A 109,846-nucleotide genomic window follows, 5' to 3' on the forward strand; every position below is an offset into this window, starting at 1 on the left:
TTCTCTGCCTCGTGCCTGGTTAGAGAAATGCCATGGCCCCCAATTCCCATAGCCATACTAGCTATGCCTAGATACTGTCCCTGGCCTTTTGTTGGAACTTAGCCGCCATATCAATAAGCTCAGTGGATGCATACTCTTTCATCATGAACATTTTCTGAACTTGGGCTGCCCTGCTGGCTGAAGTGCTAATGCAGTGTTTTTGCTTTCCTCTATATTAGGGGTCAGACAACATGGGGTGCTTCTTCCATTGCACTGTCAATCTCCATAACATCCTCCTCTTCACTCTCATCACTTTCCCAAGGATTCCACCTCTTAGTGTCTCAACCAGGCTTTGTTACAAGTGCTTGGACCTTAATCTGTGGAACCTTGTGCCCTCCTTAGCTTTGCAAAACATCTCACTAAGGTCTCCAATTTATTATCCTGCTTCCCCACCTTGTCTGCCAGCCCTGAAGCTAGCAGAGCAGTGGACAACCATACAACCTTCTCTAATCTCAGCTTTTTTTTTTTTTTGACTTTCTAACTCATGCTTCAGCCTCTAGTTGAGCATCAGTGTCCAGCTGACCTGCCCACAGTAGAGGCCAGCGCACTGCACAGCCATTTGTCTCCCTTCTTCACAGTTCCTCAAAGAGGTGCATCAAACCAGCCTGGGTTTTCAGGACATGCTAGTACTCACTCTGCAGTCCACAAGCATCTAGCATACAGGTCAGCCCTCCCCCACTTAGAGGTCAATGACCATCCCCAGATTTCTACTATGGATGCCTCTTTCCCAAGACTCATTTCTTCAGTTCCCTGGCTGGCTCACCAACTGTTGGTTTGCAACCTCAGGAATTCCCACAGTGAAGTTTGAAACTGGCCCCTGTACAGGGAAGGTAAAGAAAGACCCAAGAAAGAGGCAGTTCACTCCAGATTGGCAGGTGGCAGTTTTGATAAGCAAGAGAATTTACATACAAGGCTTGTCCTGGGCAACCTCAAGATGAGTAGAGCTCAGCACATGCCCAAAAGCATCTTAAGCATTTATATAGAGGCCTTAATGGGGTTCAGTCCTGTATTCAGTCCAGATGGTCTCAACAACACATTACTCTCTGAGGGTTGCATCCCTAAAGCGGCTCCTAGTATGGGTGAGCTGAGCATACATTCCAAGGACAGGGGAGAGGTTAAGCCTCCAATTGCCTGGATCCAGCTCACAGGTTAAACATCAGTCACATCCTCTCGATGACCTCGTTAACAATACATATAATTATTTGATATATTATAATGTTTTAATGTTTATTATTTTATTTTTTCTTTTCTTTCATTTTTTGCTTTATAACAAATTAAATCAGTTATACATATACTTATGTTCCCATATCCCCTCCCTTTTGCGTCTCCCTCCCACCCTCCCTATCCCACCCCTCCAGGCGGGCACAAAGCACCGAGCTGATCTCCCTGTGCTATGCGGCTGCTTCCCACTAGCTATCTACCTTACGTTTGGTAGTGTATATATGTCCATGCCGCTCTTTCACTTTGTCACACCTTACCCTTCCCACTCCCCATATCCTCAAGTCCATTCTCTAGTAGGTCTGTGTCTTTATTCCTGTCTTACCCCTATGTTCTTCATGACATTTTTTTTTCTTAAATTCCATATATATGTGTCAGCATACAGTATTTGTCTTTCTCTTTCTGACTTCACTCTGTATGACAGACTCTAGGTCCATCCACCTCATTACAAATAACTCAATTTCATTTCTTTTTATGGCTGAGTAATATTCCATTGTATATATGTGCCACACCTTCTTTACACATTCATCCGATGATGGACACTTAGGTTGTTTCCATCTCCAGGCTATTGTAAATAAGGCTGCTATGAACATTTTGGTACATGTCTCTTTTTGAATTATGGTTTTCTCAGGGTATATGCCCAGTAGTGGGATTGCTGGGTCATATGGTAGTTCTATTTGTAGTTTTTTAAGGAACCTCCATACCGTTCTCCATAGTGGCTGTACCAATTCACATTCCCACCAGCAGTGCAAGAGTGTTCCCTTTTTTCCACACCCTCTCCAGCATTTATTGTTTCTAGATTTTTTGATGATGGCCATTCTGACTGGTGTGAGATGATATCTCACTGTAGTTTTGATTTGCATTTCTCTAATGAGTAAAGATGTTGAGCATCCTTTCATGTGTTTGATGGAAGTCTGTATATCTTCTGCGGAGAAATGTCTATTTAGGTCTTCTGCCCATTTTTGGATTGGGTTGTTTGTTTTTCTGTTATTGAGCTGCCTGAGCTGCTTATAAATTTTGGAGATTAATCCTTTGTCAGTTGCTTCATTTGCAAATATTTTCTCCCATTCTGAGGGTTGTCTTTTGGTCTTGTTTATGGTTTCCTTTGCTGTGCAAAAGCTTTGAAGTTTCATTAGGTCCCATGTGTTTATTTTTGTCTTTATTTCCATTTCTCTAGGAGGTGGGTCAAAAAGGATCTTGCTGTGATTTATGTCATAGAGTGTTCTGCCTATGTTTTCCTCTAAGAGTTTGATAGTGTCTGGCCTTACATTTAGGTCTTTAATCCATTTTGAGCTTATTTTTGTGTATGGTGTTAGGGAGTGATCTAATCTCATACTTTTACATGTCCCTATCCAGTTTTCCCAGCACCACTTATTGAAGACACTGTCCTTTCTCCACTGTACATTCCTGTGTCCTTTATCAAAGATAAGGTGACCATATGTCCGTGGGTTTATCTCTGGGGTTTGTATCCTGTTCCATTGATCTATCTTTCTGTTTTTGTGCCAGTACCATACTGTCTTGATTACTGTAGCTTTGTAGTATAGTCTGAAGTCAGGGAGCCTGATTCCTCCAGCTCCATTTTTCGTTCTCAAGATTACTTTGGCTATTCGGGGTCTTTTGTGTTTCCATACAAATTGTGAAATTTTTTGCTCTAGTTCTGTGAAAAATGCCAGTGGTAGTTTGATAGGGATTGCATTGAATCTGTAGATTGCTTTGGGTAGTAGAGTCATTTTCACAATGTTGATTCTTCCAATCCAAGAACATGGTACATCTCTCCATCTATTTGTATCCTCTTTAATTTCTTTCATCAGTGTCTTATAATTTTCTGCATCCAGGTCTTTTGTCTCCTTAGGTAGGTTTATTCCTAGATATTTTATTCTTTTTGTTGCAGTGGTAAATGGGAGTGTTTCTTTGATTTCACTTTCAGATTTTTCATCATTAGTATATAGGAATGCCAGAGATTTCTGTGCATTAATTTTGTATCCGGCAACTTTACCAAATTCATTGATTAGCTCTAGTAGTTTTCTGGTAGCATCTGTAGGATTCTCTATGTATAGTATCATGTCATCTGCAAACAGTGACAGCTTTACTTCTTCTTTTCCAATATGGATTCCTTTTTTTTCCTTTTCTTCTCTGATTGCTGTGGCTAAAACTTCCAAAACTATGTTGAATAAGAGTGGTGAGAGTGGGCAACCTTGTTTTGTTCCTGATCTTAGTGGAAATGGTTTCAGTTTTTCACCATTGAAGACGATGCTGGCTGTGGGTTTGTCATATATGGCCTTTATTATGTTGAGGAAAGTTCCCTCTATGCCTACTTTCTGCAGGGTTTTTATCATAAATGGGTGTTGAATTTTGTCGAAAGCTTTCTCTGCATCTACTGAGATGATCATATGGTTTTTCTCCTTCAATTTGTTAATATGGTGTATCACGTTGATTGATTTGCATATATTGAAGAATCCTGGCATTCCTGGAATAAACCCCACTTCATCATGGTGTATGATCCTTTTAATGTGCTGTTGGATTCTGTTTGCTAGTATTTTGTTGAGGATTTTTGCATCTATGTTCATCAGTGATATTGGCCTGTCGTTTCCTTTCTTTGTGACATCCTTGTCTGGTTTTGGTATCAAGGTGATGGTGGTCTCGTAGAATGAGTTTGGGAGTGTTCCCCCCTCTGCTATATTTTGGGAGAGTTTGAGAAGGATAGGTGTTAGCTCTTCTCTAAATGCTTGATAGAATTCACCTGTGAAGCCATCTGGTCCTGGGCTTTTGTTTGTTGGAAGATTTTTTATCACAGTTTCAATTTCAGTGCTTGTGATTGGTCTGTTCATATTTTCTATTTCTTCCTGATTCAGTCTTGGCAGGTTGTGCATTTCTAAGAATTTGTCCATTTCTTCCAGGTTGTCCATTTTATTGGCATAGAGTTGCTTGTAGTAATCTCTCATGATCTTTTGTATTTCTGCAGTGTCAGTTGTTACTTCTCCTTTTTCATTTCTAATTCTATTGATTTGAGTCTTCTCCCTTTTTTTCTTGATGAGTCTGGCTAATGGTTTATCAATTTTGTTTATCTTCTGAAAGAACCAGCTTTTAGTTTTATTGATCTTTGTTATCGTTTCCTTCATTTCTTTTTCATTTATTTCTGACCTGATTTTTATGATTTCTTTCCTTCTGCTAACTTTGGGATGTTTTTGTTCTTCTTTCTCTAATTGCTTTAGGTGCAAGGTTAGGTGGTTTATTCGAGATGTTTCCTGTTTCTTAAGGTGGGATTGTATTGCTATAAACTTCCCTCTTAGAACTGCTTTTGCTGCATCCCATAGGTTTTGGGTCGTCGTGTCTCCATTGTCATTTGTTTCTAGGTATTTTTTAATTTCCTCTTTGATTTCTTCAGTGATCACTTCGTTATTAAGTAGTGTATTGTTTAGCCTCCATGTGTTTGTATTTTTTACAGCTCTTTTCCTGTAATTGATATCTAGTCTCATAGCATTGTGGTCAGAAAAGATACTTGATACAATTTCAATTTTCTTAAATTTACCAAGGCTTGATTTGTGACCCAAGATATGATCTATCCTGGAGAATGTTCCATGAGCACTTGAGAAAAATGTGCATTCTGTTGTTTTTGGATGAAATGTCCTATAAATATCAATTAAGTCCATCTTGTTTAATGTATCATTGAAAGCTTGTGTTTCCGTATTTATTTTCATTTTGGATGATCTGTCCATTGGTGAAAGTGGGGTGTTAAAGTCCCCTCGTATGATTGTGTTACTGTCGATTTCTCCTTTTATGGCTGTTAGTATTTGCTTTATGTATTGAGGTGCTCCTATGTTGGGTGCATAAATATTTACAATTGTTATATCTTCTTCTTGGATCGATCCCTTGATCATTATGTAGTGTCCTTCTTTGTCTCTTCTAGTAGTCTTTATTTTAAAGTCTATTTTGTCTGATATGAGAATTGCTACTCCAGCTTTCTTTTGGTTTCCATTTGCATGGAATATCTTTTTCCATCCCCTTAGTTTCAGTCTGTATGTGTCTCTAGGTCTGAAGTGGGTCTCTTGTAGACAGCATATATATGGGTCTTGTTTTTGTATCCATTCAGCCAATCTGTGTCCTTTGGTGGGAGCATTTAGTCCATTTACATTTAAGGTAATTATCAATATGTATGTTCCTATTCCCATTTTCTTAATTATTTTGGGTTCGTTATTGTTGGTCTTTTCCTTCTGTTGTGTTTCTTGCCTAGAGAAATTCCTTTAGCATTTGTTGTAAAGCTGCTTTGGTGGTGCTGAACTCTCTCAGCTTTTGCTTGTCTGTAAACGTTTTAATTTCTCCATCAAATCTGAATGAGATCCTTGCTGGGTAGAGTAATCTTGGTTGCAGGTTTCTCTCTTTCATCACTTTAATTATGTCCTGCCCCTCCCTTCTGGCTTGTAGACTTTCTGCTGAGAGATCAGCTGTTATCCTGATGGGGATTCCCTTGTGTGTTATTTGTTGTTTTTGCCTTGCTGCTTTTAATATGATTTCTTTGTGTTTAATTTTTGACAGTTTGATTAATATGTGTCTTGGCGTATTTCTCCTTGGATTTATTCTGTATGGGACTCTCTGTGCCTCCTGGACTTGATTAACTATTTCCTTTCCCATGTTAGGGAAGTTTTCAACTATAATCTCTTCAAATATTTTCTCAGTCCCTTTCTTTTTCTCTTCTTCTTCTGGAACCCCTATAATTCGAATGTTGGTGTGTTTAATGTTGTCCCAGAGGTCTCTAAGACTGTCCTCTGTTCTTTTCATTCTTTTTTCTTTATTTTGCTCTGCAGCAGTTATTTCCACTATTTTATCTTCCACCTCACTTATCCGTTCTTCTGCCTCAGTTATTCTGCTATTGATCCCATCTAGAGTATTTTTTATTTCATGTATTGTGTTTTTAATCGATGCTTGATTCATCTTTAGTTCTTCTAGGTCCTTGTTAACTGTTTCTTGCATTTTGTCTACTCTATTTCCAAGATTTTGGATCTGGGAAATAGAATCTTGGATCATCTTTACCATCATTATTCTGAATTCTTTTTCAGGTAGACTGCCTATTACCTCTTCATTTGTTAGGTCTGGTGGGTTTTTATCTTGCTCCTTCTCCTGCTGTGTGTTTTTCTGTCTTCTCATTTTGCTTATGTTTCTGTGTTTGGTGTCTCCTTTTTGCAGGCTGCAGGTTCGTAGTTCCCGTTGTTTTTGGTTTCTGTCCCCAGTGGCTAAGGTTGGTTTAGTGGGTTATGTAGGCTTCCTGGTGGAGGGTACTAGTGCCTGTGTTCCGGTGGGTGAGGCTGGATCTTGTCTTTCTGGTGGGCAGGTCCACGTCTGGTGGTGTGTTTTGGGGTGTCTGCGGACTTTTTATGATTTTAGGCCGCCTCTCTGCTAATGGGTGGCGTTGTGTTCCTGTCTTGCTAGTTGTTTGGCATAGGGTGTCCAGCACTGTAGCTTGCTGGTCGTTGAGTGAAGCTGGGTGCTGGTGTTGAGATGGAGATCTCTGGGAGATTTTCGCCGTTTGATATTATGTGGAGCTGGGAGGTCTCTTGTGGACCAGTGTCCTGAAGTTGGCTCTCCCACCTCAGAGGCACAGCACTGACTCCTGGCTCCTCAATTTGGGATGATTTGTTGTCTATTCATGTATTCCACAGATGCAGGGTACATCAAGTTGATTGTGGAGCTTTAATCCGCTGCTTCTGAGGCTGCTGGGAGAGGTTTCCCTTTCTCTTCTTTTTTCTCACAGCTCCTGGGTCTCAGCTTTGGATTTGGCCCCGCCTCTGCGTGTAGGTCGCCGGAGGGCGTCTGTTCTTCGCTCAGACAGGACAGGGTTAAAGGAGCAGCCTCTTCGGGGACTCTGGCTCACTCAGCCTGGGCAGGAGGAGGGGCACGGAGTGCGGGGTGAGCCTGCAGCGGCAGAGTTCGGCGTGACGTTGCACCAGCCCGAGGCGCGCCATGCGTTCTCCCAGGGAAGCCGCCCCTGGATCCCGGGACCCCGGCAGTGGCGGGCTGCACAGGCTCCCGGAAGGGCGGTGTGGACAGTGACCTGCGCTCGCACACAGGCCCCCTGGCGGCGGCAGCAGCAGCCCCAGCGTCCCACGCCCATCACTGGGCTCCGCGCTTTCAGTCGTGACTCGTGCCCATCTGTGGAGCCCCTTTAAGCAGCGCTCTTAATCTCCTCTCCTCGCGCACCAGGAAACCAAGAGGGAAGAAAAAGTCTCTTGCCTCTTCAGCAGCTCCAGAGTTTTCCCAGACTCCCTGCCGGCTAGCTGTGGCACATTAGCCCCCTTCAGGCTGAGTTCTCGCCGCCAGCCCCAGTCCTCTCCCTGCGCTCTGACCAAAGCCCGAGCCTCAGCTTCCAGCGCCGCCCGCCCTGGCGGGCGAGCAGTCAAGCCTCTCGGGCTGGTGAGTGCCGCTCAGCACCGATCCTCTGTGCGGGAATCTCTCCGCTTTGCCCTACCCAGGTATGTGGGGAGTTTCTTGCCTTTTGGGAGTTCTGGGGTCTTCTGCCAGCATTCAGTAGGTGTTCTGTAGGAGTTGTTCCACGTGTAGCTGTATTTCTCTTAATGTTTATTATTCATGTCATTCCATTTGAATGAGAGACAATTTTGTTCACTTATGTATTCTCATTACTTAGAAATAACTGACTCTCAAAAAATATTTGTTTTTTGAAGAAGAACAGAAAGAAGGGAGTAGGAATGGAGGGTGGATAAAAACTATTTCATTGATATCCAGAGAAAGCAACATATAGTATCCTTAAATCTGGCAATTAGTGGTGCTAACAGATTTTACTGAAGGATTAGATATTTGAATCCAGACTGCTGTCATTTATTTAGGTTTATAACATACCATTTAATATTTTCCAGCAAAACTGAGTTTGAAAGATTATTGGAATGAGCAGGAAAGACCATACAGTGGAAGACAAATTAGAAGCATGGGGGAAGTAAAACAATAGAAAGAAACAGGAGAGGCACGTCAGGTGGCTGGAAGTATTTTCAGGAGTCCTGCTACCTTCATCCAACCTCATCATGACAGTGGCAGTACTGAAGGATTTTTTTCAAATCCTCCCTTAGAGTATAACTATGAACTCCTAACTGGAGGGCCTCTCCAGAAATAGATGGTACCCTAGATTTCTGATTTAAATATTCATAGTGGATACAATTTACCAGGCACAAGTTAAGGCATAAGCCTTAGTTCTGGATACATAAGAGAGCCCTCCCCTAGCCCATTTCCACAACAATGATGCTAAGCTCCATGCGAGGAAAATGTGCTAGGTGAGCGTCATCAGTGTTAACAGTAGAAGTTCACAACTCTCCTATAAAAGACTGTGAAACATAAGTCACTGTTTGATGTGTTCTACAATAGTGTAAAGAATCTCTAGCTTGTCTTCAAAATAAGAAATAATTTTTCAAAAGAAGGGCTACAAGCACCACTTTTTGAGTGGCCACATTCAAAACATTGTCCCCTAACCATTCTAATTAAGCCAAGCCTATGGCTGCAGACCAAAAACAAGATGGAACAAGCCTTTGCAGATGGAGTTCCACTCAGCAGCAGCTCATGCTAAATTCTGAAGCTCCAGCTTCCTCCTTCTCTTTCTGAAGAGAACCTTCGCTCCTCTTAATGTGCTCTGATATCTGTGCAGGATGCCTTGTTACCCTTACTCAATGCACAGTCACACAAGCAGAGAAATAGGACGATGTTGTGAAGCTTAGTCTCAAAGATACTCAGAATTCTTCCAGGTGAGCTTCATTTATACTAAAAGTTTTGCTATTTTACCATTCAAACTTAAATCTAAAAGACGCCTAGGGCTCCCTGGTGGCACAGTTGTTGAGAGTCTGCCTGCCAATGCAGGGGACACGGGTTCGTGCCCCGGTCCGGGAGGATCCCACATGCCGCGGAACGACTGGGCTCGTGAGCCATGGCTGCTGGGCCTGCATGTCCGGGGCCTGTGCTCCACAACGGGAGAGGCCACAACAGTGAGAGGCCTGCATACCGCAAAAAAAAAAAAAAAAAGACGCCTACAATTAATTTTTGTGTATGGTGTAAAGAAGGAGTTAAATTCAATTTTTTCCATATGGATATACAAAAATTTTCCATATAGATAACCACAAGTTCCATGATGCCATCTTCTCTCAAGTCCTACATTACTTATGGACATTGTAAACCTATTTCACAGTAGACAATATTTTCTCTGTATTCAGCAGTGTAGCCAAACTGATGACATCATGTTTATCTCTAATTTTCTACGGACAGTTAGATAAAGATGAGCTGCAAAAACTCATGATGCTCCCATAGATAAGGGCTATTTGGTAGGAAGCCTATAGTCTGGCTTGATTATTCTATACAGATACTGTTAGATCTTAGAACAAAGTCTACAATGGCCTGGTTAACTTCTGCTGGACAGGAGAAATTATCACATGTGTAGAACACAGAATTGCAAGTTTTCACAAGCTATGGCAAGAACCAGTTGGATGTGCTAAGACATGGCTTCCAAAGGGAATTTGACAGAAAGGAAGGTGTAGGTACTTCAGGAAAACAGTAGGTATCAGAGCTGTGTTAGGTTTGTTGACAGAGTAAGGGAAAAGAAAATCCAGAGGCTAACAATCCTGAAAATTTACGTACATATTTGAAATCAAGAATATCTTAGCAGATAACTGGCCTTTACCCAGATGGAGTTCAGGACCATGACTAGATCCTATGTAATAGTTTGTGGGGTGAGGGGATGTTTAACTTTCACTGCTCTTCAAGTTACCTTCTCTGGGCTCCCCACCTCTACTTCTACCCCACTTTAACTCAGGCTGAGACAAAGCCTCCTTCTCTGTACTTCCATGATTCTCTATGGATTCCCTGTCGTAACTCAGCACACCTTATAGTATTAGCTGTTTGTTTCCCCCTCCCCACAGATCACCACTGTAAGCACACATTACACTAGATTATGAGGGCCTTGAGGACATGGCCTATATCGTTCATCTCTCAATCCCAAAGAGCAACACAGTGCTTGGCATGTTAGATACTACGTCATTATTTTCAGATGGATGGTGTCTTAGTCAGCTAAGGCTCCAATAACAAAACACCACAGAAGACTGAGTGGCTTAAAGAACAGAACTTAATTTTCTCACGGTTCTGGAGGCTGGACATACAAGATCAAGGTGTCAGTAGGTTTGTTTTCTTCCCAGTCCTCTCTCCTTGGTTTGAAAATGGTCAGCTTTCTCGCTTTGTCCTTACATGGTCTGTCCTCTGTACATGAACATCCCTGGTGTCTCTATGTGTGTCCAAACTTCTCTTCCTAGAAAGATACCAGTCAAGTTGGGTTAGAGCCTACACTAATGGCCTCATTTAAATTAATCATCACTTTAAAGGCCCTATCTAAATACAGTTACATTCTGAGTTACTGGGGGTTAAGGTTTCAACATAAGAATCTTGTGGGGACACAATTCAGCCCATAATAGATGGCATTGTAAGACAATCTACTAGTCCAGAGCCTCAAACACGAGAAAAATGTCAGAACAGAATTCTGTGAACTGAACTTAGTATAAAAGAGAATCTGGATCTTCAGAAAGTAAACATTTGGAGACTGAAAATCTGGATTCAATTCATGGTTAGCTTATAAACTGCACAAATCATGTGGATAAATCACTTACTCCTTCTGTATCTTGATTTCCAGAAGTCCCAAATTAGGTAGGTAATACTACTTGCTTTATTTCGCAGGGTTGTTATGAAAAAAATTTAACGTGTAAAATTCTTTTTAGAGTGTGCTACAAACACTAGGTATTTTTGTTATCATTGATCAGAGGCACAGGATCAGGGGACACCTAGCACAGAACTAGTCCTGGAGACTGAAACAGCACCAAGCCTGAAAATGAAGGGTACGTGGTTCATTGAGAGTGAAGCTTTCTTGGCTGCAAGTTGGGAAAGAAAAATAATCCAGCAGCTCTTGGGCCAGGACTTTTTACTCTTTTGGATCAATCAGACCAAGTGAATAATTGAAAAAAAAAGGCATTGGTAAAATAATAATTCTTTAAGCAAAATTGCTAAAAAGCACTTAACCTGACCTAAAAAGCTATAAACTTTCCAGGGTATCAGTTCCCCCTTCACATCACTGAAAAAGAAAATGTTCTAGTGATAGTCACTTCATTCTGCTGCACCACAACAAAAAAAAAATAGTACTTTTGTTTTGCTATCTTGAAATTTGTCTACCATGTAGATGAAATAGTAAAAATAATTTCATTCCCTTTCATCTGAAAACTTTAAAATCTGACAGATAGTGACAAGGGCTCTTAGAAAGATAGGACCCGAAGGGAGTATTGAAATAATGCAGAGCCTTCTACCTTAATTTTACAAAGGGAAAAGCTGGGCATAAGAGACTGGATCAGATCCCTGGTCAGTGAAAAACAGAGCCAGAGTAGAACCTAACTCTCCTGCCTGAGTCCTTTGTCCTTTTCCCAGCCCCATGTCTCCTCCACTATTCCCTGGGGACTGGGAAAGCATCCAGCCCATAACTGCCTCAGATTGGTAAAGCATTTTTAAGTCTCCTGAGATACATACATGGCTATTTTGAACATAATTACTATTTAGTTATCTCTGAATGAAATCTCTAGAAAAATCATTGCCTCTGTGGAATCACTTAATTTACAAAGGATGGTATTTTAGTCCCTAGGAAACTTCGTCTAAATTTACACTTTTCCTGCAGCAATGTTTCTTTAAACTGTAAACCACACACTACAGTTATCCAGTTACATCACTTCATCAAGAAACTGGTTTTTCAAAATATAGATAAATAGCGACCCCCAGGGGTAAAACTTGTTAGTATCTGCAAACTGAAGAATTGAAATAAAGTGAGACTACTCAGGAAAATGTTTTGACTGATAGTAGAATATTAGTTTCAAGTAAACATACCTTTACTAAAATAAAATGAAAGAAACTGGATGATTCTCACCTGCATTTCCATGAAATCTCTCATGAAAATTAGAAAGTTATTGCCTAACTGTGCACAATTAAATACACACTGTTGTTTAATTCTAATTGTAGTGACACATTTTTCACTTTCAGTATATTCTGAAAATCAATTAATTTGAAAATTGATTTAAAAGCTGTAACTATAAACATAAACTAGAGTTTGCTTTTTTAAAAAATAGTTGGCCTTAAACTACATTTTCATGTTAGCGCTACTTTAGCAAAATCCAGACAGAACACAATCCAATGTCTAGGCTTACAGATTGACAGTATGTGTTTAGTGAGTAAGAGATCAGTGGTGAGTGAAATGATTATTCTTTGCTAAATAAATATTGCCACTGCAGAGAACATAAGCTGAGGCTAGAAAGACTCCCCAAATCCTTAAATAAAATTTACATAATTTACTTCATTATATATCATATGCACATAATTTACTTCATAATATATCATAACTAAATGTAAAAATTTGGTGTCTTTTCATACCCTTATCGATTTTACAAAACAGCTCTCAATGTTTCCACTAATAAACCTATAAAACCTAATTCTTCCTGGAGCACTCACTGAAATAATTTCAGGGTTCTTATTTTCACATTTCTACATAAAACACATGGTGGACTTGTTCATGACATCAGCCAAGCCACCACAGATTTGACTGCTTGCTCTTAATTTAGTCCAAGCTTCTACTTTCTAATAAGTCACTTTGTATCTTCTCATTATTTCCATCACCAGCAATAACACTTCATTTCATTCTCAGGTTCATTTTCAACAGAATATAAATTCATTAAATCCGTGTGTGTGTGTGTGTGTGTGTGTGTGTGTGCGTGTGCGTGCAGGCATAATTTACAAATATCAAGGATCTTCTGCATTCTATGAAAATTTCTTTGAATAATTGCTAGGCTTTAAAATATACATCAAAAACTGCACATTTACAGATAGATAGTCTCTCTGAAAATCACACCGTACATGCAATCAACAAGCATGAACTCTCATTTAGGGTAACTGAGGTATCAACACACTTTGTAAGGGAACTCTAGGTAATATATACATAAACTGATCTAGAGAAAAGACAAAACAAGCTATGGCATCAATTGAAGTTGAAAGTTTAAAATTTTTGCTGTGATGTCTATAAAACATAGGGAAATGCATTGACTTTGATAGTGATTTGTTTACTCTCTTTAGTTCATAAGGACTTTTCAACTGTCCAAGTTATTTTGCTCCATGCAGGAAGGAAAAAATCATTTGCATTTAAGGACATATTTACAAATTAACTGAATTTCATTTTGGAAAATCTGGCAAACAGCTACTTGGAGTTTTTAGTTCTTTGACTTCTGTTTCCAACTAAATGGTTTATGCTTTGAGCTAATAATCATCAGGGTCACTTAGCTTCCCTGTGATGTTAGCATAACAAAAGGATGAATAAAATATATTGATAGTTTATTTAACTCTAATATTATATTCAGAATAAATTATCTTTTTATGTTCTAATTTCTCCTATAGGACCAATATCCAATAAACGAGTCACTGAATCTTAAAACTGGCAAATAGAACCAGAATATACAAATGTGTTACTCTCCCATTTAATCTGAGACTATAACTACTACATACTATTAAAGTGTGTATATTAAATGCTTGTAAAGGTGACATTATATTGACTATAACTTTTTAATTCAGAAGCATTTCTATGCTTAGCAATAACTAAACTCTATATTAATAACCTGGAGGCCCTGAAACATTCATTAGTTATCATGTTTATTAGTTTTCTGTTAGCTAGGTAATACAAATAGTAGTAACATGAGTGGTAATGGTGGTAATGGCAACAACAGCAGAGTATATTTATTGAGCACTATGTGCTCATCATTTTTCTAATGTCTTTATGTTAATTACCTTGTCTAACACAATCCTATGAGGTAAAGATGAGAAAAATATTCTTATCGAGGTTATAGGCCATAGTCACATAGGTGTTAAGTGGTAGAAATTACCAGATGGTCATAAAGGTGTTATGTGGTAAAGGTCATGACACCAAGTCACATAAATGGTAGAGATTATGTGTCCAATGTCTATAAGAAACAAATGACAGAGGTTAATTATTCAAGGTCAGATGGGTGGTAAGTGGTAGAAATTATGTGTTCAAGGTCACATCCGTGGTAAGTAGTAAAGGTTAGGTAGTCCAGGTCAGATGGCTGATTAAGTGGTAAAGGCTGTATGTCCAAGGTCACATAGGTGGTAAGTGATTAATTGCTCTCCAGTCTCCCTACCCTCACTAGGAAACTGAGGGCTTTGGCCTGGGTGATTGAGAAGGACATCGTTTGTTATCCAAAATTCATTTTTCCTTTTCTACATAGTAAGAGAGCTATAGCTGACATGAGTGCCTACCCAGGACCTTATTTCCCAGTTCCTCTTGTAGCCAGGTGTGGCTTAGTGACTGAGCTCTCACCAATGGAACGTCAGCAGAAGTGACATTTACCCCTTCCCAGCCTGGCCTATAAAACCTTGTACTGAGCTCCTGTATTCAAGTTCTCTTCCACAAACTAGAATAAGGAAGTGTCTGAAACCAGTTTCACTCAAGCTGGTAAAGACAATGCCCGGGAGGGAATCATCAAAAACAAAGTAGAAGGAAGCTGGTACTCTGAAAGATTGCCCAGAGCACAACTGTAGGCTAACCTAGAATGCTCATCTCAGACTACAGCATGAGGGAAAAAGGAAACTTATTTTCTTTGAGCCACTAAACTATTGTTAGTTCTATTTATTACAGCACACAAGTCTTACTTTAATACAATGAATTTTCAGATGCCTTAAAGTTCTGAAACTCTTAAGTTTTAATCAGAAAAAAAATGAGAAGATGATAAATATTATGCTCATAAATTTAAAAACAAACAGAAATTATGGTTCAATAAAACTAGAATGGCTAGCACTAGGCTTCTTTTACTAAGGTGATTTATAATGTATATCACTTCTGATATTTACTTCCTTAGATTCTAATCACTTTGTCTTCATATCTTTATATCATGGCATTGCTAAATACAACCTTAACATCTTCTATTATATTCCCTTAGACTTTTAATACATACCATAATGTTAAGTCAAAACTGTAATAAAGAGATCATGCTATTTTGCTATGGATAAGAAATGGTGCCAGATCAGTTTTCTAGCATTGGAAAAACTTTATGCTCAGAATCCATGACTAAACTGAAAAAGATTTTCTTTCTGTAATACCAATCACCTGAATTTTAATGAATATAAAAGAGGGCAAAACACTGTGAGAATAAATCAATTCATTCTTCACTAGTAAGCAGTATTTAGAATAACTTATATTATGAAAAATATGTTTGATATTTTCTTGTTGAAAATAGTTCTGTGGAAATTATTCTAGGTTTGGCAAGATAAGAGCAAGTTTCCCAGCATGTCCCACATTAGATGATAGTTGCAGTTCCATCATTAAATCCACAAGTGTTTGAAGGATCCGTCAAGTGCGCCCATGGATCAGGGTGTCACAAAAATTGTGTAAAACATAAAGCTGGAGGACTCACACTTCCTGATTTCAAAACTTATGAAAAAGCTACCATAATCAAAACAGTGTGGTACCAGCATAAAGACAGACATGTAAACCAATGGAAAATATAGAAATCCCAGAAATAAACCCTTGCCTATACGGTCAAATGATTTTCAACTGGAGAGCCAAGACTATTCAATGGGGAAAGGACAGTCTGTCTCTTCAACAAATGGTGCTGAGGTAACTAGATATCTACATGTAAAAGAATGAAGTTAGACCTTTATCTAACACCATATACAAAAAATAATTCAAAATGTACCTATACATAAGACCTCAAACTATAAAACTCATAGGAGAAAACATAGGGCAAAAGATTCATAGTACTGGGTTTGGCAATGATTTCTTGGATATAAAACCAAAGGCACAGGCAACCAAAGAAAAAAGAGATGAACTGAACTTGATGAAAAATTTAAAATTTTGTGGATCAAAAGACATTATGAACAGAGTAAAAAGGCAACCCACAGAGTGAGAGAAAATATTTGAAAATCATATATCTGATAAGGGATTAAAATCCAGAATAGATAGAGAACTCCTAAAACTCAATAATAATATAAAAAAAACATGATTCAAAAATGGGCAAGGGACTTCTGTAGATATTTCTCCAAAGATATGTAAATGACTAATAAGCACATGTAAATATGTTCCACATCACTAAACATTAGGTAAATACAAATCAAAATTACAGTGAAATTTTACCCCATATATATCACAATGAGACATCACTTCACATCCATTAGGATGACAAATAAATAAATAAACAAACAAACCAATAAATAAATAACCAACAGTATTGGTGAGGATGTAGAGAAACTGGAATACTTTTGTACTGTTGGTGGGAATGTAAAATGGTACAGCTGTTGTGGAAAACAGTATGGCAGTTTCCCAAAAAGTCAGAAATAGAATTACCATATGATCCAGTAATTCCACTTCTAGATATCTAACCAAAAGAATTAAAAGCAGAGTTTCAAAGAGATGTTTATGAACCCATGTTCACAGCAACATTATTTACAATAGCTGAATCTTAGAAGTAACCCAAGTGTCTACTGATGGATGAATGGATAAGCAAAATGTGTTATATACATACAATGATTTATGATTCAGCCTTATAAAGGAAGGAAATTCTGACATATGCTACAACAGGGATGAACCCTGAGGACATTAAGCCAAGTCAAATAAGCCAATCACAAAAAGACAAATACTATACGATTCCACTTATATGAAGTTCCTATAGTAGAGACAGAAAGTAGAATGATGGTTTCCAGTTGTTGGGGGAGAAGCTACGGGGAGTTATTGTATAACTGATATAGAGTTCCAACTTTCTCCATTGAGGTATTATATGATGTTTGGTTTTCAAACAGTGATTCTACTGGAGTGCTTTTTTAATCATTGGAAATCACAAACTTGGCTCATTAAATGCATGAAAAATCAACTTCATGAAATATTTCCCATCCCAACTTTCCTATGTCCTATAGCATATATGATCATAAGCATTCCATCGTTCCTTTTTAAGAACATTAAGTTTATAAGAAGAGACAATATTCATAAAAAATATAGGGGCTTCCCTGGTGGCGCAGTGGTTGAGAGTCCGCCTGCCGATGCAGGGGACGCGGGTTCGTGCCCTGGTCCGGGAGGATCCCACATGCTGCAGAGCGGCTGGGCCCGTGGGCCACGGACGCTGAGCCTGCGCGTCCGGAGCCTGTGCTCCGCAACGGGAGAGGCCACAACAGTGAGAGGCCCGCGTACCGAAAAAAAAAAAAAAAAAAAAAAAAAAAAAATATATATATATATATATATATATATAACAAGCATGAAGTTAGAACACAGCATACATAACTTGAAAATTATCTTACTGTCAAAGATCCCAACTTTTAAATTGTCCTTGCGTTCATTCATAGTAGTTAAAATGGTAGAAACCTGTCTATTCTAACCAAAGTAAGCAGTTTCTACGTGTCTTTAGTAATGCCATGCTCCTGGACTTCAGCTTTTCCCTAGTGTTTTAGTTATATTATCATCTTCCAAGTTCTTCAAGATCCACAAGGATATACAGCATTACCCACAAATGCCCTACCCACACACTCTTGCCTACATTCAGCCCCATCCCAATGGCCTCCTTGCCTATAGTTATCTGCAATCACTCCAAGAGCACCTGTGACTTTAGCATTTTGGAAACAGAAAATTAGAGCCTGATTTGTTTCTTCTCAATTATTTCCTCTGTGTCTTTATAGTATCCTAAATTTGTAATCATCATTTCTGAAGTTCAGACTATGTCTCAGGCATTGTTCTAGATGATGGAGAAACAAGAACAAATAGCACACTGTTTTTCCCTAAAAGGAACCGACAGTCTGGATTGTATAAGCCAATACATACCATGCAAGGAGTATGGGCAGGATACTATGGGGGCATGAATCAGGACATAACTAATTATACCAGTGGAGTCTAGAAAAGACTTCATCAAGACAGCACTGCTTGAGGTAAACACTGAAAGAGAAGAAGTTCATATAGTCAGAGAAGGGGACTAGAGGTCAGAGAAAAGAGAGGCAGGAACCAGGCACTCAAAACATTGAAGCAACATGAATAAAAATATGGAGGCTTTAAACAACATGGTACATATTGGAAGAACCAAGGGCTTTGACTTGGGTTGTGAAGAAGTCATAGTGACATACAACTTTAGAGAGAGATAAAAGAGCCAGTTCACAGAAGGTCTTATATTTCATACTAAGGACTAAAAATTGTAGTACATATAATGTTCATAATTATGATGTGCCAGGTTCTATTCTAGACTCTACTTGCAATGGCTCATTTTTATTCCATTTTAAGCATGAGGAAACTGAAGCACAGAGTGCTTTAGTAACTTGCCCAAGGTCACACAGCCAGAAAGTGAGGGAGCCAGGGAGTCTGACATAATAAATTGGGCTCATAGCCATCAGGGTGACTCCCTTCAGCAGTGTGTGCTTTATTCCATTGAAAATGATGACCATTAAAGGGGTTTAAGTAGAAGAAAAACATGACTATTCTAGTAGTAGAAATGAGGTGGGATTAAAATTGAGATAGAAGGCAGTAAAGGAGGAGAAAATGAAATGCAGAGAAATTATATTAAGGCGGTAAAAGCTACAATACTCAGAGAACAATTAAGTGAAGGAGGATATATCAGTTAGCTTTCATTGCATAATTAACCACACAAAATTTAGTGGCTTAAAATAACAAGCATTTACTTAAATCATAAACTGATGGATTAGCTAGGGCCAGGAAAGTTTGGAAGGACCTTGCTCATGTGTCTCAGTGAACTGAGCTGTAAGAGAGCTCACAGCACATAGCACACGGCAGATCAGCTGTAAGATAGCTCTGCTGATCTTGGCGGGATTCTCCTACATGTCTGGGGCCTCAGCTGGGATGAATCAATGGATTCATGGTGTATGGTCTTCTGTCCCTCAGCAGGCTAGCCCAGGTCTGTTCTCATGGTGGCAGAACAGAGGTATAGGCGGTATAGGTGAGAACAGCAGAAATGTGCAAGGTTGCTTGACACCTAGGCTTGGAAATAGCCCATATATTAATCAATTAAGTTACAAAGCATTTCCCCAAAGATTTACAAGCCCTACTCAAATTCAAAGAGAGAAGTAGATCTATCTCTTGATGGGAGGAGCTTAAGTCACATTGTAAATGGTGGGGAGCCTAGAGGGTAGATAATTGTCACCACCTAAAAAAAAATCTAATTAATGGGAGAGAGCAAAAGAAAACATCGGTGATGACTCCCTGGTTTCTTGCCTAAGAAACTGAGGGGATGATGGTGCCATTTACAGAGATAGGGCCAAAAGGGCCCCTCACTGGTGGATTTTCCCCAGAAAGTGAATAAAAATTTCCATGCGGGCTTCCCTGGTGGCGCAGTGGTTGAGAGTCCGCCTGCCGATGCAGGGGACATGGGTTCGTGACCCATTCCGGGAAGATCCCACATGCTGCGGAGCGGCTGGGCCCAAGAGCCATGGCCGCTGAGCCTGGGCGTCCAGAGCCTGTGCTCTGCAACGGGAGAGGCCACAACAGTGAGAGGCCGGTGTACCGCAAAAAAAATAATAATAAAATAAATAAATAAATAAATAAATAAATAAATAAATAAATAAGTAAAAGTTTCCATGCATGTTTTTCCCAGTGGTGTGAACCAGAAATCTACACAAATAACATAGCAATAGCAACTGAAAGAATGTGGTAGAAATACTCAGCTTGACTCAATTAAAAGAAAAAGTTGTTACTAAAGAAACTATACATTGTACAATATGACAGTGGAATCTACTGAACTTTTATAACAAACACTGACTGAATGTATGAAAATAAGCTGTGATTTCCTTTGAGGTCTAAAGTCATATAACGTCCTGCTCACATCTGCCAAATCGATCTTCCTGTGGGAATTCACCACAATGAAACCATTGTCAAGGATGCAACGTATCAAAAAATAGGCTTTATATTCACTGAACTCTATGTTTCAATTAAGTTAAATGCCCTTCTAGGGATAGGTAAATTTCAAGTGTGCTATTACAGAAAATAGCAGAGTGGGTTGTAAGAAAGAAAATCTTTGGGATCAGTAGATATGACTGAGCACACTCATTGTCACAAGCTAGGACACACTACACGGCATGACAGAAAGTCAAAGTAGTCGTCGTGGCTCACCAACATGCATTCTTTGCTTAGTTCAAAGGAGACTGTCATACTATCAATGGCTTTTTATAAATGAGCTTCGCTTTTTTAATCCAACCTACTTCTAATTCCTGACTCCAGTGTTTAGTGCAAGATTCCCATGAGCAAATAAACTCAGTTTTTTCACTCTGCTATTTAAGGCTTTTCTCCAGTCTGTCCCATGCCATGTCTTGACTCAGATTCTCAGTCTTCTCTTAAATTCAGCCTGTGCTGGTGTCCAGATGAACTATGTGCTATCCACAAACATGGCCTGTCTTCTTTGGTTTCTTTGCCCTCACTCAGCTCTTTACTCTCTGCTGTGCTGCTTCCTTTTTGTCTCGGCTCGTCCAAAATCTTATTTGAACTTTAAGTCATGACTTCAGTACCACAGATTCCAGCAGCTTATTATGATTTTTCTGTTTCCTGGACTTCCAGTCCACATTGTACCTCACTCTTTGTCTACCCTGGACACTCTGCCTTCTACTAAAATTTTTATTTGTTGCCAGGGACAGGGGGTGGGAGATGGGGGGAAAAGGTAAAGGTGGTCAAAGGGTACAAACTTCCAGTTATAACATGAATAAGTTCTGGGTATGCAATGTACAGCATGGTGACTATAGTTAACAATCCTCTATTGTATATTTGAAAATTACTGAGAGTAGATTTTAAAAGTTCTCCCCACACACACCCAAATTTTATCTGTGTGTGGGGACAGATGTGTTAATAAACCTTATTGTGGCATCATTTTGCAATATATATACATATCTAATCATTACATTGTACACTCTAAGCCTACACAATGCTATATGTCAATTACATCTCCATAAAGCTGGGGAAAACATTTTTAATAAAAATAAATACAAAATAGAAGTTTTTATTTGTTTCATCCTTAACTTCCTAGTACCTTTCCTGAGGGCACATGAATTTAGTCTTTTTCAAGATGGATTTGCCAAGTGAGGAGTGAGGTTGGAGCTTTCTCTCTTCCAACAACACAGTTTGATTTTTATGTGCTTCAAATAATGGTCTACAGACTTCCACAGAATATATAATTTGAAGAAAAAGTTCTGTAAATGCTTTAAGTGTTTGAAAACTGCTGTTTATTTGTTTTTGCATCTCTTGCTATTTCTAATGCAAATCCTTTCCCCTGGTGGTGGGTAGAAATCTATATGAGCTAAAATTAGTATAACAAATAACATTGTTCACTACCTGCCAGAAGGTAACAAGGGATATCAAGTATGAGACAGTTCATATCCAATTGGCATATATTATTGATAACTGCAAAATCATTTGCTAAAAAAAATAAAAGTGGCAAGCCAGCAGAAAAATAAGTACTGTTAAAGAAGATAATTGCCAGTGATAGGTTCAATCTGGATCACAAAGCATGATCAGAACTTTCTAAAATGATAACTTCTTAAAATAAATAGCAAACTGAGATGTGAGCAAGTATTAAATTGTAGTGTGTATTCACCCCTTAACTCCTTACCTAAACAAACAAACATAATTATGTGGTACAATCTTATACCATTTTAGGTCTCTATCTTTGAGTTACCCACTACGGTAGACAAAATAATGTGCCCATAAAGATGTCCATATCCTAATCTCCAGGACCTGTGAACATTACGTTACATGGCAAGAGAGAGTTAAAGTTGCAGATGGAATTAAGGTTGTTAATCAGCTCAAGTTAAAGTAAGGAAATTATCCTGGATTATCCAGCTGGGCTCAATGTAATTAATCATGACAGTCCCTTAAATGTGGAAGAGGTAAGCAGAAGAGTCAGAGCCAGAAAGATGGCATCATGAGAAAGACTTTGCTGGCTTTGGAGATTAAAGGGGGCCACGAGCCAATGAATCCAGGAAACCTCTAGAAGCTGGAAAAGTTAAGGAAGTGGATTCTCCCTTGGAACAGCCAGGAAATAAGGCAGCCCTGCTGACACGTTAATTTTAGCCCAGTGAGGCCCACTGCAAACTTCTGACTCCAGAACGATAAGATAATAAATGTGTGCTCCCTGAAGCTATTAAGTTCGTAATAATTTTTAAAGCAGCAACAGGAAACTAATACACCGAGAAAAATTGTTCCAGCTTTCCCCAGATGCCAAGCAACTGTTCCCTCCTTGTCAAATATCTTTCCTATTTCAATCATCTATCGGTACTCCCAAACTATCTTTATTTGTAAGATGATAATTTTCAATTGATAAGATAGTGATGTTTTCTATAAATTACTTTGTCAAAACAATTACTAGAAAAGATATTAGCAAAGACTTAATGAATATTTAAATACTGATTATACAGCTATTTTAATTAATGTCATTCAGACATAATTTAGAAGCAAAATATATTTTTAAATCCTCAAATAGCACATAATAATGAGCTATATTTTATTTTTGAGAAGACAAACGTTGCTTGTGTTGTGAGTTGATCTCTTCTTTAAGAACAAACTACTTAACAAAATTAGGCATTTTTTGTTTGATCTACCAGTAATAGGTAAATAAGTGAAGCACAAGAGAATGAGGAGAATAAAGGTGATATCTCACTTCTAACACAATTTCATCAAAATGGTAAAAATGTGTTTAAATTAAGCCTGGGAAGGTCCAACACAATTGGGAACTGAAGAACTCACATAATGTTCATGGGTATATGGATTGCTCCTGTTTCAAAAATGCTTTCATTTCAGTACCATTTAGAAAATGTGAGACTCATTTTATCTAAACAACAACAACGAAATCATCACCAGATAAGATTTGGCAATGCTGTGAATCCCGCTAAACCTCAGTTTTTTCTTATGATTTTACCAGTCTATTCCCCACGCAGGTTAGTTCTAAGGATCAAATTAGATAATGTATTTAAAGCAAATTGTAACCTACCAAATCACTTTTTCCCCCTCAGTTCCTACTATAAGTCAAACACCAAGCTAGGCAGACAAACAAGAATTAGACAATAACTTCAACAATTAATGTACAATGTAAGACACAGAATGCTATGAGGATTCGTGGCTAATACAAACTGGAAGGGGGATGGTGAGGTACCTCCAGCCCTAGGGAATCAGATTGCCTACTGTGTGCCAGGCACTATGCATGTTAAATTTTTTATGCACATTATACCATTTAACCCTCACAATAATCCGACAAGGTAGTGCTATTGTTTTTCCCTTTTTACTGATGAGAAAGATAAGGCTTAGGTGAACTAACTTTTCCAAAGCCTGCAGAAAATAAGGGATAAAGCCAAAATTCATTCAGTTAACAAATAATTATTGAGCACCTACTGTGTGAGAGGTGTGTTCCAGATGCTGAGATTACAGAAGTGAAGACAGCAGATAAAAATACCTACCGTCAAGAAAATTATACTCTAGGGAGGGAAACAGAAAACAAAGAAAATAAAAATTAAGTCTATTTTATACACACACACACACACACACACACACACACAGTTTATCAGATAGAGATAAGTGAAACACGGAAGTGAAACATAAGGTGGTGGAGATTGAAATTTTAAGTAAGATGTTCAGGAAGGCCCTCTTGTTGAACATGGTAAGTTTGACATGCTTGTTAGGCATCCAGATGTATTTGTCAAGTAGGCAGAGAATACACGAGGGAAGGCAACGTTTGAGTAATTGCTTAAAAATAGTGATGGAGTTGGGCTAGCAGATATCTAAGGGGAAGGCATGTAAGGAAGAACAAATAGCAAGTAGAAAGGTCCTGAGATGGGGATTGATGTGGCTGAAGCTGAGGGAGAGAAGGGAAGAGCAGAAGATGAGATCTGGATGTAATGGTGGAGGGGGCAGATCACACAGGACCTTGTAGTTCATAGTCAGGTCTTTGGTATTTGTTCCAGATAGGAAAATGGGGTCTTGATCATAGAAGGATATGTTTTAACAGGATCGCTTTGGCTACTATGCTGAGAACAATCTGAAGAGAGGAAGCAGGGAGATTGGTTAGAAGGTGTTTTCAATAATTCAGATAGCAGGAGGTAGTGTTTTGTACAAGTCTGATAACAGTAGAAGAGTGGCAAGTTGTCAGATTCTCAATATATTTGAAAGTAGAGCCAACAGGATTTGCAGATGGATTGAATATGGGGGTGTAAGGGAAAGAGAGGAGACAAAAATGACAGCAAGATTTGAAGCTGGAGCAAGGAAAGATTTGAAGCTGGAGAAAGGTAAATTGCCATTAATATTTGGGAAGAAGAGATTTGGTGGTAAATACCAGGAGCTTAGACTTGGATATTGTATGATTGATATTCTTATCAGATGTTCAAATCAACTAGAAATTGTCAAGTAGGAAGTTGGATATATAGGACTAGAGTTTAGGGAAAAGACTCTGGGGCTGGAGAAATAAATCTGGAAGCCATCTAATTTAATACAAATTAACATATGAACTTAATTCCAGATCTGTTTGATTCTCAAACCTAGCTCCTATTTGTTGGGAGCAATTCTCCATTGCATTTCTGCATGTCTCAGGTTATCTTTTCAAGGATGTTTATACAATAAACATCCTCAGAGACTAAAAGAGTGTCTCTCTTCAGGTTTAAGGACAGATTTGTTTCCTGATCAAGATACTTAAGGTAATGTCTCCTTTGGAGGCAAAGAATAGAAAGATTGGCTTGCAGCTTGCAACCCCCTTATAAAACTGGTTTCCTGGGACTTCCCTGGTGGTCTAGTGGTAAAGACTCTGCCTTACAATGCAGGGGACGTGGGTTCGATTCCTGGTCAGGGAATCAATGTCTCACATACCGCGGGGCAACTAAGCCGGCGCGCCACAACTACTGAGCTCTCACGCCTCAACTAGAGAGGCTGTGTGCTACAAACTACAGAGCCTACACACTCTGGAACCCACACGCCACAACTACAGAGCCCATGCGCCCTGGAGCCCGCACGCCACAACTAGAGAGAGAAGCCCACATGCCACAACTAGAGAGAGAAGCCCACTAACCACAATGAAGAGCCCACGCGCTGCAACTAAGACCCACATGCTGCAACGATGAGGCCAAAAATAAATAAATAAATAAATCTTGGAAAAAAAAACTGGTTTCCTAAGCTCAGCTGTGACCTACATCCAGTATGTTTGCAAGGTCTACCAGGATCCACTCTGCATCACCCCCATGACACGAGGGGAGAGCAAAGGGGAAGCTCGTGCTGCCTGATGTCTCATGAGTGATAAACACCTCAGTCCACTTAAGCACACTGTTTCCTTACCAACCACATTTATGGAAATGCGGGAAGTCGATCTAGCAGCTGAAGTAGTAGCTGAGGCTTAGGAACTGTCTGATCACTTAACTACTATTGAAGAGGAACCACTGAAAATTTTGTAACAAGGGAAGAGGTGTGATTTGACTTGAAGTTTGAAATGAAAATCCCTCTGATATCAGAGGGAAAGTGGTCCTGGAGAAGAAGAAACAAGAGTGGAAGAAGTTACATCAGTCAGGCTGTTGTTGCAGCAATCCCCGCAAGAATGAAAAAGGCCCAACAGAGGGGTTAACCAAGGGACTGAAAGAAGGAGGCAGATTCAAGAGATATTTAGGAGCTAAAATCAATTGGCCTTCAAGCTGTATCTTTACAACATTAAATCAGAAAATTTCAAGTGTAAGTACGAAAGTAATTGGGAGTCACTTTCTTACATAAGAAGAACGGAGTCAGGCACAGTTGCCACATGCCCGTCAGAACTCCAGGTTGACTTCTCCACATAGTTTTTCTCTTTTTCATGGTCTCAAGCAGCAGCCTTGAGCATTGGATCCTCAAACAGCAATGCCCACAACAGGAAAGAAGGGGAGACCTCCATTGTACAGGCATCTCTTTGTTTTTTAATCAGAGAGGAAAATCTTTCCTAGAATCCCATTAATCAGATTGGGCCAAATGCTCATGCCTTCAATGCAAGGAAAGTTGAGAGAACAAAATCTGGCTCTTTCAGCCTCTATAGTGGGAGGTAGGTTCTAATAACAGTGAAGAGAAGGTTGGAATTGGCTGTTGGAGAGACAACCAATAGTGTCTCCCAGAGGATCTAATTAGCTGTGGAAGCTGAGAAAGAAGGAGAACTCTAAAGGATTGCTTAGACACCTGGCTTAGACCACTGTCTGGATGGTATTGTCATTCATGGACGAAGCAATGAGAGAGAAACAGGTTTGGGGTAGGGAGTGAAGCTATATCTTTGAACACACTTGAATTTCTAGTTGGAAAGCCCAGAGCTCAGATTCATAGGGGTCTAGAGCTCAAGACTGAGAGCTAAGCTAGAGTTATATAAGTTTGGGACAATATAAGTGAAGTCACAGAGCAAAAGTGTCCAGACACAGTGTGATTACAGAGAGGGTCAAAGAGGGAATCTTGGAAAGAGAAGCCCATTTGACAGACTGAAAAGGGAAGTCCATGAAAGTAAAAAGAAAAGAGGAGAGAGCAATATTTTAAGACGGAAGAGAGGCCAATGGTACTAAGTGCTTCCCAGAGATCAAATAAGAAGATGAAGAATGCCTATCAATTTTAGCCACGTTGGCATGGTGACCATTGCCAAGTAAGATAAATATATAGGGAATTCGTTATAGACAAGTGATTTTTTTTTTTTGGCTATCTATTAGGCTCTTTATTTTTTTATGAGGGCAGTGCAAGCCCATGGGGGGAGAGCTGGAAAACAGGGGGATAAGAGTGATCTATAATGGCTATACAATTATAATATACAACTGTCAGGAAGTGTCTGTGCCTTGGATCTTTATAGAACCAGCACAGCCACCTGCCAAGCATCCAGGATGTTCAATAAACGTCCCTCCATCTCCCCAACATATAAAATATTGGGGGCTACTGTTCCAATTCCACCCCTTGCTTACCATCACTATTTTATATGCTGAAGAATACATTTTCTTCATCAAGGTTAATTTTCTTTTACTAATTTGCTTCAGTTCACTACTCACAAAAATGGGCAAAAATGCAATGTAAAGAATATGCTATCCAAATAAAAGCCCGGTTTCTATGGCAGTGATCTGAGATAGAGTTCCAGTTTGCAAGGAAGAGTTGCTATTTTAAAAAAATCCTAAAATTTTACATCACTCTATTTTGTGTTTTTCTTTTTCAGTTCTCTAGTAAATCTCTTAAATATTATAAATGAAAGTAGTTATTAAGTTTTATATAGGAGTAAATATAAATTTCAGTAAATTTCAGCTTTTTAATAGTCCTTACTATATGTTACTGCTATGCTATAGAAGGTCAGCCAGAGTGACCTGCTATTCATAAAGAACAACTGGAAAAATCAAAAACCACAGTTTATAAGAAAATCAGCACAGCCTGTCCTATACCAGGTTCCATCATGCCCTCTTGTGTCTAAGTGTAGCATAGCAGCTCCAACTTTAAATTGAAATATTCAGGGCTTCCCTGGTGGCGCAGTGGTTGAGAGTCCGCCTGCAGATGCAGGGAACATGGGTTCATGCCCCGGTCCGGGAAGATCCCACATGCCGCGGAACGACTGGGCCTGTGAGCCATGGCCGCTGAGCCTGCGCGTCCGGAGCCTGTGCTCCGCAACGGGAAAGGCCACAACAGTGAGAGGCCCGCGTACCACAAAACAAACAAACAAACAAAAAAATTGAAATATTCAGTACAACACGGTGAACATCACACATTCGCTATGGGCCAGGTGCTAGGCTGGGTGCTGAGTCCACAGCTGTGGACAAAACCTACAAGGTCCCTATCCTCATGGAGATTATTTAGGACTTACTTTAATTATTACATAAGTTTACATGTCATTTGAAAACTTCTGTATGAAGATTTAGCATTTCATTATATGGTACAAATAGTTTTATCAGCTAGAAAATATTGCCACTAATTTCTTTAGTCTACAATCTTAAATTATTGATTCAGCTTGCCCATAAACTCTTCTCCTTAACTTCTAGTGGTAAAAATTTCATAATCCATTGATTTAGTTTTATAGCTACTATTTACAAAGATATAATCTTCAATAAAATGATGCTGTGATGTTTAATTTTAAAGCTCTTATTTAATCTTAGTGTTAGTTGTCATTGAGAAGCCTCTGAGGTTATAATTTCATAGTTTATGATCCCAGGAAAATTTTCCTTATTAAATTATAGACAAGAGACAGTGCTTTAGTCTATGTTATTAAAATTGAAATTCCCTAAATCTAATTATATATTCTTACCATCTGCATTTTTATGATTCTTATCTAAAGAAATCTTCTGAAAATCTCAGAGCTGACATAAATTTCTTAAATTTTACTTACTTTTTGTGGGTTTTGAAAACAAAAGTTCTTGTTTTAATTTTAAGGAGCAGAAACTTAATTGTGATGGCTTGCAGATAGATGACAATATGGCCCAGAATGAAACTTTCTATAATAAAAGCAGATATGATAAGATATAAACCATAGTAGGCAGATCTTGAGAATTTGATTTCAATGAAACACTTAAATCAGTAATCATCCATTCTAGCATTCTACCTTTTACACACAGACTATTGTTTCACCCTTAACAATTATCAGGAGGTTGTCCCCTCATTCCTAAGTGTGAGGACCACTGTGCATTTCTCATTTACTCAATTGCCCAACCCCTTTTATTCTTATTATAAGAGTATTCTCTTATTCTACCTCAGTGTTTGGAGGTTGGGGGACCTCTAGTTAAGGTTAGTCCTATGCATGGTGACTTTAACCCCTCCTCTAAGTATATCAAACCCCAAACAACCCTACATAAACCTAAAATCTAATTTAAAATAAAGAGCCTGCTCTGCAAAGGTAGTTTCAAGTCAAGTTTCCCAGTCTCTCTTTACAACCAAATGACTGACTCAAAACCCCACTTATATTAAAAATCTAAATCCCCCATTTGCCTTCTCAGACTATGTATCATATTTCCTTTTAAAAATGGGTGATAGGAGCATTTTCCACTTTGCCCTGGGAATGCTTTGCCTCATTTTATCGTATATTCAAATATCTGGATAAAATTATGAATGAAAGCTTATGAAATTTTAAGGCAGCTTTCACTGCCTGCCTTGCCCATGGAGACCAGAGTCATGAGCCAAGGTACCTGATCTGACAAACATTCACTCCTGCATGGTGCAAAAGTTAAGGCAACATCTTTGCTTGGGAGTCAAGAAGCCCACCTCAGCAGATATATCCAACATCTGTGAGAGCTTTGCCAACACGTTTGAGTGTGGAAGGATCCTCATATTATTGAATTCTTTCTCCAATGCATTACAACAGATGTGTATCAGTTAGCAATTGCTATAACAATCATGTAAAATAAGCCACCGCCAAGCACAGTCATAATAGATGGAGTGTGGATCTAAGGAGAGATAGAGGATTGAAGCCATTTTTGCAATCAGTATGCTACAAGATGTCTAGTAATGCAATGATGACTATAAAATAATCTTTCTAAATCAAATCTGACCTTCCTTTTGTTTTTATTATAACTTCTGAACAAGGAAAACTAAAACACACATTTATGCACACACACAAACTTTCTGGGTGTCCCCTACCAATAGTCATGAGCTCACTCACACCCATCCCCACCTCTACAGTTGCTACTTATAGCAAAGGGTCTTCAAGATTTAGACTCACTTTTCATGTGAGGGGTTACAAACATTTTCATATAATGGGACACACAGAGAAAGATCAAATATGTACAGCACACTGAAGTAAACTAAAGGAGTTGTGAGGGTATCTATTTCAGGCTAGTGGAAAATTTTATTAATTTCTTCATATTACAAAAGTCAGATAAAAAAACGAAATATAAAGTATTAAGAAAGATATTAACTTTTAACTGGTATAAAACTTCTAAATAAAATCTTTTTATTTTTATTTTCTGAGAAATTTGAACTTGATTCCATGAACATAACATTTTTTTTTCTATCAGGTTTTATGCTTGACATGGCAATATGTAATTCTTGATAATGATTTTTCAATGAAGTCTCTGAAAGTTTAATAGTCACTTTTAAAGGAAGCAAATAGGTTGTAACAACAGGCAGAAGAAAATTTATTGCTTTTTCACTGGCCACAGCAACTTACTTTTCAGAATTAGACAGAATTTGGGTAATAAGAATTCATTAAATTGTGTTTTGAGGAGCCAGCCATTCTTTAAATCCAGCTGAGATGGAGTCAGAGGGATCTGATTCAACCTTCTGACTTAAACAACTAAAAAGTTGGACAAAATATGAATGAAAGGGCTTCCCTGGTGGCGCAGTGGTTGAGAGTCCGCCTGCCGATGAAGGGGACACGGGCTTGTGTCCCGGTCTGGGAAGATCCCACATGCCGCGGAGCAGCTGGGCCCGTAAGCTATGGCCGCTGAGCCTGCACATCCGGAGCCTGTGCTCTGCAACGGGAGAGGCTGCAACAGTGAGAGGCCCGCGTACCGCAAAAAAAAAAATGAATGAAACAACATCTCTCAAGACACAAAACATCAGGCAATGAAGGACCGGTATCCCTGAGTGATGAGAAACAAAAAAAGTGAGCCCTACAATTGTCCCAGGTTAATGTCTAGAGAAAATTTCCACACTGTAGCATAGGGAAAGGAAATGCAGGCAGAGACCCATGGTGTCTCTGTGTTGAGAGATGAGAATCCAGGGAAGCCATGGTAGCTAGAGTTTGCAAGGCAGAGTACTACAGAGAAGCAAGATGCGCACAGAGAGAACTCTAAAGATCTGAAGAGTGTTCCCCTGGAGTATTCAGTTGAGTACTGATCAGCAAACACAGTTAGCTGTGAAACTATCTGAGGCTGAGAGAACCACCTGAAAAGATTAGAGGAAACAGTGTCAGAGGCACTCATAGAGACACACATAGTTCCTGTTCCCACAATTAGAATAAAACATATCAATCAATCAATTGAAAGAGAACTAGAAATAACACAAATAATAAACTTAGTAGACAAGGACCTTAAAAAATTATCTTAACTATATTCTATATGTTCAAGAAGCTAAAGAAAAGATTGAATATATTAAGTAGAAACATGGACAATAAAAAAAAAACTCCCATCAAATTTTTAGAGATGAAAACTACAGTGTTTGAGATGGAAAATACCCTGTATTTTATTAGGTCACAAAACATGTCTTAACAAATTTAAGAAGACTGAAATCACATCAAATATCTTTTCTGACCACAATGGAATAAAACTAGAAATCACAGAAGAAGGAAAATTCACAAATATGTTGAAATTAAATAACACTCTCTTGAATAACAAATAAATCAAACAAGGATGGAACAAAAGCAGTTCTAAGAAGGAAGTTTATAGTGATAAATGCCCACATTAGAAAATAAGAAAAGAGCTCAAAATAACTTTACACCTCAAAGAGCTAGAAAAAGAAAAAGAAACCAAACCCAAAGTTATTAGAAGAATGGAAATAATAAATATTAGAGACAAATAATCAAAAGAGAAAAATAGAAAACTACAGGCCAATACCCCTGATGAACTAAATGCAAAAATCCTCAACAAAGTACTAGCAAGCTGAATCCAACAGCATGTTAAGAAACCGTACATTATGACAAAGTGGGATTTACCCCTGAGATTCAAGAATGGTGCAACACAGCTCAGTGCTTTGTGACCACCTAGGGGGGTGGGATAGGGAAGGTGGGAGGGAGATGCAAGAGGGAGGAGATACGGGGATATATGTATATGTATAGCTGATTCACTTCGTTATAAAGCAGAAACTAACACACCATTGTAAAGCAATAATACTCCAATAAAGATGTTAAAAAAAAGAATAGTGCAACATATTCCAATCAATTAACATAATATACCACATTAACAGAATACAGGACAAAAATCACGATTATCATCATAGATACAGAAAAAGCATTTAACAAAATTCAACACACCTTTGTGAAAATAATTCTCAACAAACAAGGTATAGAAGTTATTTACCTCAATATGACAAAGACCATATATAGTAAGCCCAAAGCTAACATCATAGTAAATGGTGAAAAGCCAAAAGCTTTTCTTCTAAGATCAGAAACAAGGCAAGGATGCCTACTCTTGCCACTTTTAAATGTAATATTAGAAGTCCTAGTGAGAGCAATTAGGCAAGAAAAAGAAATAAAGGGCACCCAGAATGTAAAGAAAGAAGTAAATTATCTCTGTTTGTAGATGACCTAATCCTATATGCAGAAAACTCTAAAGACTCCACAAACAAACTGTTAGGACTAATAAATGAATTCAGTAAAGTTGCAGGGTATACAATGAACAGGTAAAAATCAGTTTCGTTTCTCTACACTAACAAAGAGCTATCCGTATAGGGAAATTAAGAAAACAGTCCCATTCACAATAGTACCAAAAACAATAAAGTAATTAGGAAGAAACTTAATCAAGCAGATGAAAGACCGAAAACTACAAAAAACAGATGAAGGGTTTCCCTGGTGGCGCAGTGGTTGAGAGTCCGCCTGCCGATTCAGGGGACACAGGTTTGTGCCCCGGTCCGGGAGGATCCCACATGCCGCAGAGCGGCTGGGCCCAGGAGCCATGGCCGCTGGGCCTATGCATCCGGAGCCTGTGCTCTGCAACAGGAGAGGCCACAATGGTGAGAGGCCCATGTACCGCAAAAAAAAAAAAAAAAAACAGATGAAAGGAATTAAAGAACACATAAATAAGTGGAAAGACATCCCACGTTAATGGATTGGAAGACTTAATATTGTTAAAATGTCCATACTACCCAAAGCAATCTACAGATTCAATGTTATCCCAATGGTATTTTTTACAAAAATAGAAAATAAAATCCTATAAGTGATATTAAGCCAGAAAGACCCCAAAGAATAAAAGCAATCTTAAGGAAGAATAACAAAGCTGGAGGCATCACACCTCCCAATATCAAAATATAATGTGAAACTATAGTAATTAAAACAGTATGGAACTGGCATAAAGATAGACATATAGGCCAATGGAACAGAACAGAGAACCCCAAAATAAACCCAAGTATAAGTGGTCATCTGATCTTTGACAAGGGAGCCAAGAGTACACAATGGAGAAAGAACTGTCTTTTCAACAAATGGTGCTTAGAAAGCTGGATATCCACACCTAAAATTATGAAATGGATACAAAAATCAATTCAAAAAAGATTGAAGACTTAAACATAAGACCTGAATTGTAAAGCTCCTAGAAGAAAACATGGGGGAAAAGACTCCTGAAATTGGTTTGGCCATGATTTCTTGAAGATAACAACAAAAGCACAGGCAGCAAAGCAAAAATAAACAAGCAACACTACATCAAATCAAAAACCTTCTGCACAGCAAAGGAGACAATAAACAGAATGAAAAGACAACCTACAGAATGGGGGAAAATATTTGCAGACCACATATCTGGTAAGGGGCTAATATCCAAAATATATAAGGAACTCCTACAACTCAATAGCAAAATGACAAATGACTCAAATAATTGGCAAAGGAGTTGAATAGATATTTCTCCAAAGAAGACATAAAAATGACCAAAATGAAAAGGTGCTCAATATCACTAATTATGAGGGACATGCATATCAAAACCAAAGTGGCTATCCTGCCACACCAGTTAGGATGGCTATTAGCCCCTCGACCCCCACAAAGAAGATAACAAATATTGGTGAGGATATAGAGAAATTGGAACCCTTGGACATTGCTGGTAGCCACTACGGAAAACAGAGTCCTCAAAAATTTAAACAGAACTACCATATGATACAGCAATTTCACTTTTGGGTATATATCCAAAAGAACTGAAATGAAGATCTCCAAGAGATACCTTCACTCCCATGTTCACTACAGCATTATTCACAATATTCAAACTATGGAAACAATCCGAATGTCCATCAACAGATGAATGGATAAAAAATAAAATGTGATATACACATACAATGAAATATCACTGAGCCTTAAAATGAAGGAAATTCTGCCATATGAGACAACATGGATGAACTAGAAGTACATTATGCTGTGATTAAGCCAGTCATAGAAGGACAAATAATGCATGATTCTACGTATATGAGGTATCTAAAATAGCCAAACTCATAGAAGCAGAGAATAGATTGTTGGTTGCCAGAAGCTAGGGGCAGGAGAAAATAGAATTTGTTGTTCAATGTATATAAAGTTTCGGTTATGTAAGATGAACAAGTTCTAGAGATTTGCTGTGTAACATAGTGCCTATTACATTAACAATACTGTACTGCACTCTTAAAATTTTAGTTAAGAGGGTAGATCTCATGTTAACTAAAGGCAAGAGGGAGACATATGAACATTTTTGGAGGTGATGGGTATGTTTATTTCCTAGATTATGATGATGATTTCACAGGTGTATGCATATGCCCAAATTCATCAACTCATACACCTTAAATATGTGCAGTTTTTGTATATCAATCATACCTCAATAAATCTGTTTTTTTTAAACTTTAAACATAAAGATGTGAATAAGTTAAAAGAACGGAAAATACATTCCATTCAAACACTAATCAAAAAAATGTTGGAATGATGATATCAGACAAAAAAGATTACAGAACAAAGAATATTACTCCAGATAAAGAAGATCCTTTCATAATGATAAAGTATTTAATTCATCAAGAGTACATAATAAACCTAAATGTTTATATACCTAATAACAGAGCATCAGAAGACATGAACCAAACACTGATAAAATGGAAACAAAAAATACACAAATGTCTGTAATTTCAACACTACTCTCTCATTAATTCATAAAATTAGTAACATAAAATCAGTAAAGATATAGGAAATTTGAACACTATCAACCAACTTTACCTAATTTACCTAACAGGGTAATCCACCCCAAAATAGAATTCACATTTTTTTTTCTAATGAACTTGAAAATATACCATATTCTGGGCCACAAAAAATCCTAATATATTTTAAAAGAATTAAGTCATACAAAGGATGTTCTTTGAAGAAAAATGAAGTAAAATAAAAAACAGAAAGCTATCTGGATAGCTTTGGAAACTAATATTTGGAAACTAAGAATACACTTCTAAATAACCTGTGGGTCAAAAAGAAATCAAGAACGAAATTAGAAAGAATTTTCTGCTGAATGAAAATGAAAAAACAAGATATAAAAATTTGTGGGATGCCACTAAAGCAGTTCTAAGAGGGGAAATATACAGCACTACAGGTATATGTGAGAAAATAACAAAGGTTGCAAAACAATAATCTTAGCTTCCACTTAAGAAACTAGAAAAAGAAGTGAAAATTCAACCCAAAGTAAGCAGACCTTGGGAAATTGTAAAGATTGGAGTAGATATCAATGAAATGGAAAACAAAAAGCAATGCAAAACTCAATCAATCCAAAATTTGGTTCTTTGAAGAGCTCAATTAAATTAATAAACATCTTACCACGGTGATTAGGGAGAAAAAAAATGAAGATACAATTTACCAATATCAGAAATGAGAGCGGTGAAATCACTAAGGATTGCACAGATAACAATGGAATGTTACAGTGTTATGCCAATAATTTTGGCAACATAAATTTTAAAAATCCTTGAAAGACAAACGTCAACGCTTACTCAAAAAGTAATCAATTGAGGACTTCAGCAAAAATGGCAGGGTAAGGATATCCAAAAATTTATCCCCCCATAAAAACAAAAAGAAAACTGACAAACTATAAAAATCTACATTTCTGAAACCTGTGAAGACTACTGAAAGTCTTTCAGCAACCTGGGAGGCTTTTTCATGAAAGTTGGAGGACTATCAGTATGAACAGTCAGTTTTGTTTGTTTTAACTTACCCGTATCCCATCCCCTGCTCCCAGAACTACGGTAGCCTTGGGAAAAACAAAAACAAAAACAAGTTTACATTCTAAGTACTAGAGGGAGAAAAACTGGGCTGGAGCACTTTCAAACCCTCATTCCCCAAAACAGCCATTATTATTTTACCTCTCTAAGACAGAAGAACCTTGGAAGAAGCCACTGAAAGGCTTGTTTTATTTTGTCTAATTCAGAACTCTTGCCTAGTACTAAAGCCACTCTTGGGAAAAGAGTCATTTGTCAAAAACTATCCAGGCAAATGTTTAGGTGCTTCTGACTGAAAGTCTGTGAACATGACAAGAAAAACCATGCCCAAGTCAGCTTTATCTCAGCAATGCAAGGTATATTTAATATTCAAAAATCAATCACGGGCTTCCCTGGTGGCACAGTGGTTGAGAGTCCGCCTGCCGATGCAGGGGACACGGGTTTGTGCCCCGGTCCGGTAAGATCCCACATGCCGCAGAGCGGCTAGGCCCGTGAGCCATGGCCGCTGAGCCTGTGAGTCCGGAGCCTGTGCTCTGAAACGGGAGAGGCCACAACAGTGAGAGGCCTGCGTACCGCAAAAAAAAAAAAAAAAAAAAAAAATCAATCACCATAATTCACCAACAGATTAAAATGGAAAACCACACCATCATTTCAATAGATGCAGGAAGTGTTTGTTAAAACCTAACATTCTTGATAAAAAACAAAATAAAACAAAGCAAAACCAAAAACTCTCAGCGATTAGTGAAATGCCTAGTACTATGGCTGGGGCAGGGAAAATACAAAATGAGCCTAGAGTCTTTTTGTGTCTGGATTTTTGCTGCTATCATACAATCCCCACCCATTCTACTTCCTTCTTCCTAAAACACATCTGCTACTCTCTTACTACATGCATAAAGCTTAAGTGGTTCCCCACTGCTTAAAATATAAAGTCCAACTTGTATGCATAGCCTTCCAGATTCATTTTCTCTAGTTTTTGAAATACATCCTATCTGAGCCACTTGGTAGTCATTCAGAATTCCATATATATGCCTTTTACTTTCCTGCCTGCATACCTTTGTGCAAACTATTTCCTGGGCTTACAGTATCCCCCTCTGTATTCATTCTGGCAAAATCCAGCTTTCCCTGATCTACTCCTGACCCAACTTCAATCTATTCTTTACAGGCATACAGGGTAATTTTTGTTTTACATACAAATCTGATCATGGTATACCCTGCTAAAACCTTTTGTAGCATATAGAAATTGCATAGGCCATAAATTCCAATGTGTCATTTCTTATTTTTCTGTAATATCTCTATATAATTACAGCTTTAATGTAACTTTTACTTAAATCTCTTCCTCAAGCCCCATTCTCATGAGAGCAGGAAACTTAAAACAGTTATCTTTCAGGTTCATTTAATTGTTTTAGTGTTTCCTTAGTCATTTCAAATGTAAATTCTGTCATTTCTATCCCTCTTCCCCACCTTTGACTTAGGATGGCATTTAAGGTGGGGAGGCTACTGGCATCTACATCGGTGGAGGCATCTGTTCTGGGGCCATTTTCTCTTCTCTGACATCCACTTAATGGATAGGTATTTCTTCCTCTGCATTTTGGTCTTCAGTATATATCCCCATTGGTGTCTGCTGAAACATCTTTTGTCCATCGGCCTCCATTTGCATGATACATGTTGACTGAAGCACTATTTCAGGCTCTGTATCAGCTAACTTCAGCTCTGTGCCAGCTATCAGGATGACAGGGTATGACTGCTGTTTGATGCTTCTCTTTGTGACCTGTAGTAGACCAGGGCTGTCATCAGGCATATTTTCCTGTCACCTATCTAGCTACTTCTACTGTACTGCTCTTATGCCGCTGTAAATCTGTCACCTTCCCTGGGTGATAGCCTGTTAAAATTTTCCTACCAAACTCTTCATCTAAAACCTTGGTTCAGGGGATCTTTCTGTTAATCTTATCATTCCTTGGGGCTTTATCTGGAGGACAAGACGTAGGTTCTTTCTATGCTCAGGTCATCCCCAAACATAAAGGAATATCTCAATTAGAGTCTCATGACTGAGACTACTTACCTTTATTAGGATTTGCTGGGTAATGTCTGTATCCCCACAAGACTCTTAGTTCACTGACAGCAGACTGTGTGTCTGTTTTCCTCATGTTGGTGTCTGACACATAATCAGTAAATATTTATTGAATGGAAAAATGAGTGACTCAGCATACTTGTCCCTGTCCTGTCAAAAACAATTTTTTTCTGTTTAGTATTAAATATTTTGCTTTTGATGGCAGTAATTTCTTGCTTTAATCTTATACAAAGCATGGCATATGGGCTGCAAGAGGTGAGAAACACCGACTTGGGAGAAAAGGAAGACAGGACATGAAACAGTGCAATCAAAGCAGAATTAACCATTATCAGCACTTACAGCAAGGACAGAACTTATTTTTCTAGTGTCAGAAACACATGAAGAAGTAAAACCATTGAGAAAGAATACATTTCATAAATATCCCTCTATGCTCCAATAATATTCCCTGCAAGGCTCTTTTTATTATTTGTAGGTCTTTTTTACTACAGTAGATGCACACTAGATTTTTGTTAGATGATAAATTATAGTACTGGGGTGGTATTTAAAACTGTCTTTGTAAACTAACTCAAAGCTATAGTGCCAAAAAACTCTGTCCCCTAGTACCAGTTTGTGAGAAATTTTGCTGTTTGAAGTTTTATCTGAGAATGGAACATTCTACTCTTGCCTAAAAAATGTGAGCCAGGGGGGTTCATTTGCTCCAGAGAAGCAGGATGGATTTACAACCCAGGTGCAGAACTTCAGATAAGGAATTTGGGATCATAGCATTACACATTTATCTTAACTTTGTAGTGTCCAAGGAAACTTGAGTCTGCCTGTCACCCCATGCTGGTAGTCAGACTGAGTTCCTAACAGAACTCTAAACAGTGTTTCTAATGGGACCTAGTGAGGCCACACGACCCTTCCTTTGAGTGACTGCTGCTTTCTTAACAATAACTTCCCCGGCCCTGCTTCCTTCCATCCACCTCATGAACAAAGATCTATGATACTCAGTTCAAAGCAGATGCTGCTTCCTTTACCCCTTTCCTAGAATCCCAGCACAAGTTCGTATCTCATCAGAATTTCCTTCTAGAGTTTATGTTTACTGAGCCACTCCAAGATTTGCCTTTCTGCAGCATGTTAAATTTAACTTTGATGAGCTTATTGATAAAAAGCGCTAAGTCTTCCCTGGTGGCGCAGTGGTTGAGAGTCCGCCTGCCGATGCAGGGAACATGGGCTCGTGCCCCGGTCCGGGGGGATCCCACATGCCGCGGAGCGGCTAGGCCCGTGAGCCATGGCCGCTGAGCCTGCGCGTCCGGAGCCTGTGCTCCGCAACGGGAGAGGCCGCGGCAGTGAGAGGCCTGCGTACCGCAAAAAAAAAAAAAAAAAAAGGCGCTTAGTTGTCATTGTGCTTGCAAAGTAGACATTCAATAGCTTGGGGTAGAGAGACATGAATTCATATTTCTATTATAAGCAGCAACTAAAGTTATGTTTATGTATGAGCACTGTAGTCCTACATGCTAAATTTCATAAACCCAAAGAATCTACCCCATTCAACCTCTGAGAGATGAAAAACGAACACCGTCGAGGTGATGACCCAACAACTTGAGACTCACGGTAAGTAAAGGCTTCCGGTCTCGCGCAACTCACAAAGACCTCTAGGCAGCTCACCCCGGCGAGCCGGAGGCACGCGCATGCGCAGCACCAGCGCGCATGCGCAGCACCCACAGGCCGCTCCGCCTTCCCATCAGCGCCTAGGTTTACATCCGGGTCTTTAGGCTTCACGCTCCTCCCGCCGGCTGGTGTTTCTCCGGGCTGAGTGAAGGGTGTTCTCGCTGTTCCAGCGTCGGAAGAGCCGGTGGGTCCGCAGGTGAGTCCACGGGAAGGACCAGGAAGGGGAGTCGGGTGGGGACCCGGCTGGTCGTTGCACCCACCGGTGGGCTCCATGCGGAGACGGGGACGCGGGGCGGATGGGGGTCCCGGGAGCCTCGAGGCGGGGGCCGTGGTGTCCCCAGCTTTGTTCCCCTCCAACTTGACTGGTCGTCCTCTTCGGGACAGGGCTTCCCTGGCTCCTCCTCCTTGGCGGGCCCCATTTGCATTCGTTAGGGTTTGCGGAGAGACGGGCCCAGCGGCTAGGCAGGTGAGGTGAGTTTGCAGCCCTAGCCTTCCGGGCAGGGGCCACAGCCTTCTCTGCTGCTTCTCGCCCCTCGTCGGGACCCTGACCTGGACCCCTGCTCTGAGAGCCCCCTTCCTGGTCGGGCTTCAGGAATCTTTTGAGGTCAGGTGTAGTGTGTTGTAGGGAAAAAGCGCAGAGCAGGGATTGTGGAAGCCTAGATTCCAGATTCTAGTACAGATTCTAAAATAGCTGTGTAACCCAAGTCGTCTAGAAGTTCCCATCCAGCTTTAAAGTTCTGAGGTTTGTGTTTGGCAGCTCTTTGTCCAAGGGACGCACACCGAAAATGAATCAGCACTAGAGGAAGATGAGGGCAGGGGTGGTGCTGTGTCATTTTTTGAGTGTTATCGGGTTAAGATGTCAGAGAATGGTCGACCGCAGCAGCAGTTCAGATGTGTGAGGATTGGCAAAAACTGGAAAAAGACACATTTAAAAATCTGAACACATGTAGCATTCTACTTTTCTCTGGGTGAGGTGATTCATTTGGGACTTTTGGAACTGAGCTGTGGACTTGCGGAAGAGTTTAAGAGAGCAAAACGTGCCTGTACTTGGTCTGAGAGGCTTACTTGAACCTCTGTGCAATGAATTCATCATGTATGATGTTATTTTCCAAATTCATCCTGATTGTAAGAATCACCTGTGATATTTGTAAAAGTGCAGATTCCGTGGACCCCATTTCATATCTTTTGAGACACCATGTCCAGGGAAAGGTCTGGGGAATCTTTTTAACAGGCATCCTAAGTGATTCTTCCGTATAAGGCACTTTTGGGAAGCATGTATCTTTCAGTCAGATAGACCCTCCACCACTTAATAGCTTTATAACTTCAGTAATAAACTTGTGAATTGCAGTTTTCTTTATCTGAAAAATGAGGATAAGTTCTTCCCCAGAGACTATTAAGTGAGTCTAAGCCCTTTGATAGTAGGATCCTTATCTTTGTCATTTTTGTGTCTACAGAGCTTAGTGCTTGACATTGAATAGGCACTCCCTCACAAGTGTTGAACTGAGAAAAGAAATAGCATGCCCCAAAACACAGAAGACACTTGGAAAGCTCTAATGCCATTCCCCCTCCTCACCTGACAGGTTTTTTTTTTTTTTCCTCTTTTTATCAGTAGTCATTTTGCTGAATACTCTTATTAGAGATAAGTATATCTCTTGATGGTTAAAACAGCCAGGAAATGTTTCTGATTCTTTGGTGTAACTTTGAAATTGTTTCTGCCATTAGATTATTAATGAATTTAAATGGAGGCCAAGTCCATCTGTTGGACTGAATTCATTGACTTACTGTGTAAATTATTGTCTGTAAATGATATTTATCTCTTGTTATTGTGCCATAACTCTAGATCATGGTGATTGTAAGTTTTTGTTATGCCAGAATCTAAATCATCATGTTCTTAAGGACATATTTAGATTCAGTGTTTTCATTGTAATAAGACCTCCTACTCCCACTAATGTAAAGATTTTGACTTCTGTATGTATGGTTTGTGGGTACAGAATTCAGGACTGCTGAAACCATTTGTGAAAGGATTGGTGTGGGTAACAAATCCATTTAAATATAAAGTTAAGAATTAAAATCTGGGAATTACGGTTGTAGAATACATTGTAAATGTTATAAATCTTCTGTAATAACATCTTACAGAAATCGGGGTGGGAGGAAGTGTAAGAATGCAATTTTCACATCTTTCATGGTAGTAGGTCAATCCACGTTGTCTAAAATGGAATCATACAGTTTTTAAATCATGCTGATCTCTTAATATTTGTATAATATTTTTTCTTAACCTTAGAGTATTCTTTTAGGAACTGAAATTTCTTTTTGTGAAGATTTTTTTTCCCCCCAGAGATCAGCAGTTTCTTTAGTTCACTTTATTTTCTTTTGCTTCGGTTTAATGCAGAAAGAATTCAATTCGTTATGCTTTTTGTTAAAAATAGCATGTCTAGTATGATCCTATTGTTAGAAATTATTTCTATACATCCTGTTTATATGTGTGCATTAGATAGATACCTGGAATGATGTATACCAAATAGTAATGAGCATTATTTCAGAGTGGCAGGATTTGGGTCGATTTTTTTTTTTTTAACTTCTTTGTATCTTTCTGTATTGATTGAAATTTTTTAAAGTGGAGGTATCACTTTTATACAGAAGGGAGGTTTGGTTATTACATCATTCATAGGGAGAGTTCTGGATTTTAGTAAGTAACCCAAAAGGTGCTGAGTAATCATAACTACCATTAATTTGCAATCAATAAATGAGTGCTGCTTTGTTTGCCTTTAGATTTGTTTTATGTTGCTTTATATAGTATACCTGTAGAGATAGTGCAGTGTGATGTCTTTATGGTAAATTTGCCTTGATATAAATTTCACCTTTGTCATTTAGTAACTGTGTGAACTCAGTCAAATTGTGTCAGTCCCTCTACTCATCTAAAACTGGATGTTGTGTGTACTTCAGAAGGTTGTTGTAAGAATTAATATTTGTACTTAAATGACCTAGCCCACTGCCCAGAACTCAAAGTTTGTTCAAAAGAGAACAGCCATTATTACTATTTTGAAAGTACAGATTGTATTTGTATACATGCATGTCTTTCTTAAGTACTGGCCTTTTTAAAGTCATCAATGTATTTTACTTCTGTTTGACTGTAAATTACTTAAAGTGCTCTACAATGGAATTTTCTCAGGTTTGAACTTATTGTCCTGGAAGCTGTGCATCACTATAATGAGACTTGTAATTCTTGATAACTATGACTTGGCTAGTGAATGGGCAGCCAAATACATCTGTAATCGCATCATTCAATTCAGACCTGGACAGGACAGATATTTTACACTGGGTTTGCCAACAGGTAATGCACCATTTTTTTCCATATTAGGTACTCAAGGTTGTGGGATTGAAGGCTTTTTCTTAGTAAAATATGTTTCCTGTTTATTTCTTGTCATATCACTGATTTAACATATTGGGATATAAAGTCAAATATATAGATACAGACATATCTGGTATCTAAGTTTCATTACTATTTGTTAAAATTCTGTCTCACCTACCACTCCAGAATGGAAAAGGAAATATAGCTCAGGTCATGGTCATGATATTTTTTGTACCTTTTTCTAGTAGTCTTTTGTTTGTATTTAGGGATGTTGCTTTCACTATTCATGCAATTTCTTGGGAGATTAGCCTTCTCATTGATCATTAAGAGCTACCTAAAATACGTACTACTGCCTCTTAATTTTACCTCATATGCCTCATATTATCCTATTAGCCCTTTGCTATTTCTGTGATTATTTTCTATTTTAGAAGTATTACAGGTGAAAAATTGAAGACGGGTATGTCTTCATGACAGAATGAACGTAAGCATTAATTATACACTTTATTGGATTTAGTTCTCTGTTAAGGCTTTTCTTAAAAAATAACTAAGTAGTGCCACTGATACATGGTACTTTATTTGATATTGTTGACTTACATAGGAAAGAGTATTGGACCTGGAATCAGAGCTGCTACTTTCTTGGTGACTGAAGGGCATTTATTCTACACCATAATCTTGTTTTCCTTACTTTTAAGGAAGATAAGGAAATTAATAGCTTACAATGCTGTTTTGAAGCTCAAATAAGAGCAAGTCCCTTGTATACTGTAAACACTATGTAAATTTAAGGTTCTCATAAGTGTGTTTTATTTAAACAGTATTTTTTCCTCTTGCTCCTCCCCCCATACATGTCAACTATAGAAAAGCTACAATCATAATTGTTTTTCACTTGCATAATTTCCATGAAAGACACTGTTAGCTCACCAAGTTGATTTTTTTGTTTGTTTGTTGTTTTGCTTTTTGTTTTTCGGTCCATGGCAGTAGGTGTTGGTAAGAATGGCAAAGAGGAATTTTTTAAAATTGTGCACACCAGAAATGGGCCCCTCAGCACCCACAGTTCTGATATGTGAGCCCCAGTCGTTGAACATGGCCTCTGTATCAGTTTGCCTTCTGTAAACCTGGGCCATGCTCAGACTAGCTGCCTTAATCACTTTGTCTTAATTATGAAGAAATAAACAGTAATTTGAGTATGGCAGCAGAAAGGCTTCAGAGCCATAAACGCCAGCAGTGCTAAACATGTTTTTTTGTATTTTGATATACAATTCTTCTGCTTTATTTTGGATAGTATTACTGCCTAATAATACATCTGCCAAGGGTATATCTCCGGAAAACCTTTGTTAACGTTTTCTACTTTTCTCCTTCATTGACCGATGACAGTGTTAATCATACCCCATCCTTACCTTCCCCCACCCCGTGCTTTTGAAATTTGAACATACATTTCTGTAAACAACATGCTATGTTGTAATTACGCCCCACCAAGCACAATTCTGGGGAATATCTGTTCCGTATATATCTTTTTTTTTTTTAATTTACTTTATTTATTTATTTTTGGCTGTGTTGGGTCTTCGCTGCTGCGTGTGGGCTTTCTCTAGTCATGGCGAGCGGGGGCTACTCTTCGTTGTGGTGTGCAGGCTTATCACTGCTTCTGTTGTTGCAGAGCACGGGCTCTAGGTGAGCAGGCTTCAGTAGTTGTGGCTCGCGGGCTTTAGAGCGCAGGCTCAGTAGTTGTGGCGCACGGGCTTAGTTGCTCCGCGGCATGTGGGATCTTCCCGGACCGTGGCTCGAACCCGTGTTCCCTGCATTGGCAGGCAGATTCTTAACCACTGCACCACCAGGGAAGCCCTGTTCAGTAATATATTTATTGAAGTAATGTTGACAAGCTTGACATTTAAGGGCCTGCATGCTGTGGGCCCAACCTGACTCCCAGACTTATTCCCACTATTCCTCTACACTGAATCAGGATAGGCAGGTTACACTGCTTGTAGTTCAAAGAACAGGCCTGAACTTGCTGGCTTTACTTTCACTCATGTTGCTAGCATACTGTATAATAAGAACTTTATGAGCTCTGGAACCAGGCAGAATCTCTTGAATATCTGGCTTCACTGCCATGTGTGATATTTGGCACATTCCTTAATTTTTTTACCCCAATTCTTCCACCTTCAAAATGGGAAAGATAATGCCAGTTTCCCAAACTTGTGAGATTTACATTAGCTAATGTATGAAACACCAGCATAGCATCTAGCACATGGTAGGCATACAAGTGTCATCTCTGAACCTCCTCCCCCATCTTTTTTCTATTTTCAATTACAACTTAACCCATTCTTTGATTACGGGAATTTCACTTCTTCAAAGAATCAGTTAAGTGCCATCTTTCATACTTCCTCCAATGAGCAAGACTATAGTGTTTTCTTCTTTGATTCACTATACTGCTCCAGACTTCTTATAGTTTATTTATATTTTTCCTTGTGTTATAGTTACTTTGTACTTGTCTATCCGTATTCTGTGAGTTCTTTTAGGGTAGAAACAGTCATAATCTTTGTTTTATCTGAATCATAGTAAGCACTTGCTAAATTAGTTATGTTAGTAAATGAGTATTGCAAAGCAAATATATTAAAATGAAGTTTCTTTTACCAGTTCACCCTGTACCATATCTTCCATTGTTTTTTTTTCTATGCAGCCGCTTTGATTAAAAAGTAGAAAATGAATGTGTTTTTTATCACTACTGTGACAACTTCTTTTTTTATTCATATGTCCTTAAATTACGGAAGGAGTACTATAACTATTCTCTTGACACTGAAAGATACACACAGAAAATTTGTTATGCTTCTAGAAAAGGAGAAAGAAGAGCATACTTATCCATCTTTTATCCAGGTTTCATGTTAGTGGGCTGTAGTTCTTTGAGAAGGAATTGTAAAGTTTGACCACATACATTTTAAATTATTAATGACAATTTAAAACAATATGTGTGCTTAACTTTAAGAAAACCTATTAGTCTTCTGTTCTGTGAACTTGTCTGTGTGATATTTAGCCACTTCTATTATTCTGTCATCTTAAATGAGAGTCAGTCTTTTTACTACTCTAGATTTTTTTTGTATTTATTGTTTTTTTTGTTTTTCTGGTGTTTTTTTTTTTTTTTGCCAGAGACTGCTTAGTTCTGCCATACTTCTCCCTGCCTCTTGAATAGAAATTTTGTGTTTGGGTGTTTTATTTTGTTTTGTGATGGTGGGTGGACTAGAAACCAATACTCTGACCAGGATTGTGTGGGCCAGGTTGCTTGTTGTAAGAATGTAGTCAATCTAGTCTTCGAATTTGCAGTTAAAATGAAAAAAATACAGCAAATTTAAAAAACAAAGGGAGGCCATCCTCAAGTAGCTAAATTCATTTATCTTTATTTTGTCGTTTCATGGAGCACTATCAAGCAGATCTTAATTTTATAAAACATAAAAGAATCACATTTATAAAACAATAACGTTAAGAACTCAGATGAAGTATCCAAAGCCAAGATCCCATTTCCTAGAAATCATTTTACTTTATACATTTTAGCTGATATATGCTGAAAATGACACAAAATGAGAAACAGGAGCTCCAGTTAAAAACTTAAAGGATAAACCTCCTCACTCAATCCTTGCCACTTTCTATTTTGAAAGTAGAGGCAGTGTTTAAATTCAGCTCTGGTTTCCCTTTTGATTTCATTGAATGGTCAATACTTGACCTATTTATGTATCACTTATGCTACAAATCCCTCTCTAAATAGCTTTTTCTCTAAAGGTGGGACGTTCATTTTTCTTCTAATTCACATGTGCTCTCTAGAAGTTTCTAATCCTGGAATATACACCATTAATTCCAAATATCCAACGACACAAGAATAATTTTCCAAGCTATAATTTCTGCTGACAGATTCCCAGCTTTATTCAGCAAATTCTAGTTTACTAAAATATTAGGTTACCTTATAGAGAGACTAATTCAACATGTATTTGTTAATTGAATGTGTATTTAAATTAATAATTGTTTGCCTAATAAATTAGAAATATAAAATACCATTAAGTAAGAAGAGAATAAGGTTAATAAAAACTTTTTTTTAAATTAGCTTTTCAAGTTATGTTAGAAAATGGAATCTTTATCTGTTTTAGGGAGTACACCTTTAGGATGTTATAAAAAACTAATAGAATATCACAAGAATGGAGACCTTTCTTTTAAATATGTGAAGACCTTTAACATGGATGAATATGTAGGTAAGCTATATTATTTGAATATATTATTTGGACATGTTATATTTTAAATAAAATAAATATATTGAGAATATTAACATTATTTAAATTTGTTTTGAATGTAATATGAATATATTTCTAGCGTATAATGTGTTACCTTGCAGTGGGGTTGGGAGTTTATATAAAAAAAACTATTTTTGTAGTGACGGCATGACAGAAGGACCGTGAGACTAGAAATCAGAAGATTTGCATTCGTCTTCAGCTATGCCACTTACCAGTCCTGGCTCCATCGACTTTGAGCCAATTCATTCACATTTCTCATTCTCTCTTTTTCTCTTTTTCTTTTTTTCTTAAGGCAAAGTTAAAACCAGTGTTGTTGTGGGGATAAATTAATTAATATGTATGTAAAAGTAATTAGTAAAATATTTTTTAAATATAAGGCTACTTATGTTTGTAGCCTTGAAGCTTTTATAATTTATTGTGACCTTGCTTAACTAGAAAGATCAGTGATACATATAAACTCTGTTAAAATTTAAATTTTATAGGTACACATTTTTAACGGTAGCCTGAGTCATTGTCAAAGAACTGTTGTAATTTAGTATACCTTGCATGTAAATAGGAATAACAGAGGAAGAACGTAGATCAAGATCTCAGTTGTGTGGCCATTTAATTTATGTTGGATTTAACATATAAATCAGTTTTATTGGTTAAAATTTTGTATTTGAGAAGGGGAATATAGTGATTACAGGCACATGAACTAGACTTCTGTGCTCCAGTCCCTCTGTGAGCTCTGTGACCCTGGGAAAGTTACTTTAATGTGTTTCTGTTCATCTATAAAGTGAGATTGATAATAGTTATTTCCATAGACATTGTACACATTAATTGAGTTAATATGTACATGTACAGTGATTAAAATAATGCCTGGCACATAATAAGCATATATTCCATATAAAAATGCTTTTAAATTGAATATGGTATAGAAATGTTACATATTTTAAATAGCATTTATGGCTTAATCAGAAAAGTAAACTTTAGATTTATTTCTGGAAATAGTTACATTTTTATTTATTAACTTTGTATTTAGGACTTCCCAGAAATCATCCTGAAAGCTACCATTCTTATATGTGGAATAACTTTTTTAAGCATATTGATATAGATCCTAATAATGCTCATATCCTTGATGGGAATGCTACAGATTTACAAGCAGAATGTGATGCATTTGAAAAGAAAATAAAAGAAGCTGGAGGAATTGATCTTTTTGTTGGAGGTACGTAAAACATTTTGTCATTAATCATTTATTAATATTTGGATTAGGTGCTTTAAAAAAAAACCCAAACTTACCTTCGTGTAATGTAAAGAACATCTGTGACTGTCTGTAATACCCATTTATTCAGCTATTGATTTTTATTTTACTTTATTTTCATCAAAAAATAACCTTAATGTTGCAAGTGGGGATTGTTTAAATTATGGCTTGAGAAATAGGTCCTAATCCCTGCCTAATTACCTCTTTAGAACTGATAGTTTACCACATCTTAGAAAACGAGTGATAAATTTCTTTTCCTCAATGATACTCTTATTCTTTTACTGTTTCTTTAAAACCCCAACCCAGCTTTCTTATCAAATTACAGTGTTAAATCTCTGAAAGTTTGCATGTGGAACAGGTGGATTTTAACATTTCTCTACTGATCATTCAAATTGCTTCATTTTACTAAGAAATGAGTTAAGAATGTAAGATTTTTATCATCAGCCTTTAGTTAATATGAATTAAGCTGTATAATTGTCTTAATAAACTCTAAAGTAAGTGTTTAACTAAAATTCCACTTGAAATTTATATATATATGTGCACACACAAACATACATATGTGTATGTATATTGTGTGTTCATGATCTACCATTGAAGAGGTGAAAGAATCTCTTCGTTTGTAATGACAATATGGTTTTCTGCCATCAGTATGAAGCATATGAATAGTACATCATCTAAACTGAAACCAAAATTGTTTTTTTTTGCCAGATTCTTTAGTATTCAACTAAACATACTAAAGCTCTAAATTAACATTAGATATAGAGATAGATATATCCATTAGATCTAGGTATATCTTATAATTAATTTATTAGAAGACTGCTCAAAATTATATGAATTAGATTTTCAGTAGACCTGTGTACTAAGGTTAATTTATGGTTGAGGTGGCCACGTATTGTTGAGGTGTTTGGTTGCCTTTGGAGAAAATTGTGTTTTATCATCAGACAAAAATTAGCATCTGTTTTGGCCACTTACTATCTGTGAGATCTTAGGAAATTTATTGATTTCAGTAAATTAGTTCAGTATACTAATTCAATATAATTAAGTTATTTGTAAAACAGGATTATATTAACCATTTCAGAATTGATGAGAATTAACCACATTATAACATGTATAAAATGCCTTGTGCAGTGCTTGGTATGTAGTTGGTAATCCATTAAGTGTTACTCCACTCTGTCTTTGAGGTAGTTTCTGAAGTAATTTTTCCTTAGTTCATTGAATGTCCTGCTCTTTTACTGATTTACCTCTAAGGCTATCCAGCAAGACTGAAGTTTTTCTCTGAGGAAATGGTTATCTCTACCTAGCAGAACTAATATCAATTACTTTCTTAAATAGACAGGATGGTTTTTTTATCTGAGAAAGAATCCAAGTTAGACTAGTTTGCTTTTCAAAATAGAAAATATCTATTTTTTAAATAAAACTTGCTAATATTACTTCACTATTCCTGGAAAACATTTGCATTCCAGTTTTGTCCGTATTGCTCAATTCTGAGATAATTACCGTTTGCGCCTACCAATATCAAGGCCAAGGCAGTAGATATTTGAAAATGTTTAAGGAGTGCGCTACCCATGCATTCTTTAGATTTTCTAAACTCTACCAAAATCAAGTAGAATTACTGTAAAATAATATACCTAAACTGTTTATCTTAGTTATATCAAGAAATATTCTCACTCATTTACCATTATACAAAAAGATATGGCAACTATTAAAACTTTAGTATTAAAAACGGCTGAATGGATAACATAAACAGTATTTTTTTACTTATGTGAGGACTTAGTTTTTCCTGTTAATTTATTGACCTTACATAAGGATTCTTGTGACAAATCCCTTGGGGTCTCAATGCCAGGAAGTAGAACTTACTTGGGGGAAAAAAAACTGAGAAGAACTCTTTAACTCCATTTTGTCCTTTTGCCTACTTTCCAGAAAATATTTTAGCTTAATGTAATGTTTAAGGTTTAATCTCTCTTTTCAGAGATTTATAGTAAACTTTCTTCTTTCCCCATAGCTTTAAGCCACTTCTTGTTTCTTTGTAGCTAAAGTTTTTCAGTGCATTTCCTCACAATAACCCACCTTAGTTCTACCTTTGAAATTAATGGAGCATAATCATAATTATTTATGTTTATCACTGACTTTTACTACTAAAAAGAACTTTATTTTGTTTTTTAACCAATTTTTGTCTTAAGCTTCCTGTAGTTCTCCCCTTGCAAAAAAATTTAACAGGATTTCCTTTCCTCTTCCATTAACACCTTCATTGTAGTCGTGGGGTAATCCAGGGTCTGACAGTTTATATATATATTATCCAAGGGACATATAAGTGTGTATAGGGAACTGAGGGTTGGCTTATTACATTTTCTTTGAACTTTTCCCTGTTTGGGATACCCTATTATTGGATCTGTCTCATGAAAGAATCTCATTTGATTCTTCACCTTTGTTGATCTAGGTTGTTATCATTGGATATTCAAGATGAGGCTTGGTATCTGGGTCTTACCACTTACCCTTCTTTTGTTCCAGGGTTTGGTTAATAAAAACACTAAGAACTGAGCCAAATGGGATCAAAATATCAGCTTTATTAAAGGTAAAGTTGGATTAGAGATTGCAGGTTGGGCTTGAGGCCAGAATGGGGTTTCCTACTCCTCCCCTCTGAATTGGAAATAGTAAGACCAGAGAAGAGCTCCAGAGTATTAATCCACCATTGCTCACTACTGGGAAATGGAGCAAGAGTTCCCTTCCCTCTATAGAAAGGAGAAAGGAGGGAATACATACTCAGAAGTTCTTCATCTGATGACAGAATTGTTGGGAGAAAGAATAAGGTATATCATGCAATTCCTGATCCATACCCAGCAATAAAGTACACAAACATGGAAATCTATAAATAGACTCTAAAAGCATTATTAACTTTAAAATTATCTTAAGATAATTTGTGTTTAAAAGGTAAAAATAAGACACTGGGGAAATTTTTAACCCTCTACTTTGGTTACACGATTAGATTCTTTGATTTGCAAGTAAATGTAGTCTACTAATGAGACCAAAAGTGAATTTATTGGAATAATTCTGGGGTAACTCACAGAATTGATATCAGAGTTGGAAAAAACAAGTCTTTAGAAGAACAAGAACCAGGAGCCTCAGATCAACTGAAGCAGGGACTCACCTGATCCTCTCTTGCAGTGCTGTCATCAAATGCCTCAGCTCTAGATGCCTTCTTTCTTTCTGTGTTCCTGGTCAAGTTTCAGATTTATAGAGAGAAATTCTGATTGTTTCAGCTTGGCCTAAGTACTTGTCCTTAGATCACAACAGTTTTGCCTAAACGATATGAGATATACGGTGTTATGATTGGTCTAGCCCCTGTTGTGAGGGGAGCAGAGCAGGGTAGAAGGGGGCAAAAACTATACTGAACATTCTGAAGAATACCAACCATCCATTCATTTATTCAACCATTATTTATTGAGGGCCTCCTGTGTGTCATGTGTTCTAAATAGTAAGGATACAGTTATGAAGAAGAGAAAGTCTACTCTCATGAAGTTTACCTTCTAGCCCACAGAACTATAGACACAGGAAAGACACACAATCCAGACTCAGAGGTTTTAGGGATGTTTCATAAAGGTGTTGATATCTCGGGCTCCCGTGGGGTGCAGTGGTTAAGAATCCGCCTGCCAATGCAGGGGACACGGGTTCGAGCCCTGGTCCGGGAAGATCCCACATGCTGTGGAGCAGTTAAGCCCGTGTGCCACAACTACTGAGCCTGTGCTCTGGAGCCTGCATGCCACAACTACTGACCCCGCACACCTGGAGCCTGTGCTCCGCAACAAGAGAAGCCACCACAATGAGAAGCCTGCGCACCGCAGCGAAGAGAGTCCCCACTCGCCGCAACTAGAGAAAGCCCGTGCACAGCAACGAAGACCCAACGCAGCCAAAAATAAAATAAAAAAAAAAAAAGTTGTTGATATCATAGTCTACACTTAAAGACTGAATAAGAATTAACCATGGTGTTTAGAGTTCATGATTATTTTTAAGAAAATTTTATAAGGCTTTGTAAAACATTCTGAACATTTTTAAAATATAATTTTATATCAGGAAAAGCTCAACTTTTGATAGTTACTGATAGTAAGGGAATGTATTGACCCTTTTCCATCATGAACCATTCCTGATAATTTCAGCTTTGCTGTACACTTTTGTGTGACCCAAATCACCGGTGAGACCACTAATACTGATCTTTGAGGACCTCCTATTTTTTCTGGAACTCTTATTTTTCTGGTTCCATCCTTTCCTCTATAGAGAAATATAAATAAAAATATTTAAGCAGATGTATACTTAAAGAGGAAAAGCAGAACAGTTTTACAAATCTAGAGAGAGATGCATATCTGTGATTTAAAATAGACTAGCAAAAAATAAAAAATAAAAAAAAATAAAATAGACAAGCATATATATACTTAATAGTGGAAACAAACCATACATATTAACCACATATAGGTCTGGCTTTATGTACTAGATTAAAAATTAATCCTATATTGTTAAAAATTCCTAGATTATTGTGCTTTGGTAGTTCATATTTGCGTCCTAAGGTTTTCAGTTCTTCATTCAAAACCAGGTTACTCTTTGTCGTATTTTACTTTGTTGTAGCCTGGGAAAAAGTTGTTAGAATTGTGTGTTAAGAGCCAATAAGATACACCTATATATCATTAAATATGCAGAATATAAGTATAACAGGTATTTTGACCCAGAGAACTTGTGGGTTTATTTTTTTGATTGAAGTTGCCAGAAATCTGACTAGCAAGTAGGGTCCGTGTATATAAAACTTGATTTACTTATGCCATAGAAAGATTCTTGATTTTATGAAAAGATTTACCTCCAATTTCCTTAAAATAAGAAATGTCATATTCTTATCTATATTTTAGAGGCAGTCCTAGAATATTTCAGCTGGCAGTAAATCTCCTTAAAGCAGAGTTTTCAAATTATGGTTGTCACACATTATTAGGGCATGAAATCAATATGGTCAGTCACATCCACCATTTCCCTTTGTACGTTTTGTTAATGAAACAAAATGTAATCAAAAGCTTGAATGGCTCCTCGTAAGGGTATTATTTCATGCAATTATTGTTTTAATTGTATTTATATGTGTACTAGATTGCAGTGTCAAATGTATTTCTTGCAGTAGGTTGCAGTCAAAAACGTTTGAAGAAAACTACTGCCTTAGATAATATCTTGTCCAATCTAAACATTTTTATAAGTGAGGAAACTGTACTACAGGGAGGTCCAGTAGTTAACTGCCCCATCTAGACTAGAACCAAGCAAGTTAAAGTGTGAATATAAAGACCACTGGGTTAGGAATCAGAAGATTTAGATTTGAGTTTTGTCTTAGTATTTACTAAATTATTACCTTGAACAAATCATATATTATCCTTTAGCATCAAAGTTTCCTTTTGAGCTTAAAAAAGGAGGGAGGTGAGGTAAATAGATATGGTTAATCTGACTATATCACAAGATTGTTAAATATGTTGAGAGGATGCATGTGAAATTGCTTTATTATTATAAAGTGATCATTTTGCTGTTAGAATCATGCTAGCTCAATGCTAAGCATATGGAAAATGTTGAAATACTTGTTGAATCAAATACAGGAACAAATCTTTTACTGCAGCATTAGAAATTCAGCTATCAAATAAAACAAGGTAAGCATGTTTATGACTATTTCTTTGGTCTTTAAATCATGTTGAACTTTGAGAAACCTTATTTACTTATGTATATATGTGTGTGTATATGTATTTCTTTTGAAAGGAATTGGTCCAGATGGTCATATTGCTTTCAATGAGCCAGGATCCAGTTTAGTATCAAGGACAAGAGTAAAGACTCTAGCAATGGACACCATTTTGGCAAATGCTAAATATTTTGATGGAGATTTATCAAAAGTGCCAACTATGGCTCTAACAGTTGGTGTGGGGACAGTGATGGATGCTAGAGAAGTAAGAATTAAATGTTCTTTGATGTTTTTCCTTGGATGTCTATAGACTTTGGAGAAATTGTGGTGTCAAATAAGTACTATTTTGGGTTTATCCTATTTACAGTATAAATTGTCTAGCTTTCAGTAATTTCTTTCAGGCTCATTGCCATGTTTAGAATTCAAGTAAATTAAGTCTTTGGAGCTGTAAACTAAAAATTAGGCTCCATCTCTTTTGGGGTACTGCTTTACTTGCCTCTTCTTGTTTCACAGTTTGAGGTCCTCAAATCACACTGATCATATAGTCTTGTGAAAGGACTGTTGGAACAAAGATGCAGTCGTAATTAACATTAAACTGCTTTTGGAGGCTTAGGATAATTTAGTGTAATGTGATTCTTGACTGTAGGAGGATAGCTCAGTTGGTTTCCAGTGGAAAAAGAACCCCTTTAGGGCTGGATCTGTTCTAAATTTGGTATGTTTAAGAAGGCAAGAGTTCTGAACAGTAGACTCAAGTTTTTTAGTTTTTAATTGGGCTGTCATTTCCTGCCCTGAGAATAACAGACCAAATTATAGTCAGCTCATGATTATAAGTGGTTAAATTATATGGAAACCCAAAATTCCATTCCCTTCTGGCAGCAGGATTGGACAGGTTCAGAGGAAAGAGTACAGACAAGGTATGGTGAATAAGTAACTGATCTTAATGTAAATATATCTAGACTTGAATGCACAAATAGAACTGTCATTCAAAATGGAGTTTTTTATCTAAAGATAATTGGTTTATGAAAAAAGACCTTTTAAAGACTGAAATTTCATAGTAAATAAATTGAAAAAAAATTAGAGAAATCTTAGTTCTAAAATATGAAACTGAAAGCTATGCAAAACGATTTCTTACATATAACAAAATTAAAGTTACAGTGCAACTCTTATGCTAATTCTTAGAATTAACAGAATTATTCAAACATCAATTTTTTTCTTTTGATTTTTCCAACAAAATTATATGATGCTATTTACCTCACAGTGTTCATTCCCAGCATGACTGTAAAGAAAATTATGGCGAAACTACTTTTATTATTTAGTAGTTTTCCCAAGGACTTTAGTGCTTTATTATAGTTGATTTACAATACTGTGTTAGTTTCCAGTGTGCAGCAGAGTGATTCAGTTATATATATATATTTTTTCAGATTATTTTTCATTATAGGTTATTACAAGATATTGAATAGTTCCCTGTGCTATATAGCAAATCCTTGTTACTTATCTGTTTTACATATATAGTAGTTTGCATCTTTTAGTCCCATACTCCTAACTTACCCCCTTTCCCGTTGGTAGACATTAGTTTCTTTTCTATGTGAGTTTTTTTCTGTTTTATATAGATCAACTTGTATTGTTTTTTAGACTCCACATATAAGTGATAGCATATAGTATTTGTTTTTTTCTGTATGACTTACTTCACTTAGTATGATATTCTTTAGGTCCGTCCATGTTGCTGCAAATGGCAGTATGTCAATCTTTTTTATGGCTGAGTAATATTCCATTTTGTGTGTGTGTATGTACCACATCTTTTTAAACCAGTTCTCTGTCGATGGACACTTGGGTTGTTTCCATTGTCTTGGCTATTGTAAATAGTGCTGCTAGATTTTTCATAGCATTCTTTTGAAACAAGTATCACATGATTATACTTAATGACTTTATCTTCAATTTTAATGGGCTTCATGTGTACAGATTTTCATCTGCCAGTGGTTTTAACTGTGATGTGAGCTGTTCTTCAATGTCATTTTCAATAACTGCAAATATATTTAAAATTTAAATCCATGTGTGGGAGAGATACCACTGTTGAGTGGAAAGTAGGTTTGAATGGGAGACAAACCTTTAAGTGGTCAGTGCATCAATAAGTATCTTCACATTTTGGCACCTCAGATAATGAGGACCTTCTGTACACACCCTGGAAGTGACAACCCAGAAGTTATTACAGGTTTCTTAAAATTTGGGAATTATCCACTAGGTAATGAACCACACAAGTCACTGCCCTCAATTTTCACTCCTTCCTTGCTTTGAGGCCTTACATTGATGTTAATTGTGAAATGTTCTACTTCTCTAGCCCTTGCTTAGCTAAAATGGCACCAGTTTTCAGCTTTCAGAGTTCCATTTTCTGACCATAATTCTTCTAATCAAAATTATTATCTTTTATTCTTTTACCAGTTTTTGTTTATAGCACTTTTTGCAGTTTATAGTTGTTTCTGTATGTTTCGTTGTTTAATACCTTTCCTCATTAGTTTATAATCTCCAAGTGTTTATGAGTCATCTATATCTAGCACAGTACACTGCCTGTCACATAATAGGTATTCAGTAACTGTTGAGAGTAGTTTGAATGAATTACTTTTGCCCATAATTCATTTTGGACAAAGTTGGTTCTATCCACAGCTTGGCTGTGTACCTGAACCACCAGATCTGATTTTTATTGACTTTTGGCTGTTTGACGAAAGTCAAATTTACCCTCAAAGGATTAAAATTTGTTTTTACTGAGATGTATTTAAAGATAATACTTTATAGTTTAAAGGTAATTTCAAAAGAAAAGACACAAATTGTTTTTAATTACTGTAGCATCTTTAGAATTGCTTATTATATATAATAATTTGAATGTTTATTCTTGTGATGACATAAGGAAAAACCAGTAAAACTTAAAAATCTTCTTTTGATTTTGTTGACTTACTGAATGTCACAGCAGTCACCAGTGATAAGTTCTTAATTGTTAAGACCATCATCTTTTCTACAGGTCTTATCCTACTGGGCTTCTTTTCATCATTTATTCCTATGGACTATTTCTCCCGTCATAAACCTCTACCATTCTTCTTTCTTTCTGACCATTCTTTCTCAGTATGCTTCCCTGGCTCTTTTTCCTCCATCTGCCTTTTGAATGTTGTTACCTAGGGGGTCATCTCCTAGCACTGCATATTCACTATGCATACTTCTGGGCAGTGACCTTTTTTGTGTGTGGTTTTGTTTTTTTTTAATTAACACATCAATAGCAGTCACACTTTGGAACCCTGTTCTTGGTAGATTTAGTACTCTTCTAAAAAGGTCAACTACGCTCAATACAGTGATAACTACCAGTACATATCTTTAGCCAATTCTTTTTCTGAAGCTGCAGATTTCATATTTCCAGTTGACTCCTTAAACTGTTCAAAATTTATATTCATCTTTCTACCAAAATTGTCTCCCTCCCTTGGTGAATAGCAACACTCTCCATAAAAATTATCTGAACTTGAAACGTGTGTCATTCTCAGCTTCTTCACATCTAATCAGTCACCACATTCCACCATTTAACTTAGAGATAAATAAGGATCCAGCCCTCCATCAGAACTGCCTTACTTCTGGTCTATATCAGTTTTTTAAGGATTATTGCAAACGTATCCTAAATCATGGCTATCTCCATTCTTTACCTTTCCTGTTCTGTATTACAGCCTGAATTTTTTTTCCAAAAACATAGTTATTACTCATGCATGTAATGAAGAGTCTCTGATTCCTTGCTGCTTCATCACAAGATGATATCTAGCCTCTTTGGTATAAAATGCTCTGTATTATCAAAATTCAGTTTTCAGCCATTTCATTTCCCTGTGCTCAGCCTTACCAGATTACTAGCTTTTTATTGACCACCCCATAACTGTCTGAAATGCCCCCTTTTCTGCTTATCCTTAAGATTTGGTTTCAGATAGGGCTGCTCTTAAGCTTTTTCACAATACAAGAAATACTCTCCTTGAGAATAGTGGAGCAGATAGAGTAGAAATAATCATGTATTATCAACGTCAAGTTATATTCCAAGAGGAATTTTCTTCAATTTCTGATTTTCCAGATATTTCTTCTTAATTCTCAATTAGGTTATATATGTCTTATTGTAGTTGTTAAGGATATGGATGCTGGAATCAGACCTCTTGTTTATATAGTAGCCTTACCAAGACCTTGGGCAGGTTACAGAATATCTGTGCCTCATTCCTTATCTGTAAAATATGAGTAGGAATAGTATTTATCTCATGCTGTTGATGTGGGTAGTTAAATGACATAATTCACGAAAAGTGCTTAAGTTCAGTGTTTAACTTTGAAACCACCAAATCACATTTTAAAACTCCTGAAATAAATTAAACTTCAGAAAATATCCATCATGCAGCAATCACTACATATTCTCATTTAATGTAGTGTGTGTTAAAATAGTTTTAAAAAGCCTTTTCAAGTGCTAGCATTGCATACTGCCAGATTGCATACTAATCACTTAAGGGACCCTGATTCTTGGGTCCTAATCCCAAAGATTCTGAATTAGAAGACAGGATGGAGCAAAGAACTTGAATATTTTGTTGTTTTTTTTCAAACTCCTCTGTAACATGTATCAGTCTTAAGAAAAAAATATTAATTTCCAGTAAGGAAAACTAATAAACCCATTAATCAGTGCTGTGCTTACCTTATTATATCAAGCATTGCTAATTTTTTAAAAATGCTTATAATTATAGGTGATGGCATATTAATTCTTCACTGAGCCTAGATCTCTATACTTAAGAAAAAGAAGTATCAATAAAAACAGTAGGAATTCATACATATCTTATTTCATTCATGGGCTTTGATACTAATCAAATATAGCTTGAAAATGAAAAGTAATAATCTTGATCAAAGAAATACAGTAATATCTGGTTCATTAATCTTTAATTTCCTCCCTGTTTTAGAAGGTCTGGTTATAAAATGTGAAATACAGAATTTTTACGTTGTTACAGATATTTTAGAATTACAACCACTTTAACATTCGTTTTTTTTAGTTAATGAGGAAAAAAATCATTTTTAAAGATTACATTACATAAACTGTTTAACTTGTAAAAACAGGATTGATTTACTGCTAAAATTGTTAAAGAAAAGATTCATTCAGACACCTATACACTCACTCACATTTGCACATGTTCTTTGACTTATCTCATAGGCTATCAGGGATTTGGGACAAAGAGCTTGGATTTTCTGTACCTAAGGATGGTCTCAGTTATGTGTGTTTAAAGGACAGTTCCTGCATTTAAGTAGATTCTGAACTCTTCTTTAAATCTAGTTTTGTTCCAAAACAGCTTTAGATAGCACCCGTTCAGTGAAACAATCTTTAGGCTCATTTCTCTAGATTACTTTTAAAATATCTGTTATTTCAGAGTCTTTTGCTTTTCCAAAGTAATATCTATTGCTTATCTGGACTAGAGCAATTTGGTATATCATTCCTGGTTATATAAATTCTTTGTTGATCTGTAACTCTGCTTTTGCAAAACAGCCCTTTTGTTTCTTTTTCTTCATTCTCCCAGGTCTCTTCTTGCACATCAGTATTTAATGTGTTAATTATCATAGGCATTATGGTATATTCAATAATACTCCATTACAAGACACTATTTTACTTTGTTCAGCCAGAAGTAGAGATACACTTTGTGCTTGCCTATTACCTTAAAGAGCAGAAATAAATACCTTGAACTATGAAGAAATATGGAGCTGTTTATTTTTATTTTAACCCTCAGAAAAATATTGGTGCTAAATTCTTTGTTTACAAAAAAACAGAGCTTTTTAGTCATTTGGAACATGTTTTAAGAATTGACAAGTAATGTTCACGATTTTTCAGGTAATGATCCTCATAACAGGTGCACACAAGGCATTTGCTCTCTACAAAGCAATAGAAGAAGGAGTCAATCACATGTGGACTGTTTCAGCTTTCCAGCAACATCCCCAAACTATTTTTGTATGTGATGAAGATGCTACTTTAGAATTAAGAGTTAAAACTGTGAAATACTTTAAAGGTGAGCACTGAAATTTCAAAAGCAGACTGGGAGAATGTTCCATTATAGATGACAATTAAAACTTACTATGACTGGGGAGTTACATCCTGCATTGTGGCCTATTGAAAACTGGCACTGTGCTGAGGATTAGAAATGTCTCACTTCAGATAATACTAGCTTTCAGAGTAATTTCCTAGTTTTTTTTCTTGAAGAAAACCTCTTCAATCTATATTTTCAGTAAACAAGATGTTTCTTGAAATCCAAAATTAAATATTTTACTTTCGTATTGAATATACAAGATTAAATAGCCCAAAAGGAAATGTATATATGTCCTTTCTAATTTTTTCATTGTTTACCTGTCCCACCCTAACCTCTCAGCTATGTTTAGAATGAAATCAGGGGATAAGATGGGTTGCCCACTATCTCATTTAATCTTCACAATAAATTTTGCTAAATGTCAAACAGTATGGAATAAACTCTGCAAGTAAGCAGGAGTTTGCCCAGACTTCTGCATATTTATCTTCCTTTTGCTTCTTCCTACAGTCTAGTTCAGTAATTTTTAAACTTTACCATACCGTGTATATATACACACACACACACACACACACACACACGTGTATATATATATATATATATTATATATATATATATATATATATATATATAAAACCATATACACTTGCTGTGATAGGTGTTTAAGAGATTTTCAAGGACAATTTTGAATACACTCAGTTTAGAAGCCATTCCCTGCTTGAGTCAACTCCACATATAAATACACACACATAAACAAGCTGTATAAATAGGTACTCTTTACAAAGCACCTGTATTTATATAGCTGGTATGAAAATATTATGTAATTAGTCATATATATAGTTCAGTAATTCACAAAGTATGTAATAAGTGTACTACTGATACTATATGAATGAAAATATGTTTTAAATCTTTTTACTCTAATAAAAGGTGTTAAAGGTTTCCTTAGTGTTAAGCACTTAGATTACTTCCAGTCATTTATATTTTTATTAGTTAAATTACCAGTTTTTTAACCAAGTCACAGATATACCAAATTAAACTGAAAATTGTTAGCTTGTTAGTAATTTGACAGATAAAAGCAGAGAATAGCTCAGTTATGGGTTGTGAATAAGATAGAGCTCTTAGATGGTGTTTTACCCATATATTTCCATGTAGTCCAGGTTTCATCACAAATATTAGATTCCTTGAAAAAGTTAATAGAAGGAATCTTCATTATCCACATATTTTAATAACAGTTTTGAGGAGATTCATTTAACATTTCCATTTTCTAGCACCAGTAATCCCCAGATAAACCCCTATACTTGTCTGATTTTTGTCAGTTTGCTTTTTATCGGAAAATTTTTACATTTTAGTGAAGTAAACATTTAATAATAATAGCCAATAGTTATATGACCAGGTGCTATTCTAAGCATATTATACTTACTGATTTACTTAAATCTCACAATTCTATGACATGGGTACTCTTATAATTCCATTTATAGGTGAATTAACAGGCTTAGTAGGGATGTTAAAGTCACTTAGAAATTATTTTCCAGTGGAGCTGTATATATTTCTGAAGAGATTCAGGACATCAGCCTCTGTCAGGATGCCTCCTTCAATATGGAGAAAAATGGATTTGCGATATTGTTCTGGGCTATATATATAGACCTCATCTTACAGTAAGGTATTTTGATAATAGGTAGAATGACTGTTCATAAATTTATACATGTTATAAATGTAGTTTTATGTATTTGCCATATCCTTATTATTACATCACTGCAAGATATACTGGAGGAGATGAATCCCTTAGTTATAATCTGTAATTCTTCCAATACCATTCACATCACTACTCTTTCTTCTGCCATCCCTTTAAAAGTGTCAACAGGAATCTTAAAGGGTTCTAATTATTTAGCTCTTGAAGTCTAGGTTAACTACATCTAAAACAATACAAATCATTAGCATCTGGAAGTTTATTTCAGTATATATCTTTTGAAAGATATAAGTAAATCACAGGAAAACATTTTAATAATTTGTTTTATTCTAGTGTTTTGTTTTTTAAAAAATAAAACCTATGTTTTATGCCCTGAGATAATATATTTTCAAGACATCATCATCATGGTGAACATTCTTTTTGTTTTGTTTTATCCTTTTTAGGCCCTACTCCAATAGCTCCAATAGCTTGATAGAGGTTGAATGAATTCAGATTGAACCAAACTATAAAATCTATTATATTTAACTTTTCTTCTTCAAGCAACATCAGAAAGTCTGTGCATTTTTATCAGTACTCATTAGAATTGACTTCTGTTTATGATTTAAGTAGCAGTTATTTATTTTTATCACATTCATGTGTAGAACGTTGTCAGTTTTTACCTTTAGTCATAGTAAACTCTTGATTTATTCAGAAAGCAAGTACTAAAATTTCCAAAATTATTTTTAGTTTGGAACTAGCTTTATGTTATGTACAAGTTACAGCCAGTGTTTAGTTTTAAAAAAAAACTTTACAAAGGAGTTGAATTTTTCAAGTTTATCCTGATGTTTTAAGTTGTGTGTTTTTAAGCTCTCATGTATTCTTTCCATGATCAAAGCTTTAAGTGAATGATAGATGAATTTTATCAAGTAGAATGATCCTCAAAGAGCTGATACTCTGGAAGAGGTAGATCTTCTAAACCACATGGCTGAGATTACCACTGTCTTTGTTGTCCCCTCTCTTAGGTCTCTCCAATCTCCATTTTGCTGCTTTTTACTGGTTGTTAAAGTTTTCAGTTAAATATTGTTTTAAATAAGATTGGTTCTATTTAGAGATAATTATCTGGTAAATATTTTTCATTAGCAGATACCTTTTACAGTATAAAAAAATTACCCTTTAATGTTTATTTTTTGTAAATGTAAACTATACTTTCCAGTTAATGTCATCAGCCAAGAAACATGGATTACAGTGCCTTCAAGTACATTGTCTCATGTGTTGTTATACCCGAAAGAAGTACAAGTATCCCTGCCTGAAAGTAGTTGGCATTCTTCATAAAACTGGCTCACTAAGTGATTCGAGAAAGTAAAATGTAGCTCCATGAAGGTAGGGACTTTAGTTTTGGTTCATTGCAATAGTTCAGCATCTCAAAGGGTACCTACCTTGTACACTGGAGACACTTGGTAAATTCTAGGTAGTTGGGCAGGTAGATGGATGACACATGACATTGATACCACTTCAGTTTAAGTGCTAAATTATGTAAACACTGAAGTCCAAGGGATGTTAAGGGAGAGATTTTTATAGTTAAATAGTAGTTGATGAAAACTTGAATGGAGCTGATGGGACTGAGAGCTGTAGAAGATGGTAACACTTAGATTTGAAGAGAATGCCATAATCAATAGCACAGGTGTAAGGATGAGCGACCACAGTCGCAGAAAAAGTTCCTCTTAATAGAGAACAAAGTATACCAATAAAATGGGGCTAGCTTATACTTTAAAAACAAAATTAAGAGTGAAAAGGCAAATGAGGGCTTGCATATCACTGGCCTTTCAAAAGGGTATTGGGGGGGAGGGGTTATTAGCCCTGAGAAAAATATTCTTATGTGTTAACATTTTTTGAGCAAAGAACAAATGCCAATAAATCAGTGTGCTTCAAATCCACCCTCGGAGATAGTCTGCATAAAACAGTCTAATGAATGAAGTATTTGTTGGTTTGTCCACATACTCATGGATTTTTATCACAGGCTTTTTGTCTGCACTGGTAAGCATGGAAGGGTTGTTATATAACTTTATGGAACTGTCACTATAGAAACATTCAAGTATCAGAGATTACATTAACTCAGACATATATACCAAACATCATTACAAGACTTTTATGCACTATGTTGAGTACATTGCTTGCTTTTTTAAATTTTTGAGCTGAGGTTACTCCATTTTATAAGTAAGGCCAGATGGATAAATGGCTGCCATATACCTGAGGTGGAGGCAGAACCGATCAAGTGCCTTTATGCTTAGTTTGGTACTTTTTATACATAATTCTTATATTTCCTGGGTTAGCTGTGCTCCTTGTTTTGCTTTCTTCAAACTCTTCCCATTACTTATTTTAACCTTTTGACCCTTCTGTCCCTCCAGCTGCATGGGAGGCTTAACTTCAGTCCCTCCACAGTCCTACCTCCAAGATTTTAAATTTATCCTAATCGTTAAGCATCCTTTCATGTCTGGCCGTTCTGCCAGTGCCCTTGATACTTTTCTGTCTTCGGGACCTTGAACTACAGAATCTTGGTCTCTGCTCCCTCCTTTTCTCCTGCCTTCTTTTTAACAACATATGTTCTAGATTCATTTTAAATTTAAAAAAAGCTTCCACAGACCATCTCACTGAATCTTCACAGATTTTTTAAAGTAAATGTTTCTTGAGCTTCCAACATGTATCATGGCCTTTATAGACCCAGGACTTAGAGCAGTAAATTTAAGGTCCTGGACCTCAGATTCTAGTTGGAGACATGGTAGGAAAAACATTTTCTAAGAGTGAAAATTGCTCTAAAGAAAGTGAAAGAGTAATTCATTATAAGGTGACATTTGGGCTGAGACCCAAGAAGCCAAAAAGAAATAATCATGCTTTGCTCAGGGAGAAGAGCATTCCAGGCTGAATGAGACAGCAAATATAAGGACCTTGTACTATAACCAAGCTTAGCCTTTCTGAGGTAATAGCAACAAAGCCAGGGTTGAGTATAACACAAAAGGGGGAGAGTGGGGAGGACATGAGATCAGAAGGATAAATGAAAACAACAGAATAAAATCTAAATTATATTCTAAGTGACCAGAGCAATTGGAGAATTTTAAGTTGGGAAATGGTATAATCTAGCTTCTGTTTTTAATTGGACAATGGGAAGTGATGAAAGTAGGGTGCAGAGTTGGTAATCAGATTAGAGAAGAAAGTGGCTTCGACTAAGGGCAGTGCTGTGGAGATGAAGAAATACAGCTAATTTGGGATATATCAATATTTTGAAAGTAGTGCCCACCAGTCTTGCTGCTGAATTTAAAAAGGAAAGAGAAGAAGATCAACAGTGAATTTCAGTTGTCTGGCTTTAGCAGCTCATCAGAGGATAACACCATATACCAATATTTTTAAAAAAAATGGTTTAGAAGGGGAAAATGGGTCTGGATGTTGTTAACCAGTTTGAGGTGCTGATCACTTAAGTGAGCTGTTGAGTTAATTAGCATTCTCTCTTTCAATTTCACGAGTGAATATTTTTCTCCTCCTTTTAAGACTGTTCCACTCCTGGTTTTTCTCCTACTACATGTATACTTAAGTGTTCTCTGCATGTCCCTTTGCTTATCTCTTAAAAGTGGGTCTTCACAGTTTGGATTTTAGAGTGCTTTTGCAGCCTTTCTGACAAAGTACACCTTCTTACTAACAAGTACCCTGTCTCCTCGATCCAGTAATCCCATTTCCTAAGAAAACCACATTATGAGTCCCTTTCCCCAGCCTCCATGTTCTTAACAACCTGGTAAATTTAACTGATTTCTTTAACCTGAAAAATATAAAATCTTTAGTTCATTAATTGGGACAATTTATTTCCCCAAAGAAATACGATACATGTGCATTAAGACATGAGTAACTGGAATTTATTTCCCAAGAAGCTTTAATAAAATTAAGGACAATTTACAAGCATACCAATTATAAGATGAAATTTAAATTTACTTGGAAATTGATATTTAGGTTATCTTATTGTTTTAGTAAACCTCTCTGTTTGGCTTGTAATCAACCCCTATTGTAAATACACATGTCAAAATAGTGGAAAATAATTTGCCAGATGAATGGATAGGGTAATATATTAGAGAACTAATGTAACAACAGTTCTGAGCCCCTTGATGGAGTCTGTTAGATTAACAGACAGAGGGTCAAACTCAACAGACTTTTAGATGTAATTAGTATTCAAATTTGTTATTTTGTCATACTGAAGGCAGTTCTAAAGACAAGTGTCCCTACTTCTGGTTACTCACAAAGAACCTGTACGCATTCCAGATCCATGGTTTCATAAATAACTAAATTGATATTTGCTAGATAGTTAAAACTAAACATTCTGAAACATTTCTATTTGCATTTTTCCAATAAATTTAACTATTTGGTATTAGATGGGAGCCAGTATACTTGTCTTTTAATATTAAATCTTTGTTTTCTAAATGAGATACAGTTCAAAATCAGAAATACAACTAGAACTGTGCTTTTTTTCTTTAAGGTTTAATGCATGTGCACAATAAACTTGTGGATCCACTGTACAGTATGAAAGAAGCAAATTGAAGGAGACTGGATCAAAATTCTGCTTAAATGAACAGAACACTTTTATACATAGATGAATTTTCAGCTATGCAATATGATAAAACTTGGAGAATTTTTGAATATTGTCATGTTTGAAGTCTAATATCTATATGTTAAACATTCCATATTTACAATGTGTCCATTTTATACTAGAGTTTAGACGTAATTGGCTCTCACAGTTCATCAGCTAGTTGTTACAGAAGCCACAGTCACTCTGTTACATAGCACAGAAATGAAATGTCTGCCTGTTTACAAATTTTAAGTCATTTTAAAGGTGACAGTTCTGTACATAAAGTACCATGTATATGACTCCAGTGGCATTATTAGATTTTAATTTTTTAATCACAGGAAGACACTCCAAGCCTTTCAGGTATCAAACCACTATCATTGCAAGCCTTTACTTCCGGAATGCTATCTTTATATTCTCTCTGCACAAGCTTTCTGCACGTGGTTGCCTTAGTCATCTTCCTGCAGTAGCATCTGGACATCAAAAGTCCTGCTATATATTGTTGGTACAGAAAATCTGAAGAGACTGCAGTGCCTAAAAGTACAGTTTACATCCTTTTGGAAAGTATGTATAAGTGCATGTTTTTTTGTGCACCACCTTCTGTAGCACTTTTTTAAACAAATGTGCTTATTTTTAGTTAACGACTTGGGTTCATGCACTTAATTTAAGTATTTTAGCAATTAGGAGCTTTACACCTAGCAACACACTTAAGGAAATTATTTTTTTTGAAGAAAATTTTCTGATTATCCTTAAACTTCATAAATGGTTAGCTTTATTCCTTACATATATAATGTCTAAAAAGATCATATGATGAAGTATAATATAAAATTACTGTAAACTATTTTAGTTTGCCAAACAACTTGCATTATTAAATTGCAAATAAAAGTATATTTTCTATTTTTAACTCAAATAAAGCTAATAAACAAATGTAAGTTATCTAAATTTTATTTCCAACAGTGAAATTGAACACATACATCTGAAAGATTCTAACAACAGTAGCTATGAGCTTGCGTTTACTTTTTATTTGTTGTCATTATGCAATTAGATTTAAATTAAAAGACAGTGTCTCTGCCTATAATTCTTAGTTCTGCTCCTTGGGGAGTAAAATATGCTTCCTTTTCTCTGCATATTTTGCTTTTTGTAAGTCCACCTAGTAGAAGCATCACTTACATACCTGCTTTAATTGCCTATGTGATTGAAATGTATTTACAGTTAAGTTCCTTAAAACATTTAAATAGCAAATTAAAAAAAAAATAGGACTGTTAGGGTAAAATATGCTGCTTTAATTCTAGATAATGAACTAATAGCCTTAAGTATTATAAATGGTTTTTGAATAGTAAGTGAAATCAGTATTATCTCCCAGTCCCACGCCTGGTAATAAAGTATTGGTTAGTGCAAACTACCTTAGACGGTCATATAGTTTAGTGAAAAAGCTAAAGACTGGTGCACGGTTCAGCTGTTATTTCTGTGCTTTAAATGTGCTAGCTGAAACAGAGTCTAAAATCTCCTTTCCATCACTGCCCTGTAAGTTCCAAGTCCATATACTCAAGGTCCACAGCAAACTGCTTTCCTGCCACTTTAACTCCCTAACTCAGGAGCTAAGCTGCTATTAAGCAAAAAACTAAGTCTATTGAAGATATTTCCACAAGAGGCAATAAAAAGCATGGTAGCTAAGAATTGGGGTTTGGAAAAAGAAACCACTGTTTGAATCCCAGCTGTCAAGAGCTGTGATGTTGTTGGACAATACTGATACATAAGTCTGAGCTTCTTCCCCTGTGAAATGGGATGGTAATGGTGCCTGTACCTCCATTGCCATGTAGTTTGAATGAGGGAATTGTCTATAGAGCTCAGCACAATGGCTGTCACATATTAAACTCAATAAATGGTGGCTATTCTAATACTAATAGTTTATGTTATTTTAAGGTACACAAAAATCTTAGTAATATAAGGCCCTCTGGGGGATACACAACTCTCAATCATGTTTAGGAGAGTGGCCAGGGGAGATAACTTAAGAGTATGCTAAAAAATCTGGAAAATACTTTTTGTACTACTATTACTACAAGTAAAACTTTCCTAAAAAGTCAGAGGTTAAAAGGGAAAAAAAAGTATCCAAACTGTAAGCATACTAATAAGACACAAATACTAAATAGTAGACACACCGTACTTACTATGTGCCAGGTACCAACTTGTAACTTTCCCCTGGCAATAATGGTAGAACATCTTGTCTTAGAAATTACATTAAAATGCTTTTCTAGTTTCAAAAATACTGCCATTTTCTAAAATATTGATACTTTGGTCATGAGATCTCATAATTCATCTGTTGTACCAGAGCTAGAAGAAATAGGGAAGACAGCTGATTAACTTACGTAACTAGGACTAAGCCACAGGTTATTTAACCTCCATACACAATTTTAGGTAAATCCCCACTATCTGAATTTATAATTATCTCATAACAACCTTGTATAAAATTTATCACTGATAGTCTTATCCCTAGAAGACATTAACCTCATTCAATTCATTCAAAGTAAAGGACAAAAATCAATGGCTAAATTATTTTATCTTACTGTAATACAGTCTGCCCTCTGGTTTGTTTATTGACTGAGTAGACATGCTTTGAAAGTAAGAACCGTTTACTGGCTATGTGACCTTAAGTAAGTTATTTACTCAGTCTCCTCAATTATGAAATCTAGGCAATCATTATTAAACTGTCATTAATAACAGCTGCTGCTAATATCAAACATCTATCACTTTGCACAAATGCATTTTAATTCTCAGAATAAGACAGCCCCTATCATTTGAATTTATATGCATATGTAAACTGTCTAGTTTCAAAGTAACATTTGTACAAATTTTATGAAAAACTAGAGCACATGTCTAGATGCTGTTATTTGAATATTTAATAACAGATTCATATATTTCTAAATATATCCATCTAACAAGCTGATACTTAAGGTGATTATGAAAATATTGCATCGTGGGCTTGAAACTAGATAGAATCTTAAGTACGGGGCCTTTTAGTGTGAGTAAGGAGTATGCTTGAAAAATTAAGATTCACTGAGCACTCACTGACTAGGTGTCATGCAGTCTTCTGAATATTTTAAACATATTTAATCTTCACAGCCTATGAAGGTAAGTAATAGTATAATCCTGATTTTACTAAAGAGTAAACAGACAAAGAGAGGGTAAATTGGCCAATGTCACTTTGCCTAGTGAGTGGTGGAACAGAAATTTGAAACCAGGCAATATGGCTTCAGAACCTATGCTCTTATCCACCCATGACTGTCTTTCAAAGAAAAGCCAAGAGGTTATTTAAAACTGAAAACCTGGAAAGTAACAAGCAAATTTTATAATTTTCATTCTGTTGTGTTCAACATATTATAAATTACGAAGAAAAATTAAAAGATACACAATTTTTAATTTATGAAAATTCCTTATATTTTCCCACCAATTATTTATCAGATTGTGCTTTCAGAACTTTTATAAAAGCATCTTTTGGAACTTCAATGTTGCCAACTTTCCTTAGTTTTTTCTTTCCTTCTGCTTGTCTCTTCAAAAGTTTCATTTTTCGGGTAATATCACCACCATACTGAAAAACATTTTTAAAAACTACAAGTCCAAATCACTCCACAGAAAAAATAATCCTACAATTACCTAGGGACATCAATACAATTCAAAAACTTTACAATTATTATCCATGAAGTAGACACCTGCAAAGTGTCTTCCTAAGGGTAACTTCCAAAGTTACCCCCAAGCAGATCCTAATTTTACTGTCTTCTCAAAAGAATGATAAAGGTTTTATCTATTTATTTGTTTTTGGAAGAAGATGAAGATCCTCAAGGAAACCCAGTACAATATTATGCATGTCAAGGGAAAGTTATCCATCTCCTTACTGATTCAAGGGCTTGAAATTTTAGATTATATAGCTGTAGTCTAATACAGAGACTCACATAGGCTTAAATGTGTCAGTCCCTAGGCTAAGGATTTAGAAAAAGCATTTATCATTTAATTCTCATAATAATTTTTAATAGATGAAACAGCAAACTTGGCAAAGTAATGCAGGAGAGATGGATTTCAATTTCAGTTTCAACACCCATTGTAAGACATAGTTATTGTCTTCAAAATCTGTCCTTATAAATTAAAACAATAAAACATTATCCTGATCATAACTGTTATAAAAATGTTCTTAGATAGTTGCACATAAGGAAAATTTTAAAAATAAGATGGGAAAATGTGATCAAAATGAGTATGCTATTATTAAAGTCAAGATGAAATTTACCTATTTAAAAAGAAAACGTGGAGATGAGATAAAGGGTATTATAAAAACCAACAATGGAAACCAATGTATTTACACCCCCTCTGATTCTAAACTTATAAAATAGATATATTACAAAATAGAACACATGTAGATACGTACGCATTTTGCCAAAACATTTTTCCTATAGGCTTTCACACTGTAAACGAGAAAGTTTTGTATAAGTACATAACTTATACTATTTAAAAGTACTTATTTTCAAAATCAATCTCCCCTTTAGTAAACATATTAAGATCAAGTCACGCTTATATAAAATTGCCGTAAGCAAATAATTAGATAGCTTAAATGCTTTTGTATTTATTTTCATGTATTTGGAATAAAATAGAAAATTAATTCAACATGAATATCAACACAAACTTTGTTAAGAATAAAAAAAGGTCAAGGCTTGTGGGCAGTCTTGAAGAGGTCAAATTTAAGCATGGTGTGAGCTTGATTACAACAATTATAAAAGGTCATTTCCAGCTCAACCTAAAAATTCTACTACTACTACCACTACCAAAAAAACTAAAATGGTTACTATCTCATTACTAACTCTACCGAATGTGGGTCAAGAGTGACTAGGAATGTAAAGAACGATATATTTTATAAAACCCATTTCAGGGAAAACGAAGTAATTTTAATATAGTCATTTAAGCAGCAATAAACGAATCTATTTCTATAATGTATCTGAGAAATTTGGAGGATCAAAATTCGAAAATAGCTCCACTTTTTTGTATTCCATAAGAAGATATAAAAGTCTTCTTTTTCTTTAAGGTATTCTCTACCTCAGCACATTTATGTTTGAATGCTTATTTGCTAACTGTTTTAAATTGCATTTTCCTGGATGTTCCTTTATTATAAATAAACTTCACTCTGCCTAATCTCTGGGCAGTTACGAAACACAAAATAACTAAAGCAAAATGGTGTTAGGAAATGAAATTCACTGCAAATACAGGCTTACAATTTATCCCAAGACTACTGCAAGCCCCTGAAGCCTAATATGATACCAGCATTCCTCTCTCACCTTTACAATTTACAACCTGACTAGTTCTGAGGATGTGATATTAAATGCTTCAAGTAAAAATCAAAATTTAGTTTTGTCTTTTGGAAGAATTACCTCCAAAACCTTTTTAATTCCAGTTCCTATTAGTTTATAATCTACTTAAAGGGATAAAACCATAAAAACTTCACAGAAATTCATTAACCATGAAATTCAGTGGGGTCGCTGAATAAAATAAATGGAAATAAAACTCCTCACAGCATATATATTAATAACTAAATAATTATCACCCAAAAGTGTCATATAAGTAATTCAAAGTAACAGTCATCACTTTAGTAGAATTAAGAGATTAATGTATCTATAAGTAGGAATAAAGTTTAGGACAATGTTTTTTAATATTCTTTCATTTTCTATGTATATCACTGCTAAAACCAACCAGGGTTGGTTGAAAAATGAATTTCAACTCACGTTTCTCTTGCAATGATTTTGCCTCCAAGAGCAGCTTGAATTGCTATCTCAAACAGCTGCCTAGGAAGAGAATCCTTCAGATATTCACATATGGCTTTGCCAGCAGAGTATGCTTTGTCTCTGAGACAGAAAAAATGCAGTTATTCACATATCCTAAATAAGAATATTTAAAGTAGCTTTCTAGTTAATGTGCATAGTCAATGAAGGCTATTAAGGAGATACAAATGGAACTTGTTTAACATAAGCATCACTTAATCTCTGAATCATATATGACCTATCTGATTGCAAAAGTAACAATCTATTACAGAAAATCTAGCAAAACGTACATCAGAGAATAAAAACCATCCTTGATGGACTTCCCTCACCCATAGAATACCACTATAAAACATTCTAGAATGTTTGTTAAACATATATCCCTCCTTGTAGTCATTTTTCTGCATACATATTTATATTTGTTTTTTACAGTTTGGATCATAGTGTTTATGATATATTCTACCCTTTTTTACTTAATAGACATTTTTTACATCACCAAATATTACTCTACAATATAATTTTAATGGCTTAATAGATTTATTATATGGGTGTCCCATAATTTATTTTAACCCATCCACTATTTCTTGGACGTACAGGGGATTTCATTTTTCATTATTATAAAAGTTTTAATGAAAATAAAAAACTTTTTCTCAATTCTAAATTTATCATAGTTTAAAAAACATTTTCTTTTGTCTCATGTGGTAAGGGAAACATTTCTTTCCATGACACTACTATTTTGGCTATTGTAATTCTGTTCTCTTTTTAACAGTCTGGAAAGAGAAGCATGGAAAAAGAATGGAAGGAAAAACTAGTACATGGAAATTTAATTACCTTTAAGTTTTCAAAATGTAGCTGTCAAATACAAATGAGCAACCAATAATTAAATTAAAACATGTCAAAAAGTGGGTACTTTCACATTCTGTGATTAGTTTCTATTCAACTTACTTGTGTACAACAGTTACTAGCTCTTCTACAATATTTCCATTCAGTAGAATATCCATTTTTACAAGTTCTGCAGTCTGGTAGCCTGCATCTTCATAGTCAAAACTAACAAAGGAAAATGTCCAAGTAATAGATAAACATATTTCCCAAGAGATTACATTTTTTTTTCTTTTCAAAATATCTTTTTTCTACCTCCTGCCATATCCTTCCCAAAAGATCTAACTTTCAAACAAAATGTTACATATAAATTTCAGATGAATGGATCTACATGACCACGGTAAGGAACAAACTTCCTCATCTTTTTACATTTATGAAATTAGGTACAAAAATCAAGGGGAACATGCTCTACTGAAGGAAGGGGGAAAAAACTGTGAAGCCAGGCTAGGAAAATGGATCACTGAAAGAAAATGTCACCTACCCAATGTTCCCTCCTAGCAGCTGGCTGGCTGTAGACAACAGTATATTCTAGTGAGTCATTCTCAGACTCATGAGTTGGGTTTCTTTTTAGTTTTCTATTACCAGTTAAATAAATGCTGACAGTGCTAAGCAGCCATTAATAAATGAGACTTCTGGACTTCATATATGGCTCTTCAGTGTGAACCTTCACGGGGCTTTTTTGAGAATGAAATGAGTTAAATACATGTAAAGCACTTGAACAGCCTAATACATAAAAAGTGTTAAGAACAGAGCCTAGCTGACCACAATATGCATTTAGTAAGTGTCAACTATTTCTATTAACAATATGGTGAAAGCTTAAAGTGCTGATCAAAACATGTTTATCTTACAAAACTGATGTCTTATGAGAAAGAAAATTTCAATTATGCTTTCATGTCTCCGCAATTATGGACGAGAACATGTGTATTTCTCCTGCCTTAATTTTAAACAAACCGGTGCCTAGAGTTGCAAATGTTTGGCTTCAAAAGGTTTTCAGCAGGAAGGTCACTAAGTGACACTAATACTCTCTAAAACCTGATTACTGTCTAAAGTGTTGCCAAAATCCTCTCTTTTTTCAACAAACATCATTAATCATATACTATATAAAGGTACCATGTTAAGTACTATGCAGAATAAGAGGAGCTAAGACATAGACTTAGTCCCTAGACTTTCCACCTTGTTTACAGCTTTATAATTTTCTATGCTCCAAAATCTTAGAATTTCAATTTTTTAGAATGTGAAAAATTATCCACATGCATTTTTGAACGTAAGAATTACCTTAATTTTGGAACCTGGAATTATTTTTACATAGTTTAAAATAAACCATGTTCTCTCATTTAATGTGAAATATATTTAATTTTCCAAGCTAAAAGATTTTTAAGACCACTTAACTCAGAAAGTGGTGCCCAAATGCGAACTAGAATTCACAGACTTTTGTTAAAAGTGTTATAAACACTTAGTAATCATTCTTTTAATTACAGTAATTGTTTAACAACTTGCTGCCTCAATTCAGTTTATTTTAAATTACATTGCTACTTATTTGCTCAAGCTCTTGTCTGAAAGAAGACATAGGAAAAAAAATTCGGTGACGTATTAGAAAAAATAAATTCTCAATACAAATAAAGAATATTCCTTTGTATCATGAGTTATGCTGACTCTCTTCACTGAAAAGCTCATTTCACAAAGTAAACTTCCAGGTCACTGGAGCATGTTCTTCAAAACGCTGGGATTTTTCTTTGAATGTTAATTTTAAGTATGAATGCACATTCATGCATGTTTTACAGATGTGAACATTCACTTTTCCATCAACTTCCCCATTATATTTTACACTTCCTTTATATCCTAGTATATGCTATCCAGTAATGTAGAATTTTAGGACACTAAGGGCACCTAGAGTTATTTGCCTTAACAAAAAATACTCCCACAATGCTATACTCTTCCTTCAGTTTTACCAGGCTGTTCCTCCATGTACTTTTATGGGATAAGATAATGGTTTTCATGATGCAGACCACTTATTCCTGAGAAGACCAAATTATTGAAGTGTTCACAAATACAGGGGCACACTTAGCATTTTTTACAGACTAAATGTGTACTTCTATTTTCCAAATGTACACAGATGCTCCTAGGATTACATAACATACAAATACATTTTAAAAGTGTCACTGAGGTCACAGTAACTTTTTCAAATTATTATAATTTTTAATCGACATACAGGAGTACAACTCCTCTCATGAACAGGGCACTAAAATTTTTGCCATTAAGAGAGGAGTAATAGTTTGATGAATCAAAGAAATTCATTCTTCCATTAAGCAAATTACAAGTACTCTGTAACACCTATAAGGTTGCTCCGAGCTTTTCTAACCTTACAGTGTGATTCTCAACCATCTTCAAGATCACTGAGATTAAATAAGTGGAATATTAGTAAACACTTGCTGGTCAATATTTCAAAAAAAATTGTACAAGTATCAGATTTTCCCATTAAATTTTTACCTAGCATATCCAGAAGACAGAGATTTCAAAGAATCATAAAAATCCACCACAATTTCATTCAAAGGGAAGAGATATTTAAGCATTATTCTATTTTGATCAATATACATCATATTCCTCTGAACTGCTCTTCGAGCCTGAAAAGGGAATAAAAAATGTATTGAATGATAACCTATTCAAATAATGGTTTATTTAATGAATATAGAAAGATGTCAGTTATCAACTTTAAAGAATGGGCAAAATGAAGGAATATTTTTTTAATGATCTAGTAAAAACATCTGACCAATATTTATAATACAGGAAGAACCATTTTGTATCTCAATTACAATATATTTGCTACGAAAGCTTTTAATCCTTTGTCTTTATCAAACTACTTTGTCTTTTTTTAATTATACAGTATTTCATTTAACAATAAATCAAATTAGCTACAGATAAAGTCAAAGTTCTAATTTCTTATTTTACAAATAAAAGAAATTTAGGCCCAGAGAAATTAAGTGGCTAAAGTTAAATTTTTTTGTGACAAGACAATTAAAATTCAAGTCCACTAGTCATTTGAGAGTTCTTTTCAATATATGTCAGAATATTTCAAATACGTACTTTTTAAGGACTATGATTATATCAAATTTGTGGATTAAATCATTTATTACAATGTGGCAAGAACTAAAGCAAACTGAGAAATACCTTCCAAACAAAGGTCTCTAAAGTATTATAATTATCTTTCAAATGATACTCAATTTCAAATACTCAAAAAGGCGAAAGGAAATTATATTTTTATCTACTCAAGTTAAAAGGGCATCAAATTCCTTTCCTTTAGGCTAAAATATCAATTCAATAAACTAACACAGATGATCAAAAATTCTGGCTCTATTTTTTTATTTAAAAATCAAAAATACTGTAATTATATATATGTATATCTACATGTATAAATAGGTAAAATATATAAAGATATAGATCTTTATGAAAATTTCTTTTGTTAAATTCAATGTGCACTGCCGAAAGAAACAATTCAAAACCTAAGCTGGGTACCACTGTTTGAGATGACTAAAGTTTACTTTTGTATCAAACAGTATTACATTTATACCTGGCAAAGCATCATTATTTTTCCAGTATATTCATCTGGTGTGATAATGGTGCCCAAAACAATCGGCTCCAAATATTCTGTTACTTTTGACTTATCAGGGAATTGTGAAGGATTGATGATTGTAATTTCCTTTTCTCTGTATTCCTAAAAATAAGAAAAATCACCAATAGTCAAAAAGAAATCTTATTACAATGTTTTAAAATTTGTTATTTATAATATATATTAGAATTTACTGTTACTGAATGTGTTGGAATAAACACAAAAGAATTCTTAAAGGTTAGAATATTAACTTAACACACTTTAGATTAAAACCTCTCCAACTGTACTTTAACATTAATAACCATCATTAATATATTCTGGTTACTGACATTTACTAAAACACATTGTGTACACCACTTAGAAAAATATGATGGAAGAATACATTTTAATCTGCCCCTTATAAGGTACTGTAAGTAGTTTCCCAAGTTAATTTTGTTGGAAAATATTTACAGATGCCAAAGTTAATATTTGTTTAAAATGAATAGATTGCCACTTAGACTGAATACAATATTGTCTCTACTGTTAACTTGAAATCTAAAATTTCCTATAACCACATAGCAGAGAATGCTTTACTTTTCACCAGATGAATTACTTATGACTGAAATTATACTCTTAATCTTTGTGCTGAATTTAGAACAGTATTTTCAGAACTCTACTTTTTACCCTTAGTAACAGACTAGTATTGATAATTTGGAGGTTTTATCAGGTTAAGAAAAATACTGCATAAATTAGTTCTCAAGTAACTTCTCCATCATAAGGTAATTCAACTTTTATTACTATTAATCAAGAAATATTTAGTTTTAATAGCTATTCAGCTACTGGTGTACTAAAATATTTCTCTTGTATTCTGAACACACATACACACACACATACATTTATTGAGTTCTCCTTTGTATGCCGACTCACAACAGTACCTTTATCAATTTTGCTGATGAAAGAACAGCTTTATATGGAACAGTAGGTGTTGTCAAAATAACAGAAGCATTATATTCTTGCTCAAGTCGCTGGTTGAAAACTTCCATATGCAAAAGTCCAAGAAATCCTAACCTGGGGGAGAAAAAGCCAAACTCCAAAATGTTTATGTCCCACGGGCTGTATTTTCTTTGATGAATATCCTGCTACTTTGTGGGGGAGGAGTGGAATCAAAAGAGTCATTCAATCTATCACATCATAATTAAATGCTAACATAAATTCATTAAATAAGATAAAATCTTCCATTGGTAAAATAGCTTTAAAACTTACCCACAGAATATGAATCCACAGTGAGAAATAGGCAGACACTGTTTAGTCCATTTTACACTAATATGAACTTATCTTCAGAAATGTTAAAGAGCAATAAACCATTTAAACTTTACTTTTCAATAAAAATGGAACACTACAACATAACTGAATCTTACCTCCAGCCAGCACCTAGGGCAAGGCTACTATCCCGATGAACTGTCACACTGGAATCATTTAGAGTCAGTTTTTCTATAGCACTCTTCAGGTTATTATATTCAGATTGGTCTATAGGGTACATTCCTAGGGACACAATGATTTCTAATTATCACATGTGAAACGCTGCCTAGAAAAGCTAATATGCACTGCTGCCAAGTTCAAAATTAATCGCTTAGCTTTTAAATTACTTTCTGTATTTCACTGACCAAAATACTGGTTTGCTAAGAGAACTATAAATATTAAGTTAAATCGGCTTCAAAGTATTTTGCGAGTTTCATAAACTTTGAATTACCACTAGATTCACACTCAAAGTGATGTTTTTGCTTTTGCAAAACATACAGAGAAAACAAAAAAGAACCATGGGAATTAAGCCTATTAGGAAAATACATTGTGTTTAAGAAATAAAAGTGCAAGACATCCACAACCACAAATGAAATTCCATTAGCAGATAAAAAGCAGAGGTAGAAATTACAACAAGAACTACTGATTCATCAGATTCTCTTTCACTTCAAACCCAAGTCCTCACCTCTTAAGTTCTTCAAAATCCAGATGACTGACTTTGTCTTAACAGGGGCAAGGAGAGTTAAACAACATTTATAATTTCCAATGAGAAATACAAAAGGGAGAAAACAAGGACTGGATACCCAGTACAGAGTAACCAGATGACCTTCAATCAGGTCTTCCTTTTTCAAATGTATGAATATAATACAGAAATAAGAGGTTCTGAAGTTATGCATACATGAGGTGACACTCTTCTTCTCTGCCATGTCTACACTAGTATAATACAGTATTAAAGAAAGGCCAGCTAAGAGGAAGGCACTCAGTAAATGTCCACTGATAATTAGTAATAAAAACATCCTAATTAGAAAAGTATTTCAAATACAATGACCTACTCTCTAGTGAAACAAGAAGGAAGTTCATATTACTGTGTTCTTCTAATATATCAGAGGGCTTGTTTAAAAGGTTAATTTTTAAGAAGTCCTAAAAAAAATTTAGGAAATTATCTCCCACATAAAGTTTCACCATACATATGCAATTAACTGCTATGTAAATAGCACACCCACAAAAAAAAAAAATTAAGAAAAACAGAGTAACAGAGTAAACAGAGTTATTTTAACAGGAATTAGATGTTCTTTAAAATGAGAATTTCTAATAATTTTTATTTCAATTTAGAGTAAACTGGCCCTTATCCTTTGAATATGTGCGCTCCTCACCTGCAAATACCATTGGCTTCGCTGATTTAAACCCAGGCAAGTGTTCCACTGGTTGTTTATGTAAATATAATGTATCTCCTATTTGTGCTTCAGTGACATCTTTCATCCCAGCAATCAGATAGCCCACCTGTCCTGCATATCTAAATAAAATTATTATATGGAAATATTTACTGTTTTCATGTTTCATGTGCACACTCACAATTAGCTCTACTCTCCTAGGAAATGATCACACTTTCCAAACAAAACCTCATCAAACTGAAACTAAGTGCTACATATCAATTCTCAACTCTAAGAATCGTCAGCAAAAGAACATCCCATGCCTTACAATCCATTACCAAGGACCTCTGCAATACAATAAGCCTAGGGACCTTCTTAATGACTCTGCCCACCTCTGCATATTAGACAACAGTGAAACTGATAAATGCAGAAACATAAAACGCTCCTAGTAATATTTGTTTTATTAGTGAATTATATTACAAATGTCCTTTAAAAAGGAAAAGAACAATTTTAACCAAGCAAAAAAATGTGAACTCTCAACAAATCTGATTATCTGTTTGATATGCCTCTTGCAGGAAAAGAGCAAATCCAAGATTTCAGAGTTGTAGCTTTTTTTTTTTTTAAAGCAAACTTCCTAAATGATAATTTCCATTTAGGATGAGGTACAAAAATCTTTACTAAAGATGCAGTAATTGTCAATATATATGTGACACAGTATAAACAGACTTTGCATAGCACAGGGAATTATAGCCATTATCTTGCAATAACTCTTAATGTATAATCTATAAAAATACTGAACCATAATGCTGTATGCCTGAAACTAATATAATACTGTAAATCAACTATACCTAAATAAGAATACAGACACATTTTAGAAATATTTGAGAAAATTACAATAGACTTTATGACTTTCAATTACATAAAAAATGACAAAATAGTGCAGTTTTAGACATACAACATTAAACTATCAATTGTGACCTATATAGTCACCTGGTTCATACCTTGAATTTGACAAATGATGAAACAAAGACCTTAGAAAACTATGTGCCCAAGGTAATCTATCTTAGTATCTGGAGTACTGATGGAATAGGCACTCAATAAATATTTGTTTTATAAGTGAACTCAGAACTTAGTTTTATAATGTACACTACCTTGCTAACCTCACACGCCATAAATTCCTGTTAATCAAAGTTTTATCATGAATTCCACACTAAAGAAAACAATTATCGAATTTTCTTCACTATTTTATGTTGAAAAATCTAATTACAAAAAAATTAAATGTCAAAAATTGATACCCAGTATGGATATGGATATGGATGAGAGAACTATCTCTTTCACCATCTCATCAAGTACATCAATGTTGGACCCAGTCTGCAACCAGAATATAAAATTAGTTGTGGCTAGTCAAAAGGAATAAAAAAATACATCAAATTCCTACTGTCCCTCACACATGAGATTCTTTTTCAAAGAGGATTCACTATGTAGTTGCATTCAATAATCAGGTTTTTTTTTTTTTTTAAGTTACCAAATTGGGATCATTCTAAGCACACCAATTTAAGAAAGGCTGTGACAGAAACACATACAAGTGTCTTTTAATTACTAATGCAGATTACTTACAGTTTGTGAGTTGGCTGCTCATTAGGATTCAGAACTCCTACTTCGTTAACTTCATATGTCTTTTGAGTATGCGCAGATACAATTTTATCTCCTTTGGAAACCACTCCATCAAATAATGCTACATTGGCAATCACACCCCTATACTGGTCAAAGGTGGAGTCAAATACCAAAGCTCTCAAGGGATTTTTGCGATGCACTTTAGGACTATTAAAAATAAGTAAAGAACAAACACTAATAAATTAAATTTAAATAATAAATAAATTAAAATCTTAATATAATGCCTTTTTAACTCAAATATTATGCTTAATTTATTCTAGTACTTGAGAAAAGTTGATTAACTGACAGCCAAAATAAAAGGACCTTTCTATAAGGTATAATGCCTATATTAGTTTTAATTTGACCTCAAGTTTTAAATACATTTTAAATGACTGTTTTTAAATTACTTATGAAACTGATGAAATATATTTGTTCAGGATTAAGAAAAAAAACCAATAATTACCAATGTATTCAAGTCTATTGCAATAATTGTTAAGAGATCCCTATCATCCTTTTTTCTTTTATTTTTCTATATTGTATTTGCCTTCTATATGTTACTAAAAATAAATTAAAAATTTATTCTCACTGACTGCAAAGAGTACATTTGCCGTAGCTACTAAGCTAAAATAGCAGATCAAATTGATGGACCTTGTACTGTTAAACAAATAGTATAAAAAGAGCAAAATACATACGGGGGTATTCTTTTGATGACTGCCTGAAGAACGCTTTCAACATTCGTTCCAAGTTTAGCAGAAATCTAAAAATATGTATGTGAAACAAACACTGAAAAAGTTGACTTCACTTTTCTATCCTTGTGACTGAGCTTTATAATTAGAAGGGAAAAAGAACTCTAAAAGTTATCAATTTGCTTGAAGAACTTCGTAAAAGGAAGCACAAAGCATATAACATATCAACAACTGCCCTTCCATTACAGTTAGGTGATTCTCTGGTATTAAATTACAAAAGCATTCTGATTATGGTATTGAAAGAACAGTGGACTAAGAGTTCAAAAAAATCTGGGTTATAATCATCACTCCACATGTAATAAATGACTTCAAACAATACACATTTCTTTAAGCTTCAAATTCTTCATCTGATAAATGAACTGATTTTTCATATTTTACCTAAACCTCAAGGTTGCTGTGTGAATAAACAATATATGTAGATATCATACAGGTAACTGTAGGGCATATTATTACTATTGTTCTCACACTGAAAATACAGGCCAAAAGACTCAAAACACATGTGCATCTGACTCACCTTTGTCATTACCAGTAATTGAACTTATCTCGGAAATCTTTATTTCAAACCCAATTCCGTGAATACTTCCTCTTACCCTTTAAAGTCCCTCTAGATCAGAGTTTCTCAACTCGACACTAAGAACATTTGGGGCTGGATAATTCTTTGTTTGGGGGGCTGTTCTATGAACTGTAAGATGCTTAACAGTATCCATGGATTCTCATCTACCCACAAGATGCCAGTAGCATCCATCCCCCAGTGTGACAACAAAAAGGACTTCAGACATTGCCAAATGTTTCCTAGGGGCAAAACTACCCCCTAATGAGAACCACTGCTTTAGACTCTAGTACATTCTTTGCAACAATCCTTTAAGATCACAACCTCTAATCCACTGAATAGGCTACTTTCTTTTTCATTACCCATTCAGCCCCCTGCCTCTTTTCCCAGCTGAGACTCCAAGGGTCCACTGTTTGTAATCACTCTGTTTAACTACTTTTTATTCTCTATCCTAAGCAGTTGGTAAAACCTCAACTGTGACTGCATCCAGCTATGTGCCTTTTCTATGCTTATAATCAGAGCAACTTAACATTGCTGGAGAAAAGTCAAGTAACTGGTCTGGTTGGTTTCTGTAAGTTCATGACCACAGATCTCAATGTGCAGTTAACACTTCCTGGTAGTCCCAGGACACATCCCTTACTAAATTCACATTGTCACTCAGTAAGATAATTCACACCACCTTCCTTTTCAACCTACACATTTTCCCTATGGCCAATTCACTCTCAGATACGTTTGCCTCTTACTTCATTTAAGGAAACAGAAAACATCAAAAACTCCTTTACCCAAACATACAAATCCATCTGCACCTGTATACACAACCTCTTTGCCTTCTCTCTTGTTACAATCTGTATTCTCACCTCTCTGAAAACTCAATCCTTGCATCCTCCTCTTCTGAATCCTACTCTCTAATCCTTCTTAAGTTCTTACTCAAAACCCCCTACAAATTGATAATAATGTAGTCTGGCTTCTAGGACCTCTTTTTCTACCTACACTTCCTCCCTAGGAAATGGCATCCATTTCTGTGGCCTCAATACTACATACATGCTAAGCCCTCTCCACAAATGCCAGAATTGTAGAATTATGCAATATCTCTACTTGGATGTCTAATAGACATTTCAAACCCACTATGTCCAAAACAGAGCTTTTCATTTTCCCACTATGTCTGTTCCTCCCCGAGTCCTCTCCATATTAACAAATACAAGTATTCAACCAGTTGCTCAAATCCAAACCCTCCATGATTCTTTATTTCACTTCCTTACACATAACACACCAGCAAAATCTACTGTATCCACAATATACACATCAAATTTGCCCACTTCTTCAACATCAGCAGCACATACTTAGCCACCACCCTTTTGCACCTGGCCTACTACTACAAGCTGGTTTCCCCATATCTCCTCTTACCCTTTTTTAATCCATTCTCTATAAGGCAACCTGAATGATCAGCTTATTTTCCTCTCTTGCTTTAAAATTCTTTCATTATCTTAAAAATTTTAAACACTTTAGCACAGCAAGAGTCCCAGAATGACTTGATTCCCCCCAACCTACAAAGCCATTTCATCTAACTTGGCTTCTTTCTGTTCCTTAAACATGCCAAACCTTGCCAAACATGCCAAGCCTTTACACTTGCTCCTCCCTCTTCCAGAAATGCATTTCTCCCAACTCTTCATTCCTTCAAGTCTCAGTTCATCAGACAAGAATTCCCTGAGTTACTCTGCATCACAGCTCCTCTCTGAGAAAAAGACTTTTTTCATTGTTAAGTATGGTAATTCCACCTGGAACAATACACTCCATTAATGTATTTCCTTGATAACATATGTCTCATTCAATAATTACTATACTTACTTCTCTTTTAACTTATTCAATGACTGCCTCCCCAAGCAGAATATAAACACGAGACAGAGGTCTTGCCTGTACTGTTCACTGCTGTTGTCCCTAGCTGGCACACACCAAATTAAGTATATGAATGAATTTTGTAAAGATTTATTAAAATCTGAACAGTTAATTATACTTCAATATAACATAATCCAAGTCATGATACCGTAATTTCAGAACTGCCTTACAATGAGGTCCCTCTTCATAATAAAAACCATTAAATTCTACATATATATCCAAGAAAAAAAATTATTGCTTTTCTAGTTATTACCAAGTTTATATAATCATCCAATGTGTTAAAATTTTAAAAACCCACTTCATCAGCTGAAACTTGCTTTTTCAAAACTCAAACAAGATTGAAAGTGGAAGCTAAACATTATATTACTGCACTGACAGACTTACTACACAAGCATGTAGCACAGCACAGTTCAGCGATGGCTATTTAACACCCAAAGCACCATTTAAAAGGTAAATTTAAAAATTCAAATTTAAAATAGTATCAACTTTGATATAAATAAAATATATTTCCAGGAATGATATGTACATATGCCTTGAAATTAGTCTGACCCTGCTCTTCAAAGAGAATATTTCCATAGAGGCAAAATGGCATACAAGAAATAATACTATGAAGAGTTGCAGGAGGCCTACATTTTAGTCCTGGCACATTAGCTAACTAGGTCTATAACCTTAAGAAAGTGATAAAATCTTTGACTCTTAGTCCTTTCAACTGTATCATAAGAGTAATTTCTATCTGTCCTAACCATATAATAGGGATTTTTGGCAAAGATCAGATGAAATATCAGTAAAAAGAACTTTGCAGAACTGTAAGATAATAATATACTTAGGCCAATTACCTGCGATTTTTGAAAGTAAAACCAAGTCTTCTAAAAACAAAAAAACAGTATTTTACCTTAATACATTCATCACTTGGAATATCAAACACCTTTTCAATTTGTTTTTCAGCCCTTTCAGGATCAGCATTCTTCAGATCTATCTTAAAAAAAAAATTCATTATGTCTTAATATAATTAAATTAAAATGTATTGCATATTAGTGGTATTTCGATATAGATAAAAGCATACCTGCTTTTAAACTAACTGACCCCTTTATGATTTTATTTTCAAAAGTATTAAAATAATAATCTAGAAAAAGGCAATATAATTTTAACAAGCATGGCCACTGAAAATAGGCAGACAGCAGAGCAAGCATGAAGCAGAGGCAGTTGGCTATTCAAGGCAGAAGAGTTCAATTAACACCATGTAAACCGATCTTATAAGTTAGATATAACTTATAACAACAAACTGTCTTACCTATAAGCAACCTTGCTTCTTTTAAACCTAACTTCAATATCAAAAAATAAAACCGAATGCCATGCAGATTTTTAATTAAGACTCTTAATTTATTAATTTTAAAATATAAAAGTTAAGCTTTATCAACAGTGCTCAGTTTAGTACTTAACTGTTAAGTGTCCTGTGTTACACTGTTTCATCCTAGTTCATAAGGTCCTTTTCTTTTCCTTTATATGGTTTAGTCCAACACACTATTGTGCCTGCCCTGCCCTTTACTACAGAAACAGCCCCCCATCACTCCATGTAATTCAGGGAGACTATCTTCTCAACTACATGCCAGGGTATAGGAGTTTGAGTTGCAATTTTATCATATGCAATTCAAAGAAATAAATCCCACCAATATACAACTGACCCTTGAATAACAAGAGTTTCAATTGCACAGGTCCACTTGTGTGCAGATTTTTTTTCAATAAATATGTAAAAATACACTTGTAGAACATCATGTGCAAGACTTGTATTGAGTGGATAGCCTATCCCTAGCAAAGGCATAAGATGAGTGATATTTAACATAAAATTAGTAATGTGTTGGTTTTCTTACTGTTTTATAACTTTGCTTTCAAAGAATTACATTACCATACAGTATGCCTCTCATAACTGGAGAAACTGCATATCAGCCTATAATTATATATAAGCATATTTTTTTTAAATGTAGCAATGTTTCCAATACTGTTATGAATGTGACTGTAATACTGTATGCCATAAAAACTTTATAAGGATTCATTCATTAGTGTATATGCTAGGTTTCCATGAAGCAATCACATACAGTATCATACCATAAAGCAATCATATTTCTGCTTCATTATCAATGCGTTAATCATTATACCTGCAAATAAATATGAAGATCTTTTTCACATTATGTTTTAATTTTTTGATGTCTGGTGTCGGTAATACATATAACATCTATGGTGTTTTGTATCTATCACCTAAGACAATATTGATGTAAGTACTGAGAAATGATTCACCTTATAAACAGATGACATAAACTTAGGGTATTGATAAATAGAGTACTGTAAATATATTTTCTCCTCCTTATGATTTTCTTAGCATTTTATTTTCTCTAGCTTACTTTATTGTAAGAACATAGTATACAATACATATAACAAAGTATGCATTAAGAGACTGTTTAAGCTACCAGTAAGCCTTTGGTCAACAGTAGGCCATTAGTAGTTAAGTTTGTGGGGAGTCAAAAGTTACATGCAGATTTTTGACTTTTCTTTTCCTTTATATAGTTCACAAAGTAAAATAATAAATAGCACTGTTGTGCTAACAAATTACCTTGTTTATGACTGGAATTACCGATAGCTGTGCTTCAAAAGCAAGAAAGAAGTTTGCTACAGTTTGGGCTTGAATACCCTGGAAATACCAAGACACAAGACACTAAGAGGATCATTCCACCATTTATGGCAAAAGTTGTAATTCAAGACCATTCCACACATCCTCATCAAAAGCAAAGGTACAAGGCAAACTATGGTATCTATACTTCCATGCATCTGGATCATTCCCTGTGAAAATTTCTTTCAGTTCAGGAAGTGTTTTTTAGAGGGCACTGTATTAAGCTTTGGAGACAAAGCAGTAAAACACAGATCCTTAAGGACCTCTAAGCCTCCCAAAGGACTCTTGTGACATATTTTGTAAAGCCCAGTATACGTATGTAAGGTAGAGACTGACTCTCCCTGACAGGCTCAGTGTAGATTTAATACAACAACGAAAAAATCTTTGGGTTTTGAATGAAGAGTCTGTGAGAAACTGAAATATATCAAAAGCTTAAATAGTATATCATAGCTCTTATATTCTCATCTCAATATTTTTTATGGTTATATTTATACCAGAGAACTTGGTAATGTTATTGACATGTTTCTTTAAACCTAACACTTTCCAAATTATTACCTTAAAAACACCCAAAATGACCTCAAAAATAAAGATTTATTTTCAAGTTCTGCTAAAACATTGAAACCTCAGATTAAGAACTGCTTAAAATTGAGGGTTTTTTGGTAGGATGTATATATAACATGACATACTTCAAAAATCTCTTGAACAATTCCTCTTAACATTTTTAAAAGGATGAACGAGTCAACTTCAGACAACTTTAGTGTAATAAAACTTCAAATTAACAGGACCAAAACATAACTTTAAGTAATAAAATAAATCTTATTTTCTTCAAACACAAAAATTCTATTTCCCAAAGCATTTTAAGGAAAACCCTGGAACAACCAAGTAGCATATCACGTCATATAAAATTCAAGTACCTACCTCATTTGCATCCACCACAAGTAAAACACCCTGGCAAGCTGAGAGTGACCTGGATACTTCATAACTAAAATCAACATGGCCCTGAGAAACAAAAAATATTAATGCCTCTAAATGTCAAAGTTTAAATGCTTCTTAGGGAGGGGCACTATGGTATATCTATTGACTCCACTGGATAAAAAGTTAATAGGTTTCTTTTTTAGCCTGTGCTTGTGAAACAACTGACACTAACATAAGAACACTGAGAAAACAGAAAGCAAAGTGAGGCATTTAATGTTCAGTTCAAAAACTGAAAATAGGATTTGTTTGCAGTATTAATACAAGGCTGACTTTAACAATAGAGAAAAAATTGATATTAAATTTACCGGTGTATCGATGAGATTTAAAAGGTACTGCTTTCCTTCATAATCATAGAAGAGAGACGCTGTCTGTGCTTTAACAGTGATTCCTCTTTCTCGTTCCACTTGCAATTTATCAAGGACTTGTTTATTATTTTTTGTTTTATCAATTGCCCCTATAAATAGAAATGTTTATTGATATTTCTATGAGCTTTTAAAAAGTGACAATACTACATATACAATTAAAACCAAACTTTTAAAAAGCATGGTAAAAGTAATTATCAATTATTCATTGCCATTAATTAGGTATAGAATAAAAAATGAAAATACCTGTTAGTTCCAGGAGCCTATCGGCTAAAGTACTTTTGCCATGATCCACATGTGCAATGATACTGAAATTTCTAGTGTTTTCAACAGGGAATCTAGACATATCAATTTTTTCCTAGAAAGGGGAGAGACATATTACATTTTTGAGTATAAATTGTGCACAATATGAAACAAGTATACTAAATTAAAGAATGTTCTTTTAGTCTTCTTAGAACAATTTCATTTATAGCATTAATATTGTTTATATTATTCCTCTGACAGTAAAGAGACGTATGGCTAAAGTCGTATTACAAGCAATGGATTACAACAGGACCATCAAAAACATTGGTTTCACTGTCAAAGGTGACCATATAACTAAATAAGTCTCATAATATTTCCATCACTCAAGGGCCAATGAGGAACTGAATGTATTTTCACGAATGGAGAACACAAGATACATAGAACTCCTCTACAGCCTTAGAGCAGCGGTCCCCAACCTTTTTCGCACCAGGGACCGGTTTCATGGAAGACGATTGTTCCATGGATGGGGGGCAGGGGGAGGTTCAGGCGGCCATGCGAGTGATGGGTAGCGATGCGGGGCAGCAGATGAAGCTTCCCCCGCGCTGGCCCTCACCTCCTGCTGTGCAGCCCGGTTCCTAACAGGCCTCAGACCAATGCTACCACTGCCTTGGAGCACCTGGTCTAACAAAATCTCTTGAAACAAAAAAGCTACAGAGAAGCTGAAAGAACCAAAGGAGAAGTTTTCGCCCCCATCACATATTTAATCAACAGTCTACTTAAAAATCTGTGCTCCTAGTAGAGCCTTCAAAAGTTTAATTTAGATGATTTTGTTATTTGACAACTTATTTGGAGAGAAGGGAAAAAAAAATGACCACATTAGGAAAAAAGGCCTCTTATTTATCACTTTAATTCTTAAAATATCTTGAAAGTTAACTTCTGATTTTTAGTTGCATACACCTTTACTGTTTTACTGAGACTCACTGCAAATTGCTAAAAACTGGTATTTAAGTAGATATGTCAGTTTTTTGCACTCAAAACATTTCATTTTTCGAATCAAATCTTTATCTCCTAACCAGCAAAAAAAAGTGAAATTACAATGAAATACACAACTCTCATGAACTTAAGTTTCCTTTTTTTTGTTAAGTGCTCCAATACAAGGCGCACAATAAGAGTGCAACTACACCTGAAAGAAATTCTGCAAAAAAACTAAACCTGATTTGTTTGCCCCGTGGATTTTCCCCCCACCATTCAATTCAAAAGATATACAGTCCTGCACCATTTTTAAGATCTGGGAATTGCAACATAAATCCATTTTACATTCCACAGGCATTTTAGAAAAGGGTAAAACGGAATAATTATAGTCTTTTTAATCCGCGGTTACTCATAACTTGCATTCAGTTACTTTACTGCCTAAACTGTTATCTCTTCACAGTTATCAGACAGTATAGTTTTTAGAGTCGCTGAAGCCCCACCTCCTCCAATCACAGGAATAGAGTCAGAACTGCACAAGCCTGCTCCGGCTGAGGCTAAACGAAATAATCAAACAAACAGAAGCTAAGGCATACCCAGCACTCCTTACAGTCTAGGTACTGGGCTAAAAGGTCTGTGCCTTACACCGTGCAAGCCTCACAAACAACCATTCGGAGTTTTATGAGCATCTCATTTAACAACGAAAGAAACAGTCACAGAAAGGTCAGGTAACTTGCTCAAGTCCCATGGCTAAAAAGTTGCACGAAAATGGAACGAGCAGCTTCCCCAGTAGGCTTTTAAAAATTAAATACATGCTGAGGCCAGCACCTCGCATAAACAATAAAAAAGTTCTGATATCACCAATGAGGAAAGTTAGGGCGTGACTTGCCCAAGGTCACACTGGTGAGCAATGGAGTCAGAAACCCGAGCGGAGCCCGCGCCCTTCACAGAAGCGCAGCCTGCGTTCACAGGTAGTCCTAGGAAGGCCAACACATTCCCAAATTCGCCAGGAGCCCCCTCCCAAGTTTTAAAACTTGGCTGACGAGAAACTCAGGGGCGGTCACCTTGCGGTCCGCGGAGCTGTAGCTCCTGTCCGGAGCCTTGAACTCGGCTGCAGCTCCCCGGGTCGGCGCGGGGCGAGGCCCGGGCAGCCCCCGACGCGCCGCCCAGGTGGCCCAAGCCGCGAGCGCGCGTCTGCGCCAGCAGCCTTGACCCGCAAGCGTCCACATCCCCCCGCGCAACAGAATCGTCAGGAGAGGGTCCCGAGACGCGACGGCGCCATCACCCCCAGCTCCGTTTCCTCCAAGACGCCCCCGCTAGGAGCTGACAGACAGGATTCAAACACGCTTTCGGAAGCAGTGAGGAATAACTGAGCTGTGAACCACCGCCCAACTAGCGGCTCCGGCAGGACGCCCAAGACGCTCGGCGACTCGCTGACGTCCAGACGTCGTATGACGTCTGGACGTCAGCGTGCCTCCGCGCGGAGCTGTAAGGAAGTCACGTGAGGGAAACTCTCGCGGGCAGTGTTAGCAGTGCTCTTAGCGAAACCTTGGGGGTTAACCTACCAAGTGGCAAGGTACGAGAGTAACTTTTAAAATCTGGAAGCTGAGGTGTATTCTCCAATGTTGTTTGCGGTATCGCTAGTATTGAAGTGCATCCGAATGGAAACGGGCAGTAAAATTACTGCAATAATGTATCCTAGGAAAGTTTGGGCCAGAAGTGAAGGTGGAAAAAAATTACATCCTGAAAGCCCTCAATCTCTATCACCTTCGGGTTACCACTTCAACAGTGTTTACCTTGTGGGGCAGGCAGAGCTCTAAGGTGGAAGATAACGATAAGAGATAATGAAACCTGTATACCACATCTAGTGTCTGTCTCCCACTATCTCCCGTGGGCTTTTCTGCAATATCCAGGGTCTGGTACAGAAGAAAAGCAGCAGCTGTGTTGAGTTCACCATTGTACTGTTTCTAGTTCTTTCTTGGGACTACTGTAAAACAATACTTGATACATCACTAATTGCTACTGTCATCTTACAGAATGAACTTAATAGCTACCTTGAAATGTATTGAACACAATCGTTTCTAATAATTCATATAAGTTAGTGTTGCCCAAATTTCAGTAATTTGCATATTATCCTCAATGATTTTCACCATGTCCTCATACCGCTATTATATACGTGATATTTTTCTTTAAATCAACTTACCTTTTATACTTGAATGAGTTTATTTTAAAAGAAAAATTTGTATCATTTTCTATAAATGGAAAAAGCACTGTCACCCGTCCTAAATTTCTAAGTAAAAATAAGTGTAATTAATAATAAATGTGATTCAATTCTAAATAAATGTTACCTGATAAAGGCTCAAAATCTCTCTTGATTAAAAATGGGGATGAATAAGCATTAAAGAATTTTAAAACATAGCACCAAACTGAGATAATTCTTCTTGACCTAATCAGCAGTATCGAAGTAAAATTGAAAGAAGAATTTTCTCTGTATGATTCAGTGTCCTTAATGCCATGTCTATGTTCAACCTAAAATTATCTTGGTACCTCCATTAGTCCCACACTTTGGGAATACTGCAATATCTTATGTGGTTGACATTATACTCCCAGACCCAAGATGAAATATGTATTTATTAGAAAAATACTGAGCATGCCTGTCATGTAATGTACTAGTTGTGCAAGCTCAGACAAATTAAGCAAATTGTCTGAAATTGTATAATAGGTAAATGGAAAAAAATCTATTTTTGAATTCAGATTAAAAACCAAAGCTCAAACCTCTACAATACCTTTGACAACACAAGATCATTTAGTATTCAACCTGGGAAGAAAGGGGAAGTGGAGTCACTATAAGTTTCAAAGTTGAGGTATCATTTTTTTTCTGGGCCTTGAAGGATAAAAGGTTTTGCTGAAAGAGATAACTGGAGCCTAATCAAGTAGAGGGATCATTGCCAGCATAATTGTACTTACTATGTTCCCAATACTATTCTACACACTTTGTATATATCAACTCAATCCTTACAGAGCCCTCTAATGCAGGTATTCTTATGATTGTTTCTACTGTACACGTATCTGAGAAAAATGTGGCCCAGGCTTTTTAAGTAACTGCCTAAAGTCACAGAGTTAGTGATGAAGTGGGCTGTGAGCCCAGGTGGACTGGCTCCAGAGTCTACACCCTTAACCACTCCATTAAACTCTGCTGAGCGAGGATAAATGAGTAAAAACGTATGACATTGAGTTAATGCTCAGAAGAGGAAAATGGCCAAGATTAGAACCTCGGCATTTTACTTGAGGCAAGGGTTTCTGAAGAGCACACATAATTAAAAACATATAAATGGAGGCTCATTTCCCCATAGAAGGGAATGTATAATAGGGAAGTTACATTCTTGCATAGTACAGTAATCTGCAACTATTGTATTTATGTTTTTAAACATATTTGAAGGGTCTATTGATTTGCTAGGGCTGCAAGAACAAAGTACAGTAGAGGGGGTGGCATAAACAAAGAAATTTATTTTCTCACTGTTCTGGAGTCTAGAAGTCCAAGATCAAGGTGTCAGCTGTGTTGGTTTTTTCTGAGGCCTTCCTCCTTGGCTTATAGATGACCATCTTCTCCCTGTGTCTCCATGTGGTCTTCTCTCAATACCTGTCTGTGTCCTAATCTCCTCTTCTGATAAGGACACCAGTCATATTGGATTTGGGCCCACTCTAATGACCTATTTTTAACTTAATTACCTCTTTAAAGACTTTATATTTAAATATGGTCACATTCTGAGGTGTACTAGGGGTTAAGACCAACATGTGAACTTTAAATATCAACTCAGCGCATAAGAAAGGGAATAATAAATTTAAAAATTATATATAAAAACAATAATTTTTATCACCTCTAAATTCTGTTTCAAAGTTACTGATATGTTGGAGCATTTTTAACAGTAATACCATTAATAAATATTTAATATCAGTTCAGTAGTTATCACAGGTACACACACAAACTTAGAGCAACTTAACATGATGTTAACAAAGGATCTGGATCTCCAGAGTTGCTATTAACCAGCTAAAATGGTGCCCCAACATGTCTACAGTGGAAAATACAGCTTGGAATTCACGTTTCAGTTAGTTTTATAAGTCTCCTGTGATTTATTTTTTTGAGTTTCATATTGTTTTTCAAATTGTGCACATAAATTAAGGCTTTATAAATATTTTTATATCAGAAAATAGCAAGTATCTGGGGAAAGGAGGAGAAAAATTGGCTGGTGTTATATATGGAAAGAACAATTTCAGCCAAGTTTCTGAAGGACCTTGGATAGGGTCTTTGCTACTTACTGTTTCACTATCATTCAGTGCAGAAGTGATTGTAAGGAAATAACACAGGTTTTCCTTAGGAAGCCTACTATGACAATGGTGTGTAAATGAATTGAAGAGGAAAGTGGATGAAGTAATGAGAGAGAAACAGGGGCAGAGAGAGGAGAGTCTTCTATGTTATAATCTAGGTGAGACACGGTAAGAGCCTGAAGGAGTCACTGGAGCAAATAGGGATTAAGGAGTGATTGGTAGACATTCTGAGATAGAATTAACTGAGTTCATTTGATGTAGAGAGAGAGAGGGAGGCATCCAAATTTTCTACCTCTGCTAGATCAGAGAATGTAATTGCTGTTTACCAAAATGTGAAGCATAGATATTAAATATCTCACAGGTAGTTGTAAATGGAGCTTGGGAAAAAGTTCAGGGCTAGAGTTTTGGAACCATATATAAAAAGGTAATAAAACAAAAACAGTGGTATTGAGTGAGTTTTTGAGGTCAGAGAGTAGAAAATAAACTAGTTTACTAAAGCACTTGCCATATCTTAGGGTATCCTTTTGTGAAATGAGAAAAACAAGCCTTACAGTCACAGAATAGCTTGTATGGTGTGTGTTGACATTATTCAGGAATTTCCTTAAGTATCCAAGAGTACAGTATTAAGCCATGAGGATGCAAACATGAAATAGATATGATTTATTTATATACATTTATAAAGAGCTAACTATCTGTCACGTACTCTTCTAAGCATGTTATAAATATTACCTCAATTAATCCTCAAAACAATCCTATGATTAGTATAATTGTCCGTGCTTCACACTTGAAATGTATCAACTGGTCTCTGATTTCCACTCATCACAGGTATTATCTACTGGTTTAAAAAATTCACTAGGACTACAAGGGAAAAAGCAGCAATTCGTTCCATTTTGCACTGTTGAACTTTTGTGGTGGTCTTGTCAGATGAAAACCAACCCGATTACTTTCTAACTTCATGGGATATAGGTCTTTATGATTTAAAAAGATCCTTAAAAGCAAAGCTTATTGTCCACAAATTTCTCAATGAAAAATTGATTCAGGGATTTAGAAATAACTAAAATGACTTGTCTTTGGCATTCTTACTCTTACTGTTTGGGGTGTATAGAAACCTATTTGATGCCCCAGTTTAAAGTCTTTGACCTGCTGAGATGATGGGGTGCTCCTGCATCAAATTAAGTCACACACGAATGTCCCAGAGCTTTGGTTCTCAGTCAACTAACTTCCATAACCCCAAGGGAAAGCTCAGTGTTCTTTGGACTGCCGTATGTTTGGGTGCACACAGCTTCACTAGGAAGAAGGTGAAAATTATGTCCTCTTCCAAAACTATGTCAGTGAGCAACTGTGTTTCATTTAAGAGGACTTCATTAAGAGTTTTGATGGATTTTGCTATAAAAAAATAAATTACTTATAAGTAATTTAATATGGATGTTGGTGTATAATTTTTATCTTCATAAAATGGGGGGAGGCATTAGGATTAGAAGTGTTTAAACTGAAAAAGTATCCAAACCCAACAAGTACAACAGTAGCAAAATAAGAGACAGCAATAAAAGACACATTAGCTCTTACAATGTTTCTACCAGAAGGTGTACTGTCATTCTAGTCAGAATCACATGGCTTTCACGCAAAAAGTCAGCAGGGTCTTCTTCAAAGGAAAAACTAGGTGCTGATAGGAGAGAAAAATGAAGATGGATACTGGGGAACAATAAATGTTCATTACAGGGATGAAAGGATTCGTAAACAACCCAGCGAGGTGCATTTCTAAGTGTACAAATGCCAAGGAAAATAGATATTTATTCCTGAAGGGAATTAATTTTTCTGTGACTTAGTCTTAGATAATCACATTAGCGTCTAGTTCTTACCTGCTTTATTTTTTGCTTCCCTGACATCTTTTATTCTTTCATTGTGAACCATTACTTGCTGATTAATTTGCCTCTTCTAATTGCTTTGATTCTTAATGTTAGTTTTAGATTTATTAAACTCTTCACATAAATATTCATTTATTTGAAAGGGAGTTAGTTACCTTAAGGACAGTATCATTTCCAAAATTTTGTGCTTATTTCTCTTTGGCAGTTGTAGAACTTATTTCTTTCTTGCTCCCAAGGAAAGAAATTGTCACAACTAGAGTAAAGAATAAGAAGAATAAACTCTTTTAAAGTTGCACTAAGAAGATGAAAAAAGTAAACAACTGTCACAAAAAAAAAAAAAGCCTAGGGGCTCTACTGAAAAGCATCTCTGCAGATTGCAGTAGATTTAAGTTTGCAATAAAATATGTGAGCAGAAATTGTTGGCACATTCAGGCTGTATATCAAACAGCTTTGCATCACAGGTAATCTGCCATCAGAATCTTCTGCTGTGGCTACATTAAGAGTGTAGCCTTTTATTTATTTATTTTTTAAGGTACACTTACCTGCAATATCTCAGTAGTTATAGGAGATGTTTTTATACATCATATAGTCCAAAAACTTCATTCTATTGATGAGAAAACTGAGATCCAAAGAAGGTAATTAAATTGACTGAGGTCAAACAGTGGGGAGAAGGCAACTTGTGTTGCTGGATGCAAGCCTACACGTTTGCAGAAATGATTGCTAGGGAAATCTCGGAAATGAAACTCAGTGGCTGTCTTAGTGGAGAAACTTGATTCTGTTCTTCCAGAAAAAGATGAGCTGTAGGTCCTCTGGTATCATTTCATTGGATGAATGTGTCTCCTATTTCCCTTCTTTGTCAAAATAAATGATTTAGGGAAAAATAGTGTATCTGAGATTAAGAGGAGACATTATAATGGGTGTCGGTTTGGCTTGTCAGATAAATTATCTGACCTTCTTAGAAAATGAGAGATGCAGAATGTGTGCATGGTATTTGTGAAGATGCCTTAACTGGATTCTCTGCTTCACAGCCTATCACCAGGCTGCACTTAAGCTGTTGAACTAAGATCTCATCTGAACTAGAGTCTCAAGGAAAGTCACAACTAGGAAAGGATCCTTTACCAAGATCACTCAGTGATTGTTGGCAGCAGTCAGATCCTGTCTGCTGGACTGAGGACCTCACTTCTTACCTCTCTGTTTACTGGAGATCTCCCAGTTTCAAGCTACCTGGGCCTCTCCCACATGCCAACTTGCATCATCAAAGTGTGTAAATCAAGAAGGCAATAGATTAGAGTCTCCTAGCATGATAGAATAACTTAATTACAGCCATAACACCACATCATCTTTGCCATATTTTACCAATTAGAACCAAGTTACTTGTCCAGACTACACTCAAGGGAAGGTATAGTACAAGGCATGAACACCAAGATGCTGGAACCAATGGGAGCCATGTAAGATGCTGCCTGTAACAATTAGAAGGAAGCATTTCCAAAAAGGCCTGTAGGTGTAATTGTTATTCTATGAGAACCATAGCGTGATATCCACAGCCTAACATTCACAGCCTAAAAACTTGCTTAGCAGATTTCCATATAGAAACACTGATGCAATGGAAAGTAAAAGGAAAGTAAAAGTATTTGGCAGATAATTTTATTGTATTTAAAGCATATAATTATTTTGGCAATAAAAAATGCCAGAAATTATTTATAACCTACAATCTCTTATTTCTCCAACCAAAAAGTTAATCAAACAATTATTAATGACATTTGAATTGTATCTATTTTTGAGACTTTATTTTTTAAGAGTAGTTTTAGGGTCACAACAAAATGGAGAGTAAGGTACAGAGATTTCCCATATCTTCTGTGTGCTGCATATTAATTAATTCTTCCTCCTCCCAACCCCTGGCAATCACTGACTGTTTTTTTTTACTGTCTCCTTAGTTTTTCCCTTTCCAAAATATCGTATAGTTGGAAACATACAGGATATAGCATTTTCAGTCTGGCTTCTTTCACTTAGTAATAAACATGTAATATTTCTATATGTCTTTGCATAGTTTGATCACTTATTTCTTTTTAGCACTGAATAATATTCCATTGTGTGGATACACCACAGTTATTTATCCTCTCACAGACTAAAGAACATCTTGGTTGCTTCCAAGTTTTGGCAGTTACAAATAAAGCTGCTGTAAACATCAATGTGCAGGTTTTGGTGTAGACATAAGTTTTCAACTCCTTTGGGTAAATACCAAGGAGTGTGATGCATCTATTTTTTAATAGAAATGTTTGTCTTTAATATTTGCTGTTATCAATTAATTTATCAGTTTTGCTAATTACTATGAGTTATTACTGTTTCTAACTCCATGATCTATATATCACATGATCTATCTATCTATCTATCTATATAGATAGATAGATAGATAGATAGATATATACTCAAACAAGCTCATGTAAGTTATAAAGGTCATTACATGATGTGAGAAATATATTTTAAATGGTCAGTCCTGAAAATCAATTCTGTCAAATGAATTTGGGAATGTATTCGTTATTAGTCTTCTTTGTTAAATGCTGTGAACAAGAATAATGGATATTCCATTTATCATTGAATCAATTTATCAGTTAATTGGAAGCACAGAGAAGTAAACATATAAGTGAAATAGTTTTAATAAACTGCAAATTGGAAATGACAGAGAAAAGAGAAAAGTTAAAATTGATGGTGATTTCACTATGTTATGTCATATTTTAGAGTATGTTACTCTGATAAAATGTTAAGAAATCCTGTTACACAATTTTTATTCATAATGCATATACATTAATCTTGACAAAATTCTAAAAAATGATACAAAAATGTTCAGTTACCTTAGTTTTCATTAACTCAATAATTTTCATTGAGCATTGACTACATCCAGGTACTGTGCTATATACTATGATGAAATACAAATGTAATTAAGCTCTAAACTATTGTCCCAGGATGGAATATAAACCCTGGATATAATTATGGAAAGTGATAAATTATGGCTGTAATGAGATATGTAAAAGAAAGATTTTCAACTTATAACAGTAATTGCCTGTGATATATTTAGCTTAAATTCTGTGTTTCACCAAAAATGCTTCTAACCAACTGAAGCTATTAGGCCATCATGTACATTGAACTTTCAGCAGCTATAGCACAAGTGATATAATTTTGGGCCTGTGGTCTTATCTTTAACACTGGGCACAACTGAAAGACCCTTTCCTGACCAATGTACCATAGGGCTTATTTTTAACTAACCTTGTAGAGACTCACGTACCCCTGTGCTTTATCCAGAAAATAAACACCAATCCTTATCTAACATAACCACCATGAACTCCCACCACTTCCCTAGCTCATAATGCTTCCTGCAGTTTCCCCTCAGAAAACTATTCATTGAATTTTTCACAGGTGTGTGTTCTCTTACTTTGCCAGTCAGTAAATTCTGTGCTCACTTTGATGATCACAATAGTGGTTCTGTTGTTTCCTCCCGGGTTTTGGAAATCAGAGCCAAAACATTGCTCTCTTAATGCCTAAAATCTGTCTGTAAGAGATGAGATCGTGAATATCCAAAACCACTTCAAGAAAAAGGAATAGTGTACAGGTTAGAATGGTTGGTATAACTTAATAAATGGTTTCAGTATAGCTGAAGAAAAACATGCATCCATCAGAATGAAGATAAACAAGAAACAAAAAAAGAAGAAAGGGTTCAAGAAGCAAAGGTTGACAGTGCCTTTACAGGGTCCACAGCTGTGAGTTCCTTGAACTAAGAACTTTATCTGATGGCCAGACGTGGAAGCATAGAGAGCTGAAATAAAGTCCCCAGGATCTGATTCCACCTCACTAACTAATCTTCCAATTATCTTCTGCCTTGCATATAGATTTCTCTGCAACATTCTTGGTCAAGTGTACCTTTTCGGTTTGAAGTTTAAGATTTGAAGCCCAGTAATTCTCACCTCTCATGAATGATGTCTCCTCCCTGGTATGAAAGATTTAGGATTAAGGGGACGACACTAAGACACATATGCACTTTTTATAAGTGAATACAAATATACATATTGCAACAAAAAGAACATGTACTAGTTGCAAAGTTTGTGTAAGAATTCTCACTGTCCAAAAATTGTACCAACTTCCACTGAAAGTACAGAGAAGTATCTGCTCAGTGAATATGCTGCCTCCCTTTTTGAGTTTTTTATGGATCGATTTATAACCAACCTCACAATCAATATTTCTTCCCACTACAGTCCCTTTTCTCACTTGGGCCACTCACGTGGCTGCTGTGGAACATTAACATTCCTAAAATCCCTATAGTTTAATTGAGAGGGTCTATAACTGTAGTGTAAGCCCTGACATTTGGGTCTTTTCTTTTTTGTAATGCAAGTGCCTGACTTAAGCTTTGAATGAGGAGGTCTCTACGTCAAAGATGGCTGTCTCAAATAAACATATTGCCAGGCACAAAATTAGTTCAAGAACCAGGCCATGCCTGATCCCCTCCTTTGTTTCAGAGACCTTAGTTGGTTTTGATAGCTGACCACTTGGGCCACTTGTTTTTTTTTCGCCTCCCACACTTTAAAGTCCTGCTCTAATGTTTTAAATTCACCAATAAAAAGTGGGCTCATGACTCCTCAGTCCCCCACCCTTGACCCTAATAAATGTAGAACCCTAGGCCCACGTTCTCTCTCTCTCTTTCCCTCTCTCTCTCTCTCTCTCTCTCTCTCTCTCTTTCTCTCTACCTGCTACCTCTCTGTGTGGCCCCAGTTGTGCTATGTAATTTCCAGAACTTGTAAGTAATAAACCTTGTTTCTTTCAAAGTTTCCTGTCATTATTGCTGAGGGCATCTGGCAACATAAGAATGCCAAGGGCCAGTCCAGCCACAGTATTGGTGTAAAATCTAGATCTCCAAGGGTCTCAGGAATCTTCCTAAGTCATTTCTATGGGTGGGCTGTCCTTGTGCACTTGTTCCTCAATGGTTAAAATCATTTTTCTTGGGAATTCCCTGGTGGTCCAGTGGTCAGGACTCTGTGCCCCACTGCAGGTGGCCAGGGTTCGATCCCTGGTCTGGGAACTAAGATCCCACATGCCACACGGCATGGGCAAAGAAACCAAAAAAACATTTTTCTCACTACAGAGTCCTCAGCTTTATCATAGAAATTTTGCCCAGACTCCGGTAACAGGTGATTCCAAGTATTTTCAGATAGTGGAATACTGATCTTTTTTCTAAACCACCATAGGTATTCTGCTGGGAATTGTGAAGTAATTTTGTAGCCTAGTGCCATTTTAAACAAGAGACTCCAGATTTTTTTAAAGAAAATAAAGTTGTATTCAAAATTTTATTTTGTTACTCTGTACGCTACTTTCCCCAGCTCATATTTGTGAATGAAAATATAAATACTGCAAAGAAGAGAGATTTCCTTGATAGGGCTCCTCTGTATCAAGGCAATGTTTGAGTAAACGTCCTATTAAGTTAAAACTCTAAGCTGTAAGTAGTTCGTGAGGTCCTCATGCCAAACGAAGGTCGCGATATCGTTTTAAGAAATAGAATTTGTACATTGACAGTTACATTTAGATATAGGCCATGTCTGACAATTTTTTTTTAATTCTGTAACTACCTTCACCCAGTGAATATAGTAAAATATTCAGTTTAAACTTGGAATATCTTGGAAAAAATCTCAGTAATGGTACAGTTGCAAAGGTATAATTTTGGCAGAGCATTGGGAAAGAGTTTGCCCTTCACTGATGAAAGCAATATAGGCAGTATATGCTTGTGTCTTTACTGATTGGTGCCTAAGGGAGTTTAGTAAAAATAATAAGGGATATCTTGGCAATAAAGTTCATCCTTAGCCTTTCTGTTATTAGAAATCGTATTTCTGTATTAAAAAATAAGAGATGCATGCTGAAGAAATGTTTTATGTCTATAGTAATCACAACCTGTCTACATGACAATGTAAGTACTCTTCCCACCTACCACCATCTTCTGGGTAAAATGGATTTTTCATACAAATTTGTATACTATCAAAGTAGAGTTTGCTAAAAATATTTATGTGTTGAGTGACTGTGAATAATGAACACAAGAGTAAATATAGGCACCTTCTATTGATCCAACTTCTTTTCCACCTAGAAGTTGTGGGCCATGAACAAAAAAAAAAATGGAGTCATTTATGTCAAAATGGAGCTGGGAGACCACTAGGGAAGTGGAACTGACACATGTCCACATCTGGATGCAACATAAACTTTTGATTAGGCCATCCTGAGACCACCTGGGACTTGTTTTCTTTACTCTCTAGAGACGGCAGCTTAGCAACCAACCTGCTACCAACAAGTGACTGAATGCCTGTGACACCAATCATAGTTCTGTAAAAATAACCTTCTGTGGAAAATCTTGTAAGTTGCCTTTATAAACTCCTGCCATTTTCCATTTACCTCAGAGCACCTTTGAGTTGCTATTCCAATCTATGCCTCCTGAATTGCAATACTTAAAACCTCAAGTAAACTTTCTCTTATTTGCAGCTTTTTGTGTTTTTGTTGTTGTTGTTGACAAGTGTAATCATCATAATCATAACAGATAACATTTATTGAGCATTTGCAACTTGCCCCTGCTTGTGTTAATTGTTCCTGTTCAAAATCCTGTTTAATCCTCATATTTTATACACAGATTTATTTACACATGTACATATATACACACGTATAAATTATATATATGTATCTATTGATTAATAATTTAGGTATATTATGAAACACAGGGAAAAATAAAATTAAGTTCATGAGATAAAGATAAAATACATAGTAGCTACGAGGTAGGAAAAAATTTTATTCTTGCTTTATGAATGACGGAGCTGAGGATCCGTGTGGTTAGATAACTTGTGGAGGAATTTATGTAATTCCTAGGAAAATTTCCTATAAAATTAGTTATATCAGTATGCTAAATTTATATTGTATGTAAATTTAATTCATTATATTTAAGAATGATTATTATAATAATATGGCTACTAAGAATGTACAAATTAACTACTGCTCATATCAATTTTCATAATTTCAGGTGTAAATTATATTTTGCTAACAGTTAGTTGCTATCAAACTAAAAACTTGTAAGTGCTCGGTAATAATTCTGCCAGATTCCAATTTTTTCTTCTAAGACAAAAGTGGAAGCTAACAAGAAATAGCCAAATTAAAAGTCAGGGATAATTATGTTAACATTAATGAAAGAAAACCCTGTAATTTTCTTTTCTTTTCTTTTCTTGTCATAGGACACATTGAACTCTTTAAAATTCATGCAACGAAACAGAATTTTATGTACACTTTCATATGACTGTGTAATATTCAGGGCTGCAGTTTCAGGCTTATAAAATAGAAGCAGCATGGTCTTTAAAGGGCAGATGATCAGGAACAAATCTTATGTGGTATTAACAAAAGAAGCACGTAGAGAACACTGAGCAAAATGTATTTTAAAAAGTAATGGAACACAACATGTATTGTATTTTTTCTGCCTTAATAAGGGTAGTAATTTATAGTATAATGCACATTAAATTGCAATACAGACTGCCAAAATAAGTACTTGATAAACACTGATAACCAACAGCCCATTTGTCTTTCGGCAGAGGTAGAAAATGATGACATATTTTTCTCTTGGTTCATTGGCAGCTCTATTCAGCTGAAAATAATTTGTTGGAGACTGTGAGTAAATATCATTTAGTATTTTCAAACAGATACATCCCAAAACTAGTGTTTCAGACAGCCATTGATAGTCTTTTTGGAGAAACAGTCTGAGTTATGAAAGGAAATGGGGCTGAGTGAGAGAAATGATTTTCCAGATTAGGCTCTGTCACATATTAGTTGTGTGACTGTGCAGAAGTCAGCCTCTTGGAGCCTCTATTTTTATATCGAAAGGTTACAGTAATGGATGTCATAATCATGTGATTCTTAGAGAGACTTATACAATTGAAATACTGGTTTTTGAGTAGGCGAGATTAATAGTAGTGATTATTCATCCAACCATCTAACCCCTAATCCTTTAATATAACATAAATATGTATGCATAATTGTCAGGTACAGGGCAAATTATTTCAGATACAGCTGTTGATCAACTTACAATCTTTTGACACTTGACAGATCACCAGAGAGAGATTAAGAAATTACAGATGGGGATTCTTCTTATTCCCACTGCAAATTGCAGTCAGCAACCACAAAAGAAACTTTTTCCTGATTTGGCAAGTCATTGTCCATTAATGGTATGATTTTTACAGTCTTTATTACATACACTTGTATGACCACCTACTGGATCTGCTACTTTAAAAGGAGTATTTCACTTTATTGAATAGTTACAAACAAAAGTCTAAGTGGGAGAACGCAGATGCAAACACCAGGGTGACAGCAGTTGAGATGGAGTTAGTGGGAGATATATTTTACAGATAGAATCAATACAATTCACTGAAGGATTAGATGATTTCTGATTTGAATGAGTGGTTTGTATTGCCATCTCCTGAGGAGAAGAGAGAGTTGGGTTGGGGAAGGTAGAGATTAAAAAAAAAATCAGTTTGGATTATGTCGTTTGAATTGTCTATATGATATAAATAGTTTGGAGCTGAGAAAAAATATGAGGGCTACATATGTGACTTCAGGAACTCTCTCTATATAGATGGTCTATAAAGCCAGGGTAATGGATGAGATCACCCCAGAAGAGAGTTTAGAGAGAGGACAGAGAAAGGGGAGAAAAGGATGGCGGGAAGGAGAAAGGGAAAGGAAAGGAAAGTGGCTGTGAGTAGAACATGGTGCTCTTTACATTGGGTGAGAATCCTTATTCATATTATCCAGTCTTTTTGATCATTCAGAACCCAGAAATAATTATTTAAGTAGATGAGCTAAATTAATCAATTTATCAGGCTGACTATAATATCAATTTCAACTCTGTCCTTCAACATACATTATAACAATTGGGTAATTCATTAATGGAAATAAATATTTAGATGTATGTTTTATACATATACAGTGTCACACATATAAGAGTAGCTTCAAAGTATTCTGGCATGTATTAATGGAACATTAAAGCACTTGTCAGGAGAATGAAGTCATTTGGTCTTCAATGTTTCATGCCTTACAGTTCACTTGAGGCTTAGATTAATTTCATTTTTATATGCCATTTTTGCTTCTCATTTTTCTGCAATTCATTTAATCAAGCTGGTTTTTCATGAAGAAAAACTAAGTTGAAAATTACAAAACCACAAAGTAAGTTTAAAATTTAACTAAATGGACTAAGATTGAAAATATTATCTTTGGCAAACTTTTCAATGACTTGTACATCAGAAAAAAAGGATGCACTCTGAGTCCTTGCTGTTACAGGGAGGGACTTATGTTCTCACATAAAAAGCTTTGAAAGGAAGAATAGAAAGCATGATGATCTAAATTTGGCTACCGTAGAGCAACTTGGCCTTTTTCCATAATGCTGATACACTAGGATGGGGAAGTTGTCAGGATTCTAGAAATCATCTTCAATAATTATCCCTCTCTTCTCCCTCTTATCCAATAGAAATTAAACCCTATAAAATCTTCTTTCCACATATCTTTTGTACCTGTTTAGTCCTCTCCACCTGCACTGGACCCTCCCCAGTTCACACAACTTCACATCATTTCCCTGGAATGAACTCTCTTCCTTACTTTGGCACCTGCTCTGGTCCTGACCCTTTCAATTCATCCTTCTGTAACTGAAAGTGGAGTCCTGCTGCTCGCTGCTCAAAAGCCAATAAAGAGACCTGGTTGATGGAAAGGAAAGTTTGCTTTATTTTGGATGCCGGCAACCGGCATGGTGGTGGGGAGGGAGGGACTCCCGTCCAAGGGCCGATTCCCCCCAACCCCCGACAATCAGAGGGAGAGGCTACATGCAGAAACAGCACACTCAGCTCTGACAGCCATCTTGAAATTGGTCATGCAGTGGTCAGACCAGCGTCATCTTGATTGCTTTAGGTACAGTTAGTCTTCAGTTTGAAGGTCTGTTTGTTCTCATTTCTTTGAGGCCAATTCTTGGAATTGTGGCAGCTTATGTCATGGCTACCATCTGGTCATCATGTAGTTAACTTCTTCCACCTGGTGTGGGTTTCAGTATCTGTAAGACAGCTCACAGGATATGGCTCAGCATATCATCTACAGCCCTTGAGGAGGAACTAGAGGTCCTTGACTATGTTTAATGACTAAACTATTATTATTTGGTCTCTTTTGACTGTTTTCCTTTGCTTCTGCATTTTCTCACTTCTCTGATTAAATTTATTCTTTGGCTAAAGTTTTTCCACAGACAAAAAGCAGGCAGGACACAGGGGGTGGGGGGAGGACCATAGGGTCCTGCTCCATTTCACTTCCCTCAGCTGCCAAGACTTTTCTACCAGTTCCCCCACTTCCACTGCTACCCTAGTCCAAGCCACCTGTATATCATGCATGTGTTACTGCCACAGCAGCCTCCTAACAAGTCTCCTTCTGCACAAGATTGATCATATCATCCTATGCTTAAAAACCTGCAGTGGCATCTTATTTCAATCATAATAAAATCTAGACTCCTTACCATGGCCTTTATGATCTGGCCTCTGCCTACGTCTGTTACCTCATCTCCTTCAACTTTTCTTTGATTCAAAATCACAACCACATGGCTTTTTCCCTAAGCTACAAACTGCCAATTCCTTGCCATCTCAGAGCATTTGCTTTATATCCTTTTCACATAATCTTTCAAGTGGCTTCTTCTCATCAACCAGGTCTCAATTCAAATGACCTTCTTAAGAGGACTTCACTGAACACTCCAATTTTCTCCCCTTTTCACTCTCCATCTTAATAGTATATGATTACTTCTTGATAGATTTTGGTTAATTCATGAAATTGTCTTGGATAAATTGTGAACTCTGGACTCAGCCTACCAGGTTGTGAACACTGGCTTTTCCACCAACTAGCTTCCACCTGGGCAAGTTATTTAATCTTTACTTCTTTTTCTGTAAAATGGGATAATAATACTTCATAAGGGTGTTGTGAAACTTAAATGACTTAAACCTTAAGTTCATAGAACAGTACTTGGCTAGTCATTGTTATTTATTGTAGATATAGTGGAATTGATGCTAAAATATAACTCTTGAAATGCAGGTCTATTTAGCATCTACTTCTGTAATTACAACATCTAGAATACAGTCTGGTATTCAATAGATCCTCAAAAAATGCATGACTCATTATTACCTGACTGGTGACCTGGCAAAAGATACCTATGATTAAAGAAATTCAAATTCCAAATGTTTTAAAATAGTGTGGAAAAATTTACTTTACCATTCTGTTGTTGGCTCTGTTTGAAAGTTCCAAAATGCCACATAACCTACCCTTGAACAGTAGATTTCAGTTACTGAGATCTGGATACATGGGGAGTCTCACGTTCTATAAAGGAAAGTCAGCAAGAAGCAGACCGCAGGGGAACTTGACCTCCAGCCCTGTTGTTGATATTAAGGACAAAACCACCAGATCCAGATATGTATTGGGAGTATTAGCCAGGGTACCTGGGTCAGAACTAGGGAGAAACCTCCTGGAAGTAAACTTCAGATGTAAAGGGAACCAATCCAGACAGTTTCCTGGGATGGTAATTAATGTGATGCTAAATTATTTGTGGTACCAAATCCAACATGTTGCAGGGGGGTGGTTCCCATGCAGCACCAAGCAATTCTTGGGACACCAGGTGTGTGTCTTACAATTCAACTCAATCTGAAAGTATCTACCTAGAGATAGCGTCAGATTCCATAGGTTAAGAGTTCAGTCCCAAGAGAATGTTCCCCCCACCCCCATCAGATACCAGTAGCTAGACCAGGTTGTTACCTGTACTTCTGAACCATGGGCTATAAATCAGAGGTTACCATGATCTCCTCCTTGGATTCAATTTATTTGCAAGAGTGGCTCCCAGAGCTCAGAGAAAACAATTTACTTACTAGACTATTAGTTTACTTTGAAAGAATATAACTCAGGAACAGCCAGATGGAAGAGATTCATAGGGCAAGGTATGGTGAAAGGGTGCAGAGTTTCCACGCCCTCTCCACAAGGGTGCCACTCTCCCAGCACCTCCACATGTTTACCAATCCAGAAGCTCTCCAAACACCATCCTTTTGGGGTCTTATGAAAGCTTCATTATATAGTCATGATTGATTAAATCATTGGCCATTGGCAACTGATTCAACATCTAGACCCTCGTCCCTCCTCAGAGGTTAAGATAGGAATGACAGTTCCAACCTTCTAATCACATTATTGGCTCCATTGGCAGCCAGCCCCCATCCTAAGGTGATGTCCCAAAATTACCTCATTAACATATCGAGACAACTTTGTCACTCTCAACACTTAGAAAATTCCAAGGGTTTTGGGAGCTATGAGTGAGGAACCATGAGCAAAGACCCAATATATATATGAGAAATGTATTTTGGTCAACTGAATGACCAGATATATATTTTTCTTATAAGTCACAATATCATACGTGCATTTCAGTGGTCAAGATTGGGTCAAAAATAAGAGAAAACATGCCCTATAAATGAGGAGTGCTCCTAGATCACATTAGTATATCCATTTGGAGCTGTGATGGAGAAGTAAGAAGTAGGGAAAAATATCAGAGGTAGATCATGGGTAGTCTTCCTAAACATTGTTTATATAAATTGAATGGTTCAGATTTGGATAAAATTGATAACACTCATTTTCAGATTGTTGCTAAGATCATCATGCTAAGATCATGTACCATATATTGATTTTTACTACATATTATTAGGAAATCTTGTCTAGGGTGAATTACTCTCATAGGCTAAAAAGCAGAAGGAGTGTTAAGCCCTCTTTATTGTTTGCCTCAAATAAATGACTTTAAATCATTGTTTAAGGGTATATTAGTCACAGAAGGAAACTGAATCCACCATTTACTTTGTCAAATTGTCTCTACACCATTCACTGTGTTTATACACTTTAACAAGTATTACAAGATACTGTGTTTGGCTTTTGACAGGTTTTTTTTTTTTTTTTTTTTTGGCTGTAGCATCTGTTCAGAGTGTCAGAGTACAAATTTAGAAGCTTATATATATAGCCAGCAGGTCATCTTTTCATGAGCTGATTTGTTAAAAATTTCTTAAATAAAGCTACATTTGTTGGAGGATCTTTCGACTAAAATAATATAAAGGTATGTGTCTGATCCTTCTAAAAAATTTGGCATTTAAACAAAATATGAAGCTGGGTTACGTAAGGACTTTAATACCTATAGTCATATGACATTAAGCTTTGCATGTTCTGAAAACTTACTGTATTTTCCAGTAAAATTACTCTCTATGCTTTATAATAACATATTTTCATGGACTGAGAAAGTTCTGCTCTTAAACTTTAAATTCTTTAAATTATAAGTTGTTAAAAGATTTAACACTCTCCTAGTCCTGATTTTAGTTTATATAATCATAGTTACTTCTATACACATTACTAATGAAAAATCTTGACTTATTATATCAGATGTATGAATCTAATTTTAGAAAAGCTTTCTATTTTTACTGAGCTGAAAAAAATTTGATATATTTGACAACTGTTACCTGAATATTTCTGATTAATGAGGCCCTTAGAGCTAAGGCTGTTTATGCAGTTTCATTTGAAATTTATTATAAGTAGTATCCCATAGATTTATTATAATTATATGGATTACTGCTAGTGATTTTTAAATTCATTCTTTTGAAATAGAAAGCTTTTCAAAGAAAAAATAAAGTTTAAAATGTTGAGTTGAAAACCATATCTGTCAGGTTGAAAAGATTCTTTACTCCATTCTCTAATTTTCATCCAAAGAGACACTATTACCCACTTTGCTATTGTTTTCTTTCCCCACTTTTCCTCCTGTCAAGTCTTTCTTTTTCCCTCTGCTATTCTAAGCCGTTAGGTCTATATCAAGATCATGCACTCCTCTTCATTCCCAGAAGTGAATAAAAACTTTGTAGACAGTGTATGGAAAGATAGACTCTGTTCCTGTAGCAGAATTGAGCCTTTCTCCCTCTGACTTAGCATAAGCCTAAGTGCAGCAGGCAGGGCA

At 36.0% G+C, this 109,846-nt stretch overlaps 3 protein-coding genes across 12 annotated transcripts; 1 reads left to right on the top strand and 2 right to left on the bottom strand.

Moving 5' to 3' along the window:
• Window positions 1-10,345: 10,345 nt before the first annotated feature.
• On the bottom strand, window positions 10,346-39,779 carry LOC308621155 (uncharacterized protein). 6 transcript variants are annotated; one of them, XR_014016416.1, is made up of 5 exons: window positions 39,728-39,774; window positions 36,064-36,099; window positions 29,489-29,670; window positions 28,620-28,725; window positions 10,346-10,543 (listed from the first exon to the last, which is right to left on the bottom strand). XR_014016416.1 is itself a non-coding variant. In XM_081241381.1 (5 exons), exons 2-5 carry the CDS (start codon window positions 38,209-38,211, stop codon window positions 10,459-10,461), a joined length of 312 nt encoding a protein of 103 aa, XP_081097507.1. In that variant the 5' UTR covers window positions 38,212-38,285; window positions 39,728-39,757; the 3' UTR covers window positions 10,346-10,458. The 6 variants fall into 6 exon arrangements, 1 of the variants encoding a protein (XP_081097507.1); XM_081241381.1 differs by lacking the exon at window positions 29,489-29,670 and adding an exon at window positions 38,127-38,285 and having other exon boundaries at window positions 39,728-39,757; XR_014016415.1 differs by lacking the exon at window positions 36,064-36,099 and having other exon boundaries at window positions 39,728-39,779.
• Window positions 39,780-39,869: 90 nt separating this feature from the next.
• Window positions 39,870-67,378, top strand: GNPDA2 (glucosamine-6-phosphate deaminase 2). Of its 5 annotated transcripts, none has more exons than XM_081246566.1 (8): window positions 39,870-39,969; window positions 42,955-43,116; window positions 47,259-47,360; window positions 48,421-48,603; window positions 54,406-54,590; window positions 60,189-60,363; window positions 63,255-63,421; window positions 66,555-67,369. In XM_081246566.1, the coding sequence occupies exons 2-7, from the start codon at window positions 42,993-42,995 to the stop codon at window positions 63,371-63,373; spliced, it is 888 nt and encodes a 295-aa protein (XP_081102692.1). In that variant the 5' UTR covers window positions 39,870-39,969; window positions 42,955-42,992; the 3' UTR covers window positions 63,374-63,421; window positions 66,555-67,369. The 5 variants fall into 5 exon arrangements, with proteins under 5 accessions (XP_081102692.1, XP_081102694.1, XP_081102691.1 ...); XM_081246565.1 differs by having other exon boundaries at window positions 39,874-39,981; window positions 66,555-67,365; XM_081246568.1 differs by lacking the exon at window positions 47,259-47,360 and having other exon boundaries at window positions 39,870-39,981; window positions 66,555-67,378.
• GUF1 (GTP binding elongation factor GUF1) lies at window positions 67,177-91,042 on the bottom strand. Its single transcript, XM_081246553.1, has 17 exons — window positions 90,682-91,042; window positions 88,652-88,763; window positions 88,349-88,497; window positions 87,987-88,067; window positions 87,012-87,089; window positions 85,299-85,382; window positions 81,910-81,974; window positions 81,182-81,385; window positions 79,568-79,707; window positions 78,314-78,437; window positions 77,831-77,963; window positions 76,878-77,021; window positions 75,800-75,933; window positions 73,379-73,480; window positions 72,401-72,520; window positions 71,056-71,092; window positions 67,177-70,227 (listed from the first exon to the last, which is right to left on the bottom strand). The coding sequence occupies exons 1-17, from the start codon at window positions 90,844-90,846 to the stop codon at window positions 70,090-70,092; spliced, it is 2,010 nt and encodes a 669-aa protein (XP_081102679.1). The 5' UTR covers window positions 90,847-91,042; the 3' UTR covers window positions 67,177-70,089.
• Between the last annotated feature and the right edge of the window lie 18,804 nt (window positions 91,043-109,846).

The sequence above is a fragment of the Mesoplodon bidens genome, assembly GCF_964165515.1.
Source record: "Mesoplodon bidens genome assembly, chromosome: 1".
Taxonomy (NCBI): Eukaryota; Metazoa; Chordata; class Mammalia; order Artiodactyla; family Ziphiidae; genus Mesoplodon; species Mesoplodon bidens.

What these genes read in the sequence shown, in the direction of transcription:
- GUF1 (XM_081246553.1), bottom strand. Translation starts at nt 90,846, where the DNA reads ATGTGGACGCTTGCGGGTCAAGGCTGCTGGCGCAGACGCGCGCTCGCG. An exon ending in TAAATCTCATCGATACACCG is followed by an intron (nt 88,068 to 88,348) that starts GTAAATTTAATA and finishes TTTGTTTCTCAG; the next exon opens with GGCCATGTTGATTTTAGTTA. An exon ending in CTGTCTTCTGGATATGCTAG is followed by an intron (nt 73,481 to 75,799) that starts GTAAAAATTTAA and finishes TTCCTTTGTTAG; the next exon opens with TTTTGACTATGAAGATGCAG.
- GNPDA2 (XM_081246566.1), top strand. Translation starts at nt 42,993, where the DNA reads ATGAGACTTGTAATTCTTGATAACTATGACTTGGCTAGTGAATGGGCA. An exon ending in TACACTGGGTTTGCCAACAG is followed by an intron (nt 43,117 to 47,258) that starts GTAATGCACCAT and finishes TATCTGTTTTAG; the next exon opens with GGAGTACACCTTTAGGATGT. An exon ending in AACTGTGAAATACTTTAAAG is followed by an intron (nt 60,364 to 63,254) that starts GTGAGCACTGAA and finishes TATACTTTCCAG; the next exon opens with TTAATGTCATCAGCCAAGAA.
- LOC308621155 (XM_081241381.1), bottom strand. Translation starts at nt 38,211, where the DNA reads ATGAGGAAAACAGACACACAGTCTGCTGTCAGTGAACTAAGAGTCTTG. An exon ending in CCCAGCAAATCCTAATAAAG is followed by an intron (nt 36,100 to 38,126) that starts GTAAGTAGTCTC and finishes GTTTTTCCCAAG; the next exon opens with GCTACCGTAGTTCTGGGAGC. An exon ending in GAGCAGGGGATGGGATACGG is followed by an intron (nt 28,726 to 36,063) that starts GTAAGTTAAAAC and finishes CTTTTATTATAG; the next exon opens with AAAGTTTCATTCTGGGCCAT.